At 35.9% G+C, this 144179-nt stretch overlaps 3 protein-coding genes across 3 annotated transcripts; 2 read left to right on the forward strand and 1 right to left on the reverse strand.

Annotated features, from left to right (window-relative positions):
• The first annotated feature begins 12855 nt into the window (after window positions 1-12855).
• On the forward strand, window positions 12856-26385 carry GSG1 (germ cell associated 1). Its single transcript, XM_051961288.1, has 5 exons — window positions 12856-13202; window positions 14398-14445; window positions 17718-17870; window positions 22941-23052; window positions 25519-26385. The coding sequence occupies exons 1-5, from the start codon at window positions 12881-12883 to the stop codon at window positions 25892-25894; spliced, it is 1011 nt and encodes a 336-aa protein (XP_051817248.1). The 5' UTR covers window positions 12856-12880; the 3' UTR covers window positions 25895-26385.
• A 196-nt stretch (window positions 26386-26581) lies between these two features.
• FAM234B (family with sequence similarity 234 member B) lies at window positions 26582-62984 on the reverse strand. Its single transcript, XM_051961282.1, has 14 exons — window positions 62800-62984; window positions 62296-62518; window positions 54299-54697; window positions 44850-44948; window positions 43561-43749; window positions 42060-42190; window positions 37228-37375; window positions 36770-36911; window positions 35719-35862; window positions 35481-35562; window positions 32057-32212; window positions 31557-31674; window positions 30454-30671; window positions 26582-29445 (listed from the first exon to the last, which is right to left on the reverse strand). The coding sequence occupies exons 2-14, from the start codon at window positions 62330-62332 to the stop codon at window positions 29440-29442; spliced, it is 1869 nt and encodes a 622-aa protein (XP_051817242.1). The 5' UTR covers window positions 62333-62518; window positions 62800-62984; the 3' UTR covers window positions 26582-29439.
• Window positions 62985-102577: 39593 nt separating this feature from the next.
• HEBP1 (heme binding protein 1) lies at window positions 102578-129750 on the forward strand. Its single transcript, XM_051961289.1, has 4 exons — window positions 102578-102781; window positions 115420-115558; window positions 118401-118581; window positions 129279-129750. The coding sequence occupies exons 1-4, from the start codon at window positions 102704-102706 to the stop codon at window positions 129448-129450; spliced, it is 570 nt and encodes a 189-aa protein (XP_051817249.1). The 5' UTR covers window positions 102578-102703; the 3' UTR covers window positions 129451-129750.
• The last annotated feature ends 14429 nt before the right edge of the window (window positions 129751-144179 follow it).

A 144179-nucleotide genomic window follows, 5' to 3' on the forward strand; every position in this document is an offset into this window, starting at 1 on the left:
CCAAAAAAAAAAAAAAAAAAAAGGAAAATGATAAATGTTGGAGAAGCTTTGGAAAAAACAAGTACATTGATTCATTGTTAGTGCATCCATGAATATTAGGAAAGCTTTCAGCAGATACAAATATTCTGCAAAGCAATTTGGAATTATAAATAAAAAGTTCTTTAACATGTGACTTTTGGTCCCATGTTAGATCTATAGCTAAAAAAAGATCAAAGGAAATGGAAAAGGTCTTTTATATACAAAGCTATCTTTTTTATGGTAAAAAAAATGGAAAAATTAAAGGATGGTTGTCAGCTGAAGAATTACCCAGGATCACACAGTTAGTAATTGTCTGAGGTCAGGGTTGAACTCGGAAAGATGAGTCTTTCTGACTCCAAGCCAAGCTCTCTATACAATGGACCATTTACCTGCTGCTTATTGCCGGATTTCAAATGTTTCCCTGCTCAAGTTAATATTTTTCTGAAATTGTTTTATATCACCTTATCTCAAGGTATAGTGAATATATTGAATAATAGATAGAGGATTCACCTTGAAATCAAGATGACAAGTTGAGATTTCATTCAGATCAAAATACCTTAGCCACTCAGAACCCCCAGGCAACATGCTAAGATTTCAAGTTCTAGAACAATTATAGATCCACATTGGTAAAAGGGAAATTCCTTCTTAAGAAGTTATAATTATAAGGATGAAATAATATGTTCAGGCTTTTTTTTAAGGCTTATCCTATCATAAAGATTGTAAATTCCTTGAGAATAGGGTCTATACAGCCTAATAGTGTTAAGCACAATAGTAACTCAATATCTGCTGAATAAATAATTGGATGTTATTGAGAAAAGATAAAGAATCTCCTTTCAAAACATGAGGTATATATTAATTCATTTTAATCTGGTTTGGGTTTAAACTTCAGACCATGATTACTTTGAAATTGTTTATCTATTTCATACATATGCTTCACTATGATTAAAAAACAACAACGACGTAACTACAGGGAGGTAACTGCTAGCACAAAAACCCTACTAATTCCATTGGATTCAATTAACATCCATTAAGTACCTACTATGTGCAAGACATCTTTCACCTGGTATTGCCTAGTGGGAGAGCCTACTGGTGATGATCCTTGACACATCTCTAGACAGCCAGAAAAATGGCACGTGACCCACTCTCACCAATGATTTAAGGAACAGTCATTAGACAGAAGAAAATCTTCTTTTCTATTTGAATGAAATCCTCTCTGCAAATGCAAGTCAAGTCTTCTCCGTGCTTAATCATAGACTCCCATTGACACGATCTCACTTGTGTAATCTCTAGAACAGCTGGACCATGATTGCATTGTGAGTTATTAGATGCCTATATTTCCTACAAAGCCACATTTAATCAGGAGGTTACTCCAACAGTACAAGATGAAAGAAAAAAAAAGCAGAAAGGGGGTGGCAGGAGGAATACAAACTATTTTAATTCCTTCATCATTTAACTCAAAAGACTTGGAATGAGAAGTGAGTCCTATAACTCTCCTCTACACAGCATCAATGTAAAAGGAATCTCATCACAGCAAGGTAACTGATCTCTCATTTCTCAAAAAATGAATTTGGGGAGGTTTCTTCTTGTAGATGCCGCTTGTACTGAACTTTAATAGAAGCAAGGATTTTAACGGGCAGAGTTGCAGAGAGAATACCTTATGGGTGTATGAGTCAATATTTGTTTTTATTTTTCGGGCTTAAGAATCTTGTTCAAGATCCATTTTATCATGGGCCATTTTCGAGAGCTTATTTCCATACTTTAAATGTTCCTCAGCTTAGTTTTGTATTTTTTTCTGTTTGTTCCATAGGCTTCATTTTCTGGTTTTTGCTAGCCCATTTAATGCTGAGCTTTGGGACTGGGAACTTTTGCTATTAGCCTATCTGTCAGAGACAACAGTGTATTCTATGACACATAATTATTCTCAATCCTTAACTTCAAGAGAATCCTTTCTCTGTCCCAGATCTAAAGAGGAAAGGGCTACTGCACAGAGACAAGGCCTGTACTTTGCCATTTCTAGAGATCCCAGTTAGCAAGCTGATCTAGGACAGAGCGGTTCATGTAGGACAGCCTTTTGGGAATTTCGTGAGTCCTCAGAATGATGTTCTTAAATGCATAAAATAAGATATGTAAGATTACAAAGGAAACCAATTATATTGAAAAACAGTTTTCTCTCTCTACTTATATATGTATATTTTAAATACATACATATTTAGATAATATACATACACACATATATATGTCATAGACTCCAGATTAAGAATATCTGCTCTGAGTATCAGGAATAGGAAAGGTGCTTTTAGGCAAGAGGAAGGATGAGATGGAAGCAAGAAAAGATTCTCTGAGTAGCACAACCCTTTTCCCCGTCCTTGCCCTTGGCAGGCAGTACAGGTTTCTACTACATCATTTTAAAGTGACTCAATTTCTATTTTAAGCAGTTATGTTTTCCTACCACACAGGACTTTAATAACCCTCATATTTTATACAGATGGGTCTATTTATCTCATAGGTATAAGTGGGTAAGTTTACTCTGCTGTAATGAAATGGAAATAGTCCTCTCTGATTCAGAATCCCTAGAAATGGAAGTATAGCTCAGTGGAGTGGGGAGTTGATTGGGTCCAATGCCAAATCCTGCTATGACTCTGACACCAGGAATCCATCTCCCCACCTTCAAGCCTCTGTGGCCATTTGAGTAACTAGCAAACTGAGAAAGGTCACAAATTCAGCAGTGCTAAAGACTGTCTCCAGAAGAAATGCTTTTGTTAAATACTTTTAAAATGTGGGTTGTTTGGGACTTTTTGGTAGAATATTGCTTAACAGTCTTAATAATATATTTTTATCAATTCATGTGCAGAAATACACAATTTATACATAAATTATTCGCATGAAATAAGAAGCCGTATGTCATAGTGAATAGACTTTTGACCTCAGAACCTGGATTACCTGGGTTTGCATTTTTCCTCTGATGATATTGTACTAATCAATTGACCTCCCCACCAAAGACAACTCTCTAAGATTAAATTACACGTGCCAATATACATTGACAGAAGGACTTTTAACAAATCAGTCAATCCAAAAGCATTCTCCAGGTACCCAGTATCTACCTGGCAGCTGTAAAAATAAGAAAATGCTTTAAATAGAAGATATGAACTTTCTTCTTGAAGGAAATAAAGGATTCTGTGAAGTAAAGGTGTTAAAAGAGTAAATTTCAGGCATGGTGCAAAGGCATGGAGATGGGAAATGAAGTTCTCTATGTAAAAAATAGCAAGGATAAATAGTGTGGAGAGTAAAATATAAGAAGGGGAGAAATATGTGTGTGTTTATGCTCAGAGAAACTGTTTCTGGCTGGATATCTAGAATTAGGAATCATCTGTATAGAGATGAGAATTAAATTCACTGAAATTGATAAGATCATTAAAATGTATCAAGGCAAGTCCTGGAACAAAGACTTGAATTATATCTATTTAGGAGGTATATCATAGATGATGAACAAGGAAAGGAGACAGAGAAGGAACAGTCAGCTAAGCAGGAGGAGAACCAGAAGAGAGTTACACTGCAAAGCTCAGAAAACAGACTTTATGCTGCAGATGTCAAAAAAGGAAGAGAACTGAGATTTGACAATTTAAAAATCGTAAATAACTTTAGAAAAAACATTTTGGTTGAGTGATGAAGTCAGAAGTTAGATTACTAAAATATAAAAAGTGAATGGAATAAGAGAAAGTGGAGGCCGTGAGGGAAGGTAGCTTTTTCTGGAGAGATGTTTGATGATACTATGAAAAACTGGAAGTTTGTTGGTCTTTTTTTTTTTTTTTAAGATAGGAGAGATGTGTGTTTGAAGGCATCAGAAAAGGTACCAGTAAAAAGAAACAGAGAAAAAAATAATTAAGAAGACAGTATGGTGAATAAAACAGGAAGAGATGCAATCAAAGCTCATCTAGTTGAGTTGACCCCAGCAAGGAGAAAAACCAGTTTATTATAAGAGACTAGAATAAATCAAAAGCGATTAGGAGATTATGACAAGGAGTCTAGAGATCAAAATAAGAGGACAGAAAAGGAGCTCATAATGAAAGAGTACTTAGCTAAGAAACTGGGGAGATGAAAGGTATAGAAAATTTGAGGAAAGAAGAAATTTACAACTGTTTTGAGGGGGATTAAGAAATGAATTAGGAAAGAGTAAAAGGATTACCGTGTTGCAATGAAGGTCAAAGAGAGATTATCAGACAAAAATTTGTTAGACCCAATCAACTTGTTTGTGAGATTTCCTTCAGCTGGAAGAATCTTTCCCAAGGTTGCAATTTGCAAAGGGATTAATAGTATAAGACAAGGATATGGTTAATAAAGTATAAAAAAATTTTTTTAAAGAATAGTAATAAGACAAGGGAACAAAGGATTCAGCCAGAGAGGATTGAATAGAGTTGATCTAGTTAACAATAAGGTTAAGATTAGAAAAGGAGGGGAGCATGAAGTCAGAGTCTAAAAAAAAAAAAGTACTAAAGGGTTAAGGATTTGGAGATCTGGATCAAGAATAGGTTTAGGAGCAATAAAGTCTGTTACAATATGTCATTTATTTTTTAAGAGGACCAATGATATCCCAGGGTGATGTCATGACTTGCACATGAATTAGATTTAAGTAACACAGAATTACACAAAATCATCAGCTTCACTCTCCCTTCCAGAATCATCAAAGTCCAATGACAAGATAAAAGTCAAGATGACTGGTGATGACCCAGGATGCAGCAGATGACTTTGGAATTTTCTATGTCTGGCCAAGTTCTAAAAGTTCCAAAGCACCTGCTTCAGCCACCTTTATGGACAATGGAAAAAATTATTCTCATCTGGTCCATTCCACCAAAGGACATCTTGGGGTAGTCACCCCTTAACTCATTATGAATTTGGGGTCTGTACCTTTTCTTTGGCCTGGTTTAACCCATGACTTCTTCACATGCTACAATTTCTTGGAGCCACAAGTGAGAATTCAGTGTAAAATGGACACCAAAGATAGATGGACAGTCCTAAAAAGGACTCACTAAGCCCTCACACTAAAGTTGTGCATAAATCCTCTCTGAACTCTTCATATAGTCCAAAAATTAGAAGGAGGACTTCAGAGATGGAAGTTGTGAATCTATATAACTGGGAGGATGCTAGTAGCTTTGATTAAAAAATTAGGAAGTTAGGTAGATTTAAGGGGAAAAGATAACGTAATGAGGTCTATGATTCAGATCAAAATTTATCCATGTCTACTTATCCTATGGCATTTACTGCCCACACAAAGAGGATGGGTCTCTTATGGACTGGGCAATACAGCATAGGAAGGTATGGGATGATAATGTGACCAAAAATAAAAATGGTAGAGTTTTGAATCTTGGAAGTAGAATACTTATGTGATGGCAAGATCTGGTTGTGATCATCCCTGTGCATGGCTGAAGAGGGAAAAAGAAGTAAAGCATGAATTTGAGAAGATTAAGGAAATAGGGAGTTTGCAATTTGAATGATCAAATTCAACATGAATGTTGAAGTCCTCTCTACGAAAGAAGGAATTGGAGGTGAAAAAAATACGGTGAGCCAAGTACTGAATTTTCTGAAAAAAAAAATAGAAATTACAGGGAATGTCATAGATAACAGGAATCATGAACTAGGCTGTCTAATAAATTTTGAGAGAGTGAATGTCAAAAGGTAAAAGGTTGCTGAAGATAGTAGCTAAGGGAAAATCTAGAAGTAAAAGTGGGGAGCAATGAGAATTCTAACTCCTCCAGCAGCAATGGGATAGTATAAGGGAAGGTACAGCCAGTACTGGAGAAGGTGACCAGGAATGCAACATCACCTGGGGGAAGATTGGTCTCTATGATACAAGAAGATGGAAGGTCCAAGAAAAAAAGAGGCCTAAAGTGAATAGAAGTCATTAGTTATGGATTACATATTTCAGAGGGGAGACGGGAAAGTTGAAATGGGACATAGGTAAGCAGCCAGCCATTAAATTTCTCTGATACTTAAGTGAAAGTAGTAAGTGATTGGGAAATTGCTAATCTTGGAGGATATAGCAGTGATTAGGAGATGATTAAAACCTGGGGTCCAAATAGGCTAACAGATACAAGGCTCCATCTTCTTTAGAGAGTTGCCAAGATGGTACTGTAGGCATTCTAGGTAGATATAAAGTTCTGAGGTCTACTTCATTAGTCTCCAATCACAAATCTGATCCAAAAACAAGTTTATAATTAAATTAGTTACACCTTATAAAATTATTTCCACTAGATATTGATTAGTACATAGAAATATTAGTTCTTGGGAATGCTGAAGGAAAAAAATAATGACACTTTTAGGATAAAGTCCTTCACTAAAAAGAGAAAAATTATGTGCCAAGTATAATGAGCTTTATGACCATCAAACTTTTGCTCTAGTCTTGTTATATCTCTCAAGCTAAGAGAATTAGGCATCTTTCACTCCAATATGTAAGTTCTCTAGAAAAATTCTAAACCAGTAATAATCAAAACACTAGATAAGTAAACCTCTTTCTTTTAGTTTGTGATTGAAGGCCTTAGTATTGCTACTACTTTTGAGTAGGACTAAAATAAAAATTCCAGCCAGTAAGACTTTGTGTGTGTTGGCAAAAGGTAGGGATATGGGTTGAGAATAATGGGAGTGAAAATTCTCCATTGCTTACAATGATCCAAGATAATTCCAAAAGACTTGAAGTGGAAAATGTCATACATATCCAAGAAAGAACTATGGCATCTGAATGCAGATCAAAGTATACCATTCTCACTTTCTAAATTTTTAAAAAAATTTTTCTTTCTTGTGGTTTCCCCCTTTTGTTCTTAGTTTTCTTTTTGACTAATATTCTTCTTTCACAGCATGTTGTTGTTCTTGAAAAGAACTGGGACATCAGGGAGATGATGCCATGACATGCAAGTGAATTGGATTTAAGTGAGGGAGGGTTATGCAAGGTCAGCTGCCTCACTTTCCCCTCCAGAGCCATCTAGATCCAGTGGCCAGATATAGATCAAGGCAACTGGAGATGGTCCTACTTCACAATATGAATATGTTTAACATGATTGTGCATGTGTAGCCTATATAGGATTGCTTGTTGTTTTGGGGAGGGGGCAGGGAAGAAAGGGAGAAAAATTCAAAACTCAAAATCTTACAAAATGAATGTTGAAAACTATCAGAACATGTATTTGGGGAGGGGGGAATGAAATATTAAGTGAAAAAAATCTTTATTGCTTTAAAATCATCCAGTCACTGAATGCCGAAAGTATTTTTCTCTTTCTCCAATTTAGGACTCAAAGTGTTTGGAGGAAGGAATAGAAATGCTTAGATAGCAAGGGGGAAAATATTAAGTTCATATTTCTTGATCAGATTTAGTGAATCTTCATTTATTCATTCTTTGCCTTTTTTTTTTTCATTTCCTCTTAGAGTAAACAACCTAAAAGAGCAACTTGGAAGGTCAGTGTCTTTCATTTGAGTTTCTTTCTTCTGGTAATTTTATTGACTCCTACAGTCTATGAAAGCTCCTATAGAAGCTAGGGAAGGAAAAGATAGAAGTCTCTTCATTTTTTTGGCAAGATAAAAATCATCTTCTTTGCATTAATCTCTTATGTCTACTTCCATTCCTTCAAATAGATTTCTGTTCTGCTAATTTTTTTTGTTTGTATGTGTTTTATTGTTTTTATTGTTTTTTTTAATTATTGTCATTTACCAATAACATTTTCTCTTTCATGTAACACTCCTCTCTGGACCCACTTGCTTAATACATTGGCACTGGCGACTTGGTTTCCCAAAAGGGATACCCTTTAAGCTGTTCTTTATTATGCAATGGTAATTTTGTTATGCTTTGGCTTCCTTCAAGATAAAGTTAGTGACTTGACTGTTCTTGCTTATGTAAAATGTTTATTATAAAAATCTTTACAGATCTTTTTCATTTTTTTCCTTTGTTGTCTTTCTTCCAAGTTGATCTTTAAAATGTCCTTGGGATAAGTTAGCTTAATTGAATCTCTTACCAAGCTTTCCTTAAAAATGTTTCCCCAAGATTCAACACAATTCCAATAGACTTGAGATGGAAAATGGCATACACATCCAGAGAAAGAATTATGGAGACTGAATGTGAATCAAAGCATATTATTTTCCTTTTTTGTTGTTTATTTGTTTGCTTTCTCTTTCTTATGGCTTTTTGCCTTTTGGTCTGATTTTTCCTGTACAACATGACAAATATGGACATATGTTTAAATAGATTTCACATGTTTAACTTATGTCAGATTGCTTACTGTCTTGGAGAGGGAAAGGTAAGGGAGAGAGGGAGAAAAATTTGGAACACAAAATCTTACCAAAATGAATGTTGAAAACTACTTTTACATGTATTGGGGGGGGGGAATACTATTAAGAAAAAAAAAAACAACTAGGAAAAAGTGTTTCACCAAAAAGATTTTTAAAAATTTTTTTTTAAAAAAAAAAAAAGTAAATGAAATGTTTAGCTCTCTTTTGCCTATTTTATGAGACAATGCTATTCACAATCTTTCATCATCTTTGTAAGATTTTAAAAATTAGTAGTATATTCTAAATTGGTGCTGTTTTTTACTTCCATCTCTGCCTATTTGACATATGTCATATATTTGCTTTTCAGGGTGCATTATAAGTGAGGTTTTTGTTTCTTTTACTAACTGTTATGATAACGGTCCATGATTTACAAGATTTAAATTTCTTTTAAAAATCATTACAGGATGTGCTTATGTTCTTTCTTCCATCTGTCACTCATTTTTAATTAAATAACTTTTTTGATAAGGTCAGGACTGAGTTGCTTCAATTGCATGTCATATCTTTTTCTCATATTTACTCTCTCTTCTACTTTTGTACTTTTGATTTTTGCCTTTAAAAATTAGTGAACAATCTATATACAAACAGTTAATTCAGAAACAACTCCCACCATCAGTAAGGAGTTGATTCTAGTACGTTTCAATGTAATCTTATTTCTTTTGTGTATTATGTGTGTGGTCTCTTATGGTATTCATTGATCTGGATGATGTAGACACCAGATGATGGGAGGCTTCAAATATTGAGGTCTGGTCATGTGAAGAATTCACAATGGCCATTCTCTTTGGCAAGAAGTAGGTCTATATAAAGGGAGAGGTTATAGACAAACCAGGAATGGTAAATATGGATTAGAGCTAGGAAAGCATATAAAAGACAAGTGCCCTTAAATGACAGGGTAAATCCTGAAAGGAATTTAGCACCCTAAAAGAGTTAAATAGCTATAAGGAGGAGAAGTAGAGTCAAAAGTATAATGGGATTAGAAGAGATTTCCCATGGCATGGAGGAAGGGTAAAGGGAAAGATGCAAAAGCAGAGTACCTAGTGGACTGACCCAAAGAAGTGCAAAAAAAAGCTATAGGCCATAAGTTGTTTTATTGGGAAAACCTCAGGGATTTGACATAACTTGGATTTCTGATTAGATTACTTCAGAAGGTATGACCACAGAACTAAATTGATTAACAAAGCTTCTTCCTGCCTGCCCCAGAGAATAATTTTTATCAAATTTCTCTCTGCCTACCCCGTCCACCCTCATCATTCACCATGTCTAGAACCTATCAATTATTTTCCTGAAGATTATATTTCATATATGAAATGTCCAACACCAATTATTTTCTTGAAGAAAATAAGCATGAGAATTCTGTGTACATAGATATATAAAGATGTACATATCTTTAGCTTCTCTCAGTCCTTAGTCTTAATTCATGCATTTTACCATATTTCTTATAGTCTTTCTATTCCTACCTTTGCATGGGCATTGCCAAGTTTCAAAGTATATTGATTTAATCTGGAAAATCTTATTAATTTCTGTGAAATTTTTCTACAGGTTCTAAGATTCACTTTCCCAAATATATGCAGACTAGTAGGTTAGATCCCCAATAGCTACATCTATCCTCAGGATTCTAGTTATGATAGTGAAAAATTGAGTGTTAAATGCTATTATTGCTCATGGGTCCTCATTTGGCATATTTCCCTGGATATCAATCAATAGACATCTTTCCAATACCAATTAATCAATTAACAACAATTAATTCTTACAAAGGAACATTTACTGATAAAGTATAACAAGGAGCAAAATACAAAAACTTTCCAAACAAGGATCATACCCTCCTCTCTATTCACACACTTGGTTCCTAGGAAGACTGGACTCAGATTTAAAGTGGTTCCTACAAAACATTCCTACATACATACATAGCCTGGAGGAAGGGAAACTTCATGGCTTCAAATGGCCTTTTTTCTCTGGAGATTCCTCACCAAATTTGCTTCTGGGAATGACATAGTCCATGAATGAGTCACTCCTTTGCTTACAAGTTTCCTGGCTGTCAGATCAATTCACAATTAGACTGGGTCATGCAAGTCTGATCTCAAGGCCAATTCCTCTGGGGACTCAAGTTTCTTCAGCTAACTACAAACTTTGCTATGTATACCAGTTGTTGAACCTCTGGTGGCTTTTTTGATCTTTCAGGGTTCTACTTCCAATAGTCTCTCACCTAACATCAAGAAAGAAGAACTACAAAAGCAAAAGGAGACGGTGCTCATAAATAATCATAGTCACATAATAGCTGGGAAGGAGGTAGCCAGTCTACGGCAAGTCACTGCCAATTTTATCCCTGTTCTCTCTCCTCCCAACTTGAGGCTTACAGCAATTCTTGTCTTGATTGCTACCAGGGAAGAGAAATAGAATTCACCTGTTCCAGCCTTTTATGTGCACACTCATTTCCAGTTCAATAGAAATTAAGAGAATTTTCATCATCACAAAGCAGCAAATTCATTTCACCATGAAATAGAAAATACCTATGCATGCTGAGTCAGTGAGGTAAAGCCTTCTTCTCTCACATAATTCTGGAAGTGAGAGCATCACAACTCCATTAGAATTGATTGCAGTCAGAATATATTGTACCTGTGTTAAGGATTGAGCCCTCATTGGCCGATCTCTAATTTATATATCCACAGCTTCATCCTCTGCAATAGATTTTAGAGTATGACCTACAAAGATTTTCATTATGTCTTTTATTGCAAATACTTGTCATAAATACTTCAAAATATGATCACCAATTGCCTCATAAAATAATGTTTCTTGTTGCTCTTGGAGACAAGATAAAATCAACCCCACCAATTCTTTTATTTGCTTCTCACAGGAGAACTTGTGAGTCATCCTTCCATTTAGACCAATCTCGTTCTTCTTATTTCATTTACTGTAAGATTGACAAGATTGATCTGATTTCTCCATTAGAATGTTTACTCATTGGGTTATTGGGCAAAGATCTCATGTGTAAACATGTTAAAGTTGATAGTTTGTCTAGAAATTCAGCAGCTACTTCCTGCAGAAGCCACTGATTTAATCAAAGTAGACATTCTGCCACATATCATTGCAGTTTCAGAAAGCATTTTCATTTTTCCTTGCATCAGAGCTTGCCATGGCCACATAACTCATCACCAAATGACTAGCCTACAAGTGATGAACCAGAGTTTCCATATTCAGTTAGCATAACCTTTAAGAACTCACTTCCATACCACAATTAGCATTAGAGTAGAACTTTATGGAGAATACCACATACATGGATAAATAAATATGAAGTTCCAGAAGGTGATAAATTATAGGTGCGAGACAGGAAATGATGACTTTTCTTTTCACTATTTCCATGACTGCATTTCAGTCAGTCAATAAATATTTATTAAACACATACTATGCACCAGGAGTGTACTAATCCTGTGACTCTCCTGTAATGAAGACAAAGAAATCCCAAATGACCTGTCCATCCCAGCAGCTTCATGTTGACAAGAGTTGTTTCTAGGAATTCCAAGAAGTGGAAAAAGGGAGGAAGAGCATTCCAGACAGTGAAGACAGTCCATGCAGAGACATGGAGACAAGAGGTGGAAGAACATTTACAAGAAATAGCAAGGAGGTCAATTTAATTAGAATATAAAATGTGAAAATGAGTAATAATAATCAGCTTGGAAATAAACGTTGAAATCATACTGTGAAGGGCTGTAACCATCAAATAGAGGAATTTATATCTTATCCTAGAGGAAATGAAAAGCCAATCAGGTTTTTTTGGGACAGTAGAATGATAAAAGTCATACATACCTATGCTTTAAGAATATCAAATGTGGCTGTGTGATGTATACTTATATTGTATTTAATTTATACTTTAACATATTTAACATGTATTAGTCAACCTGCCATCTGGAGGAGGGAGTGGGAAGAAAGAGAGGGAAAATTGGAACAAAAGGTTTGGCAATTGTCAATGCTGTCAAATTACCCATGCATATATCTTGTAAATAAAAAGTATAATAAAAAAGAAACAAAGAAAGAATGATACCCAAAGAGTTATTTTAAAAAATATGTGGCTGTGTAGAAAAGATAGGGGAGAGAAGAGATTAGTTGCAGGGAGACCAATAAAGATGCTCTTGCATTGTCCAGATGAAATGGTTGGCTCTAACCAAAAGACCAGATCTGAGAGATATTTAGAGGAAGAATTAATAAAACTTGGCAACAGATTGGATAAATGAGAATAAAGAATAAAGCAGAGAATAAGTGATCATAAAGAGTCAAAGATAACATCTACTGTAAGCTGGAAATTGAATGCCTGTAGAAATGGTGGTACCCTCAATAAAAACTTAAAGGTTAGGAAAAGAGGTGATTGCCTTGGAAAAATAACAAGTTCTTCTTCAGATATGCTGAGTATAATAAAATTTTCATACAAGCACTGAGAAAAGATTTTATCATGAGTTTGGTTTCCAGTAAAGGCAGAAATGTGATGTGAATTCAAGGAATAAAAAAGGGAAATGGCCAAATCTGAAAGGGTGTTGCTGTTCCTTCCCCTGCAAATGTTTGTCTCTTGCAGATGGATTTCTTGAAGCTCCTGGCCCTCCATCATCATACTATTGTAGCAGTCATCCTCAACATGCTGGCCCTCTGTCTCTCTACCACATCCTTCCTTGGCAGTTACTGGTGTGTGGGCACACAGAAAGTGCCCAAGCCCTTGTGTGGGAAGAGTATGGCTACCAAGTGCATTGGGATGCCCGTGCCCGTGGATGGGGGGAGCAGCAATGCATCAAGTCAGGAAGTGGTGAACTACAGCTGGGAGACGGGAGACGACCGCTTCTCCTTTCGCTATTTCCATTCCGGAATGTGGCTCTCGTGCGAAGAGAACATGGAAAGCTCAGGTAATATCTCCATGCCAGAAACCTCATGTTACTTTTCAAGTGAGTCCAATACCCAGGAACAGCTTTAGCTTATCTAACTGAGGATGAAAGCAATTTGAGGAACAGAGTGACAAGGAACAACTCTGCCTTTGCCCCATAGAGATCTTTCATGGAACCATAGATGCACCTTTGAAAGTCTTAGCTTCTGATTTTGCAGACAAGAAAACTGAAACCAAAAGGGTGAGGCAGAAACATGCATAAAGTCATCCAACTTAAGCCAAGGCTAGAACCGGGATTTCCTGACCACTGAGCCAGGATTCTATCTACTACCTCCTAAAAGATCAAAAATCAGTGTTCTCCATTGGTTATTCATTTTTCACATCTTCAGTAAAAAGTACAAAAAAATTACCTTTAAGAATTTCTCACATTTTATAATAATTTCTGCACAAAAATCAATTGTGCTGCAGAGGAATTGCTTGATTTTTCATATATCAAGGATCCCTTTGGCAGTCTTGTGAAAACTTATGGATCTTTTCTCAGCATAATTTTTAATATGTAAAATAAACTACATAGCATTCACAATAAAGTTATATTAAAAGTTTTCATATATATGTATATATGAGTATAAATAGATAAGTAGAAGATACATAGAACAAATTTATAGATCCCAATTAAGAAGCCCTGTTTTATTACAATAAAGCTTCATTAAGATAAAATTAATAAAAAGAAAGAAAGGCAACATTCTATAACAAAAAGAACTACACAATAGGAAATAAGAAATTTGGGTTCTGTCCCTGTCTTTCTCTAGCTTTATAATTTAGTCAGTTGATCTCCTTGGGGCCTCAATTTCTGCATCTATAAAATAAAAAAGTTGAGGTAGTTTGCTTTTAAAATCCTTTCCAATTCTCAACACGTGTCACTGAAAATGGCATAGCAACAAGCTCAACTCCTAATATGCTCTACTGGATGCCCACTCCACCCCTCAGGCCCAAGGGTGCTTCATGGAGTGGGCTCCAATCCAATCTCTGCTACATTAATCATAATAATGGTGATGCTTATGAACTGATTTTGTCCTCTACGGCTCTAAGGCAGCACCTTCATGAAGGTGAGACAACTTAGGTAGTAGGAAAACTGATAAATGAAGGATCTGTGGCTTCCTCCGCCTCCCCATAATGTCACCTACCGGCTTCTATTGTATTTATTGTCTTTATTTTAGGGGAGAAGTGCCGCAGTTTCATTGAACTCACACCACCAGTCGAAAGAGGTATGAATGTGTCTTGATATTTATCTGGAAGATAAAGCATAAAGGAGCCTGCCTTTCAGTGGACAGAGTATATTACCTCCTTCTGGTATTATGTGGGGAACAAGGAAAGAAACTCCTGCCTAAAACATGTTCTATACCCTCCATCTTTTCCCTTACTAGAGTATCTAAAGTTTCTTTTGATTTAAAGCACTGAACCCAGATGAAACTCATTCCTTTAATGTGTATAACAACGGGAGAAGTGACGTATCAAAGGATCAACACTTTCCTTTTAATTAATTCATTAAATATTAGAAAAACTGTCATTCCTCAAGACCTTGATAGAAAGAGTCAATGCAGTGGGAGAAGTGAAAGGAATAGACTCTGGGTTCTGGGCTATGTTGGATATAGAATAATTAAGTAGCAGTAAGAAAAGATGAGTGCTAGAAGAAGACAGAGAGATATAAAAAGGGGGACTTTTCAAGCTGTCAGAGATAATCTAAGCACAAGTATCTCAGCTTTCTCTTTGTTACATGACACTTCTTGAGAATAATTAAAGGGGAACATATTCTGAGCCCCTCCAGAGTAGCTGGCTTGATTTCCCAAGCTAAGGTTAAGAGGTTTATTTTTTTCCCACATTTGACTACCCAGAATAAAGTAAAAATTGGGCACTAGCTTCCTTTAAGCACCAATTAAAGTCTTATTTTCTACAGGAAACCCTCCCTAACATCTCTTAATTCTAATGCCTTCACTCTCTTAGTTATTTCCTATTTATCTTACATACAGTTTGCTTTGTACATATCTGTTAGAATGTTGTCTCCCCTATTTGATTGTAAGCTACTTGAGGGTAGGAGCTATCTTTTGCCTTTTTTGGTATCCCTAGCACTCAGCATAGTGCCTGGTACATAATAGGTAGGTATTTAATAAGTATTTATTGAACTGAATTGAACTGCCCAGTTCTCATAAGCTTCACATTTTAGAGCTGAAAGAGATCTTAGAAACTCCTAACAACCCTCTCAATGAGGAATTTTAGTCCCAAACTCGTGAAGTCATTTGGCCAAGGCCAATAGTTAATTAAAGACAGTAATCATGTCAACAGCTACCTTTTGGTGCTTTTAGACCCCAAACCTCTTACTGAGTCTGGATGATTCCATGATTAATTGATAGTCAAGTTTCAAATAATTCAAGACCCAAAAAGAATATTTGGAAACTTGAATGATCCAAATGTTAGCCATTGGTTTGGATCATGTGATCCTAATAAATAGCTGATAATTGACTTCCCTTTCTGCAGACACGACTCATGATTGTACTGTGTACTGTGTGAGGCCCAATGACACTTAGGGTCACCCAACTCTCTCTACTTGCACCTGTTGGATGAGGCTGCAGGCTGAGAATCTTTCAAGGAGGTTCAGAGGCCTTTTCTACATGACAATGGCCATTGATTGTATGGGAAGTAATCTTTTATTTACCTTATAACCTAGTGGTTTGCACTGTGTGGTAAGGTCTAAAAGTCTAAGATAGAAAGTTAAACCAATAGCAAAAAGAAAAAAAAACTCACTTCCTTGCTCTGGCTTTTGGCAACTGAAGGGTATAGATAGTCCCTTTTCCCAGGCCTTATCTTCCCATTGCCTCAGAGGCAGAGACTTTCCTCAGTCCCCTTTTATTTGATCTATTCAAGGAAAACACAAAGACAGAGTAACTGGCTCACATGTACCCATCCCCTTCACCAGCTTACCATAGTTAACTGGACACTCTTAGTCTAAGGAGCACAAGATGACATTACTTTGGCAAAATTAGTAATATTCAAAATTTTGAAATTTTCTGTCCCAATTTATCTTAGAGCACATAAGCTTTGACCAAAATCCTAGCTTTCTGATTCACTCTTTCTGTATCAAATCTCAGCCATTTCCTAGCATGTACTCTTGGAGCTCCCCTGTTTGTGGACATGAAATACAAGGCAGCTCTGCTCATAATTTTAACTTAAGGAAAGATCAGCTTCTAAAGTATTGTTTAATATTTCTTCCCTATAACAGCCTTTAAAATATTTAAAACTAGTCCTCATATTCCCATTAAATAGATTAATATTTGTAAAGTGCTTAGAACCAGGCCCGGCTCTAGGAAGACATTTAATAAATTTTCTGCTCATTCCCTTCCCATCTTGTTCCTTTCCCCTCTGCCTAAGTCTTTTCTTAGGCTAACCTTCCCCAGCTCCTTCAATTAACCCTCATCTAACAAAAACTCCAGATCCTTTCACATTCTGGTTACCTTTCCTCTTTCATTTATCATTTTATATTCTTCCTAAAATGTGCTAACCAGAACTGAATACAATACTCCAATTATGTTTTGTTTTTTTTTTAATCTGGGTACACACCTAAGATTGCAATGTTTTTCTTGACTATCATGTCACATTGTTGACTTGGAGTTATCATTGCACTAAAATCTAAAATCCTCAGAACTTTTCTAGGCGACCCCTTGAAAAATGTTTGTATATTTTGTTTTGCTTTTTTTCCTAAGTTCTTCTTTAAAATGCAACTTTAACTATTTTTACTTTTCTTCTTTCAAATGAATATGTATTTATTTACATTTATATGTAGTATTCATGTTTACATTTAATCTTAAAGCACTTGAAATTAAATGCTAATTATTGTTTTTAGGAAGACTAGGTGGTTCAGTGGAAGACTGAGTTTAAATTCAGTCTCAGACTCTTATTGCTTACTCAGACATCTGTAAATTGGGGTAGAGAAAGAAATGGCAAATCACTCCAGTATTTTTGTTAAGACTTGGACAGGACTGAACTTGAACAACAACAAATAATTGTTGTGGTTGTTATTAATTCACTGAGCTGCATATTCCCTCCACTATCCTCACCCAGTGGTTCCATTATAATAACTATTTGTTAAAGAAGCAAATAAAGTGGGAAGGGGGGAAAATGTGTGGGAGGTGACATTTTCTCTGAGTCTGGTAATGGGAAAAATTCCATCTATAAATGATTACATGAGAATAGAATGACTTTCTAGGAACCTCCCTAGAAGTTTATGAATTTAATTAGTCATCAACATTTATGAAATGCCCATTGTGTGCAGAGTAGACCAAACTATCCTATAAGGTAATCGCAAGGAGAGGGAAATTAGACATGTCATATGAGATCAGACTTTCCTGATTTCCTCTGCTGTTCTGTTCACTAACCTTTAGCTTACAGTAAATCTTGTATGTGCATCCTATTTTTTTCTCCCAACTAGCACTTTGGGTTACTGTTTTGTTCTGATGTAATACCTCCTTTCTCTGCTTTCTGGCAGGAATACTTTGGTTTTCCCTGGGGTCAGAGATTGTCTACATCAGTCTGCTATTCATCAGCCTCCTCCTATTGCTACTGGAATTGTTCTTTCCTGGCAACCCTGGCTGTGGACTAAAGCTTGATGCCTTTGCTGCTATGTCCTCAGTTTTATCAGGTGAATATCTCCCTTGGGAGCACAGAATCACAAACCCCTCAAAGTTGGAAGAAACCTCAAGGATCACCCCAGTATACTTCCTGCATGTACAAGAATCTCCTTTACAACATAATTGCCCATCTGGCATGTGCTCTACTAGAAACTCATTGATCACTCATTCATTCACCTGATGAAGATTTTTTTTTATTAATGTGAAAATCCTTGTGTTAGCTGCTGGGGATACAAAGATAAAAACAAAACAATTCCTTCCTTTAAGAATCTTACATTATAAGGGAGAGAGAATTCCAAATATAAGTTATATAAATATAAGTGTCTCAAATCAATAGGTTTTGGACTCACATGAAGAAGTTATGATCTCAGTGATTAACCCAAAAGGATAATTTTCAACTGATTAAACCCAAAGTTTACTTTGGGAAATCTTCAAATATAGTTTATCTAGTTTTTCACAGAAATGCGTAACAGTGATCCCCTGCTGCTTTACAATCATTCAAGTAATAAATGTACTTTGTTCATGGATCAGCTCACAAAAAATGCAGAAGACACAAAATACAAATCCTAAACAATTATAGTCACAATACTTCCTCTAAGAAAAAACTGAACTTGAGTTGCCAGTGAGGCAACATCCAAGTAAATCCTTAGCTCTCCTATGGGAGTAATACTTCTTTCTATTTTCTTATTGACCTTTGTGGTTTGAACTTCCCAGAAGACAAACATACTTTGGAGCTACTAGACAGATAACCTCTTCCTTCATATTTATACTACCTAAATAACTTATTATAATCTCAGGATGCCAAAGGTAAATACCTGGTTCTCCCATCACATAGTTTTAACCTTAGTGTCCATTCAGTTGCAGGAGTCATGTGGTTAATTTTCTTTCTTCAAGAGAGCACTGAGGAATTCTTTCTCCAGAAATCAATTTCTTGAATTTGAGGTTAGTTTCAGAGCACTGTCCAAGAAATTTCTCTTCTTTGCTAAATTCCAAGGTAATAGTGTTTAGGAAATTCCTTTTCCCTACAGGAGGTTGGAATTCAGTAACAATCTTAGGCTAGTAGGCAAGTACATATGTTTCTGCCATGTGTTTCTGGAAGAACTTTATCACCACTCTAGTTACAGCACATGAAGCTTGTCATGTCCTTCTGCCACAAATAGTTACCTTTTAAAATGTCATTATGTTCTTTTCTCTGCTCCCATTCTTCCTTCTTTCCTTCCCTCTCTCCTATTAATCTTTGAAGCTTTGAAACTTTGACCCATTGCTCCTGCTATGACCAAATGGAGCAATTCTTCTTCATGATAGCCCTTTAAATATTTCAAGACAACTATCATGTTTTCCACAACTCTTGTCTCCAGGCTAAATATTGTCACAGTCCATCAAGTGATCTTTATATGGTATAATCTTGAGCACTATTGCCATTCTGGTTGATCTCCTCTTGACATTCACCTATTTACCTTTCTAAAATATGATCCCCAGAATTAAATAAGGGTAGAATAATGAGGAACTAGTAACTCCTCTAGTCCTGAAAACTATACTTCTCAATGCAACCTAAGGTTTTGTTACCATTTTTGCCTGCCATATCACTGTACTGAGAGAGAGTGCTTGATGGGGGTAAAGGACCAGTTTTGGCAACAGTAAAGCTCTAGATTTAAGTCTAGCACACAATACTTGTTTGACCACAAGCCAGCCATTTAATTTTTCAGTTACAGAAGAGTAGCCCATCAGTGGAGATTCTTTCACTGATAAAAATCAGAGGTCCTGAATTACCTTTTCCTCTCTTCCCCCCTTCAAAATCATCTTTTCTTCCTATTGAAGGAATCCCAAATGTTTTTAGAGAAACTACTGGCACATCTCACCATTTTTTCCCACAAGTATATATAAGGTTTTGCCAAATGTTTTATTAAAGTCCTAATGTGACAATCCTATCAAAAATGGAAATTAAGTTAGTCTAAAATAACTTACCCCTTTTTATTAAAGCTTTTTATTTACAAAACATATGCAAGGGTAATTTTTCAACATTGACCCTTGCAAAACCTTCTGTTCCAAATTTTCTCTTCCTTCCCCCATCCCTTCCCCTAGATGGCAGGTAGTCCCATACATGGTAAATATGTTAAAATATATGTTAAATTCAATATAGCCATACATATTTATACAGTTATCTTGCTGCACAAGAAAAATTGGATCTAGGAAAAAAAAACCTGAGAAGAAAAACAAAGTGTAAGCAAGCATCAACAGAAAGTGTGGTTTGCTATGTTTTGGTCCACACTCATTCCCACAGTCCTTTCTCTGGATGTAGATGGCTTTCTTCATCACTGAACAAGTTGAATTGGTTTGAATCATCTCATTTTTGAAGAGAGCCACGTCCATAAGAACTGATCATCATATAGTCTTGTTGTTGCCGTGTATAATGATCTCCTGGTTCTGCTCATCTCAATCAACATCAGTTCATGTAAGTCTCTCCAGGTTGCTCTGAAATCATCCTGCTAGTTGTTTCTTACAGAACAATAATATTCCATAACATTCATATACCATAACATACTCAACCATTCTCCAATTGATGGGCATCCATTCGGTTTCCAGTTTCTTGCCACTACAAAAAGGGCTGCCACAAACACTTTTACACATGTGGGACCCTTTCCCTCCTTTAAGATCTCTTTGCCCAGTAGAAACACTGCTGGGTCAAAAGGTATGCACAGAAATAACTTGTCCTTTAAAAAAATCCTTTATCTTTTGCTTTTCCATTGATTTCCAAATATATCCTTTCACCCTTCATTATCCAGAGGGCCATCTATTATAACAAAGAATAAAGCTAAAGGAAAAAAATCAACTCAAAATGACCAACTCATCTAATAATAATGCAATATTCTATATCTAGTCACCTTCCTCTTTTTTTGAGACTGAGTGATTGTTTTAATTTTTGTTGTTCTTTCCACTTCCGTTGCAATTATTACATATATGCATATATATTTTTTTCTACTATTACTGCATTTTTCATCAGTTCATAAAATTCTCTCTTTGATTCTCTGTATTCTTCATTCAACTTGTTTTGTGGCACAGTAAGAGTGCCATTCATGTGTCAAAATCAGTTTAATTATTCCCCCTATCAATGCACTTGGACTTTGTTTTCAGTTCTTTACCAAAAAGTACTGTTATCTTTGCTCTTCTTGGGATATATGCTCAAGAGTATTGACATTCACCTATTTACCTTTCTAAAATATGATCTTGTGCTTGTCAAATTATCCATGAGAAATCTCAGTTAGTGTTAACAGGTATAAACATTTTAGTCCCTTTCTTAGCATAATTCCAAATTGCTTTCCAAGATGATCTAGTTCATTATTATTGATAACTATTGTACATTATATACATTAGTATGCACATCGTTCCTTAAGATATTGACTATTCCCATCTTTTGCCATTTTCCCAATTTTTAGGTGTGATAAACAAATCTCAGAGTTGTTTTGATCCTTGTTAAAAGTGACTTAAAGCAATATTTCAAAAGGTTGTTAGTAGTTTGCAATTCTTTTGAAAACTGTTCATATTGTTCGACACTCATCCATTTGAAAATGTCTCTTGGTGCAGACTTATTCTTTTTTTTCTTTTTTTATTTTGCTGAGGCAGTTGGGGTTAAGTGACTTGCCCAGGGTCACACAGCCAGGGAGTATTAAGTGTCTGAGTCCAGATTTGAACTCAGGTCCTCCTGACTTCAGGGCTGGTGCTCTATCCACTGTACTACCTAGCTGCCCCCCTTTTATTTTCAACAGTATTTTATTTTTCCAAATACATGTAAAGGGTGCAAACCTATTCTTAATGAATTCTAGTTTGTGATTAATATGTCAGAATGTATTAGTTGAGAGGTGAAAATGAATTATAGACACTATCCCACCTGTAGTTTTTAAATGATTTTATTTATTTCAATTAACAGATATCTCTTTCCTCTCTCCCCACTACTAAAAAAGAAAAAAGAAAAAACCCAGAACAAATATTCATAGACAAGTAAAACTAAGTCTCAAATTGGTAACATCCTATATTCATCACCTCTTTGGGGAAGTGAGTAGCATGTTTTATCATCAAACTTCTGGAATCATAGTTGGTAACTGACAGATAGAATTCTTAAGTCATTCAAAGTTGTCTTTACAATGTGATTATTATATAAATTGTTTTCCTAATTTTTCTCACTTCATTCTCCATCAACTCATATAAGTAACTATGTGTTATTTTTAAAATCATATATGTGAGATACTGAGTTAATTTGTATTTTCTAAAATTTCTTTGCTTTTCATGAAAATTTATTCACCACAGAATCCTTTGAATTAAGTTTTTCCAGCGCATTTGATGATTCCGCAACTTTTTAAGAATATATTAAATATAGTGAAAGATATAGGCATATTGGTCCAGGCAGAAAAAAGATGAAGAATCCAAGAAGTAAGAGAAAGTAAGTAGGAAAACTCAGGGGAGGGAAAAAGAGGAAAGCAAGGAAATAAGACCATTGGGCTAAAAATATAGCAAGGAAAAAGACACTTTCAAAGGCTCTGGATCTAAAATTCTAGATACTGGGGCAGCTAGGTGGCGCTGTGGATAGAGCACCAGCTCCGAAGTAAGGAGAATCTGAGTTCAAATCCAGTATCAGACACTTAACACTTCCCAGCTGTGTTTCCCCCGGCAACTCACTTAACCCCAATGGCCTCAGGGAAAAATAAAATAAAATAAAATAAACTTCTAGGTATTATGTCTAAACAGTTTATAACCATTAGACTATGAGTTTGCCTTTCTTTGTATCCCCAATGCTACATACTTAATAAATGTTGATTGAATGACTGACTAATCAAGGTGAGGGCTCTTGACCTTTCAAACAGTTTTCACTATAGTTTTGAATTTTATGGGATGCAGTTTTTCTTTTGTCAGGACAAATGCCATGGGACTCCTCCATCTTTACACCCTGCCTCATCCTAGTCCCCAGTTACCTGTAGTTTCCTAAATTATGGTCCTTGAAATTGAGCATTTTTCAAAGTAGGGAGACGCTACCAAAAATGAAATCATAAGACGTAGTAACAGACTCTACTTTCCTATTCCCTCTGTAGGCCTTTTGGGGATGGTGGCACACATGATGTATACACAAGTTTTCCAGGCAACTGTCAACTTGGGACCAGAAGACTGGAGGCCACATACTTGGGATTATGGCTGGGCCTTCTAGTATGTTCACCAAAATGTTGTTTTACACACACACACACACACACACACACACACACACACACACACACACACACTTCATTGTCCTCCAGTCCCAAGGTGCTAGATCACCTTTTAAAAACCTGTTGTAAGATGGTCTTTTAGTGTCCCTTGGTCTTCACCTTATCCCTCCCCATCACTGTCAAATTTGGGGAATTAGAACCAAGATTAATTCCCAAAAAGGACTGTAGCCAAATGAAAAAGGCCTATTTGGTGACATCCAATTCACAACTCCCCAGCAAGTGCAGATGTGCTTCCCCTAGGTTTTTTTTTCCCCCCAAGTAATTTGCCCAGTTCAATTGTCCTACTCGTAATGGCACAAATCTTCATAACTTCATGCTGTTTATGTCAACTGTATCACCATTTAAGTGCCTCTCCATGAGGTGCTTGTCAAGTTATCCATGAGAAATGAGAGCTGTGTAACAAGACTCATGATTTTGAGTGGTCAATAAAAATAAGTCATTTACTTGAAAAAATACATCTATTTTAGGGAGAAATTGGATAACATCTTATTGGTGAGAAGTACCATAATGCAATGGAAAGAAAACTTGATTTGGAGTCAAAAGATCTAGTTCCCAGCTTATGGTCTCTGTGACTTTTTGAAAGCTCACCTCCCTCTCTGGGCCTCATTGTAAAATGAAAGTAGTTGGATTTGATAACTTCTAATATCCATTCTAACTAAATCTTTGATATCTAGGGCACAGGAGAGTAGAATTTAATTCCTAGACCTATGAATGACTCATTCTTCCACATGTGAAAAATCATCTACTTCCATTCTTTCCTACAAAATCTTACCCCATAAATCACTTCACAATCATGGTGTAATTTAAAAAAAAAAAAAAAAGATAAATGTTATTTATCTAGCTTCCCCCCCCCAAAAAAAAATGAGGGAAAGAAAAACTATTATCTTCTCTTCCTTCAAAATGATTTCACTTTTCTCAATGAAGTGTCTGAACATTTCTACTTTCCTCATCTAATTACTAGTTCTCTAAAACAGTGGTCATTCCTTCTTTCATGTCATAAACCCTTTTGTGAAGTTTGGCAACGCCTCCACATCCTTTCTCAGAATGATTTTTGTTGTATTCATTAATAATCCAAAAAATCAAAAAAATAATCCAAAAAACGATCAATTTCAATTGAATCAGTGAAAATAAAACTATAATTTTTACCATCCAAATTCATACATTTCTTGAAATCTATTTACAGATCCCATGAAATCAATGGATACTAGGTAAAGAACCCCTTCTTTAAAGTATTGTCATTTATTGAATGTCTACAGAGTTCCAAGTAAATTTCAGTTATACTCTAAAAACATGAAACTGTACCTAAAGGAATCACTATTCTAAAAAGAACATCATAAACCTGAAGACTAAGAGTATTGGGGAAAGTTTTTTTAACTTTTCTATATTTGCTAAATATTTATTATCTAATGCCTAACTTCCTCCTGATACTTGCTACTTTATATAGTAAAGTCTTGAAATTTCTTTCTTGAGAATTCTTCATCAACTACTAAACACTTAATATTATTCTTGCCAAACTCACTTGGGTGCCCACAGAATATTCTTATCATCTATAGCATTAGGGCATTTCTTAGCTTTGGCCACTAGCCTCATAAGCAAACTAAGCTGAGTTTGCCCTTGGAAAACAGGAGAAAATCTAGCCGTATTCCAATAAATTTGTTAGAGGAAAGAAAAAAACAATCTCCTCAAACTCACAACATTTTGTTTTGGGGCTTTTCATAACTGGAGAGATTGCTTGGGATAAGACAGGGGTGGGGAGAAGGGAGTATTCTCAATGAATGAACTTTTCACTGGAGATGAAGCCTTTCACTGGAGAACTTATCTCCCCAAATTCAAACCCAATGATCTTAAGTTGTGTATATTCCAGACAGAAGACAACATAGGAGATGAGTTCCTCAGCACAATGTCAAAAGATAGATACTAGGGACTTAAGTGAAGGAATAGAAACTTCTTGGCACTTAGAATATGGGAACATACTAGGCTTTTTTGTGTGTGTACTTAAAATAGTTTCCAAAAGACACGAGAAGTACATAAATCTGATAGCTCTAAACCTTTGCCCATAGAAACCACATTAGATATGTCAGTGTCTAACATAACAGGCAATTTTACTGTACTGACCAACATGGTCAAGTTATAAAACAACAGAAAAATATTCATACAGCTAGTCTGACTAATTTTATTACTCCATGAAGCTCTATGAACCCCTAAGATATCCATAGTCTGATCCACAAAATACTGACGTAAGACTATACATCTACTTTTCCCCACTGGACCCTAATTCTCTAAAATATACCTTCCTGTTATTAATGCATGAAAAGAGGAAGCCCTCTTATTCCCATAGACTCAACCTCCAATCACGTGGGAGAAGAACGTCAGATTCTCACTGTCTAATTCTGTTTCTTCTTCGTAGCATGGCCTGGGTTTCTTTCATCTGTTGCATGATGTCAGCCGTCACAACTCTCAACACCTATACTAAGCTGGTACTGGAATTCAAGTGTAGCCACTACAAATCCTTCAAAGAGAACCTGAGCCACTCTTCGTCCCTACACTACCAATGCCTTCTGCTGCAGAAGCAGCAGCAGTGGCAGCAGCAGCAGCAGTCACGGTCTCCAACCAACTCCAGGGACCAACTGAGCAGCTTCTACCAGGACCAAAACCAGTCTGTCCACTCGGTCTCCGTAGGGGTTGACTTTTGCTCAGAGCTACAGGAGAAGATGCTTTCACAAGAGCCTAGGATGAAACTAAGCGAAGTGCTTGAATCATTAGTTGAGGAAGAACAATGTTAGGACTACTATGGGAGAGGCAGGGGAGAGAATAAGGAGGGGGGAGCATGTAAAAAGAATAAGTCTTACCTCCTATAGCCACCAGGAATATGTGTACAACTCCAAACTTCCCTTTTTTAGCATGACTTTTGGGCACTAAGCGCAAGGTTATCTTTCAGGTTATCCAGAGCTTCCCAAATCTCCTCAGATGCCTCTTAGTCCCATCTCACCATTTCCTACTATGAAGCCAGGGTCTCTTTTCTACTTAATATAGTCTGTTGGGGACTGGGAGAATTAGAAGCTGTCAATGGGATTGTGCTTCGCATCTGGATTTTTAGCACTTCTCTTATAGGCAAGTATACCAGAGTCATCCTGGCTAGCATGAGATGAAAACAGAATACATCATTAAGTGATTTGGCGTCACATATGACGTCTTCTTAGTTTTCTTTGGACTCTCTATGGTGTATTGTACCTTCCTTTTGTTAGGTGCTCAATAAAACAAGATTTTGATTTGAGACCTCTGGGAGGAGTCAAAGGATATGCTTTCATCCTTTTCCTATTTTTAAATCCAATTCTTTTCCTTGTCCTTCCAATGACTTTCTTATTTCTCCACCAAAAAATGCCATGAATCACTTGCTCTTTTTCTTTTTTAAAATTGAATATAACCATCATTCATAGCTAAGAAAAACAAAAGGTTGTACACACAAATAGTCCTGTACATGGGGTTTATTTATTCTGTCTTGTATTCCAAATATTTTTTTACAATACACAGTTTGATGTTTCTTTTACATAGAAGATGCAGACAACATTTCACATTTATGGGAATTGATGTAACAATACCACAAAATAACAAAATTAAAGAAGGATACCTCATAGATTGGTTGAGGAGGAGAAGCAAATTCAGGACACAGTACAGAGGGTCAGTTTTATTTGTAGCAAGATGCAGATAATATTATTACTATTTCTCATAGTTGTTGTTGGGACTATTCTAGATACTCAAATGTGAAGAATAGAGAAAAGAAAGGAATGCTTACACTAAAGACTAATGCTCATTCATCCAGTTAATGGTTCCCTGAGAGAAGAGGGAGGTTTAGATACATTTGAACATGGGTTAACACCCAAACTGTCCAGATATCAACCTTCCATCACAATTCATTATCTAGTAAGTGGTTTAGGGAAGAGACTGGGGGGTGGGGGGGAGGGAGGGGAGGGAACAAGGGGGGAAGGAGAGGGTCATATCAAGTATAACCAAAATTGAATACTTAAGGTGGTAGGCAAGCACATTATCAGGAATTCACATAAAACTTTCTTTCCAGCTTTTATATTTTTGTAATTTAACCAAAAAAGAAGCATAGCTCTCTGCTAAAAATGATCTCAACTGCACATGTACTCTGAACAAATGTCCCACATATTTATGCCTAAATACGGGTAGTCAATCTGAAAGCCTGGCTATACTGGAGAAATATGAAATCCTCAGATCTCAGCAGTGTATGACAGGGAACAGCCAGGCCACAGGGACCATTACAGAGCATGACATTCAGTTTAGCTCAAATTAGATTTTGGAACCCTTTCCAACAACTGGATCTATGTAAAGCAGAGAAAGATTCTCATTCAAAATAGGACCTAGTACTACTACATCCTTCAGAGTAGATCTAAACTCCAGATGACCTGGAACATCTTATCCTACTAGGATATTTCTAGATCCAACTGGATACTTTTTCTTCCTTTCTCTGTGCCAAATTGGGATTCAGACACAGCTATTCTGCAACTGATTTTCATCACAGGTATGGGTCAAGTACTTGGAGATGTAGTATACCCAGATTGGCTGCATTCAAGCAGTACAGGGTACATATTGATAGTGACTGACCTTTTTATATTATGTCATATGACTTTCATTGGGAAAATGGAACACATGCTCTTTCAAATTTAACAACGTTATCAGTGAAATACCTAAAGTTATCATAAGATAAAAATAAGGGAGAACTACTAAAAATGTCAGTGAAGACATTAGGTATGATGTGAAGACACATCATAAAATAGTTCAAGGGAGGAAATAGTCCTTCTACTTGCTCCTTGACTAGGATTTCCTATGATATGTCACATCCATTGTGAGTATGGGTCAAAGTATCCACTGAAAGGTTTAGCCCAATAAATAACCCCTATTATAAGATAATTTATTAGAATCTACTCCTATTAAGAAGAGAGGAAGGGAACATTGGAGACTATACCAATGAACTTTCTATTTACAAAGTTACAGTATTTACACAAGAACATCACAAAATATATACAAGCTGTTCCATGGCTCTAAACGGAACTACATATCAAGGCTCAAGGTTTTAAGAGAGGGGTTCAGGAATAGCTTTTCCTCCCATACAGATTTTATACAACAAAGCAAAAATATTCTTCATATATAGAGAAAGCAAGAAAAAATTGTAGGAAGAAATTAGGCTCAATGAGGGAAGTGTACCAGTCATTAGGAAAAGTCAGTGTAATGTAAGGAAAAGAATATGAAACTCAACTCTTCCCAACTTTTAGTGTTTTTATGACCAGTAAGAAGTTTCCTCTTATTCATGACATCACAATAGAAACAGTGGATCATCTCTGACACACTGAAAACCAATATAATAAGGGGCTTTATCAGAGATAATTCACTTGAACTTATTTCTCTTACTCTGCTTGTGATAGTAATGTAGCTCTTCCCATAGCCTCTGGGTATCTGGATGGGAAGTTAGAAAGAATGGATGGAATGGATAAGAATAGCCAATATTCTCATATTGTTTTAAATTGGTGCCAATGATTGACAAATGAGATAGTTCAAGATTGACATGGGTGAGGAGGAATGAAAGGTCAAACAATGGTGACCCTAAGATAAGTGATAGGAAATTTGAAGAAGCAGAGATGACCAAATGGCCCAGATATGTTTCACACGTGCAAGGAAATGGATCTGAACTACATCTAATAAACACTCCACACTTCAAAACCCATAAAGTAACACAAAGCAAAAAAATGTTTCCTGGATATAACTACTTCTCTGATACTTCTCAGCATTTGCTTATAGGTTACATATTCATTCTCATTCATTCTCTCCCTCCCCTACCTTTTTTTTCCTTTTCCTTTTTCTTTCTTTCTTTCTCTCTTTCTCTCTCTCTGTGTGTGTCTGTGTCTCTCCCCACCCCATGTCTCTGTGTTTCTATCTCTCTGTCTCTGTCTCTCCCTCTCTCCTCTTTTTCCCTCTCCCTCTCCCTATTCCTTTCCTTTCCTTCTCCTTTTCTCCCCTACCCCCCCAATAAGGTTCACATTTTTAAATGATCCACAGAAAGCTTGTGGATGGTCCTGATATGAAAATCAAGAAGAAAAGCTAACCATTCAGGTGGAATCATTATAAAAGTGTAACAGCCTGCTCTCCAAAGTGCTCTGTATTAATTAGACAAAAGTAGCAAGACAATGTGGGGAAAGAAGCTTCCTTTTGCTTTCTCCATATACCTGATTTTACAGATTTGACTGAGGAGATTCTAAGTTAAAGAAAGGGTCCTTAATTAGTCCATTTTGAAGGCGGAGGTAACTTCAGATTAAACCTAGAGAAAAACAAGAATTTATGTTTTATTTTAATTTTGCTTTGAGATGAAAACTTTTGGATTTATTAAAGTAATAATAATAGCTCACATTTCTATGCAGCTTTAAGATTTGCAAAGTATTGTACATGCATTATGTCATTTTGTCTTCAACAATCCTGTTATAAGGTAGATAGTATTATTATTCCCATTTTACAGTTAAAAAAACTGAGGCTCAGATTGATAAATGATTTGTTCAAAATCACACAGCTGGTGCATGAAGGTCTTTCTGAGTCTAAGCCCAACACTCTATCTTTCCACTAGATCTCTAAATACAAAACCTCTCTTTTTCATATTCTTAAGTCTATGGTTGTACTTCTATTTTCAGTGCTACTGAGTTTTTCCAGGGGCTGCAGAATCTTCTAGGAAACAGGGCTGACCACAAAGAACTTCACTCTAAGCATCTACGTATTCAAAGATAATAATATCAAGAATTTCCATAGCACAGTAAAGTTTGCAAAGTGTTGGACATTCTTAGTAAATCTCATTTCATCCTCACAACAATTCTATAAGGAAAGTATTATAATTCATCACTGAATAGATAAAAAATAGAGTTCCAAAGAGCTAAAGTGATATACTATAGTCACACAGTTGGTAAGCATCAGAGGAAGAATATGAACCTGATGTTTTCCTGACTCCAAGTCCAGCATTCTTGCCAGGATCTCAATAAAGGTCTCTTCTAATATTCTTTTCCTTTTTTATAAAAGAGCTGTCCTAAAGTAAAATGAATTACTTCAGGAAGTAATGAATTCCTCATCACTAGATATTCTCTAATGGGGAATGGATATCACTTGAGGATTTTGTAGAAGGAAGGTTTCTGTTCAGATATAGATCGGGCTAGATAACTACAAAGTGCTTTCCAAAGTCCTCTATTCTATGATTTTACAGTTCTGATGATCTAACTACACTTAATTCCAATACTTACCAAACTTTGTTTTGTTTTGTTTTGTTTTTCACAAGGGATCCACTTACCTTCTGTGAACTAACAAACTTGATCCGAGAAAGGAATCTTCTTAGTTCTCCCCGGCCAATTTTGGGGGTGGTCTCCTTTAGCAGAACAACCTGGCTTTCCATTAGGGCCCACCTTAAGTTCACCTTGCTGACAACTAGAGGTCTTGGATGGTTTTCAGACCCAGGCCCCGTTTTCCTGATAACATAGAAGGCATCTTTCCAAACATCATTAATTCCAACTGTGAAAAAACAAAGAAAATAACAAGAAACGTAAGGAAACATGTTCCTTCTTTTAGAAGGACAGTCTCTTATGTACCAATTGGAAGTGTGAAGAGCAGAATACAAGTTTTCCAGAGGCCTATAAGATGTGGGCGTTGGTAAGGTAATTATGGTTTAGTAGGAAAAGATCACTGGATAGAGAGTAAGATCTTGTTTAAATCCTGAAATTAATCATTTATTAATTGCATCATTGTGGAAAAGTTTCTACCTCTTGGAGACAATTTCCTCATAGATAAAATGGAAATAATAAAACCTTCACTACCAATCTTATAGGATTGTTTTTAAAATCAAATGAGACAATGTGTATTAAATTTGTTGTAAATCTTAAGGTGATATGAAAATATATGCTATTATTGTTTTATTATTATTTGTGCCAACAATTAGAAGAACAAATTAGCAGAGAAATGAACCAATCACCAGATTAGAAAGGTTAAGAATTGTAATACTGGGTTGGCAACCTAACACTTATCCAGTTATTACTTAGTTTGACTCACCTTTAAACAAGCATCGTAATACAATCATGACTTTTAATTATCATTATTATTTACTATTTTTGAGTTCTTTTAATGTGCTTGATGGTGATATTAAAAATTAGTTCATTCATACTATATAAAAAAAAATTTACCAACATAGGGCACTTAAAAATATTGAGAGAACATAAAACAACCAACAGGCATTTCCTCTATGAACAGTATATTGAGTGTGTCATTAATGTTGTTAACAGGAAAAAAAACTCAAAGGGATATAGTCTAAAAATGATGGTTCAATGGAATAGCTTTTTTTTTTTTTATGTAATAAGACAATGTTCTCCCTGTGTATGCTGATTCTCCCATCAGAAAACTCACTTGCTGAAGCATTTACAGTGCCTGTGTCATTAGCCAGATCCAAGAGGAGTGTGGGGAAAGATGGATGTAGAAGATAAAGATGGTGGAGTCCAGGTAGTTGAGGTTCTGAGTTGAGATCCTAAGAGAAAAACAAAGAAAAATAGAAGTATTAATTCCCTCGTTTAATGCTGATCAACTACCGAAAGCAGAGGAGAAATCTGGCTAAGATATAATTCCTTTCATAGTTAAAGTCTAAAACTTGATTTCTTCCTGTGAGAAAGATCTTAGATTAAGACACAAACTCCATCATGTCCAGAAGCAAAAGGCTCTACTTCCTCATTATACAAAAATCTTCTGACTGACCACTTTCTTTCCACTACTGTTTTTTACAGCTGAAAAGTGTTTTCTCATGAAAAAAGCTCAACAATTTCTTAAGTCAATAGTAATTTCTTAAAGAGTAGCAAGCTGCCTTTGGACAAAGGGAAGAGGAATAAAATGCCCTCTTTCACAGGCTTACTCACTGAATCAGATGGTGATGCTGATAAGCCTTCAGCCCAAAAGAGAAAAACAGATTTTTGGTCTGACGTCATCACTGAAATAGCTGCAGATTCTTTCATATGACATGGGAGACTGTTATTCCAAATGATTACACCTGAGTTACCATCAACTATCATCACCTGAAAAGCAGAAAATATGCAGTAATTATATACTTAGAAAAATATGAGGAATTAGAAAAAGGAATATTGACATTGAAAAATATACAAGATAGTAACAAGTGTTGATATTTAGCTGGAATGAACTAAAAGGAATATTAATAAAGCAAAAGCTTTTTGAAGCCTGTCTCTATGATCCTGGTAAGATACCAGAAAGAGAAAAGTCTTTCTGTAATCCACAGAAAATGCAAAAGAAACTCCTATTTAGCAGCCCTGCCAACCCTAAACTGTGCAGTTTAGGGGCGCCAAAAATAAATATGAATTGCTGCCTATGTTCCAGGTACTGTGCTAAGAGCTGGTAATAAAAAGAGACAAAGGACAATTCTTAACCTTAGGAAGCTTACAGCCTAATGGGGAGACAACATGCAAACAAATATATATGAAGCAAGCTATATGCTAGATAAATAATAATTAAGAGAGAAAAAACTGCAAATTAAGAAGAATTGACAAGGATTTCATTAAAAACTTTAAAGAAACCAGAGAGATCAGTGATTAGAGCAGAGGAAGGAGAGCATCCTGGTATAGAAGTTAGTCAGAGAGAATGCTCAGAGCTGAGAAACAGAGTGCCTGTTTGGAGAAGAGGCAGGAGGCCAATGTGGCTGGTTTGAAGGTACATGTCGGGGAGTAATTTGAAAGAAAACTGAAAAAGGCAGAGGAGGTGGGGGAGGAAGGGGTTAGCTTATGAAATGCATTGAATGCCACACAGAGCATTTTGGATTTGCTTCTGGAGGGAATAGGAAGCCAATGGAGTCCACGAATAAGAAAGCAACATAATCAGACCTATACTTTAGGAAAATCACTTTGGTGGCTAAATGGGAAAGGATTGGAGAGGGGAGAAACTAGAAGCAGGCTACTGAGACAGTACATAGCCATCTCTAGTTGTCCTGATCTATCTGGCCACTGGACCCAGATGGCTCTGGAGGGGGGGGAGTGAGGCCAGTGACACTGATCACATTTAAATCCAATTCACTTGCATGTCATGGCATCACCTCCCTGATGTCATGGTTCTCATTCAGAAAAATGGTCAATAGTGCAGGCCTGCACTTCAGTGCACATACATGTGTAAAACCATTCTACACATGCTTCTACTTATCAGTCCTTTCCCTGGATGCAGAAAACATTTTCCTTCCCATGAACTCTGCAGTTAATTTGAGTATCTGAGAGTCAAAAGAACTTAGCTGCTTCAAAGTTATTCTTAACACAACAGTGCTGTCATGTCATGCGTTTCCTGCCCTCCTTATTCTAAGTGTTCCACAGTTCTTTTTCCTACCTCTTCTTTCTGTATATCTGCAGTTTCTTCTAGATTTCACCAGTGTCCATAGGCATTCAAGCATCTTCTCTCCTTAGGTAAAGGAAACTCTTAAACTCCACTCCCACTTTACCAAATGCTGACCAACTATCTCATAAGCGTCTCAAATTCAACAAGCCTAAATAAGAATTCATTTTTTTCCCTGCCTAAAACTTGCCATTTCCCAAACTTCTCTATTTTTATTGAAGACACCACTAGCCTTTGAATCACCTTGACTCTTCCTTCTCACACACTTTCCCCTACTTTCCACCACCAGTCAATAATTGTTATGGTAGGAGCAATATTCTAAACCTCTAACCTCTATGTATATTAGGCTAGTTTGAAATTTTTTTTTCCTTAAAAGATATTGAAATCATTCTCTCAACTTGATCATCTCAAGAAACTAAAGGTTTAAACTATAGATATCTCTTCCTGGTCACCTGAGAATAACACAGCTTTTTTTTTTTTTTTTTGACCCTGATGTCTAGCCAGTGGAATTCAGAATCTTTACCCAAAAAAAAAAAAAAATACCCTTTTTTGGGAATTCTGAACTTTACAAAATTAAACACAAACATCTCCACATATAAAGAAGAAAAATGTTTTGTATCAAACTATGAATCTGCAGACCAGTTCCAATGGTTATGTGATGTAGAGAGCTATCTGCACCCAGAGAGAGGACATGAAGACAGTATGGATCACAACATAGTATTTTCACCTTTTTTTGGTTGTAGTTTGCTTGCATTTTGTTTTCTTTCTAATTGTTTTCCTTTTTGATCTGATTTTTTTGTACAGCATGATAATTGTGGAAATATGTATAGAAGAACTGCATATGGTAAACATATATTGCTTTGTTTAATATATACTTGCTGTCTAAGGAAGGGAGTGGAGGAGAAGGAAGGGTGAAAAAAATTGGAACACAAAGTGTTTCAAGGGTGAATGTTGAAAACTATGCATATGTTTTGAAAATAAAAAATCTTAATAAAAATACTTAAAGAAATTATGAATCTGTGTTACAAACAAGTCTATATTAAATTTAAAACGGTAGCAGCAATGCTATCCTATTAGTCTCTGTCCCCTTCCAAACCTCTTTCTGTTATGAGTATTTTTTAAAATGTTTCATTGATGCTTTTTCTTCTTTTCTTCCTTTTTTGGGGCATTTCTATCATTACCACAGCACTCTTCTATAACTCTATCCTTATCCCCAGAAATACATTATAATTAATAAGTATATTTAAGAAAAAAGAAATCCACACAAAGGGCATGTCTGATAATATGCCTCATTCTTTACCTCTGTTAATGACAGAGGCACCATTATCTTTCCATTTATCTAGATTCCCATCCTTATCCCCCTGTTCTTTCTCATCTCACATGTCCTATCAGTTGCCAAATCTTTCTCTTCATGCATTCTATAATCTAGTCAAACCCGCCTTCTCTCTTTATACATGGTACTCAACCTCTGGATTTCTGCCCTTGTGGCCCATCCTGTCTAGAATGTACCCCATCCTAATCTCAACCTCTTAGAATTCTCAGTTTCATTCAAGGCAAAGCTCAAGTTCTCCCCTCTACTTGAAGCCTTTCCTAATCCCCACAGCTCTAGCGAACTCCCTTCTCTAAGTTATATTTTACTTATTTTGTATTTTTTTATATACATAAAGGACATCTCCTAAAGCTACAATGGAAACTCCTTTTTAGGGCAAGGATTGTTTCATTTTTGTCCCCAGGACACTGCACATAACATGCCCAATATAATAAATTGAAATTTTCCCAGTTAGTTGTTCTCAAATATTTTGTATATTTGTTTTACAACTAAATTACATATACTTCTGGCGAATAGAGAATATGTCTTATTCTTTTCCCATGCAAACTAAGATATGAACAATGCTGGACATGTATTAAGCATTTCTAAAGTATTGCTGACTGACAAATTAATTTCTTGAGTTTTACCTTTTTCATCCCATCTCCATACTGTGCCTCCAGTAGGAAATCCAAGGTCTGGTCATTTGTAAAATATCCAGGAGTAGGTTGGCTAAAAGTGTAAACAAAAGAAACATCAGGGAGAACTTCCATCCTTTTTCTTATACACAGGTCTCAGGCATCAAACTTCTCCAGCCAAAACTGAATTATGAAAAAGGAAACTTCAATTTTAAGAAATAAAAGACACTATAGTAGGTATATTACAAACCTGCATAGACCTTGGAGATTCAGCACCCAATGGCGTTCAAGGTCTTGACCCCGAAGTAGAACAAGGCCCTGAGTGGTTGTGATAAGAAGGTTGCTACAATTGCTGTCTGGTGCTTTTACCACCTGAAGGAATTCAGCTCCATCACTAAGGAAAGTAAAACATAAGCAGTTTATGTTCTGTGGCCCCTCTGATAGGCTTTATATACATATATCCTTTTATTTTTTCACTTTCACTCCACGAGGGGGATGATGCCAATCTATGTCCAGTCTGAGTTTCTTGATCTTTAGAACACTCCTAACTGTGCTACCAAGAGAAGCACACAAAAGAATATTGCTTGGATACATGTTTCAACTAAATATTCTGAGAGTGTAGGAAAAATAATCAAGCCAAAATTATAGAAAGATAGAAGAAACCATTAATCCTGCATTAAAATCTGCCAATGATTTACAGGCTGAACTTGGCTAAATTATGTAGTAAATCATATTTATTACCTATGTATCTCCCAGAAATACAAAGAAATTAACAACAAAATGTTGGGAAAGCTCTTTAAAATCCCAGAAAATAAAGCACAAATTACAGTGAAAGTCTACTAATATGAGATATTCCCCTAATAAGATAATAAACAAGAAAGGAAAATAGGATTCCTTTTATATTATCATAATTTATGCTAAATAGAAAAAAAATTAGGAAAGTATATGAATAGACTATGTAGCAAGCACTTTACCACAGCTTTGTTAGAAGTCAAAAAATCTTTAAAAATTCCTGGGTCTCACATACCCGATGAATAAATGCTAGTTATTGTCACTTCTCCCTGCAAAAGTGAAGTATATATGCCAGAAAGATAATCGTGACATGATTTCCTACATAAATATAGAACTACTTACAAACTAATACAGAGCAAAAGGTTTAAACGGAGGTATATTATAATTAATACAGTTTCTTCTGTAATCCTTTGGCCCTAGACAACACTGCAGGTTCTTGCAGCATATGGGCATTTGCTGATTTTCCTGGGGCTTTACCATAACCAAAGTTAGAATGATGATAGCCCTACCTATAAACATCAATAAGCTCAGATAGATTGACGGATCTTCTTTTCTCCCACTCTGGTTCCTCAATCTGCAACGAAGGCGGTGAGCTATCCCGGTTTTCAGCCTGGATAAAAATATCCTTCAGGGCGATGGCCTGAACATTGCCTAGCATTACAAGAAGAAACCAACACTGAACTAACAAGCTAATCACAGGGTCCAAGTTGAACAAGAAGTTCCAACATAGTCTGACCAGATGAGTCTGATTCAGAAAAAAATGGGGAAGTGACTAAAGCAACTCAAGGCTGATGACTTGCCTCTTAGGAAGCATGAGAGGGAAGAACAGGGTCAACACAAGCAGAAGGACAGAGGAGAATCCTAGACCTCTGCCACCAGGAGATACTGTAGGGGATAGTGCCAAATTCTCCCTAGCTTTCAAGTCCCACAAGACAGGCTCAATCACACTCTTAGACACCCTTCTTACCAAAGCCAAACAGGATATAGATTGCTCCATGTGTGGTGATGTGAACCTGAGGACCAATCAGATTGCCCTCTCTCACGATGCTGTACTTCACAGGTCGGCCCATAGGAATCCCTGTCTTGCCTGAAACTAGCAGGAAACAGAGATCTTCCTGCAGAGGTGAGAAGAAAAAGTTGGCTGCAGCATAAGAAAAAGTTAGTGGTGGACCTGCCACTTCCTATCAAATATCATACTGGGATGGATGTCAAAGATCAGCTAGCCTCTCCCCCTCAGATACAATCTTCTCAGTCACAGCCTCATTAACCCAGTATCAGAATACATGCAGCCAAAATTACATTGCTTATCACCTTCTGGTATGAAGGTGAGAAGAATCCCTCACTTTAATGGAGCTAAAATGTACAAAGGTACAAGGTTAGTTAGTAAGCAGCAGGTTAGGGCGTGGATACAAATCAGGAAAAGGCCAGGAGGTCTTCCTCACCAATACATAATGACATCAGGAAATCTGGCCTGACAACCAGCCAACCCCACTATAGTAGTCTGCCTTGTTTTGATAGGATTATTATCAATGGGATGTCACATCTTGATTTTAACATATCATCTAACAAAATCCCCATAACATACCCCTTGCAGACAAGAACAAAAAATTTAGCTCAGATCATAGGACAATTAGGTAGATTAAAAGCTGCTCAAACAATTTTACAAAGAATGTTAATTAATGAATGGATGGCAACCTGGCTAGCAGAAGGGGAGCCTCTCTTTATAGTGTGGTGTAAGCCAGGCAGTCAGTTTAGTGTTGTGTAAGCTAACTACAGGAAACGAACTATTCTAAGAATTGAGAAAAGAGTACATTCCAGGCATAAGGAACAGCCTATTCAAGTCATATCCAGTCAAATTATCAAGCATTTATTAAACCCCTAATTATGTGCTGGGCACTGTGATAAGTGCTAGAGATACAAAGAAAAGTAAAAGAATCCCTGATGATGAACACTTGATGAACTCTGTATTTAATAGGGGACAACATGCCAATAACTATGTACAGACAAGTCACATAAGTAGATTTGATAGAATCAGCAGAAGGAAGTCCCCCAAATTAAGGGGAGTTGTTTTCAACAATTTATTGACTATTTAGCACAGTACTTAGCACATAGAAAGTGCTCAATAAATGCTTTTTTCTTTTATTCAATCACTCCTTCACGAAGACACAGGAAACTTGCTTATTAAAGCCATACACAACATAAAAGTAGAAGAGGCAGCTTAAGCCTTAATGTCAGAAAAAAGATTCAAAAATGTCTCAAAAGGCTAAAAGGAAAGTACAAAACAAACAAAATGAAAATTACCACACAAATTTAGTCTGGAATCTAAGGTTAAAAAAAAAATGGACAGATAAAGGATAGAGGAGACATAATGACAGTTCATATTTTTAAAAAGGAATTTTAATTAACTGTGCACTCAATGTGAGTAGTATCTGACTGCATCAATAGAAGTACTCTATAAATGTTCACTATCAAGGCAGTCCCTAAGAGTCCCATTTAACTCTGCATGAGTCAGAACACATTTGGGCACTACATTTTATGAGGGATATTGACAAACTGAAGAATGTCCAGAGAGAACAATCAACATTGTGAAGGGACTGGAAATTACTTACAGTAAGGATGAGAAGGCTTAGTGAAAAATTATTCAATTCAATTGAATTGAAAGAGAAGACCTGAATTATCATTGTCTTCAAATATCTGAAGGGTTGTCATATTGAAGAAGAATTAGATTTATCACAGAGGGCAGAATTTCAATGGAAAAGTAAAAGATATAGGGGGTCATGTTTTTGCTAAATATGCTTGAATTTCATGGTTCTCCTAATTTCTGTGAGTCTTCCCTGTCTATCTTTTATTAGTGCCTCATCCTCCTCCCAAATCTTCAACATGGGAATGCCCCCACATCACAAGGTTAAGACTCTGGTTTTAGTCTCTTCTCGATTTCATTCACTTATTTATTGAGTGTCAGGGATACAAAGACAAAAGCAAAAAATGTTGTCTGCCCACAAGAAACTTTCAAACTTTTATACCTCAAGGGATGTCCAAGGTATGTATAAACACAAAGCAATTTCAGGAATGATGCACTAATGACTGAGGGCATCAGGAAAGGTCTCAAATAGAAGGGAGCACCCTCACCTTGAAGGAAGTGAAAAGTTCCAAGAGGCATAGACAAGTGGGCAAAGATATGGAGAGTGAGAGACGGTGCAAAAAGCACCAAAGTAACAGAAGGAATGGTATATTAGGGACTGGAATGGAAAATGCTTAAGGAAGAATAATGGGAAATAAGAGAAACCAGAAGCAGATTCTTTCTCTACCTGATTTAATCTACTTCTATGGTCTCATTGATCACCTCTATACAGATGACCCCCCCCCAAAACTATATTCCCTGCCAATCTCTCCCCTCAGACTGTTGTATTTTCAGATGCTTGTTGAATATCTCCATGTGAATCACAGAATCACAAATGGTGCTGAGAGGACCTATAAAGGCCATCAAGTCCAATACCTTCATTTTACAAATCAGTAAAATAAGATCTAGGAGGTAAGTTGACTTTTTCTAAGTCACACAGAGAGTAAGAACTATATTTGGTATGACCTTAGACAAAGCATTTAACTTTGGACCTTAATTTGGATTGAATTTTGAGGTCCCTTCCAGCTCTTGACCTATGATCCTATAAACCAAGATTACCATATTCAAATACACTGCATTTTGTGTTTCAACACACTGCCTCCTACTGGCACTTTTAATTCCATGAGTCTAACTCATTGAATTCCCCACGTATAAACATAATACCTCCCAATACCTCCTATCAAATGTTGTTTCCTTGGTTCTATATTCTTACCCTCATACATGTTCTCCCCACTAATTTCTCAATCCCTACCATTCTACGAGTCACCCAAATTCATAACTTTGGAGATATCTTGGCCATTTCTCACCTCTAAGAGACTATCAAAAAACACCAAATTCTATCTTGGCAATATCTTGAATCTTTCTCTATCTTCTCATTTCCACAGCAACTACTCTAGTGTACATCCTCATTTCTTTTCCCCTTACAATCTATAAGAGCTTACTAATATGTATTCCAGACTTTAAGTCTATTTTCTTCCCAATTTATTTTTTTGTAATGCTACCCTAGTAATCTTACAAAAAAACACTGCTCTAATCATGTTCTCCCCTTAAAATCTTTCAGTATTTCTCTTGTTGTTGCTGTCATCAGTCATTTCAGTCATGCCTGACTTTTCATGACTGCATTTAGGGTTTTCTTGGCAAAGACACTAGAGTAGTTTGCCATTTCCTTCTTCAGATTATTGGATAGATGAGGAAATGGTGGGAAACAGGATTAAGTGACTTGGCCAAAGTGACTTGGTCAATTAACAAGAAATTGGACTTAATTGTTCTATTAAGAAAAAAAATCATAGTGAGCTCTTACATAGAAATACAAGTCATAGACATATCCTGAACTGAATGGAACACTTCCACAGCCATTGTATTGCTACTGCAGATGTCAAAAGAAGTCAAGAAAAGGTTGAAATCCATTTTTCTACTCTTTGACTTCACCACTATCATCTCTATCATTCCCAAGGAGATTTACTCCCTTTGCATCATCTCTGAATGGATCTCATATGGAACTATAATTAGGTGAAACAAACAAGTCAATGTCTTAGATATAGACAGAAATTTTTTTAAAAGGCACAGAGTTTTTATTGGAACCAAAGCATCTATAAAGTCTTATCCTGAAAAAGGCCTGAACCCTAGTCTGTCTATTATCTTGATGATACCTATCCCAGAAAGAAGCCAGGTAGAGTATGAAGAAACCAGTCCTGGGTACCAATAGTTTGTTTTCTTTTCCATGCAACCATAACCTTATCAAAAAACAAAAACAAAAACAAAAACAAAAACAAACAAACAAAAAAAAAAACCTACCTTCCTCTCCACAAAGATAAAAATTATCGCTTAAGTTTTTTTTTTTTCTTAGTTCCTAGAATGAAATTATTGATAATGGTCAGGAAATTTACATCCAATTTAACAGATTCTTAGACAAAATGAATATTGTGGCTGATTCTGATATTATTAATCTAGGTCTTGGTTCATTGAGAATAAATGCTGACAAGAAGAAAATCCCCAAAACCTTAGTGGAACACTGAAAAGGAACATTGAAAACTTTTCTTCTATCTGAAAGAAAATGGATTATAGTTTGGGATATAAAGGAAGAAATACATACTATCCCTGGTTGTTCTATATTTGTTCTGACTTTTACCTCCAAGTTGGTAAATTTAGAAACTTTTGTAAACTTAAATAAAGAAAGAAAATACTTTTAAAAAAACAGCAAGAGAAAAACATGCAATGAAAAGCAGAATGGAGTGATCAGAGAAAAAACAACCATCATAATAAATTAGGGTTTTTTTCATAATAGAACCATAAGTCCAATTTCTTAACTAAAAGCTTTAATTAATCAATAAATAAGTGCTGGGAAAATAGAGAAAAATGAAGCAGTCACTGAACTTATATTCTACCAGATCAAAAAAAAACGTATCCTATAAGTTCTACTAACTAGGTACAACATCAGTAAAAAGTAGTTTGGAACGGGAAGCACCTGCCGCTTGAGGGAGGGAGTGTAATAGGAAAGACTTCAATAGGAATAATCACAATATCTATAGAGTCCTTTAGAGGTTTAAAAATAAGAATAATATATTCCTATTTATTATCTTTCCATAATGGTGGGAAAACTAGGAAATGACAAACCCACATTGAGGTACTTCTATGGTAAAACTCCTTCAAAAATGAGGTTCAGCTAATTAAGGCCATACCTGTAAGAGCCCAGTAGTCAGAATCATAAGATCTCTAACTCCATCATCATCCAAATCAGGCAGCACCACGGCTGGAGCGACCAAAGTCCCACTGGACAAGTGGCTTGGATTTAGAGTCCAAATGGCTTTGCCTATGGGAGGACAAGCAGACTAATTACTGATGCAACTTTGCATTAGCAGACCTTTCATCTCCCAAAGAAGAAAAAAACTGAGTTGGAAGAAAAAAAAGAGCCACCTTCCTTGCCTCTTCCTCATTTAATAGGTAACATGTAAATGTGGGAAATTTGTTTAACTAACAAGGCAATGTATTAAATATATATTTATATATATAACTAACCAGGCAATGTAATAAATAAATAAATGTGTGTGTGTGTGTGTGTGTGTGTGTGTGTGTGTGTGTTCCAAAAAAAGTAGCTGCAATCAGCCTGGGAAATTTTTTTCTGAGGGGATTTTGGGGTTGCAAGTGGTTTGTTGTGTGGCTTGTCCTATAAATGAGGATTAGGGGAAATTATTCTGAAAACCTATTCTTTATCTTTACCACAAGGACACTTAAGCAAATACCAGAAAAAGTACTGGAGATTGCCTTCAAAGACAGCATAGGAATCATATACAAGAACATCAATATTTTTAACCAAAATTTGCATTTCCTGGATTGATCACCCATTTTACTCACTAGATTTGGTTTCTTTTAAGTTTTTTCCAAAAATCAACTATACACTCATGAACAAAAATCTGAGGACATTGAAAAGAATGCATGACAGGTAATTCCATAAGTGGAATTTTAATAACTACAAACATACAGCTCCCTGAGGTGACTACTTTGAAAAGGGAATAATACTCACCTAAATTTACAAATTATTCAATTGCTAAAAATCTAGCTATATCACTTCATAAATCACATATAATAGATGTTTATTAGTTTTATTCCAAAACTTTACCTGGGAGGCAAAATCCAATGAAAAAAAGTGCTTCAAGTATGCATTTTATAAGTAGAATATAAATAAGTCTTGTAGCATATATCATTATTTAATTATTTTCCATGCACTTCAGCCTTTCTGGCTAAACAAGCACATAAAAGCAATTGTATAAATAACCAAATTGGCATGGCTTAACAAACCTTGATTTCTTTATACATTTTAAGTAGCTAAATTATGTGTTTAAGCATCAACTCCTATGTGCCAATTCTGACATTATAAAACTTGGTTGTCTTTGGAGAAAAAATAATGAGGGAGTTTGCAGCAATATGTAAATCAAAGTTCTCAGGGCACTTTTTGTTTGAAGAATAGTATATTTTTGTTTCAAACTAAACAAAACAGCTAAATCTGAATTAGTTTTGTTCAATATTCTCTAATTTCTTGTTCTATACCCTGTAAAATATGTCTTTTGTATAAGGAAATCAAACTTCCCATCATGGAGGAGGGCAAGGATCCCACTCCCTACTAGAATGATCTAACCTATTTTCATGGCTCATAATTATTTCTCTGTAACATTTCATTTTTACCTGAAGTAGCATTGAGTGCACTGAGCAGCTTGGATATTCCAGTCACAAGACAGATGGCTTCTGCTGTATCTACTGGAGTAAGCCCAGAACATTGCAAACTTTGTGCCTCCTCTGCAAGAGAACTGGTCCAAAGAGTGCTACCATTTACCCCTGAAAGAGCTAGAAGAGTGGCCTGGGGCTTAGGGACACCTAAAGATACATAGGAAAAAGGTAGAGAACAGTTACCTATTAGTGTTGTATATATCCCAAAAAAGTATAAGAAAATCATCCTTTCCCCAACAGTCTATTTGGGGGCAGGGGGGTGGAGTGGGGTGGGGGGGGTTAAGATAAAAAATATGTGAAAAGTTAAACAATAAGATTTGAATAACAGTTGAAGACAATTTCTCCTACAAAAGGGAGACTGTGACACTTATTCATCTGTGAATAACAAAGCTCTTCATGAAAACAAACAATGCTATTGATCTACTATGAGTGCTCTGAATTGTTTGTCTAGGACTGGTGATGGGTTGGCATTTATCCATCTATAAGCTTTCACTCATCTCTCTTGTGATCAATGAATAGCACATATTTATGAGGCAGCTGGCCAAGGGTGTGAGTGCAATGTATCCATAAGTATGGATCAGAGTAAAGCTAGTTGGATCTAATGGGCCTTAAACTAATGATTTTATTCATGTCTTAAAGGATCATTACTATGATTCTAACAGTATGGAATCTCAAAAAGCTGGAAGCTACCTTGCTTATGAGCTATAAAAAGCTAGTAAGGAAAATATTTTCTGAATGGAGAACTGCTAAAGCAAAGAAAAAATAAGGAAGAACCATAGATAAATTTTTAAAAACTCAATCATATTTTTATGTAAATAATAAAATACTTCACTGATCCACTTTCTAAATTAAAAACAAAGAACAAAACTATGCAATAACTACAATAAATAAGTGTTATGCCTCCCGACTGAAGGCTGGAGTTTTTTTCATACTCTAGTTCTACTCAAACGGTTTATGTACATTGCAAAAAAAAAAAAATGTTAAACAAATTTCTAAACAAAAACAAAGTTCAAAGTTTCATACTTTTGATGAACACCAAATGGGAACCCCAAATAAATATCTCAGCACAAGAAATTTCAGTGGATTACTACCACCTCAAACACAAATAAAAGTTATATAGTTTCACAAACTATATAGTTCTAATCCTCTTTAATGAATGTTGCAGCCATATGGAGAGAAACATATCAAAAGCATTAAGTTTTCCAAAAACTTTCCAAATTAAGTAAATTCAGGATCATTTCTCTTACCTATCATACTTTCATTTTTTAAGTTCACAAAAGAAAGCAGGACATCAGGCAACCCATCACCATTCACATCAACCAGTTCCAGTGGAGACAAATTCCCACCTATTAGGTTGAAAAAGAAAAGAAGATGCTTAGCAAATCTATCAACAAGTAAATGCCTACTATAAGACACTCTTTTAGGCATTTGGGATACAAAAACAAAAATGAAATAAACTTCATAAAGGAACTTATATTCTATCAGCAAGACAATATGTACACAAATAATATACAAAATAATTGGGAGGGGAAAGGTCAGTAATATCTGAGGAAATAAGGAAAGACTTCAAGTAGAATGTGATACTTGAACAAAGTCTTGGGGAGGGGGAGAAACAAGGGATTCTAAGAAGCAGCAGTAAGGAAGGAGTACATACCTTGTATGAGAAGGAATCAAAGCCATGGCATGTTTGATGAACAACAGTAAAGTCAGTGTGGCCAGGTTGTAAAGTTAAAGAAAGGGAGTGATGTATAATATGGCTGGAAATGTAGGTTGGAGCTAGGTGATCAAGAGTTTTCAATGGCAGAGGAATTTATGTTTGGTCACAGAAGCAACAAAAAGTCAATGGTTTAATTGAGCAGGGGAGTAGGTTTATTGACCTGTGCTTTAGAAAAATCACTTAAATTATTGTGTAGAAAATACATTGGAAGGGAGAATCTTGAAGCAAGGAAATCAATTAAATGGTCCAGGTGAGAAATAATAAGGACCTCACACTAGAATGGTGGTCATTTGAGCAGAGAAAAGACAGTTTCACGAAATGTCATGGAAAGAGAAACAAGATTTATCAATAGTTACAAAACATATGTGGCGTGAGGGAGAGAGAATGATGCAGTTTGAGTGGTCTCAATTCCTGGTAGTCAAGAGGTTAGTGGCAATAAGAGAGTTGTTAAGAATCCCCTTAAAATTGGCCGCATGCTTAGGAGCGAAAGAATTCACTCGTTCCCAAATTATGAGTTGCAAAATTAAAGTTTATTGTTGGATAGAAATCAGTTTCTAGTGGGAAATGGAGTTTTGGCACTGAGAATACTTTCTCAGTGGGTAAAAGGATCCTGGCAGCTGAGAGTGACAGAGAGCTCAAGCTACCTAGGCCCATCTGCAAAGACCTTAGTTGAGGGAAGTTGTTACATTGGGTATCTTGGTGGGGGCTGGGACAGTTAAAGCGGATCAGACCAGGCTGAGACAGCTCAGGTCAGGATTCCTCAAATGAATGAGAATTTAGAATTTCTATGGGAATTGATTCACTCATCCTGAAAGGTTTGGACTCTGTCTCGGACTCCTTGGAGCTTGGGAAATCCTGATCAAAGGAGACACAATCTTAGAATGATAATCTTAAAGGGACCATAATTTATAGTAAAGGAAACAGTTCCCTCCTGCTTCAAGAAGAGTCAAAGGTAATACCAAAATTGCAAACCTGAGTACTTGAAAGAATGGAGTTACCCTAAACAGAAATAGAGAATTCTGGGAGGGGAATGAGTTTGGGGAACAGTTAAAAAGTTCTGCTTCAGATGGGCAAAGTTTTAAATGTATGTGGAACATATAGTTTGAAATGGAGCTTAGTAGAGAGACTAATGCTAAGTACTTAGGTCTGAGAATCATCTGCATAGAAATGGTAATTAAACCAAGAAGGACTCCTGAGGTTACCAATTAAGAGAGTAAAGAAAAGAGCGGCAAAACTTTGGGGCACGTTCACAGTTAGGAGGGCATTACATGGATGATTGATCAGCAAAGGAGATAGAGAAGAAGTAGTCAGGTTGGAAGAAACCAAGAGAAAACAATGTCATGAAAACTCGGAGGAAAGAATATTCAAAAGAAAAAGGTGACAAACAGAGTCAAATGCTGCAGAGAGGTCAATTATGAGAAGAAATGAGAAGAAACCTTCAGATGTGATAACCATCAAGTCATGTGTATCTTTCAAAAAAAGCAGTTTCAATTCAGTCTCTTAAGATCAGGACAAAATGCCGCGTGGAAACCATTAGAAATTATTACACTATTCACTAAGTCTGAGGGGGAAGAAACAGTAATAGTCTAAGATAAGATATAGAAAGCTTCTCTCTGTCCTTTTCAACCCAATCTACAAAGAGATTCCCTCCTACTTTTTAATTGGGCCACCTTGCTAGTCAGGATGCACAAAGAACAGAAAAAGATACATTAATCCCATATGTAGGAAGGTATTCCACACCACAGATACCCCGCTAAGATACTGTTATGCCACAGTTCTCTTTAACTGTCCTGATTCAGTTTCCCTGTACTAGTTTCCCTTGTCTCAGTTTCTTTAACTGTTCTGCCTCAATCCCCTAAGTAAACGCCCCCCTCTGATCCATTAAGACTGAGGACTATTTGCTCTAAGGTTATAAATTGTTAGCAAGATAAACAAGAGAATAGACCTCCTGACTTTTTCTGTCCTCAAGAATTTACAATATCCCTCTAAAATATTCCAAGATATCTCACTGACATCTTTATTTCTGTGTATTCAGACATCCTGTCTCTGGGTTTTGGGGATTTATGGCCTCCCCTATGCTGACAAAAATTTTCCCGCGCTTCTTACCCCTTCCTTTGTTTAGAGAAATGGTATTTAAGAAGTTGGGGTTCCTCCATTCATTGCTGGAGGCTGGATTCTTTGAGATGACAGTCTCCTCCAGTCCTGGACCAGCATGGATTCCTTGGTCCCAGTATATCTTTATCTCTGTCTGACTGGATAATTTGAGACAAGAGTCCTGTCCAGTCAATTATACTCTCCCATTAATAATATATTAAAAACTCTCTAATTTCTCTCCTGCCTCAGTTTCTCTGGCATTACATTTTGGACGTCCCCCCGAGATGATAGAAACTGGATTAGGGATTAGAGACTCTCAGTCTCCACCTAGGTCTGAGAAGGCTCAGGACCTGGGTCTATTCCTTGGGAAAAGACCTTCCAGAGCCTTCGGGGGAAAAGGAAGCAGTTCTTCAGCCTCAGTCCGGCCTACAGTGGACAACAAAATCAATTCGGCATTTGGGAAAGTAAATCTGTCTGGGTACCTTTTGGGGTACCATCTGGTTCTGGTTCTGGTTATTCTGGTTCTGGTCTGGTTTGTTGCTAGCAACCTGGTCTCAGAATAAATACCAACGGGTTTAAAAGTTCTGAGACAGGTATTTTCTGGTACGCTGGAAAATATCCTCTGGGTATATGTTATATGTTTGTTTAATGTTGGAACTGTGTAGTCTGTGTGATGTGTGTTCTATGTTCTGTGTGATTTGTCTATTTTGTTGGTTGGAAATTTTTAAGAACAACATTGCAACTGTACTTAGTAAAATGGAGCTCCACGTGTGTCTGTGTGTGTCTGTGTTAAAAGTTAGCAAGCTTGTAAGAGATAAGAATTCAGCCTCTGTGTTGCAAGCTTAAAAAATATCAAAAAGTTTGAAAAATCTTTCTCTTTCCTTCTGTCTCTGGCTGACTGCAGCAGCCTGTGAGAAAAAGGGAGAAAAGGGAGAGAAAGGAACAAAAAAAGAAATGAAAAAATAGATTGAAAGGGATTTGAATGTTTGTGGCAGCCCTGTTTGTAGTGGATAGAAGCTGGAAAATGAATGGATGCCCATCAATTGGAGAATGGTTGAGTAAATTGTGGTATATGAATGTTATGGAATATTATTGTTCTGTAAGAAATGACCAGCAGGATGAATACAGAGAGGACTGGCGAGACTTACATGAATTGATGCTAAGTGAAATGAGCAGAACCAGGAGATTATTATATACCTCAACAATGATACTGTTTGAGGATGTATTCTGATGGAAGTAGATCTCTTCAATAAAGAGAGCTAATTCAGTTTCACTTGATCAAGGATGGACAGAAGCAGCTACACTCAAAGAAAGAATACTGGGAAATGAATATAAACTGCTTGCATTTCTGTTTTTCTTCTCGGGTTATTTATACCTTCTGAATCCAATTCTCCCTGTGCAACAAGAGAACTGTTCAGTTCTGTACACATATATTGTATCTAGGATATATTGTAACCTATTTAACATATAAAGGACTGCTTGCCATCTGGAGGAGGGGGCAGGGGGAGGGAGGAGAAAAATTGGAACTGAAGTGAATGCAAGGGATAATGTTGTAAAAAAATTACCCTGGCATGGGTTCTGTCAATAAAAAGTTTTAAAAAAAAATTACCCAGGTATGGGCTCTGTCAATAAAAAAGTTATAATAAAAAATAAATAAATAAATAAATTATTTTTTAAAAAATAAAAATAAAAAAAAGAAAGGTATTTGAAAGTTCGGAAAGTTTATATATATATGTTGAAGAGGAGTGTGCTAACATTTAAAGAAAAGAAATTTGAATGGAATATCTAGATATTCTTTGTGAAGACAGAGAAAAGCACTAAACGGGCTTGCAAGTTCACAGAAGCCCCTTTGGATTCTGGAAGGGAAAAAAGGGAATTCAAGGTGAAACAAACTTCTCTCTGAGGGTGGAGTCCTGGAAAAAGCCCCTAGTCTGTTTTTGCTGATGTAAAAGCTTTGTTAAGTTTTAAGAACAATGATTAAGGGAAAATTGCTTGTGATTTTAAATTTTTTTAACCTGTTGTACTAATTTTGTAAGTAAATGGAATTTAGCTATTTTAAATGGACAGGAAAGTTTTTTTTTTTTTTTTTTTTCCCCTTGAAACAAAAGCTTACTAGAGTAAAGAGCAATAAAATTCAAGCTTAGCTTATAAAATAAAAAGCTCTGGAGATAAGAGGCTAATAGCTGTTAGAAGAAATGTGGTGGGAAAGAAAAGAAAGAACTTTTTAAAACAGCTGTATTTAGTTTGATTCAGTTTGTTACCTTCTGAAATATACTGAGTTATTTGTTAACATAAGTTATACTTTAAATCCAGCTCTGCTGGACATGTATGGGTTTTGTGTAGGTTTGGGCTATTCACTATAGTGTGAATCTTACAGGCTTTTGAAGGAAAAGGAAAGAGGAATGCAGGTGATTTAGGAAGGACTGATTAGAAGGGGCAATTAGAGGTTTGCATGGTTTTAGGAAGGTGAAAGAAAGACTTCGGGGAGTAGGTGAAGAGGTGGGGGGAGGGAGCCATTCACCCCCACTGTCTTCTGCTACTTTACCAAAGGAGCATCTAGTAGGAAAGTTCTTTAAGGAGATTGTTCAAGTTTGTAGCCAGGGAGAAAGAGAAAGTTGGAAATGGGTGGATTTGGGAAGAAACCTGATGTTGGGAAACTGATGGGCTAAATCTTGAAAAGGATCCCCATGTAGGAAATTGAGTAGGGAACCTAAGGGAAGTTTTTTCTAGGGGGCAGGAGTGGGGGAAGTGTAGCCACGTGGAATCCTCTCCTCCACTCTCCTCTCTAAGTCTGTTCCTGCGTTTTTTTTGGTTTTTTTTTTTTTTTTTTTTGTTTTTTTTTTTTTTCTTATCTGATTACAGTCAGTGCAGCAAACTGATCTTTAAGGGCATGCTTACTTTTAGGTTAATTGATTGAATATTTGTTTCTTGATACTTAAATGTTTTCTTGGTTAAGAGATATGGTCATAAATGTAATCCATACTTTGGTAGGAATATTTCTAAAAGTTTAATTGCTATGTTAAAAAAACTTCTTGAATTCTTTTATGTGGAATTGGGTCTTTTGTATAAGTTTAAATTGATTGTATTGAATCATCCTGAGGTTATTTAAAGGGCCTCTGAAAATAGTAGTTTTTTTCTTTGTCCTTTTGAAAATGTTTCTGTTATGGACAATATGAAATTTGGGATGTTTTTCGGTGTATTGGGTGTTTTAAAAGCAAAATGATTTGTATGTATAATGTTCACTCATGTAACATCTACCTAGATATAATAATTGTTCTAAGTTGTGAACTTACTGAGGCAAAATTTCTTTCTGTTATTACTGTAAGGTTATGATAAATACTTGTTTAGGAGTTATCAGAAATTTGATTAATGGCATCTGTTATTGGAGGTAAAATTTATTGGGCTTAAAGTTAATTAGTTAATGCTATTTGGGAGTTTTAAAGCTCCACCCTCTGACAGTTACTGAGACGATTGACTGGAATAAAACTGGGTTAAGGCTATTTTATCCTGTATGTGCTGAAGGTTGAGTTTTGACTGCTTGTGTTATGTTATGTTCTTGCATTTTTCCTTCTGTAACTGATCTCTATGATCAGAGCAATGGTCAATAGAAACTGTTAATGCAGTTCAATTATGTCATGCCTTGCTATTTTCAGTCTGGTTATATGTAATCATTGTGTCCTAAATGTTTGGGCAACTAAGTATTTAGCCTGGTCATCTGCCTGTTACTGGATTTTGTGTTTTGTTTCTTTAAGGTTTCTACATGATAAGAGGCCAATTTATAGGGCTCTGTGAGACCTCACTGATGTTACAACTTGGGACTGCACCCGTTTGCTTGGCCTGTAAAGCAAACTCATCTCTTCACATAGGAAACTGCTGGCCAATTTATTTTGGCCTCCTCATATTTTGCAACAGTCTGGTGAACTGAGTCTTTCTATCTGAGACTGATCTAATCTTTACTTGTTAGATTTATGTTTTTGTTCTAGATTTTGGTGAAATTACAGTTATTGACTTGCTTCTGGAACCTGGATCAGCTTGGATCAGCTTTGATTGTCAGCATGGCACACCCACTCTGCATGGAATGAGAGCCCCCTATCACTTCACAGCCTGGAGCAGCAGTTTTTTTTTAAATGAGACAATGGACTGGACCCTGCATCTAATGTACGTTGGACTGATATGAGGGATTTTGGGAATGGTTGATGACTGACTGTTAAACCTTGCCTGGACCATCTATTACTGTGTGTTTAAGATTTGGGATGGGATTTGTTAAAAACTCTGTGATTATTGCTGTTATGTTTGAGGGCATTTTAGGAAATGCTACTGTACTAGTCTGTTATGTATAGGGATTTTGATTCACTTTTGGGCTTTAAATGTGGAATGGTCATTTGACAATTCCTTTCCGTGAGAAAAAAAAGGGGGGAGGAAGAGATAGAACATTGGGGAAACTGGTATTTTTTTCAATATACCTGAAAGAATGGGAACCCCTAGCTCCTATTCACTTTGCCTTAAGCATTTCTGCCCCACCCCCTAACTCACTAGGTCAGACTGAATTTGGATGCTTTAGCTTTAGAATCCCTTATTTTGTTAAAATTGCCCTGGCAGACTCAATTTTGGGGATTATTTTTTAAGAAAAGTTTTAGAAATCAGACACCTGTTCTGGGACTGGCAGTCTCTCTGATCTGTTTTTCTTCAGTCCTGTAACCCCAGTTCATTAATTACTACTTCAGAAGTTCAAAGGACCTTGAAGTTTGGCATGAGGCACCTAAAAAGTTTAGGGTTTGCCTGCCTTGATGGTCTAACTGTGCATAATCTGCTCAGAAATCTGTATTCTAGTAGCAGCAGCTCTGGGTGGGGACAGCTGAAGCTACTCCAAGCCTTACCCTTCTCCCCTGGAGTGGGTTGCCCTTTGAATGAGCCCTTGAGCCCTGCTGTTAGTTAAGTGCACAAATGACCACAGACCTAACTGTCCATCTCAAACTGGATTCTCTGGCTGAGATGATGCTCGAGAACTGTAGAGGACCTGACATGCTTGCAACAAGGGAGCCTTTATACAGCTGTTAACTCTGGGGTTATCAGGGAGAGACTTGCTCTTGCCAAATGAGTCCTTACATTTTTCTAGTTTTATTTTGGGTTGGTCAAAATTATGGTGCTAAGACCTCCTAGGTATCTAGAGGAAGGTGCTAAGATTCAAAGGTTTGAATATTTAGGAGAGAGAGAGTGTGGAATATTATGCCACAATTCTCTTTAACTGTCCTGACTCAGTTTCCCTGTACTAGTTTCCCTTGTCTCAGTTTCTTTAACTGTTCTGTCTCAATCTCCTAAGTAAACTCCCCGCTCTGGTCCATTAAGACTGAGGACTATTTGCTCTAAGGTTATAAACTGTTAGCAAGATAAACAAGAGAGTAGACCTCCTGACTCTTTTCTGTCCTCAAGAATTTACAATATCCCTCTAAAATATTCCAAGATACCTCACTGACATCTTTATCTCTGTGTATTCAGACATCCTGTCTCTGGGTTTTTAGGATTTATGGCCTCCCCTATCCTGACAGTTTTCCCGCGCTTCTTACCCCTTCCTTTGTTTAAAGAAAAGATATTTAAGAAGTTGGGGTTTCTCCATTCATTGCTGGAGGCTGGAGGCTGGCGGCTGGATGCTGGATTCTTTGAGATGACAGTCTCCTCCAGTCCTGGGACCAACATATATTCCTTGGTCCCAGTATATCTTTATCTCTGTCTGACTGGATAATTTGAGACGAGAGTTCTGTCCAGTCAATTATACTCTCCCATTAATAAAATATTTAAAACTCTCTAATCTCTCTCCTACCTCAGCTTCTCCGGCATTACAATACCACTTAGGAAGAATACAAGGATTCACCTTGAAAGGAAAAATTAAGTAGTTTCTGTATTAAAATAATTCCAGGAATCGAGATACATCTTAACTTTTCTTATAAGAAAATACATAACTTTTTTTTTAATCTACAATCTTCTGTCTAACTATTCTAAGCTTGTTTGAAACACAGACACTGCTGGGGTGGCTCTAGGCAATACAGCAAGTGGCATATTAACCACTCAGTGTGCACCACCCTAGCCTATATGGCTAGACAGAAAGCAAAGAAGACTACATCATGTTTTATAGAGTTGGCCAAGTGCCTTCTACAAGGGGGACTTGTCCTTGGATGATCAGGCCTTGGGTTTTACTTCTCATTAGAAATCTACCTTTCTATGGCATTCCACTGCACTGGTGCACTTATAAGTGCGTCCTCCTCTTAGAATCTACTCCAGACCTCTCAAACTGAACAAAGATACTGTAGGGCAATAATTCCCCAGCTTGCAGTGGAAAAAAGTACCAGACTTGGAGTCAGAGGCCCCAAGTTCAAATCCTATTTACACCTGTCCTTTGAGTAAAACAAATTTTACCTTTCTGAGATTTTCCCTCATCTATCTACCTCACATGAAGATTAAATCATAATTGTAACATTACTGTATAAATGTGGTTATTATTACTATTATATTGTGCTACAGTATTATAATCAGGCAACTCTCTTAGACTACACGATTCAGAGAAAGTACTGAGCTGCACTGGTAGAAGAAGCCTTCTGCCCCTAAGCTCCATGCACCAATGGAATATTAGATCCAGCTCCCAACCCCTTCAATAAATAGTAAGCCTTATTCCAATATCTGACACAGGTCTGCCACACACACAAAAAAATAAAAACCATTAGGTTAGTTTCACCTACCCCAAATCCCTCTACTTATTACCAAAAAAAAATAAAAGTTTTTTTAAGAGTTTTGTAACAATTAGAATAAATATAAATTAATTTTGGTTGAAGAATCATGAGATAATGAGGAACACCATAAAGTTTCTAGAAAGCTAGAAACAGTGCTACTCACCTCCTTCTGGGCCCAAATGGCGACTCCACATATTCTGCAGATCTCTGGGAGGACAAGGGATCAGAAAGGCACATACTAGAACCAGGATCATTGAAATCAGGACGGTGAGCAAGAAGATCAATGTGCGTACATGAGACACAAGTGAAGATGCTGTCTTTTGCTCCAGATTGCCAAGAGGTGGTGAAGGATAACCTTCAGTGGTGACTTCTGACAAATGTTGCTTGGCAGGCCCAATTCCTTCTGCATCTGAGTCAGGGTCTGGCCCTTCTCCCTGGGGGCTCTTTCCATTTTTAACACCCCCATTTTTCTGCTTTAGATTGAGAACAAGATCATCTTCACTTTCATCACTGTCAGCCTGGGTAAGAGGATCATATTCCCCTAAATCTGGACTCTTCTTCCCTAAGGACAGAGAGAGTTGTCATCATGGATTAAAAAGAAAACGATAAACCCCAGATGAACTCTGAGCTTTTTGAAGAATGTATTCATTTATGTTCCAAACCAGTGATTTCACTGATGTATGAAGTGAGAAAATCTTTCCACTAATTCATAATGGCAATTATTCTGCAATTTAGAATCCTAAAGAAAAGTCTAGAGTACTGACAGCGACACCTTGCCTAAGATCATACCACCAATATTTGTCAGAGACAATACTTGAACACAAGCTTTCTTTACTGCCTCTTGTACATCAATCAGTAAACAAGCATTTATTAAGCACCTACTAATTTGCCAAGTACTATGCTAGACACTAGGAAATGCTAAGTAATAAAACGGATAGACTACTGGGCCTAGAGTTAGGAAGATTCATCTTTCTGAATTCAAATCTAGTCCCAGATTCTTACTGGCTGAGCAAGTCACTTAACCCTGTTTAAACGCCTCAGTTCCTCAATTGTAAAATAATTTGGAGAAAGAAATGGCAAACTATTCCAGTAGCTTTGCCCAGAAAAACTCAAATGGGGTCACAGAGTTGGACATGCCTAAAATAATTGAATAACAAATACTAGGCACTGGGGAGGCAAATACAAAGAATGAAACAATCCTTGTTCTTATTCTAATAGGAAACAAAACAAGGACATGTAAATATAAGGAACTAAGTAAATAAAAAGAAAATAAATACAAGATAGTTAATACAAAGTAACTGAGAAAGCACTAATAGTTGGTAGCATTAAGAAAGGTTCCATATGCAAGTCGGTGCTTGAGCTAAATCTTGAAGAAAAAAAGGGATTCTATGAAGTAAAAGTGAGAAGAAAGTGGTTCCCACATATGCAAAAGAGCCTGTGCTAAGGCACTGAAATAAAAGATGGTGTCATGTGTAGGTCAAAAAGCTAGGCCAGTTTGGCTAAACTATAAAATGAATGAATGGGATTAACTTAAAATGAAAGCAAAAGTGTATACAGGCAAGTATATATGGTGCTACTCTCTATGCTTTGCTCTGACCTAGAGCCACTCTGCTTCCTGCCAGAAGAATATAAGCAGGTCCCACCAAGCTTTCAAGGCCTTTATTATATGTCCCAGGATGGATGATGACCACCAGCCAAGCTAATTTCAGAGAAGATAATATAGAAGAGAATCTCACTAAGTGATTGATATCTGGGGAGGAAAGCAAATCATGAAGCAGTTTTCTAAAGCATGAAGAAAGAGGACCATGGGAAGCTAGGAACCCTAGTCATCTGTGGAGAGAGAAACAAACAATGACAAGATAACTCTAGCACCTGCTGGAAACAAATGATGGCAGCAGCAAAGCAAAGTAATTATTCTTCTGGAAGCTGACATGGCAAAAACCATGCTGCAGGCAGCAGCAGCCAGCCAAGGTTGGGTAGGGTAGGGGACGGGGAGAAGAAAAGGGGAAGTAGCAGCTGGGAGTCATGCTAGCAAGGAGGAATGAGGCACAGGATCCTAGCCCCTATATATTTATTTATTATCTATATATGCCAGACACTGCACTAAACACTTTACAAATATCTCACTTATTCTCCAGTTTCTCTCCAGATTGTACAATCTTTCGCCTTTTACAAATATCACTTGACCTCACAACAACTCACAACAAGGTAAGGCATTCCAAGCATGAGGGACAGCCTTTGCAGAGATAAAAGTTGGAATGTCATATACAGAGAACAACAAGGAGAATGATTTTCTGATAGATAGAATATGCAGAAAGGAATAATGTGAAATAATCCTGGAAGGACAGACTGGAAACAGATTAAACTTTTAAATGTTTATTTATACACACACACACATACACACACACACGTATTTATGTGTATGTACTTGCTCAGGATTCATGCTTGATAATTGATTTATTATATATAAATATATTAATGTGTTGATTGTTGTTGTAGGGAATAAGATTAGTATGGTAAGATCCTATGTGCCTTTTGTGATAAAGAGCATTTTTTTTTAATTAAAAGGCTACATTTTAAGCAGCATTCAGAAGAAAATTTCTCACATTTTAAATTCAAGCTAAATTAGTACTAGGATCAAAATAAAATCACTTTGATATCACTGATTAGAGGCAGTGTTATAGCAAAAAGAGCATTAGACTATAGACCCAGAAATAGGAATTCTGAGTCTAGCTCTATCACTGACTAGCTCCTGGAGTCAATCTAGTAACTTAATCTGGAATTCAATTATCTCAACTGAGACTCCATCACCTCTAAGGTTCCACTGAATTCTTTGATTACCTACAAAATACAGTGAGATCTCACCAATTCACTCTAAAAAAGATCATTCTGGTTAATAAGCAGCCTATATTGCCAAATCACTCAGAAATTTAGTTGGTCATTTTCTTAAACTTTTATATAATGTAACTGATAACTTGCTAGATGGTTTATAAAAACTAATAGGGAGTTTTTTTTATAAACAAATTTATTTATAAACAAATAAGGAAATGTTAATAAACAACATACATTCTTTTAAAAACAAGTCTCCCACTGAAGTGGCCCTTAAAAACAATTCTTAAGCTCACTATAAAGTTAAAAGCTACTTATCAATTCTTTTCCTCAGATGGTATAAGGTAAACTTCTGCCCAAACAATAAATTGCAAATTCTAAATTAGGAGAGCCATAAATTAATGAGAACTCTCTGAGGGTTCACAGGATGACATTAAAAATAAAACACACCTTTGCCATCATGTTTCACCTGCCTTCTCCTTTCCTCAATATGGCTCCCTTGTCCACTTCTTCAGGAAGCTCTGTTTTGGGGAAAAGCCTAGCCCAGCCAACTCTCATTCTAGGATTTCATCATCATCCCCGATATAAACATCTTCTCCTCGTTCCCTCCCCCTACCCCACCACTGCTTTTCATCTAGAATGAGAATCTATATTTCTGAGTTTAAAGTCTAGTGTACTTTCCACTGTAACACTGCCTCTAATTGATATCAAATTGATATTATTTTGACCCTAGCACTATTATATGTGTTATCTTTCACAATTAGAATTTAAGCTTCTCAAGGGTAGGAACTCTCTCTCACACACATACCCTTTTTATTTTTATTTATTTTTTTTGCTTCTATTTGAATCCCTAGTGCTGGGATAGTGTATGGCACATAATACTTAATATATTGTCATTAATAGTGCAGTTAATTGGTAAAGTAAAGTACCAAGTCAGGAAGAGCTGAGTTTGACCTTATACTGCCTGTGTGACCCAGGGTAAATCATTTCCCTTGTTTGCCTCAGTTTCCTGAGCTAGAGAAGGAAATGACAAAATATTCTAGTATCTTAGCCAAAAAAAAAAAAAAATGGGGTCAAAAGAAATATAAACTGAAAAAACAAACTAATAATAACAAAGTGCTAAATAAATGCTTATACACTTGACTTAAAGGCACTAAGATATAGAAGGATTTGTTCAAAATAGTTCTTAATTGGCAAAGCTGAATTCAAACTTTGTGTTCATTTAATGATTCTATTCTGCCAAACTTAATCTTAAATTATAGCTTTACTTCTCCAAATTATCACTTGATTTTCCTTGATAAAGTAGGGGAGAAGATATAATCTAGTGACCTAGTCAAATCTATAACAGCATAGAAAAAAACTGTGATTCATTTTCTTCCTAAAAAAAGCAACTAAAGAGTATTATTTATTGAGCAGGCCCCAAAAGTACACATAGAAAGAGATATAAATAGGTTAGGAAGACAGGGAAGTATAAGCACAAAACTTTCCTAAATATTTCTGGGGGAAACAAATCAAAGTGTGACAAAATATACATAAAAGGTAATAGGTTTGGAGGACCAAAAGGTACAGCTAAGAATATATATTTTTAAATGTTTTTTGTGGCACTTGGACTAAGGTTATGCTTAATTCTCAAAAAAATCACTCACCCACACTTAAAATATCCCTGAAAATCAGGAACTAGGTGATTAATTATGCCAATAGTACATTTTCTTTGTTGCTAATTAAACTCATTATATGACAATAAATCAAATATCTTCCTTTTTCCTTGTCTTTAATGAAAGTTTAATGGATGAACGATCCATCAGTAGAATTTTTATCCTTATGATTCTGGAGTCTGACATTAACTCATTATCTCAAATTCCCTTAACCAAAGGCATTAACTGAGGTAATGATCAGGTAAGTACATAGAATTACAGCCCACAATCTCTGAATTTCTAAACTACCATCATGCTAACTACCCCCCAAAGTATGAAAAATGAAGAATTGTGTAAAAAAATTTTCAATTTATTTTACAGATAAAAACCAAAATAATAATAATAATAATAAAGGAGAAACTGATAAAAAAATAGCTCTGTACTTCAGAACATAAAGCAACTGGTTTTTAGATTTAAAAAAAAAAAAAAAAGACACACTTGAATGCTTTAAACCATATGCCTTGTCCACACACAAGCCTGAAGAATAAATTGACTTTGGCAAAGATTTGTACCTTGTCAGAAGGCCAAGTTTCTGAAACTAAATACTTCACTGAGACTCCTAGCCCCAGGCTTAAGGATGAGAATTGAGAACAGTAATTTCTGAAACAATATCTTTTCCTATATCTATATCTTCCAAGGATCATCAATGACCCATGCTGACATAGAAAAGGGAATTTAAAGAAAAAATTCTGAATATTTCTGATACAGCTTTTCCCCTGTTCTGGAAGAGTTAAGTCATTCAATTTTGGAACTCCTGGTGATTGTGCTATTCTCATGGCTGACAAATACATTTAAGCCCTCCCAAGGTCTCTGACTATGCTTCCACAAGTCACTCTGCAATGGAGCCCTGAGTATGCATCCTAACTGACTTTTTATCATTTCCTAAGATCATTCTTCAAATCAATAGGACCATTACTTCTGGAAAGAGTCATTTAATCATAAAAACCTTATGATTCAAATTTACTCACCATCCCAACTTTTTTGACTCCATTACCCTTCCTTAGCCATATCTGTCCTATGTGTAAGCCCTCCAACTAGAATGCAAATTCATTGAGGGCAGGGAATGTCTCTTTTAATATATCTATAGTCTCAGCATTTAGTTGTGCCTTCATAATATAAGCTTCATTCATTCATTCATTCCTAATCTCTAGACCTTGAAAGATACCAAACCATAATTCAGTAGGTAGCTTCATTCATAAAGAGTCAATCAGACTCACCATATAAAAGTATGTGCTACCTCCTAAATTTAAATTTCCCAGTATATTTAGTCCCTCCTAGGAGAAGCAGTATGATGTAGATAGTTATTCAGTCATGTCACTGTCTGTGACTCCATTTGGGGTTTTCTTGGCAAAGATACTGAAGCGGTTTGCCATTTCCTTCTCTAGCTCATTTTACAGATGAAGAAGCTAAAGCAAACTGGGTTAGGTGACTTGCCCAAGGTCACACAGCTAATAAGTGCCTGAGGTTTTATTTGAATTCAGGTCTCTCTGTACTTTTCCCACTGTACATACCCCAAAGAGATACTAAAAAAGGGAAAGGGACCTGTATGTGCCAAAATGTTTGTGGCAGCCCTGTTTGTAGTGGATAGAAGCTGGAAAATGAAAGGATGTCCATCAATTGGAGAATGGTTGAGTAAATTGTGGTATATGAATGTTATGGAATATTATTGTTCTGTAAGGAATGACCAGCAGGATGAATACAGAAAGGACTGGCGAGACTTACATGAACTGATGCTAAGTGAAATGAGCAGAACCAAGAGATCATTATATACCTCAACAACGATACTGTTTGAGGATGTATTCTGATGGAAGTGGATCTCTTCGATAAAGAGAGTCTTAATTGATCAAAGATGAACAGAAGCAGCTACACCCAGAGAAAGAACACTGAGAAATGAATATAAACTGCTTGCATTTTTGTTTTTCTTCCCGGGTTATTTATACCTTCTGAATTCAATTCTCCCTGTGCAACAAGAAAACTGTTCGGTTCTGCACACATATATTTTATCTAGGATATACTGCAACCCATTCAACATGTAAAGGACTGCTTGCCATCTGGGGGAAGGGGTGGAGGGAGGGAGGGAGGGGAAAAATTGGAACAGAAGTGAATGCAAAGGATAATGCTGTAAAAAATTACCCTGGCATGCGTTCTAGCAATAAAAAGATATTAAAATAAAAAAAAAAAAAACTTTTCCCACTGTACCACCTAGTTGCCCCAGTGAATAGCGAGGCAGTCTCAAAGACTAACACCACGTGGCTTCAGGTCCTACCTCTGGTTATGTGATTCTGGACAATACATTTAACCTCTCAGTATCCTAGATAACTCATAAAAATACAAGTTGCAGAGAAAGGGCTGACTTGCATTCCTTCTATCAATGAAACTACATGAAATTTGTCTCTACATAAATGTTCAGAGATATGACATTAATAATTATCCCAGCGTCCTTGTGACCTAGGATGAAAGTACCCATAAAAAAGACTGGCTTAAGGTGAAAGGGAGAGTTTGGAGACAAAATAGAACTCTCCCTTGCAGAGATAAGACCATAAAACTTGGTTGCATAAATTAGGCTGCAAACTCCAGCCTGGTGCGGGACCCTATCCTTCTGTTAAATGAAAGAACTAAAAGCTTTTTGATGAACCCAGAGAGAGGATTTGCTTTTCCCACGACGGATTTAAAGTTAAGAATATACATACAGTTGAATTACTTTTCTGGAAGCGAAGTGTTTCTTTCACGGAGACAAAACAAATGCTCGGGTTTTTGAGTTTACATATGTATTTATTTCCGTTCAAGGAAAAGGAAGAGCACAGTCTCATCCTGCGGGTGGTAGGGGGCTCACTCTGTAAGCCCAGCAGCCCTATACCGCCGAACCCTTTCCTAGGGGACCCCATCTTCACTATCAATTCCGGGGATACTTTCTTCGTGATGGCAGAACCTCATCTGACAAAGGGGATAGAAATGAACGCCTCCACACTTGTTTTCAAGTTGTCACCTTCCCCCTCCCCCATTCTCCATCTCCTACGTCTGAAGGTTTAAAAAAAAAAAAAAAAAAAAAAAAAACCTTAACTCGGAGCCCCAGCCGCCATCGAGCTCCACAAAAACTGCTGGGGACCAGGACACCCGGTGTTCGTGGAGTTCGGATCCAGCCTGGGTCCTGCGTGGCGGCCGGGCCGGAGCTGGTGCCGCAGCTGCGGGGGCGGGTGCTGACCCTGGTGCTGGGGCTTAGGCTGGAGCAGGTGCCTCGCGCGGGCCCGCACCCGCCGGCCCCTTGCACCAGCACCGCCAGCAGAAACCAACCACCCGCCGCTCGCCCCAGCACGCTCCCCGGCGCGCACATCCCACCAAGACGCTTTCTCAAACACGTACCCCATTTCCTAGGGTCCTTTCCCGACCCCCACTCCGTGAGGAGAACCCGGAGATGCTAGTCCCCCGGGACCCACCGGCCGCCCGCGACCCTGAGGAACCGGCTTCGGCTGCCTTCACTTTCCTCAGCCCAGATCTCCATTCCTTCTCCCCCCTGAGGAGAGACCCAAGGGTCGGCTCGTCTTCCTCCCTCCTCTTCCTCCGCCCCCACCTGAAGGGGCCCGAGATGGGAGAGGGAAGCGGGCGGGGGTGGGGTGGTCCTGGAGACTCCTCGCCTTACCTGGGAGCTTGAGCGCACGGGACAGCACGGTCGCCATGGTTGAGGCCACTACGCGCGTGCGTGGCGCCCCACGACCTGATGGGAAATAAAGTTCTCGGAAGGCCGAGATGAGGAGAGCGTGAGGCTGGGCTCTGCACGAGAGAGTTTAGCTGCAGTTCTGGCTACCCGCTGATGTGCCGCTGCATCCCTGGGTCCATCCGATGGAGCGGGAGAAATCTGAGTGCTGCGTGAAAGCCAGACAGCCTCTGACCGTGAACTATGCTGTATGAGTAAGCACGCTGCGAAGTGTGGGCCCAGCAAGGATCTACCCCCGCGCCCCCTTCCTCCTCCTCTCTTTCTCGTCTCTCCCGTTCTCCCTCCCCCCCTCCTCTTCTCATTCCACTCTCCCCTTTTCCTCCTTCTCTTCTCCTCTCCTTGCCTTTCCCTCTTTTCCCCTCCCTCGCCACATGAACCTGGCAGTAGGATCACCTCCACCTCTTCCTCCTCCCTCTGTCCCCTCCTTACCCCTTCGCCTTTTTCCTTCCTCCTCATCTCTTCTTTCTTCCCTTTTTCCTCCTCTTCCCTATCTTTCTCCTCTTCCTCTCTTCCCCCTTTTCACCTTCTCTATCCCATTTCCTTCCCTCTTCACATCGCTTCCTTCCTCCTCCTCCCCCTCCCATCTTCACACATATAATTCATAGGAACGTGCCGCTGAATTACGCCCTACAAGCTCGCTGGACCATTCCCCTGGTCCTGGACCAAGACAGAACAAGTCGGGCCTAGCCAGAAAAGGCCTGGTATTTTCTAGACTGCAGGTTTTTTAGGTAACATCTCCCTTTCCCTCCCTCAGGACATCAGACACTTGTCACTTTATTTCCCTTACACTGCAGCCTGGACATTCTTTCATAGGAAAAGAAGATTGAGGATCATTTTTGTTTTATGTTCTTTACACTTTTTTTTTTCTTTTCCCCCACTGAATGCATAATTTTCAAAATACCACCAAATGCAATTCCTGCCTCCTAGGTGAAGTTAGGTCAGCATGATTTCAAACTCCAGGCAGAGTGTAAGGAAGTAGGGAACAAAAAGCTGATATTAGTTACTCTCTTATGATCCCTTGTGCATTTTCAATGATGGAAAAAGAATGTTGGAAATTGTGTCCTGCTTTCTAGAGCCCCCAGCCAGGGTGATTAAAATAAACTGTCCTAATGGAAAAGGGATGAGGTGGGACTCCTGAGGCTGGTGGGAAAATGGAGTCTGTTTATTTCAAGGACTTTCCCCTTTTTATACCCTCTTACCCTTATGTAACAAAAACACTGCTCATGGGCACAGTATATACTGCTCACGTGGGACCACATAAATAACTTGTTATTGTATGTAGTTTGCCACCTGGTATCCCTCTGCTTCAATCACAATACAAGTTTTCACCACCCCCTGACTGCTCAGGAAGGCCGAGAGCCCTAAGGAGAGATGGGAAGCAGAACCAGGCATTGTTAGCAGATCCTCTCTGGGCTAAAGGGTCTTATACCTCACCCAGAGTTTACTCATTGACTGTGACCCTCTACAGGAAAGAGCAAGCATTTATATAATGCTTTAAGGTTTGCAAAACATTTTGTATTTTTACATGTTGTCCTAGCAGACAGATATTATTATTATCCTTATTTAAAATAAGGAAGCTGAGATTAAATGACTTGCCCAGGATCGCTCAGCTAAAAAGGTAGGATTCAAACTCAGATCTTCCTAAGCCCAAATCCAGAATTCTCTGCACTGGTCAAAGAGTGCTAAGAGTAAAAATTTAGGCCATCCATCAACATTAACTTAGTTGTTTGTATTTTAGATGTAATTTTCTTGCTCAGCAAGCGAATCAGTGTACATACTATTGTTGTTGGGGTTTTCTTGGTAAAGATACTGGAGTGGTTTGTCATTTCCCTCCCCAGCTCACAGATGAGGAAACTGAGGCAAACAAGTGACTTGCCCAGAGTCATGCAGCTAGTAAGAATCTGAGGCTAGATTTGAAATCATGAAAATGAGTCTTCCTGATTTCAAGCCCATTGCCCTATAGGGCCACCAAGATGCTCTAGACCAAATGACATTTACCATATAAACTAGAAGGAAGTTGCAATTAAATGGGAAAATCATTAAGAGTCTTCTTGGAGAGGAAATAAAGAAGTTGATAGTGTTGGTTCCATTCTGCACCCAAAAGCAACATGAAACTTTATTTCATAGGATGCTCGGACAGCTCATATTGGAATAGTCATGATTTAAGGTAGTTAATCCACAGATAAAAACCACAGGGTCAGCCTGTTAAAAGGATATGTTTAAATAAATAAGAATTAGAATACCAAATTCTACCTTCCCTAAGAACGAGTGCCATTTCCACCTTTGGAATTGTGCCTGACTGGCCACTAACTTCTCCACTCTCTTATCTCCAAGAAAAGTATTAAGCTAGAATTATATCCATCTATTACATATGAGATATTTGCAGTCTAAGAGCACAATGTTCTTTTAAGAGTTCAGAATAATTGCAAGGGTCAATGTTGAAAAATCACCTATGCATATGTTGTCAATAAAAAGCTATAATAATTTTTTAAAAGAGTTCAGAATAAAAGCCACTTTCTTTGGTTGCCCTAAAAGAGAGAATAAATAGCTTGCTCTAAGCCAGTTTAGCTTATTTTCACCAAATGCTTCTTTAGCAATAGTGAAGAAACACACCATAGACTTTCAGCTGATCTATGATTATTCTTCTCCAACTATCTTTTGGACACCTTGAACTTATTGTTCTGTGACCATCTGCCACTTACCATGTCCAAAACAAAATTCATCTTCTCCAAATTTTCCTTCTTCAAATCTTCTATTGCTGTAGAGAGTACCATACTGTAACTGAATGGTAAATGGCCAAAATATGGGCAAATAGTTCCCAAAAGAAATGTAAATTATTAACAACTATATGAAAATTATTTAACATTAATAAGAAATACAAATTGAAACAATTCTAAAATTTTATCTCACACTAGGGAAATTGGCAAAGATAATAAAAGATGAAAAGAATCAATGTGCATAGTGAAAGAATGAGAAAATAGATACCGTTGTTGATAGAGTTTTGAATTGATCCAACTGCTTTATAAAGCAATTTGGAATTATAGAGAAAAAAGTGACTAAAAGGCTCATATCCTTTGAACTAGATTCCCACTGTGAAGTACATATTATTAGAAGGGCAGAAACATATGGAAAGAACATATATAACACAATATTCACCGTAGCACTTTTTTGGTAGTAAAGAACAAGAAATAAAATGGGTACCCATTGATGGAGAAGTTTATCAAGTAAACTGAAGTGCATGATTAAACATAAGAAATTATAGAACATATGGGCTTCTGAGCTTACGCTCCATCATTAGTTTTTAACCCTTTTTGTTTTATACATCTCTTTGGCAAACTGATGAAGCCCAGGTAGTTGGAGTAATATTTATTGCTTATATTTACAACTGAAGGAAATGTTCAATTGCAAATGAGTTAACATATTTATAATGCTTTGCAAGTCTAAAAGCAATAGATGAGTGCTATCTATTATTATTTCAGCTAGAAGTTAATGAAAATAAGGATAATTTTTTTTCTCCATTCAAGTTGACAGGTTCCCCCAAAATCTGTTCATAGATCCTTTGAGAGATCAGATTAAAAAACCCTAGTTCAAAGATTAGATCCTTATAAATCAGTTTTCTACTATATTATATTCTTCCTACCCTAGCGGTACTTGAAAAATCAGTCAGAATGCATTTTGAAACCATTGTCTCTATCTCCAATACAGAACAATTCTCAGCGATCCCAGGAAAATGTAGCATTATAATGCTTATATTATCCTTTCACCTGTTTCTCAAATGCTTTACAGAAAGTAGTTAATGTCTCACAGATGTTATGGTTCAACATGTACAAGAAATTACAATTTCACTGAAATAATTATACAAAGAAAGAATATTTTACAAAGTATATAAGATTGCTTCTTATCCGGTACTTAAGAGCTTTTCAAAGTACTTCAAATGGAAAAAAAAAAAAAAAAAAAAAAGACAAAATCAAGCTTCCTTCTCAGAATGAATCTGGTACTTACAGAATTTTCTTTTCACCACAAGAAGCTCTCCTTGTAGCCATTTAAGGCCTTGAATCACCTGAAAGTTATATCCACACCCTCAGATGAAATACCACACCAAACTGGCTTGTACTTATGTAACAATACTCAATAAGGTATGTGATGCTTAAACAAAGTGGCACTGTTGGTGGGGGAGGGGAATTAGAGAACTTCACTGCTCCCCTAACTCTAAAGGTATCCACACTTAATAAGTCTAAGCTACTAAAATTCCTCTGAGTCTCTATAATAACAATAGAGCACCCAAAATTTTCTTCAAAGATGCTTGAAGCACATAGAGAATGCAATAGGCAAAATCTTTAGGTATTCCTTTCTACCGGAGACAACAGATTCCTCAAATTTTCTCCTTAAAAAGGAATTTTATTCTAAATCCAAGCAAAAACGAGATGAGCAATATCTATTTAAGAGGGGAAAAATAGGATTAAAATGTCAACACATGTTAAGTTCCCAAAGAGATTATTTTTGTGATAAAACCAACTTTTAGTTTTACTTATTAGTTCAATAGTTTTCTTAGTTCCAACTTTATTAATCTCTTCTTTAATTTGGAGTTTCAGAATTTCTAATCTGGTATTTAGTTGGGGGCTTGTAAGCTTGTTTTCTAGTTTTTTTTTAATTGTATGCCCAATTAATTGGTATCCTCTTTCTCTATTTTATTCATGTAGCTATTTAGAGATATAAAATTTCCCCTAAGAGCTACTTTGGCTGCATCCCATAGGTTTTGGTATGCTGTCACATTATTGTCATTCTTTTTCATGAAATTATGGATTGTTTTCTGTGATTTGTTGTTTGACCACTCTTTTTCAAGTATTTAATCTATCTAACACTTACAGCAAGCATTATTTGTAATGGAGAGAAGCTGGACACATTCCCAATAAGATCAGGGGTGAAACAAGAATGCCCATTATCACCACTATTATTCGACATTGTACTAGCAATGTTAGCTTTAGCAATAAGAAAAGAAAAAGAAATTAAAGGAATTGGGATAGGCAATAAGGAAATAAAACTAATACTCTTTGGAGATGATATGATAAATCCTAGAAAATTATCCAAAAATCCAGAGGAAACAATTAACAGCATTAGCAAAGTTGTAGGATATAAATTAAACCCATACAAGTCATCAGCATTTCTATATATCATTAACAAAGTCCATCAGTAAGAGATATGAAGAAAAATTCCATTTAAAAATTATTTTAGACAAAATAAAATAGTTGAGAGTCTACCTGCCAAGACAAACCCAACAACTATACGAACATAATTACAAACACATCTCACACATATAAAGTCAGATCTAAACAATTGAAAAACACCAGTTGTTCATGGCTGGGCTGAGCAAATATAATAAAAAGGACAATTCTGCCCAAATTGATCTACTTGTTCAGTGCTATACCAATCAAACTGCCAAAAAATTATTTTATAGAAGTAGAAAAAATATATCAAGAGAATTGATGAAAAAAATACAAAGGATGGTGGCTTAGCAATACCAAACCTAAAACTGTTATAAAGCAACAATCATCAAAACCATTTTGTACTGGCTAAGAAATAGAGTGATAGATCAGTGGAATAGATTAGACACAATAAGCAAGATCTATAGTAATGTAGTATTTAATAAACCCCCAAACTCCAGCTTCTGGAATAAGAACTCATTATTTGACAAAAATTACTGGGAAAACTGGAAAATAATATGTCAGAAATTCGGCATAGACCTACATCTCACACCCCATACCAAAAACAAGGTCAAAATGGGACCTTGGTACATGATTTGGGTATAAAAGATGATACCATAAACAAATGAGGAAAAGAATCATTATGACCTAAGGTCCAGTATTTTATGGATTCCAAATTCACATTTTTCATATTAACTGATATATTAATACTGGGTACAATAATATAAAAGAAACCATTACATACAGGTGTTCTAATAAGCAAAAATTATCATGGAGAAACTAGTCACAAAAATACATCTGAAAACTTACCTTACAATTTACAGCTTAGTGTAAAAGAGGGAGAAAATTTAATTTTTCTCTAATGGATCCCCAAACTAGGGATTTTGATAAAATCTCCAAGTAGAGAATCAAGTTGGCCCTTACGAATGAAAATGAATCCAAATGCTTCCAGGTGAAGCCTGACATATAGCACAGATAGACTCTAGATTTACCTTCCAAACCCACAATCCAACTAGCAGGTTGAATACTTAAAGCAAAGCTCCTGCTCCCCCAGAGGTCATTATCCTATACTCAGTATATCATGCCATTGTTGATCACCTAATTAATGTCTCTTTAATATCATCTAAGCAATAATTAATGCTCCACTATTATTTTGACTAGTTGACCTTTCAGCAGCAATTAATTAACTTGCACCAGTTATTAATTAATTGGCACTAATTAACTTTTACAAAGAAATATTTGCTGAAAAACTGTAGTAATAAACAACTTTAGAAAAAGAGATTTAAAAGGGAGCCCACTCTCTTTTCCCAATATTCTCCTCACCACTCCCAAATTCATTTTTGGATACAGCATAGTTGTTCCCTTGCTTGAAGACTATAGTTTCTGGAGTGATTAATTGCCAGATTGGGTCAAACACATTGCTTTTCACTAAGCTAACATTTATATAATACTTTGTGCCAAACATTTTACAGTTATTATGTTCCTTGATCCTCACAACAACTCTGTGAAGCAGGTGCTATTATTATCTCTATTTCCAGTTGAGGAAACTGAGGCAGACAAGTTAATTGCTTTGCCCAAGGTCACACAGCCAGTAGATCAAGTCTTCCTGACTCCAGACTCAGAAGTCTATCTACTAGCTGGCTCATGTCTCAATGAGGTCAGTGGCTACAATTACTGACAAACTTTGTTCTGGGACACTACTAGCTCTTCTGAACTTTCCAAGCTTGCAACATTATAATCTAATACCTTTTGTTTCTGATGTTTATTTAAGTGTTTTTAAGTTTCTGATATTTAAGAACAGAATAATGCTATATGGATAGAAGTAGAATGCATTCCCAACCACATGGTATCCAGATGAGAAGAAACAGCCAGCAGAGGTAAAAAATGGCTTCCCTTTCTGCCATTGCTACCTCTCTCCCTCACTGCAGGATCACAGAAGTATTCACCTTCCTTGTTGCCAGAAACGGCAGAGATAATCTATTCATCTGAGACTTTTTTGTGCATGCATGCAGTTCTATCTCAACATAGAATTAAAAGGCTTTTCTTGACCACATAATAAGTTGACCAAAACAAAACAAAAAGCAATCATTGGGCATGTCGTAGAGTGAAACGGGGAAAGAGTTCCTCCATTACATTTCTAAAAATGGACTTCTCAAACCTCCAGATGGGTAGATATCAGGCAGGGAATACTGCATAGGCTTTACTGGACTTTCATTGGACAATCCCCACCCCTCTTTTCCTGCATTTCAAAATGAATATGAAAACTTTATTGGAGGAAATAAGATCATAGATTTAGAGCCAGAAGGGATCTTAGTGGGTCTCCCTTATTTTTCAGATAAGGACTTTTGAGATCCCCAGGATGTAAAAGATTTTGTCTGGGAAAAGGTGAAGAACTTAGAGATTCTAAAATAGATCAAGCCTTATAGGCCTCAGTTTCAGCTTCTCCAGAGTCACGTGATTTTAGATAAGGCCTGGACTATGTGGCTGAAGAAGCTGTATATCATTTTGTCTGCTACATTCCACTGACCAGCTAGGGGAACATTAGACTTATGTGACCAATCACAACATATAGAGGGTGGGATTTTGGAGGTTCTTTGTCTGAAATGTATAAAAGCTGTAAGCATTTTCAAGGCTCTAGCCCTATCCTGCTGTGAAATTTTGCTCGCAGACCAGGATGGGGTCCGCTTCTCAAGATTCTAATGAATAATTCTTCTTTCTATGAATGATCTCAGTAGTAGTCAATTTGGGTAGGTCTTTTTGTCCCAAACAATTTGAACGTAGTTTTTTTGTTTGTTTATTTGTTTGGGGGGGTTTTGACCACAGGGTCAGCTAAATGACCTGATGGATAGAGCATTAGACCCACAGTTAGGAAGACTTGAGTTCAAATGTAGCCTCAGATACTTAGTAGTTGTATGACCCTGGATATGTCATTTAATCATGTTTACCTCAGTTTTTCATATACAAAACAAGATAGAGAAGGAAATGACAAATCAATCCAGTATCTTTGCCAAAAAAAAAAAAAAAAATCCAAATGGTATCACAGAGTCAGAAACAACTATAATAGCTAAATAGCAACAATAGAGATATTGTGCCCAGCTCAAGATTTTCCAGATCATAAGTAGCAAGGCCAAAAGGAGTAGCCTTCCCATTCTATAGTCTACACAGATCACCATACCATACTGCCTCTTCACTGGAAGATTACAGAGGTTTCCATTTCCAAATACATTTTCTAATAAAGCATGAATTGTTTCCAATTCATGAACTAATGTTTATATCCTGCAAGGCTTCTTAAGAGTATAATATATTCTCTTTCCTCTAAGCTTTTAAACCTAAGCTTCCTCCTAATAACTCTTTCTCTAGAACAGATTATGTTTGAAAGTAATACAACAAATACAAGGCAGACATATGGAGGTCATCAAAGAATTTGGTCACTTTAGTTCTGTGTTTACCATATGCTATCCTGAATAACACTTTTGATTGCATTTGTTGATTTTTTTAGAGTCTAAAAGGGGGATTTAATTAAAATACCAGAATTATTGTATCACTCACATAGCATATGTAGTATTCTGACTTTGTTTGGGGCAGCTCTAATACCAGCAACCCGTAGTTTAGTTGTTTTGGGAACAAAATGAGTCATTCATAAGTCATTGAAGTTAACAAAATGACGTGTACTTAATCCTAATATATTTGGGAAATGAAACAAGGATATAGAGGCATTTAGTTTCTTTTTTTTTTTTTTTCTTTTTTTTTTTATATATATATTTTTTTAATAAATTTTATTTTATTTAATAATAACTTCGCATTGACAGAATCCATGCCAGGATAATTTCTACACGACATTATCCCTTGCAATCACTTATGTTTCGTTTTTTCCCCTCCCTCCCTCCCCCCCCCCAGGATGGCAAGCAGTCCTATATATGCTAAACATGTTGCAGTATATCCTAGATACAATACATATTTGCAGAACCGAACAGTTCTCTTGTTGCACAGGGAGAATTGGATTCAGAAGGTAAAAATAACTCGGGAAGAAAATCAAAAATGCAAATAGTTCACATTCATTTCCCAGTATTCCTTCTTTGGGTGTAGCTGTTTCTGTCCATCATTTCTCCAATGAAACTCAGTTAAGTCTCCTTGTCAGAGAAATCCACTTCCATCAGAATACATCCTCATACAATATCGTTGTCGAAGTGTATAATGATCTCCTGGTTCTGCTCATCTCACTCAGCATCAGTCCATGTAGGTCTCTCCAAGCCTCTCTGTATTCATCCTGCTGGTCATTCCTTACAGAGCAATAATATTCCATAACATTCATATACCACAATTTACCCAGCCATTCTCCAATTGATGGGCATCCATTCATTTTCCAGTTTCTAGCCACTACAAACAGGGCTGCTACAAACATTTTGGCACATACAGGTCCCCTTCCCTTTTTTAGTATCTCTTTGGGGTATAAGCCCAAAAGAAACACTGCTGGATCAAAGGGTATGCACAGTTTGATAACTTTTTGGGCATAATTCCAGATCACTCTCCAGAATGGCTGGATTCGTTCACAACTCCACCAACAATGCATCAATGTTCCCGTTTTCCCGCATCCCCTCCAACATTCATCATTGTTTTTTCCTGTCATCTTAGCCAATCTGACAGGTGTGTAGTGATATCTCAGAGTTGTCTTAATTTGCATTTCTCTGATCAATAGTGATTTGGAGCACTCTTTCATGTGAGTGGTAATAGTTTCAATTTCTTCATCTGAAAATTGTCTGTTCATATCCTTTGACCATTTATCAATTGGAGAATGGCTTGATTTTTTATAAATTTGAGTCAGTTCTCTATATATTTTGGAAATGAGGCCTTTATCAGAACCTTTAATTGTAAAGATGTTTTCCCAGTTTGTTACTTCCCTACTAATCTTGTTTGCATTCGTTCTGTTTGTACAAAGGCTTTTTAATTTGATATAATCAAAATTTTCTATTTTGTGTTTGGTAATGGTCTCTAGTTCATCTTTGGTCACAAATTTCTTTCTCCTCCACAAGTCTGAGAGATAAACTATCCTATGTTCCTCTAATTTATTTATAATCTCGTTCTTTATGCCTAGGTCATGGACCCATTTTGATCTTATCTTGGTATGTGGTGTTAAGTGTGGGTCCTTGCCTAATTTCTGCCATACTAATTTCCAGTTATCCCAGCAGTTTTTATCAAATAATGAAATCTTATCCCAAAATTTAGAATCTTTGGGTTTGTCAAACACTAGATTGCTATAGTTGACTATTCTGTCTTGTGAACCTAACCTTTTCCACTGATCAACTAATCTATTTCTAAGCCAATACCAGATGGTTTTGGTGACTGCTGCTTTATAATATAATTTTAGATCAGGTACAGCTAGACCACCTTCATTTGATTTTTTTTTCATTAATTCCCTTGAGATTCTCGACTTTTTATTGTTCCATATGAATTTTGTTGTTACTTTTTCTAAATCATTAAAATATTTTCTTGGAAGTCTGATTGGTATAGCACTAAATAAATAGATTAGTTTAGGGAGTATTGTCATCTTTATTATATTTGCTCGGCCTATCCAAGAGCACTTAATATTTTTCCAATTATTTAAGTCTGACTTTATTTGTGTGAAAACTTTTTTGTAATTTTGCTCATATAATTCCTGACTTTCCTTTGGTAGGTAGATTCCCAAATATTTTATGCTATCAACAGTTATTTTGAATGGAATTTCTCTTTGTATCTCTTGCTCTTGGATTTTGTTGGTGGTGTATAAGAATGCTGAGGATTTATGGGGATTTATTTTGTATCCTGCTACTTTGCTAAAATTATGAATTATTTCTAATAGCTTTTTAGTAGAATCTCTGGGGTTTTCTAGGTATACCATCATATCATCTGCAAAGAGTGATAGTTTGGTTTCCTCATTGCCTACTCTAATTCCTTTAATCTCTTTCTCGACTCTTATTGCAGAGGCCAGTGTTTCTAATACAATATTGAATAATAATGGTGATAGTGGGCAACCTTGTTTCACTCCAGATCTTACCGGGAAAGGTTCCAGTTTTTCCCCATTGCATGTGATGCTTACTGAAGGTTTAAAATATATGCTCCTAACTATTTTAAGGAAAAGTCCTTTTATTCCTATGCTCTCAAGTGTTTTTATTAGGAATGGCTGTTGGATTTTATCAAATGCTTTTTCTGCATCTATTGAAATGATCATATGGTTTTTGTTTGGTTGGTTGTTGATATAGTCAATTATGTTAATAGTTTTCCTAATATTGAACCAGCCCTGCATTCCTGGTATAAATCCTACTTGGTCATAGTGTATTATCCTGGGGATGATTTTCTGTAATCTTTTTGCTAATATTTTATTTAAGATTTTAGCATCAATATTCATTAGGGAGATTGGTCTATAATTTTCTTTCTCTGTTTTCGGCCTACCTGGTTTAGGTATCAGTACCATATCTGTGTCATAAAAGGAGTTTGGTAGGACTCCTTCAATCCCTACTTCTTCAAATAGTTTATTTAGCATTGGAGTTAATTGATCTTTAAATGTTTGATAGAATTCAGATGTAAATCCATCTGGTCCTGGGGTTTTTTTCTTAGGGAGTTGATTGATAGTTTGTTCTATTTCTTTTTCTGAGATAGGAGTGTTTAGGATATTTACTTCTTCCTCTGTTAGTTTAGGTAAGCTATATTTTTGGAGGTATTCTTCTATTTCATTTAAGTTGTCGAATTTATTGGCGTAAAGTTGGGCAAAGTAACTCCTAATTATTGCTCTAATTTCCTCTTCGTTAGTGGTGAGTTCTCCCTTTTCATTTTTAAGACTAACAATTTGATTTTCCTCTTTCCTTTTTTTAATCAGATTTACTAAGGGTTTGTCTATTTTGTTGGTTTTTTCATAGAACCAACTCTTAGTTTTATTAATCAATTCAATAGTTTTTTTACTTTCAATTTTATTGATCTCTCCTTTTATTTTTTGAATTTCAAGTTTAGTGTTTGATTGGGGGTTTTTAATTTGTTCCTTTTCTAGCATTTTTAGTTGCAAGCCCAATTCATTGACCTTCTCTTTCTCTATTTTATACAAATAGGCCTCTAGAGATATGAGATTTCCCCTTATTACCGCTTTGGCTGCATCCCATACATTTTGGTATGATGTCTCATTATTATCATTTTCTTGGATGAAGTTATTAATTATGTCTATAATTTGCTGTTTCACCCAATCATTCTTTAGTATGAGATTATTTAGTTTCCAATTATTTTTTGGTCTACTTTCCTGTGGCTTTTTATTGAATGTAATTTTCAATGCATCATGGTCTGAAAAGGATGCATTCACTATTTCTGCCTTACTGCATTTGAGTTTGAGGTTTTTATGTCCTAATATATGATCAATTTTTGTATAAGTTCCATGAACTGCTGAAAAGAAGGTGTACTCCTTTCTGTCCCCATTACATTTTCTCCAGAGATCTATCATATCTAATTTTTCTAGTATTCTATTTATCTCTTTGACTTCTTTCTTATTTATTTTGTGGTTTGATTTATCTAATTCTGAGAGTGCAAGGTTGAGATCTCCCACTATTATAGTTTTACTGTCTATTTCTTCTTGCAGCTCTCTTAATTTCTCTTTTAAGAATTTAGATGCTACACTACTTGGTGCATATATATTTAATATAGATACTTCTTCATTATTCATTCTACCCTTTAGCCAGATATAGTGCCCTTCCTTATCTCTTTTGATTAGATCAATTTTTGCTTTAGCTTGATCTGAGATCAGGATGGCTACCCCTGCTTTTTTGGCTTCACCTGAAGCATAGTAGATTTTGCTCCAACCTTTTACCTTTAACCTGCATGTATCACCCCGCTTCAGGTGTGTTTCCTGTATACAACATATTGTAGGATTCTGGCTTTTAATCCATTCTGCTAACCGCTTCCTCTTTATAGAGGAGTTTACCCCGTTCACATTTATGGTTAAAATGACCAATTCTGTATTACTTGCCATCTTGTTAACCCCGGTTTATGCTTTTCTCCCTTCTTACTCCCTTACCCCCTCCCTTACCCCCCTTCCCAGTATTAAGCTTGTGAGCTCCCCTTGCTTCTCACAGCCCTCCCTTTTTTCAGTATCCCTCCCTCCCCTTAGAGTTCCCCCCCCCAACTTGCCCCTTTCCCTCCCAGTTACCGTATTCCCTTCCACTTGGCTTATTCCTTCCTTTTTCACTTTTCCCTTCCCACTTTTCAATGAGGTGGGAGAAGTTTCACCATAGATTGAATATGTCTAAAATTCTTCTCTTAATGCCAATTCTGAAAGCAGTAAAATACTCACTATTTTCATCCCTCTCCATTCTTTCTCTCAGATATACTAGGTTTTCTTTGCCTCTTCATGAAATGTAGTACCCCCACTTTCCCTTTTTTCTAGTACAATGTCCTTTCCACAACTAGTTTCTAGAACAAGGTATACATGTATTCTTTATACATCTTTACAGCCGAAATATAGTTCCCAAGATTAATCTTTACCTTTTTAGATTTCTCTTGAGTTCTGTGCTTGTAGATCAATTTTTTGTTAAGTTCTGGCTTTTTCATCAGAAATAGATGAAATTCGCTTATTTCGTTGAATATCCATCTTCTTCCCTGGAAAAAGATGCTCAATCTCGCTGGGTAAGTTATTTTTGGTTGCATACCAAGTTCCTTAGCCTTTCGGAATATCATATTCCAGGCCCTTCGATCCTTTAATGTGGATGCTGCCAGATCCTGGGTGATCCTTATTGTGGCTCCTTGATACTTGAATTGGGTTTTTCTAGCCGCTTGCAGTATTTTTTCCTTTGCCTGAGGGTTCTGGCATTTGGCCACTATATTCCTTGGTGTTTTGATTTTAGGATCCCTTTCAGTAGGGGATCGATGAATTCTTTCAATGTCTATTTTACCTTCTGTTTCTATGACTTCTGGGCAGTTCTCTTTGATAATTTCCTGGAAGATAGTGTCCAGGCTTTTTTTTTCATCATACTTTTCTGGAAGTCCGATGATTCTCAGGTTGTCTCTCCTGGATCTGTTTTCCAGGTCTGTTGTCTTCCCCAGAAGGTATTTCACATCCTTTTCCATTGTTTGATTTTTTTGGATTTGCTTGACTGATTCTTCTTGTCTCCTCGAGTCATTCAATTCCAATTGTTCGACCCTGATTCTCAGTGAGGTATTTTCTTCACTCACTTTTTTAAGATCTTTTTCTAATTGTCCAATTGAGTTCTTTTGTTCTGTGGAATTTTTTTCCATTTCGCCAATTTTGTTTTCCAGTTCACCAATCCTATTTTTCAAGGATTTGGTTTCTTTATCCACTCTCTCTTTAACTGACTTCTCCAGGCTCTTTTGCCAAGCCTCCCTCTCCTTTTGCAGAGCCTCCCTCTCCTTTTCCCATTTTTCTTCTAGCTCCCTTGTGAGAGCCTTTTTAATTTCCTCCATGAGATTCATCTGTGCTGAGGAACAGATGATCTCCTCCTTTGGGGATTCACCTGGGGACTGTTTGTTTTTAGTCTCCTCAGGGTTTGGAGTCTGCTCTTTATCTGTATAAAAGCTGTCCAGGGTTAAATTCTTTTTCAGTTTCTTGCTCATTCTGTCTATTTATCAAAGACAAACTATCAAAGAAACAGAAGGAAAAAAACCCCTTGAATGGAGGCTGCTTTCTTTGGGGGAGGGGCAGGGTATTCGTGAGGCACGGGTCCTACTGTGCTATGGCGCCTGCGCGCTGAGATCCGAGCGGGCTAAGACACTGTGGGGGAGGGGTGGCCAGGTCCCGAGAGACTCCAGCTGTTTGGGGTTGTATTCTTCACCCCCAGTGTTTTTAGCTTCTCTGCTGGGCTGCTGACTTGCTCCTATAGCAAAGCTCTCCCCGCAGAGACGGCTGCGATCGCGCCCTACCCCCTCTTCGCTCTACCCGGTTCTGAGCTGCTATCTGTGCTCTGGTTGCAGCTGCTGCCCGCAGACTGCTTCCAAATACCGTCCCCGCCCTCGCGCAAAAACAGACCTTTCTTGACGAGTCTCAAGGATGGTTTCTCTTGGTAAGTAATTGTATGGTTTTTTTTCAGTCGAGCATTAATTCAGAGGCATGAAATGAAATGAATAGTGAGAGAAAAACACGGGGGTTACACAGAAGTGTATTTCCTCTCCGCCATCTTGGCCGGAAGTCATTTAGTTTCTATAGATAGGAGATTCCCTCATTTGTATTTAGAAAGGTGTTTCACATTTTCTTCAAAAATCTACCAAATCCACAGGCCCTCACTTCCATTTAGATAGAATTTTTAATTCCCTTAGGTGATCAGGAATCTGTGTCAAGCAAAAAGAAACAGTCAAATAGGTCCTAAGGTCAGCTCATGGCTCAGTGAATTGAGTGCCAGGACTGGAATCAGAAAGATCCATCTTCCAGAATTCAAATCTGACCTCAGGAACTTACTAGCTGTGTGATCTTGGGCAAATAGGTCACTTAACTCTGTTAATTCTTCTTCTGAAATTCTTCATCTGAAAATGAGCTCCAAAAGAAAATGATGAACCACTACAATATCTTTACCAAGAAAACCCAAATAGGGTCATGAAGAATTGGACATGACTGAAATAACTAAACAACAAGGGGAAATTTTTTCCTCTGTAGTAAGAATAAAGAGAAACTTTAGTAGATATTGCTCCTATCACAGGACTTTTACAAAACAATCCTTCTGGCATAGACAGTATTAGGGTGAAAAAGAAAAAAAAAAAAAAAAACCGAAACTCACAGCTCCACCTCAGCCCAAAGAATCACCATAAAGAAAAAGAATATGGAGAACAAGAGCCAGAAATCCTAGACGTTTTTTCTCTTCCTTAGAAATACCAAATCTCAATGACTTAATTCATGCGATGTTCAATCTTTGAAGTTCACAATGGACTTCCCCATGCAGGGGAAAGTGAGGATCAGTCAATAAGCCTATAAACCAACAAGGCAGAACCAGAAACAGATGATGATACTTCCAGCATGCTATGAATTCTTTTCCTAAAGAGAAAGTGAAAAGATTACAGTGAGAAGAAGCAGCTCCAAAAGCATCAGGGCACTGATGATGACCTTTCCAGAACAGTACTAAAGTGACAAAGAGATCATAAGTTCTTACACTCCACCTGTCCCAGGATCTAAGCTGTTAGACTAAGATTTTCCCAATATCACCATCTGCTGAGCATTCTCTGGCTCACCCACCCTCTTCCCTAAAATCCACAAAGTTACACTCCCTCTAAACTTAAGGACAAAGACTATCTGAAACAAGGGTTTTTCAGGATCATAAGGGTCCAAGGGAAGATTCTGCTGGACCGTTGGTTGCCCAAACCATCTTGAAATAAAGAAAATCAGCGGAAGAGGACTGGATATATTTCTTCAAGGTATATATATGGAGATCTTTGAGGGGCTAAGGACTTCCTATCTGGGAAGGAAAAAGGAAAAGGAAAGGTAGAGAGAATCAGCCAAAACAATCCAATCCTTTTAGGTAAGCCTTTCCTGGAGAAAGGATCCCAGAACCCACTGGACTGAAGAGTCCTTCTTCTTCCTAGTCTAGCATTGATTCATCATAGACATGGCTTTTGAGAAGCTAGATGTGTGATCTGAACAGGGAGGCCCACGGTAGTGCCGTTGCTGATCAGCAAAGGCAAACTCCTTATTGAGACAGAAGAATGTCATTTTGCCAATTGGGGACAAAATGAGGATTGCTTATTTGGGTTTGATATAGCAGTTAGTCCAAGGAACCCCAACTATAGGAATAGCTGCACGTCCTTAGCTCTGTGGCTAATTTGATGTGCATTGGCAATGGACCCATTACCATTACACAGTTACTGTTGCTTTTGTAATGGCTGCAAGCTGCATGTTTAGCATTAATAATGTGCCCCACAAACAGCTATACATACTGGAAAAGAAAGCATAATCAAAATTCTTCCACTAGGAAAATGAATGGATGTCCATCAATTGGAGAATGGCTGGGTAAATTGTGGTATATGAATGTTATGGAATATTATTGCTCTGTAAGGAATGACCAACAGGATGAATACAGAGAGGCTTGGAGAGACCTACATGGACTGATGCTAAGTGAGATGAGCAGAACTAGGAGATCATTATACACTTCGACAACGATATTGTATGAGGATGTGTTCTGATGGAAGTGGATTTCTATGACAAAGAGACTTAACTGAGTTTCAATGGATAAATGATGGACAGAAACAGCTACACCCAAAGAAGGAATACTGGGAAATGAATATGAACTATTTGCATTTTTGATTTTCTTCCCGAGTTATTTTTACCTTCTGAATCCAATTCTCCCTGTGCAGAGGGAGAACTGTTCAGTTCTGCAAATATGTATTCTATCTAGGATATACTGCAACATATTTAACATATATAGGACTGCTTGCCATTTTGGGGGGGGGTGGAGGGAGGGAGGGGAAAAAACGAAACATAAGCGATTGCAAGGGATAATGTTGTATAAAAATTATCCTGGCATGGATTTTGTCAGTACAAAGTTATTATTAAATAAAATAAAATTAAAAAAAAATTCTTCCACTAGTCATGGCCCCAAAAGAAAGAGCTTTTGACTGACTAGTCCTTTTCTCTCCAAGCACCAGACCACTGTGCCAGATCCATGGCCACTATCTAAGAATTAATGTAAATTAAAATCTTTTTCTCATGCCTCAGGGGCCTCTCACATGCCAGCCATATAATTCAACTCAGCAGAAGAATTTACTAAAAGCCTCATTCTTTATCAGGGTAGCTAAATGGAAGAGATATCTAGGTAGGGCAGTAGATAGAGTACCAAATCTCAAGTCAGAAAGACTCATCTTCCTGAGTTCAAATATGACCTCAGACATTTACTAGTTGTGTGAACCTGAACAATTATCTTAACACTATTTTCTTCAGTTTTCCTTTCTGTTGAATGTGTTGGATATGGAAATGGTGAACAATTTCTGCATTTTTGCCAAGAAAACCCCAAATAGGCCAAAGAAGAACTGGGAATTCATTACTGAACACAAAATAGATCATTTTGATTATATTAAGTTAAAAATTGTTTGTACAAACAAAACTAATGCAGACAAGATTAGAAGGGAAGCAATAAATTGGGAAAACATTTTTACATTCAAAGGTTTTGATAAAGGCTCCATTTCCAAAATACATAGAGAACTGACTCAAGTTTAGAAGAATTCAAGCCATTCTCCAATTGATAAATGATCAAAGGATATGAACAGACAATTTTCAGATGAAGAAATTGAAACCATTTCAAGTCATATGCTCTAAAGCACTATTGATCAGAGAAATGCAAATTAAGACAACTCTGAGCTCCCACTACACACCTCTCAGATTGACTAAGATGACTAGAAAAGATAAAGACGAATGTTGGAGAGAATGTGGGAACATTGGAACTAATACATTGCTGGTGGAATTGTGAATGAATCTAACCATTCTGGAGAGCAATTTGGAACTATACCTAAAGGGTTATCAAACCCTGCATATCTTTTGATCCAGCAGTATTTCTACTGAGTATACCCTAAACTCAACTACGTTCTCAAACTACAGCCTGCGGGCCAGATGCAGCAGCTGAGGACTTTTATCCACCTCCCCCAGGGCTATGAAGTTTCTTTATTTAAAGGCCTACAAAACAAAGTTTTTGTTTTTACTATAATCCGGCCCTCCAACAGTCTGAGGGACAATGAACTGGCCCCCTATTTAAAAAGTTTGAGGACCCTGTAAGAGATCTTAAAGGAAGGAAAGGGACCCACATGTGCAAAAATGTTTGTAGTAGCCCTCTTTTGTAATGGCAAGGAACTGGAAACTGAGTGGATACCCATTTGTTAGAGAATGGCTGAATAAATTATAGTACATGAATGTTATGGAATATTACTGTTCTTCAAGAAACAATCAGCAGAATGATTTCAGAGAGGATTGAAGAGAGTTACATGAACTGATGCTAAGTGTAGTGAGCAGAACCAGGAGATCAGTGTACACGCTAAGAACAAGATTATATAAAGATCAATTCTGATGGATGGACGTGGCTGTTCAACAGTGAGATGATTCTGGCCAGTTCCAATGATCTTGTGATGAAGAGAGCCATCTACACCCAAAGACAGGACTGTGGGAACTGAATGTGGATCACAATGTAGTGTTTTCACTCTTTTTTGTTGTTTGTTTGCATTTTATTTTCTTTCTCATTTTTTTCCTTTTTGATTTAATTTTTCTTGTGCAGCAAGATAATTGTATAACTATGTGTGCATATATTGGATTTAACATATATTTTTACCATGTTTCAACATATATTGGATTATTTGCCATGTAGGGGAGAGAATGGGGGGAAAGGGGAGAAAATTGGAACACAAGGTTTTGCAAGCATTAATGTTGAAAATGTTGAAAAATTATCCATGCATATATTTTGAAAATAAAAGGCTTTAATAAAAAAAGAAAAGATAATCCCAAATAGGAGCAAAAGAATCAGACATGAATGAAACAAATTAATATATTACCCTATTGCCAGATTATTGGCTATTGAAGTATAGTTGCATATGTCTCTATAATTGCAAAAAGAGCCATGGTTAAATCTGGAAAAATGGCATTCTTCAAGAGTCAGGTCCTAATCAGTGGGGACCTATTGGGCCAGTAAAGGAATAAGCCTCAGTCTCTAGTATGGTCAAACCTGTTTGTGAAGGATACTACTGGGACCCAGATAAATAACTTTGAATATACCCTTGCTATTTAATCATAGAAGCCTATTGTATCCATCTTATTGGGGGAGGAGGAAGATTTTGCCTTACCCAATGCATTATAAGCAATTCTGGATAAAGGGTGATTATTACAACCTCTTATCCATCTCTTCTGTAGCAACTTCATTCCAGTTACAAGCAAATAATTATTTTTCAAAAGCAGTATAATGAATAAATACTTTGGAAAACTTGTACCTCCTAAGCCCAAAAATCACTTCTTCAGGAAACTCCTTAGGATCAGCCAAATGCTGCACTCCCCTTGTCTTTATGGACAAAGACCAACTGAAACAAGGGCTTTTCAGGATCATAAGAGCCCAAGAGGAAGTTCTGCTAGATAGTCTGCTTTAGATTTTTTACATAATTGTCCTGTTCTTGCCTCTTGAAAGAGACAGATTTGCTGGAACTTGGAAAATGGAAGTCATTACCATGCTCAAATGGGGATGTTGTTCTTTAAAACCTGAAAAGTGCAATAAGTTTTGGGGGTTTTTTCTTTAGATATTGTAGAAATCATTAGTTTATTCCAAACTATCCCTGGAATCCTCCGGGTTTTTCCTATCTATTATATATATCATTGCCCAAAGGAAGAGAGACTTCTTTCAAATCTCTAACTACTATAATGTGGCAATATAAAGGAGGATTCAGATAACCCTAGGGAAGAACAGTGAAAGAATTCTGCTCTTCTTGAGTGAAAGAAAATTGTTTCTGACTGTTTTCAGTGATTAGAATGGAGAAAGAGAACATTAACTCCAAACTATTCACCCTACGCCTTGACTGACTAGTCTATGACATTGATCAAGTCAGGAATAACAGCAGTGATGGACATATTGACTTTGTTGAGCTCCATATGGACCATTATAAACTGCCACAAGCCATCTGTCTTACCCATAGGCAACATAGGATTGTAAGAGGAGTGCTATTATGAAATACTCCAATTTCCTCCATCCCCATCACTAGAGAAGAATTATCTTTTATTCCTTGGAACTCAATATTGTTTGGGTCTGTATGGGTTAGCCCCTCTCTATAGGAGAGGTCCATAGTGGAGCCATTCTAAGGACCTCCACTAAGAGGTCAGATACTTTGCATGGAATATACTTTTTTATACTTTGCATGGAATATAGTTTATATTCCCTTGGCTTGACCATCATTTGCTTTCTTATCTACCTCTTGTTTGGGATCCTACAACCAAAGCGCTCTCCAGGACAGAGTGTCATTGCCCTTTAATGACCTAACATTACATTATGCCCTCTGTCTACTCCCCACCCCCATTCCCAGAGAACTTCTTCACCCTAATATCAATATTTGCCCAAGCTACAAATGTAAAGTGCTGCTCAGATTTCACCACTGAGTGTGGCCATGGAAAGAAGGGAACATAAGGGCAAACTATAAAATACATGTATTTCAAAGATTTCAGCCATTCCTTGAAGATAGCTATTTGGGATTCAAATGCAAAGGAAAGTCATCTTTTTTATGGGATAAAGTACATATAAATCACAATCTTAGCCAACTAAAAAAAAGGAACCAAGGATGGTTTCTTTCTAAAACTTTAAATAAATTTAGCTGACTCTAACAATAAATCCTGAGATATCACACCAAATAGATAGAAGTCAGCTACATTGGGTTTCTCAATATTGGGTCCATTTGGACTATTTCAAGAACTTATATCTCCATTGACTCATTAGGTTTCTTTTGGGACATGAAACATGAGATACATTCAGTTTCTTGATGGTGAAGACCTACCTACCCTCTGTTCTCTTAAAGTAGGGAATCACTTTCCTCAGGGAGTAAGTAATAAGATAATTCTAAAGTTTTAAATCACTGGTAGTATTTCCCACATCTCTTCCTCATGACTAGACTCATTTCTCTGCCTCATGCCTCCAGTATTAGTGATATACAGCTGACCTAGAATTCATGGAAATAGAGTATCTGGGTTGGACACCATATAAGTGCCTATGTTATTCCCCACTCATCAGGAAAGGGAAATGATCCTTTCACTTTCAAGGCACCAGTTCCTTTATTGTACAGTCCTTAAAAAGCAAGAGCTCTGTCTTTAGCGCTCAAGCCAGTTCATTTTCAGTTTTATTAGGCTGGCCAGCCAATTTTTACAGGGGATTTAACAGCTACTGGAGAATGGTGACTTGGCCCTTCCTTTGCTCTCTTTGGCAGCCTCCTCCAGTTACCATTGAGTTAATCTCTCTGGGTGAGTTAAAGATGACTCCTTTTCTTATGTCGAGGACTCCTCAAACAAGACTGGCAAGACTCATGCTACCAGATAGCAAGACTCATGCTACCAGATACCACTGGGTATCTAATTGCCTCACCTTCCATATCTGCAGTGCCCTCCCTCCAACTTAATCACAATGTAAGCCACAAAACCGTCCCATCTTGTTCTCAGCTACTTCACCAAATATGAAAGACAGGTGTGATGTTTAGGTTTAGATTTAATTTTGGAACAAAATGAGATATGATTCAGTAAACAGTTAACAAGAAGAGATTTACATAAGCCTAACACACAGAAAAGCCATACCATAAGACTACAGCAGCACTTAAATTCTATAGACACAGTTCCCTTTATTTCTATATGGAAACATATCTGGTCAGTAGGGCAAGATGTGGTCACTCGTGCATTCTTCATATATTCACCAAATCCAGGTGACTCCCATTCCACATGGATTAGACTTTTTAGGGGATACCTAAGTGTCTCACAGTGGACAAAAGGCTGGAATTGTAGTCAAGAATATCTGAGTTCAAACATAACTTCAGATTCTTAGTAGCTGTATTATTCTAGGCAAGTCATTTGTCTGTTTCCTCAACTGCAATATGGGAATAATAATAGCATTTTCTGTTTCCTCAATGACAATGTGGTATAATAATAATAATAGCACTTTCCAGCATTATTGTGAGGATCATATGAGATGATTTTTGTAAAAGTCTTGGTAAAGTCTGTCGGATAGTAGATATTATATAAATTATTTAAATGCTAGCTATTGTTATCATCATTATATTTTTATTATTAATTTTTATGCTGTTAGGTGACCAGGAAGTCATATTAAAGGAGATAAGGGTTATCTGGATCCTGGGGAAAGCTCTGTTGCCGGCATTAATTTTAAAACTACACTAAGCCTTTGGATCTTCTGAATACCACTTTTTAAGGTTTGTACAGTATTTTACATGTATTATCCCATTTGATCCTTACAACAATCTGTGAAGTAGATATTATCCCTATTCTTTAATGATAATAATTATGGAAACTGAAGCTGAGAGAAGTCAAAGGACTTTTCCCAAGATTACCTAATTAATAAGAAAACTCAAGTCACATTGAGATTAATTACAGTAACATAAAGGGAGCTGAGGGAAGAAGACCAGAATGTAAGAAAAGCAAACTGCAAATGTTAAGTGATACTTTAAAAGAGCAGGAGGAGAGAGAGCTACACACAGGAAGAGAGATAGAGACAGAGACAGAGATACACAGAGAGAGACAGAGAAACAAAGAAAGAGAGAGAGTAATAACATAGATGTTTAAGATAAATGTGGGAGGGACTTCTAAATATACAGACAGCACTTGTGGGTGGTATGGATATAAATGATTTGTGATCTAATCTGGCTCAACCTGTTTCTAAGGAGACTGTCTTTTCTTCTTTATGGGTGTAGGAGAAAGTCTGAGCCAACACCACCAGAAGCCTAGCTGGGGGAGGAGCAGGCAAAAACCAGGAGCCTAAGAGATTTTCCCTTAATCTCTAAGAAGGGTTAGCTTAAAATTGTCTCTGCTATCCCTCAGATACTTCTAATATAAGGGTACTAGTCTGGTTCAAAAGGAAAAACCACTTATTTTATTATTTCTCAAAGAGAATGATAATTTTTATCTTAAATTTACTTTTCACCAACTACAAAAGACCACCATAAATAGAGAATGGCAAGTAAACCTATTTATACAAGCAAAACAGCAAACAGAAATCAGAGAATTTCTACAGATTAGGATATGCCAAAAAATATACAGGAATAAATGAGAGCTCTTCATTCGGAAGTAAAGTCTCAGCTCAAACCAGAAAATTAAGAAAGATCTCATGTAATTTAAGGTCCATTCTTTACAATGTCTAGTGTTATAAACCCTGAATTTATAGTCACATGAGGGGGTCACTTTCCCAAACATATATGAGGCTCTATAGACTCTAATATACCTTTTAAAAATTCATGACTCTCTGTTTCTAAACCATTTTTCTCAAAGTCTTCTCTCAAAGTGTCTGCTCCTAACTGAAGTACTTTACATGGTTAGGAAGCATCATAGCATTCTCTCCAATAGTCAGAAATCACATCTCCCTTCCAATAGATACTGCAAGAGTCATAGGGCTATTTGCCCAAGAAGGTGTTACCAGTAGATAGAGATTGTGAAATAGATGCACATTTATAACTATTTTGTTATTGGTTGTGTTTTGTTGTATGTAAGGAAAATACAAAATTAACATTACTGATTCCAAATCATAATAAATATAATTTTGAATAGAGCAGTCACTAGATGGCATAGTAGTTAGAATAATTAAAGTGCAGGGTCTAAAGTCAAAAAGATTCATTTGTCTAAATTAAAATGTTTTCTCAGACATTTATTAGCTGTATGATCCTGGGCAAGTCACATGACTTTCTTTGCTTCAGTTTTCTCATATACAAAAGAAAATAGCAGACCACTTCAGTATCTTTGTCAAAAAAATAAAATAAAATAATCCAAACTGGGTTCTGAAGAGTCATATATGACTGAAAATGACTGAACAACAAGAAGTTTGAATGGATTAAATTTGCCAATAAGAAGAAAGCAAATAGTGGAATGGATTTTTTTAAAAATCAATAATTAGCTACTCAAAAAAATTAAAACAATTACAGCTACAGAAAGTTAAAATAAAGAAACAAAACAAAATCCAATATTCTCTAAGTAGCTATAAAAAGGAAGAATAGATCAGTAGAAACAATATATATTGAACCCTTACTGTGTTCCACTTGGTCACCAGGTGAAAAAAAACAAAAACAATCCCTGATCTCAAGTGACTTAAATTCTAATGACAGAAGATAACTTTTAAAAAGGTGCTAAGAATCCAGGTCAGGGGAAGGATAGGAATTGAAGAAATTGGCAATTTGAGAAAGCCACTGGTATAGATGTGCAGAAGTAATCCAGGAAGTCATAAATCACTATTGATTAGAGAAATGCAAATTAAAACATTACACCTCACACATCTCAGATTGGCTAAGATGAGAGGAAAAGATAATGATAAATGTTGGAGAAGATGTGGGAAAACTGGAACACTAATGCATTGTTGGTGAAGTTGTGAAATGATCCAACAATTCTGAGAGCAATTTGGAACTATGCCTAAGTATAAAACTGTGTTGACCTACCAGTATCATTACTGGATCTGTATCCCAAAGAAATCATAAAGGAGGGAAAAGAAGCCACATGGGCAAAAATGTTTGTAGCAGCTCTTTTTGTGGTAGCAAAAAATTGGAAGATGAGTAGATGCCCATCAACTGGGGAATGGCTGAACAAGTTGTGGTGTATGAAGGTAACGGAATATTATTGTTGTAACAAAAATGATGAACAAGCTTACTTCAGAAAGACCTGGATTTTTCCCTTTTGCTCTGATTTTTCTCTCTCAACATAATTCATAAAGCAACGTGTATTGAAAATAAATAAATCAATCTTAAAAAAGAAAAAAGAAAATAAGAGGAGCTCAAAATAAAAATCTTACAATTAACAAAACCAAAAAGAGACTTTTTGAGTAAAGTTGATACAGCATTACCTAAACTGATCAAGAAAAAATAAGAAAATATATGGCCAAAATTACAAAACAGTGCTTTACATATATTATCACATTTGATCCTTCCAACAAACTCATGAAATAATATATTATTGTGTCCTAGTGAAGAAAAAATGAATGAATGAAAATTCATTTATTAAACACTTAGGATGTTTTAAGCATTTTACTAAGTGATAAGGATACAAATATAAAAACAAAGAGTCCCTGTCCTCAAGAAGCTTCTATTCTAATGGAGAAGAATATATGTATAAAAACTGGTGAGCAAGAAAAAAGCTTAGGAGATTGTGAGTGGAGCCATAAGTGAGTTACACAACCTTTTCAGGAATAATAATAGCATAATTAATTCTAGAATTTGTGAGGGGTGTAAGGAGAAAGGAACAGTGGTATGCCTAAGGTAGTTGATGAGACTATGGAGATTACTGTAGAGGAGGGAGGGAAGTGGAGAATTGCCTTGAATATCCAGAAAATAGTAGTAGGAAAAAACATTTATCAATCAGATCAACGGGGTTCTAGGGGGAAATTCTTCTAGAGCATAGTTTTTATAGAAAACCCTTCAATGTGGGCTCCAAAGTAACTGGAGATTGTGGAGGATATAGTTGAAGAGTTGTTGCTTGTCCTTCCTTCTCGAAGAGGACTATGACATCAGGGAAATCAAGTCATGGCATACAAGTGAATTGGATTTCAGAGAGGGAGGGCAGTGCAAGGTCCCCTGCCTCACTTTCCCCTCCAGAGCCATCTCGATCCAGTGGTCAGATAAAGATCAGAACAATGGAAATGGCCCTGTATGTAACGAAAGACTTTGGCCTTTAAAGCTAAATTGGAGAGGAGGGAGAAAATAAAGTAAAATTGGAAAAACATCTACTTCTGCTTCACTGACCACACTAAAGCCTTTGACTATTTAGATCACAACAAAATGTCAAAGAGATGGGAATCTTAGATCATCTTACTTTTCTTCTGAGAACCTGTATTCCAGCCAAGAAGCAACAGTTAGAACTGACCTTGCAACAGCTGATTGGTTTAAGATTGGAAAAGAAGTAGGACAAGGCTGTAAATTGTCCCCTTATTTATTTAACATAAACGCAGAGTACCTAATGTGAAATGTCAGGTTGAATGAATCAAAAGCTGGGTTTCCAGGAGAAATATCAGCATTCTCAAATATGCAGCTACCACCCTGATGGTAGAAAGTGAGGAGGAATTAAGAAGCTTCTTGACACTGTTGAATTAAGAGAATGTAAAAGCTGCCTTGAAGAATAACATCCCAAAAACTAAGATCTTGGCAACTGGTGCCATCACTTCCTGGCAAATAGAGGGAGAAGAAATGGAAGCAGTGTCAGATTTTATATTCTTGTGCTCACACAGGTCACTGTAGATGGCAATTGGAATGAAAGCTATAACAAATCTGGACAGCATACTAAAGAGCAAAGATATCACCTTGCTGACAAAGACTCCCATAATGAAAGCTAGGATTTTTCTAATCACAGGGCATGGCTATGAAATCTGGAGTACTACAGAATTTGAAGAAGATTTTTGAGAATCTCTTTGAGTCATCAAGAACATTATTAAAGAAATTAATTCAAACTATTCACTGGAGTGTCAAATACTGAAGCAGAAATTAAAATACCTAAATTCCATAATAAAAAGACTGGGAAAGACTCTGATTTGGAAAAGATTGAAGGCAAAAGGAAAGGGGACAGCAAAGGATGGCTAATTATACCACGGAAACAATGAGCATGAACTTGAACAGACTTTGAAAGATGGGTGAGGATAGAAGTACCTGATGTGCTATGTTCTATGGGACCAGGAAGAGTAAAACATGAAACAACTTGACAACAACAGAGAGGATAAGGAGAAATTAAGTGACTTATCCTAAATCACATGGCTAGTAAGTGTTGGAGGCAGGGTTTGAACTCAATTTTTCTGATTTCATCTAGTTACCATTTATTATGCTAATTAATTAGGAATTAAATGCTATTCTCATCAAACTATCAAGGGAATACTTTAAGAAACTAGGAAAAAAAAACCCAGTAACAGAGTTCATTTTGAAAAACAAAATTCTAGAACCTCAAGGGGGAACTACAAGAAAAAGTTATAATGAAAGAATAGTTATAGCATTACCAGACTTCAACTATATTATAAATCAGTAATCATTAAAACTATTGGTTATTGACTTGGAAGAAAACAAAACCAAAAACATAGCTCAGTAGAACAGACCAGATAAGCGAGAAAGAGAAGTGATCAAAATTCACAGTCGTGTTTGTTAATAAATTACTGGGGAAAGGTTTTCTTTTGACAAAATTGCTAAGAATATTGGAAAGCAGTTTAATGTGACATTTTGCACCATATATAATAATAAACTCAAAATGGACTCACCATCTAAATATAAAAGGTTACATCACACACAGAACTGAAAATGAAAAACAGAATTAGTTATTGATGAAACTGTTTAGCAGCACCATTCTGTACACATATTCCCTGTAACTCTTCACTGGAAACCTCTTTCCAACTTAGCATACATTTAACCTTTAAAGATGTTTTGAATCTAGCCAAACATCCTTCCTTCTCTCAGTCTCAATCCTTGCTTTTTGTTTAATCTCAAGGGACTCTTCAATTTATACTGCAAAATTAAAATTGCAGAACTCCCTTAGTAGCTAGACCAGACCAGAGGGCATGAACCATTGCAAGCTTTATTTAGATTATTTTATTGACATTACTTAACACTAATCTGGTCAAGGTTAGATGAATCAAAGGTTGATTAAAGGATTTGTAGGAAGCAAGATGGAAAAGAAGATTAAGAAGATTTTTCATTTTAAAAAATAGGCAATAGAGCTGGAGTTTAAAAGTAGTAAAGTGGTTTAGAGGTCAACTAGATAGCAAGACATATTGAAAGAAATTTAGTTAACTTGAAATCAAGTAAAATGATAAAATAAGATCAAAATCGAAATTGAAAAATATTATTTTTTAAATTATTAAAATCGGATACCACAGCTTAGTATATCACAACTCTATAAAGTATTCAGTTTTTGAGTCAATAAAAATAAAAGATTTTAAGGAGCAGCTAGGTGGCACAGTGAATAGAGCACCAGTCTTGAAGTCAGGAGGATCTGAGATCAAATCTGACCTCAGACACGGAACACTTTCCTAGGCAAGTCACTGAACCCCAATTGCCTAGGGGAGTAGGGAGGGGGTGGGGAAGAATGCAGGAAAAATAAAAGATTTTAACTCCTTAAGAAAATGAAGATATACTTAAAACTGCAGTACCTTTCTCTTGGGCTATAATAGGCTTTTAAATGTATTACCTTGGGAAAGTTATTTTCTCTAAATCTTCTCATTCCTGATTTGAGGTAACCTTGTACAGTAAGTTGAGCACTAAACTTGGAGTCAAGAAGATTTTGAGTTGCAGCTACCTTGTATGGCATTGTACAAGTCACTTAACCTGTCTGGACTTCAATATCCTCTTCTGTAAAATGAGATAAATAGGATTCATTGACCCCCGCCCCCCTCAGGTACCTTCCAAATGTAAAACAATGATGCTACATCATTTGTAAAGCAAATAATGATATTTGCTCTCTTGTGAAGATTAAATTAGATAATATTTGTAAAAGTGATTTATAAGTTAGAAAGCACTATGCAGCCATTCTTCTTTCCTTAGAGAAAGGGTGAAAACTAGAATTATATTTATCTTCTCTTTTAAATATAGCTAGTCTAGGGAAGTTATTTCATTCTTAGATTTCTTTTTTTTAGTTGCATGCCTGAATCATTTATTTAAACTCTTTATTTTGTTGATATAAGGATTTGAAAATACATGTTTCCCTAAGGATTTCTTTGACTACATCCAAACATTTTGATACATTGTTTCATCATCATTTTCTTCAATGAAATTATCTTTTAATGATTTGTTTTTAACCTATCAACTTTGTAGTACTAAATTACTTAATCTCCATTTATTTTTTCTTCAGAGGCCCTATATTGATTACTTTTTATTAAATTGTAGTCAGTAAGAGATATGTTTAATGTTTCTTCTTTAATGTGTTTTTATTTGTCTGCAAATGTTTCATGAACAGTTAAGAAATATGTATGTTCCTTTCTATTTCCATTCTATAATCCTCAGAGACAATATAGCTAACTTTCCTAAAAGTTTATTCAGTTATTTAACTTCCTTTTTATTTATCTTTTTGTTATCATTGTTTAGATCTGAATAGATCACCATCTATTAAATTTTTGCTCATTTCCCTCTGTAAGTTAATTAATTTTTTCCTTCAAATACTTAGATGCTATTACATTAGATGGCTATATTTTAAAAAGGGAATACAGACTACATCTATGATACCTTCTATTTGGCATTTAAAGTCCTTCATAATCTGGCCCCTTCTTGCATTTCTAGTCTTTTAAACTTTTCTCCCCTATATATACTCTGTGATCTAGTGACACTGGTTCCATTGTATCTCCTGACATAACACTCCTAATCCTGGAACTTTTACTGTAAGTTTCTACCTCTTAGTTTCCTTGGTTTTCTTCAAATCTCAGATATAGTTTTACTTTTTGTAAGATCTTTTTCCTATTTCTCCTTAATAGTACTATCTTCCCTCAGATTATCTCCAATTTACCTGTTTGTACCTAGTTCTTTGCACACTGTGTCTCTTATTAGCCTATGCATTCCTTGAAATCATGGATTGTCTTTTGCTTTTCTTTGTATTCAGTGTTTAGCACAGTACTTGACACAGTAGGTGCTTAATAAATACTTGTTTGTTTGGAGACTTGATTTCATCAAAATAAAGAACTCAAGCAAGGATTCATGCTTGAATCTCAACCAATGCAGTTTCCTATAGTTTATAGCATTAGAGAATTGCCTAGAACATTGAAAGATTAAATATCTTATCACAAATCACACACAGTCAATAAATGGAGGAATTTGAATGCAAGTCTTTCTGGCTTTGAGTCCAGGAGTCTATATACTATACAACACTGTCTCTCATATTAAATACTAAGTGAACTTAGTATTTCATCGTCTCTTATGCTTTTAAGCAAGATGCTGTTTCCTTAATTTCTTTTAGCACTCTGTCTTTTTCTCTCTCTCCCTCTTTCTGTCTATTTCTCTCCCTCTTTCTCTTTGTCTCTCTCTGTGTCTCTGTTTCTGTCTCTGTCTCTCTGTCGCTGTCTCTGTCCCTCTCTGTGTCTCTTTCTCTGTCTCAGTCTGTCTGTCTGTCTCTCTGTCACACACACACACACACACACACACACACACAGAATTGAAAGAACCTTACTGGCCTGTGGCTGAATTGACCTGTACAGTTTTACTACCATCCATGGGCTAGTCATCACTTGCTTTTTTATCAGTCCCACGTTTCAAAGCTCCTTCTAGAACAGTGTTATCATTGTCTTCTGCCTACTTAATATGGCAGCAGCTCTGTGTTTCCTCCCCTCATTCCTAGAGAACATAGTGATCATATTAAAGCAGTCTTTGCCAAAGCCACAACTCTTCCAGCCTCCTGATCAAATTCCATCAGTTTATCAGCTCACATCTGTATGTATGTCAGGGGAGACTCAAAGCCAAAGTCGAAAGTCATTCTTAAGAGGGCTCCACCCAAAGCATATGTAGTATAGTAGGTCAAGGGGGATAGACATAAAGCCAATCTATGAAATCTATTTTCTTAATGACTATTACTTCTTTCTTTGCAGATTCCTAAAAGACAGCTGAATGTAACAGGAATTCATCTTTATGGCACCAGTTGCAAATAATTTTTAATCTCAACCATCTAAAAAGGGACAATATCTATAGCTTTAAATGAATCATCTGAGTCTGTAAAAGTAAGTCTTCAGGGAGCTCTCCTAGATTATGGAATTTAGTTGTCAAAGTCTCAGCATTGCCTGCAATAGACAAAATTCTCAGGAATCATTTCTGTAGAAATTTGCCAATTTTCCACTTAACTTTTCATGAAGCCTCTCTAGTTTCTTGGCAGTGAAAATCCCACCATAGAAGAAATTCTCCTCCTCCCAAAGCAATAATAAGTGGAGTTGGGGGAAGAAAGAGAACAGGGCAAAAAGCATTTATACAGTGCCTACTATGTGCCAAAGGCACTGTGCTAAGCACTTTCACATATATTTTCATGTTTGATGCTTTTAAAATGCCATAAGATAATTTTTATCATTCTACCCACTTTACAATTGAGGAAACTGAGACAAACAGAAACTAAGTGACTTGTCCAGTAACATATAATCTAGCACATGCTTGAAGCCAAATTTGAACTCAGGTCTTCCTGATTCTGGACCCAGCTTTGCCACTAGCTGCACCTATAAGATAAATCTAAGGTTTTTTGTAAAACATCGAGAATTCCTAAATCTATTCTTCTCTTCCATTCATATTTTCTTGTCGTATGTCTCTGGTTGGGACACAGCAAATCTTCTCAATCTGAGACCATGCAAGATCAACAAAATTAGAATTCATGAGGAGGTTGTTATCTTGAGCTTTGCCCTACCTTGATGTCAATCCAGTCCTTGCTTTGTCAATTTTTAGGCAATAGTCTGGTAAATACTGCTTAATCAATGTTGGAAGGGAAAAGGGAGGAAGGAAAAAAAGGTTCTGGATTTTTAGATCATGAAATTCCTAAGGTCCCTTTGACTTTTCTAGTATAGTTCCAGACCCCAGATCTGATGACTTTTAGACCATTTACCTGAGTGGTAATTGGCTTTTATGTCATAAGCCTTCTACATCTATTCGTTGGCTTCTATGTTTACCACAGTTCATTCTGGTTTCCCCTCTGTTATCTCTTTATTCATTTCTGCTAATTTTTGGCCATTTCTTGGTGGATTTCTATGTGGAAAAGTAGATATCAGTCTATTTTTTTTGTTTTCTTTATTATTTATTACTTATCATTTTCAGATATTTTCTGGGATTTAGGCAGGAATGCTGACCTCTATGACCTTTCAGGTTGTCATCTTAAGTTTCTATGTTTAATATCTTTTTGAATCCCTTCATTCATTTATTCAATCAACATCTCTTAAGTTCCAGGCAATATGTGTCAGGCAATATGCTAGATACTAGCAACCCCAAACAAGAGCAGTCTCTGACCTCAAGGAGCTACATTCTAGGGGACTCATGGAAAGGAGGTAGAAGAACATGAACATGATAAAATGAAAATAAAAACACAGCAAATTTAGGAGAGTGGGGGAGGCATTAGTAAGCAGAAGAACCAGGCAAGATTTGTGTAGGAGGTAGCATTTGAGCTGAGATAAAAAAAGATTGAGTTCACATTCTAGAAATAATGGACAAAAGTACAGATATGGGAGACAGAAAAGCACATACTCATACCAACAAAAAAGTCTGGTTTAACTGCAAGGTACAATATGGGAAAAAGAGTAATATGTCATAAACCTAGAGAGGAAGGCTTGGAATAAAGTTCTGATATCTTAAGATATATTAAAATAATAAATAAGACAAACCACTCCTCAATAGATATGGTCAAAGGTTAGGAACAGGCAGTCCTCAAGGAGAAACATCCAAATTATTAACGGCCATTTGTAATGATGCTTTGAATAACTGATAATAAGAAAAATGCACATTAAGAAACTCTGACCCACTTTAAAAACATCAGAAATTATAAAAGGGAAAAAATGTCAACTGCTGGAGAGACCTTGTGAGGACAGACACATTGTAAATGGAATTGGGAATTGATCCGACTATTCTTAAAAGGAACTATACTCAAAAAACCTCTAAACTGTGGATACTCTTTAACCCAAAGAGAGAACCACTCTTCTTATACCCCAAAGAGATCAAAGAAAGAGAAAAAACACAAATGTATAAAAATATTTTGGGGAGCACTTTTTGTTGTAGCAAAGAATTAAAACAAAAAGGGAACACCAAAATAAATTGTGGTATTTTACTGTAATAAAATATTATTATACCCATAAGAAATGACAAAAGGGATAGATTCAGGGGAACTTGTTATAATAAATAATAGTTAACATTTATATATTATTTTAAGTTTTGAAAATGCTTTCAGAATATTATTTCATTTTATTTTCCCAATAATTCTGGGAGGCAGACCCTGTTATTGTCCCCATTTTACCAATGAAGAAATTAAGGCAGACAGAGATTCAGCAACTTGGCTCAAAATCACACAGCTAGAAAGTATCTGAACTGGATTTGAACACGAATCTCCCTTAATCTGGATCCAACATTCTATCTACTGTATTAACTACCTGCCTTTGGGAACTTGTATTAAATTATGAAATGAACAGAACAAGGAAAGTAATTTACATGATGACCAGATCACAGAATATAAAGGAAAACTAAATACTACCCAGTTCTGATCACAAGACAATGAAGCATATCATCCCATCCCTTTGCAGAGGATTGCAATATATACAATGATGCAGTTTCAGAAATGACCAATCTGGTGAACTGAGTCGCCAGACTATATTTATTCATCACAAGGGATGATATGACAGGAATGAGTTAGCATGTGGTCATAAAGATTCAATAAAGGAAAAAAAAAACAGGGAGCAGCTAGATGGTGCAGTGGATAGAATTCTACCCATCCCTTTAGTCAGGAGCACTTGCAAATTCAGCCTCAGACATTTAACACTTCCTAACTGTAACTTAATCCCAATTGCCTGCAAAATAAATAATCAAATAAAAAAATAAATAAGAAAAGAAAACAAGAACCATAAAAAATTTTAGTACATTTTTGTCTGTTCATGTAGTAAAAACAAACAAACAAACAAAAACCCCCAAACTTCAATAAACTGATTGACCCTGAAAAAAAAAAAACAAATCCAAACAGCAAGATTTATTTGTTAAATAATTATTATGTACCAGTCACTATATAAAGGCTTGAGAATAATAACACAAGAGAATAAAAAATTATCTATTCTTAAGGATCTTATGTTCAAACAGGGAAATGCAAAATATAAAAGGGAACTAAAAAGCAGAGGTGGAGAGAAAGGTGGTACTCATGCAAGGGATAAGTCTCATGAGGAAGTAAAGCAGTCCATAAAATGACATAAGCTGGGAATGAAATAAATATTAATCAGTATTGAAGATATGGATGGCCTAGCCAGGGACTCATAAATCAAGAGAACAGGCCAGGGATAGAATCATCCTGGGGTAGGCAAGGCTTCTAAAGAGAGTTGAGATGGAAAACAGAAAAATAGGGCAATTTTATTACATCATATAAAATTTAATATGCATTTAAAATAAACAGTACATTACAGAAGTTCAGAGTTTATTATATAATCCTCTTTTACTGCTTTTGTTTTGTATTATTGACACATTTATGTATGTTGATGGCTGCTAAGTTCCGTAATAAAAAAAGAAAATTTAAGTAAATAATGAACAAAAAATAAAAGTAGAACTGAGTTAGATTATAAATGAGGGAGCCGCTGCAACTTTTTAAGAAAAATAATGACATGGTTAGTCCTATCTATGCTTTAGAACCACCAATTTGGTAGTTTTTTAGAGAACAGATTTCTGGCATATGTCCTTCGTTCTCAGAGAGGACCATGGCATCAGGGAAGTGATGGTATGAATTGCAAATAAATTGTATTTAAGTGAGGGAAGTCTGTGCAAAGTCACAAAGTTTCTTCTTCAGAGCCATTTGGATTCAGCGACAAGATGTAGATCAGGAAACCTGGAGATGGCCCTGGCTGCTGGGACACCAGTTCCTCTTTCTCTTGTCCCTAGCTATGAAGTCCTATATTGGGTTAAGTGGAAGTCTTACTTCTTCTCATTGAATAAGGCATTCTCTTTCTTTAATTCACTAGATGATCACTTCTCTCCTAGTTTTCCATTAAAAGTGGCTAATTACTATCAAAGTTATTAGCCAAAAATCTATGGAGGACTCCAAAGAAAGAATATACAAATATATGTAATGTCCAGATATGAATGCATTCCCTATAGATGTGTGTAATGTACAGATACGAATTGGGTATGGGATTGCTTATTCCCATACAGAAAAGAAAATACTAAACAATAAAGAATTATAGCATAATTACATAATAATTAGAGCAGAATTAAGTAACTTATTATTACTGGAAATGTGGCTGTGTCTAATATTTGTCTCCTTAGGGCATCTCTTGAATAAATGCTTCTTTCCTTTCACACTGTTACCACTCTAATCTAGACCTTCATCACTTCAAGGTTGGCCTGTTAACAATCTGCTCTGTGAGTCTGCTTACTTCAAATCTCTTTCTACTTTAACCTATCCTCCAGTAACTAAAGTGGTTTTCCTAAAGTGCAAGTCTGCTCCTGTCATATACCACCCTCTAAACCCAATAAACTTCAGTGGCTCTCTATTGCCCCCAGCATCAAATGCAAAATGTTCTGTTTGGCTTTCAAAGCCAAACCTAGCCTTCTCCTACCTTTCCAGGCTTCTTATACCTTACTTCCTGCCATTTATTATTTGATCCAATGATGCTGACCTCTTGGCTGTTCCAACAAGACTCTGTTTCTTGGTCCTGGACATTTTCTCTGTCTCCCTCCTCCACTCCAACTCCTGACCTTTGTAGCTTCTTTTAAGTGCCAACTAAAATTCTGCCTTCCCCAGGAAGCCTTCCCCATTCCTTTTCAATTCTGGTGACTTCCCTCTTTTTATTTTTATTATTGCAAGATAATTTGAAGTTAAGTAACACAGCTAGTAAATGTTAAGTGTCTGAAGTCAAATTTGAACTCAGGTCCTCCTGACCCCAGCGCTGGTGCTCTGTCCATTGCCCCATCTAGCTTCCCCTTGTTAATTATTTCTTATTTATTCTGTATATACTTTGTGTATATTTCCATAAATGTTTTTTTTCCAATTAGTGTGTAAGCCCCTTAAGGGAGGTGACTTCTTTTTGCCTCTTTTTGTATACCCAGCACTTAACACAGTACCTGGTACATAATGCATAGTTAATACATATTTATTGATTGATTTGACTAATGAAAGTTTTGAATGAAAGAATTAAAAAGCATGTATTAAATGCTTACTATGTATGAAGCACTTTGTATCCAGAATAGAAACAGAAAATCAAGATATTCTGCTCTCAAGGAGGTCATATTCTAATTGATGGAAATAATATAAATAGGAGGTTTAAGCTGTAACTCAAGTGGAAATGTCCCATGGTCCTTAGGATGTATCCTTTTTATTTTCAACTCCACTGGTAAAACCCTATCTATTTTTTATATTTTTATTTTATTTTTATATTTTATGTTTAGGCATTCCAGAAACTTTGGTGGACAGAACTTTCTTTTCTGGGTTTTCAGTAACAGTGGTTGCTGAGGAGGCAGGGATTGTCACATCTGCAGAAGCATTTGTCAGATCACATATCCACAAAAGCTGTTGCTTTGTTCCATGGTTACTGAGGTAGGCTGGAAGTGAGACTGATAGTCTGTGGGAGAGAGATACTGTTATTCCCAGAACTTTTCTTTTCAGGGTCCTAAAATGCCTCCATCCAGTTCTAAGGGAAGGGGATGATTGAAGTACTCACATAGCATGTGGTACATCCTTTCTTTCTCTCAAAATATATTGCTATTCTACTTAAGACAACTTGCTTACCCTATATGTATAATGGTTGGCAATTAATGAGGATTGGTTGACCCCTTCTCTACAAGGTTTACATTCCTGGATGATGGTTGGTCTAGTCTGTTTGGCTCCTAATAATCATTTCCCATTTCATCTTTGCACTTAGCATTATCCTAAGAGCCAAGCTTGATAAGTGCCCTTGAACTCTCTCTCACGATGATTCTTTCCCTGTCACAAACCCAATTCTTCTGTTATTGCTGCTTCAATCCCAGTAATTCCAGTAGTTGCTTCTCTTACCACCACATTCATAGCCTTCCTTTTATTGCTCACAAAGTAAATTGCTATAGAAAAGCAAATGCAAAAGGAATGGGGGAAGGAGCCAGAACTTTCCATACAAACCCAACTATTCCATATTCCATGTGGACTCCCATCAGCATTATGTGGAGAATAGTGAAGTGTCTTCCTTCTTCACTGTTCATTAAAATCACATCTTTTAACTTGGAAGACTATCAGATCATATATCCATAAAAGACACAAAGACACAAAAAAGTGTCAGCTGGAAACTGCCTTTTCTTTTATAAAATATAGTACCTACAGCTTGCTACTATAAGGAAAGGAAGGAGAAGGTTAGTGTATCAAATTCATGCTTTCCTTCTTCCTCTGCATCTGGTGTTCTTTCATGAATGTCTGGTCAGCTCCAGGTAATTCACAGAAAGGACCTAATTTGCAACTGCACTGTACAGGATGAAATAAATTTAAATACTTGTTTTCAACATGGCCCTTATGGTGAGAAAGAAATTCTCCCATCTTATAAATGTATCTTTCCCACAGAAAAGAATCTAGTTGTGTGGTGAATCTGACTCAATGGGATGAGTTTCTTTATAGATGAGATCACAGAATTATCGATCAATTCCCCCCAAAAAACATTTAGCAAGTGACTATTACATGATAGACCCTGGGGATAGAAATATAATAAATTAAACAATCCTTATTTTCAAGGAGTTTACATTATAATGAAGGAGAAAACTAGGATATATGTAATGTAAGTATATACAGAAGAAATATAAAGAGAAAAAATACTCCCCAAAATACGAAATTGTTAAATACAAAATATCTGGGTAAGGAGTTCACTAGTAATTGAGAGGATCAGGAAATTATTCATATAGAAGGTAGTGATTGAACTGTCTTGAAGAAGCTATGAGATAGATATGAGAAGGTTGACCATTCCATCGTCTGATGGGGGAAAGCCAGTGCAAAGACACAGAGAGACATAGGGGTGAAAAGTTGCATTTGAAGATCAGAGAGAAGGACAATTTGGCAGGAACAAAGAATATGAGGAGATCAATGTCCAAGGAGGCTGGAAAGTTAGTTTGAGGGAAAGTTGGGAAAGGGTTTAGAAGCTCGAAAGAGGCCTTAATATTTGATTCTAAAAGCAAAAGGAAGCCACCAGAATTTGTTGGGTCAGATGACATGGTCAAATATACACTTACGGAAAATCCCTTTGACAGAATTGGAGAAATTGAATTGAAGGAGAACAAAACAATTATCTAGCTTAAAGGTGATGAGGTGCTTAGGTGGAAATTATGTGAGTAGAGAGAAGGGATCAGATATGAAAGATGTGGCTTAGTTCTGTAGAAACAGTAATATTTGGCTAGTGGTTGAATATGAAAGATAAGGGAGATATCAAGGCACATTATAAAAATGATAGTGCCTTCCTACCGAAATAAAGAAGTTGGAAGAGGTGTGGGATGATAACGGTATTGATTTTGCACATGTTGAAATGTTCTGTAAAAACTACATGGAGAGAATTAAACCTATAAGAGTTGATGGGAAAAGCATGAGATAGAAACTGAGAGCTAGAGAGAGACAAAGAGACAGACACAGAAACACAGAGACTGAAAGAGGGAGAGGGAAAGAGGGGGAGGGGGGAAGGAGGAAAGGAGGAAGATAAAGAGAGACAGACAGACAGACAGAGAAAGAGAGACAAAGAGAAACACAGAAAGACAGAGACACAGAGATAGAAACAGAATAGGGGACCTGTAACAGAGCCTTTGAGAACACCTGTATCTAGGATCATCATCTAGAAAATGAACTAGCAGAAGAAATTCAGAAGCAATTGAAAAGGTTGGAGGAGCAGCTTAACAGATAGTAACAAGACAGCTCAGGAAGAAGTGAAGGTGATGAACGTTATAGATGCGTCAAGGAAGATGAAGACTGACAAGAAGATCATTAGATTTGTCAGTTAAGAGATCATTGGTAACTTAGGAAACTTTTCAGTCTGATAATATTGGAATCCCGGCTGCAAAAGTTTGAGGACTAAGGATAGCAGAGCAGTTATCCCCTTAGTTTTTTCCAGGGATTTGGTTAAGAAAGAGAGAAGAAATATGGTACAGGGACTTTTTTGAGGCAAAGGAATATTTTGCTCAGTTCCAGTCCAACAAGAGAAAACCTGAGGAAGGTCTGAAGGTAAAGAGATGGGTATAGAAGGAAACAGTATTAAACCTGAGGAAGGTCTGAGGGTAAAGAGACGGGTACAGAAAGAAACATTATTAAATCTGAGGAAAATCTAAGGGTAAAGGGATGGTTATAGAAGGAAACATTATTAAATTTGAGCAAAGTCTGAAAGTAAAGAGATGAGTACAGAATGAAACATTTTCAGGTTCAAAATTATGGCTATTCAGGTTGTGATTATCTCCCCTTCCTTTGCACAACCGATAGAAAGGTCTGTTTCCATGACTATCAGGAAAATATCAGGAGGAAAAAATGCCTAACTTCTTTCTAAACTAAAACCAAAAACAGAAGCTTGAGTCGGGGCTGGGAAATGTCTGACTCCCTACTTAGAGGAGTCCAGGCCCTTTCCTCAGCCAATTATTCTTCCTCCTGTTCCAGCACCCAGAGTTGTAGAGAAACCCAACAAGAACTGAATTCATTAGGGTAGTCCCTCCTCCCTGAGGTTTCATTGGGCTGCTCCACCACACTCCCCACTATCTCTGGGGCTCCTCCTGCCGAGGCTGGGCGCTGGGGGCAGGGAAGAAAAGGAGCTGATCTGAACGCTGAAAACAGCGTACTCCGTGCCTGCGTCTTGTGAATGACAGTCGGGACGTGACGGATTGATCACAAAGGCGAAATGTTGGGCATGATAAAGAACTCCCTGTTTGGGAACGTGGAGAATTGGCCCTGGGAGGTCCTGAGCAAGGGAGGGAAGGTAGGAAGCCCGGGCTCGAAGGAAAGTGGAGAGAACCTTCACTTCCCTCCAATCAGGAACTAGAGACTGAAGGAGGAAGCTGAGGCTGACCACCGAATTTGGGGAAGGCGTTCGTTCTTCTCTGGGGCTTAGGGAACTTGAGGGTCGGGGAAACGCGGAGTGGGGAGACCAAGCTTTGTCTTAAAAGATTCAGGTCAAATTCTGGAATCAGCGCCCGAATATTCTCCATTTGCATTGTGAATGGAGTTGCATTTAGGGAAAGTGACACAGTCTTTATGAGGAAGACATTGATTTAGATGCAATTTTTAGTTTGAATGGAGAATACTAATTCCGTTTAGGCAGTCTTGGACATTTGTATATTCTTGCAATGGCACCTGTAAAGACTGCCCACTCTGGGGAGCAAAGGTTGCAGTTCGACGACCTTTTTTTTATTAACCGAGACAGAATCCGAAAGAGACTCTGACTGGGAGACAGATATTAAATGTTGAAAAAGAACCTGGAAATTCAAAGAAGAAATTTTTATGAACTCCTTTTCCTTGACGGGCCTACAACCTGTGGAAGTTACACTAACACAAGCAATAATGACCCGAGTTAGCATTCAGAGCTTTTTAGAGATTGTATCCCATTTGATGATCAAAACAAACCTGAGTGCTCTTGTTAACCCCATTTTAAAGATAAAAAAACTGAGGCAGGCAAAGGGTTAGTGATTAGGTGTTATTAACAACTCTAACGATGCAGAGGAGGAAAACGACAGGAGAGAACAAATGACTTTTCCAGGATCGTACAGCTCAAGTTCTTCCTGACTCCTGATCTAAAGACTTAACCATTGAGGTTTGGACATGCCTTTTTACTGAGGCAATTGGGGTTAAGGGACTTGCCCAGGATTACACAACACAGCTAGAAAGTGTTAAGTGTCTGAGATCAGATCTGGGATCAGATTTGAGATGAGATTTGAACTTAGGTCCTCCTGACTTCAGGAATGGTGCTCTATCCACTCCGCCACCTAGCTGCTCCCCCTCTCTCCTCAGCTACCCCCAAAAATGCCTTAAAAAAAAGTGTTTTACTTTTCCCCCAGTTATATGTCACTAAAATTTTAAACATTCATTTTTGAAAGTGTCTCTTTAAAAACAAATAAAATCCAAGTAGAAGATGACAGAAAGAGAAAGAGGACAGGAAGTGTCTAAGGACTATTTGAGGAAGAACTGGAGATATTGGGGAACTTCATGGAGAAGTTGGATCATGAAGAAATGCAGAATTTTAACGAGTTTGCATTTAGGCTGTGTTTTAAAATATGTTTATTGACTGACTGACTGGCCAGCTGGTCAGTTCTAGAGTGAGCCATTCTCAGTCATTGTGTGAACAAGTGTGGAAAAATCTGAAGGGGACAGAAGCAGCTGCAGAAATGAAAACAATGCATAAAGGAGAATAATTCACAGGCTAGAGCAGTAGTTTGAAGCAGATTAGGAAGGCCTTCTTAAAGCCTATTAAAGAGTCAATGCACATTTATTAAGCACCTATTCTGTGCCAGGATTCATGCCTGGAAAAGCAAAACACAATCCTTGTTGTCTAAGAGCTCCCAGTTTAATGGGGAGATAATCTACAAACAGCCAGGAACAAACAAGATAAACAACAATGAAAATAGTAGCTGATAAATGTACATACATGTGTATAGACATATAGTATTTTACATTTATTGTGTATCAAGCACTGTGCTAAGCTCTTTACAATTATAGTCTCTTTTTATCTTCCCTGAAAGCTGGTATTACTAGCTACAGAGTTATGTTCTATAATATCCCTATTTTATAGATGAGGAAACAGAAACAGATTAAGTGACTTGGCCAGAGTCTCACAGTTAGAAATTTGTCTGGAATCAAATTTGAATTCAGGTTTTCCTAATTTCAGAAGGAAATAAATAAAAAACCAAGAAGTTTGTAGTTTATTCTATAGGCAATAGGGTGCCATGTAAGATTTTTCAGGATATCTTTGAAAGATTTTCAGGCCATCTTGGGACATAGAGAGGAAAGACTAGGAGCAGAGAGGCCACTTGGAAAACTGTGGCAATAATCCAGAGCAGTAGTTTTGTTGAACATACATAAGGTTTAGCGCTGTGAGAAGAGTGAATAGATTCAGGAAATACTATTTTGATAGAATTGACAGGACTGGGAATTGGATGTATGGTGTGATAGTAAAAAGTTCTAAATGGTTTTGTAGCTTCAATTCTAGGCAACTGGGAAGATAGTGTTGCCATCAATAGAAAAAAGACAAATTGGACATTATCCATATATCATTCTTTTATTAATGACTTAGAGTCAGACAATGGTTCTTTCTTTTGCATGCAAGCTGGGGCTTTTCCACAGACTATATTCCTCGTGGTAATATTGGTTAATTAAAAGCTATCCCCATGTAGCTCCACTGTCACATGAGTAATGGTGATGTACTATCAGCAGAGATATGCTTAGTAATAAGTATTACTTAGGTGACTATCTAAATCTTATCTCTTAGCTCTTCACTCTGGTTTCATTTTCTCTTGCCTTTTTCTTTTGGCAACTATGTATATGGAAGATCTTATTGCTAGTTACAGTGACTTTTTTACTTTTTTCCTAGTTCCAGAAACTTTAGCAGAGTCAAAAGCAGCTGCTGTAGAGTGAAGTGGAGATTTTTGTCCCCTCATATCTGCCTTCTGGCTTCTCTCATGCAAATATTTGTGTGCTCTGGACACTGTATAGGGGCCACATGTGGGTAGGCTTGGGACTTTCTACCCAAATTATATATCCCATCACAGAAAAGTAGTAATTACAGATAGTGATTGAGATCACTAGACAGTGTCAACAAACATTTATGTAGAAGTATGACTGGGCAAGTCTCAGCTACAGTTATTTTCCTCCATGAAAGGGGGTAATAAGAAGAGCATTTACTTACTCTAAGAGGTAGTTGTAGGAAAAGTTTTCTAAACTGGACAGCAGAAAGTGCTAATTAGAGCACCTTGGAAAAGAGCTAGACGAGTCCAAAAGACTTTTCCCTATTCCTTATAAGCCTCTCCTTATATTTCTTTCCCAATGTGCCATTAACCTAATCCTCCCCTCTCTGCCGGGTCTCAGAGTCAGATGTTAAGAACTGATTCCATGGATAGGTGGAGGAGCATATGTTGCTTTTGGCCTTATCACTATACACTTGTTTCACCCCAGCCAATTTATGGACTGTGCCCAATGTCTTGCATTGGCCATGAGTAGCTAGATAAGCAGTGGGGTGCAATGATCAAAAACACTGTATCGAGGGTCATAAGGCACAAGTCTTGGCAGTTCTCCTTCCTGGCAATGCACTAGCTAGTACTCACTAGTTCATTGCAATTACTACCAATGATTTTTTTTAATATTTTATTTTATAATAACTTTATATTGACAGAATCCATGCCAGGGTAATTTTTTTTTACAACATTATCCCTTGCACTCGCTTCTGTTCCGATTTTTCCCCTCCCTCCCTCCACTCCCTCCCCTAGATGGCAAGCAGTCCTATATATGTTAAATATGTTTACCAATGATTTTTGAAGCACAAATATTGGCTACACAGAATTTACTTGTACTTGGTCAAGAATTCACCCCACAATATCCCTAACAATTTAGCCATCCTCTTAATAAAGACCTACTGTGAAGGACAATCCACTGCCTCTTGAGTCAAATCAGTCCACTTTATTTTTTAAATTAATTAATTAATTAATTTACAAAGCATATGCATGGGTAATTTTTCCAACATCCAGTCCTCCTTCAAATAGTTGTAATTATTAGGAAGTTTTGCTTTTTATCATATGTAAATCTGATTCTGCAGTAGTACTCCTAGTTTTCCCATCTGGGGTCAAGCAGAAAAAAAAAACAAACACCTTATTCCTTCTTGCGACAGCTTTGTGAAAAATAGCTACCAGCTATGCATGCATATCCTATTAAAAATTATTATTTTGGCAGCTAGGTTAGAACAATGGATAAAATGCTGGACCTGGAATCAAGAAGAATCGAGTTCAAATCCAATCTTGGTCAAGTCACTTAACAGCTGTCTGCCTCAGTGTCCTCAATTCTAAAATGAAAACACTAGAGCAGATGGCTTCTTAGATCCTTTTTAGTTCTAAAATACCTATTCTAATTAGACAAAAACTAGAAAGGATGTATTATAAAGCCAATATGTCTATCTCTAGAACAGGTCATATCAAAATAAACTTGTTTCTATTTGTAAAAATTAGGTTAGAGCAGCAGAATACTACAACATTGTTAATCTAGATTTTAGCAAAGCAATTGAAAAAAAAAGCCCCTTTTTCTGGACAAGAGGAAAAGATGTGAACCAGGCAATGGTTCAGTTAAATGCATTTGGAACTAATTGGGTAGCCAGAGAAATTTGTGATTCAATGTCAACTTGGAAGAAAGTCCCTAAGGGAATGTACCAAGTGCTTGGTCTAGTTTAATATTTTTTATCAATGGCTTGGATAAAGGTATAGGTGTCATGTTGATCAAATTTGCAAATTTTATAAAATTGATAAGAACAACTAACACATTGAATGATGGAATCATGGTTCCAAAAGCTCGACAAATCTTCAGGATAAATCAAATAAGATATCAGGATATATTTTGTTATTCATTCACGTCCAAGTCTTTATGACCTCATTTGGGTTTTTCTTGGCAAAGATAGTAGGATGATTTTCATTTCTTTCTCTAGCTCATATTACTATTGAGGAAACTGAGGGATATGGGGTGAAGTGACTTGCCCAGAGTCACACAAATCGGAAACCAAATTTGAACTCAGGAAGAAAACTTTTCCTGACTCCAAGCCTGGTACTCTTTCCACTGCATTACCTAGCTGCCTTGTAATAATATATAAACAGCTTCATAGGGGCAGAATTAGGAAGACTTGGGGGTTTGGAGAACTGTAAGTGCAATATAAGTGAGTGTGATTTCCTCCCCCCCCTTCAAAAAAAAGTTGATTTATGCTGTATTAAGAAAGGCATAGAGTCTTACTATATGTATGCAATATGCCAGGAATTGTGCTAATTGCTTTACAAATATTAATTTTTAACTCCCATAACAATCCTAGGAAATAGAAAAAGACCATGATCTTTCCATTGCTTTATTTTGCCTTCCCATTCTAATTTTCCTTTTAATAGTACCTTCCAGAATTTTGCTAGGAAAACAAGTTATGAAGACAAGCCCCCTAGTCAATAATTTGTAGACTTTACTTTCTATCACTTTTTGGAAATTAGGATTTTTTTAACATGTAATTGTGAAAACAAAATATTAAGTTAAAAAATTAGGATATTTGTTTATCTCATATTCTGCAGCATTTCTATTCTTCCCCCTGCTTTTTCAGAGTTCTCAAGCAGAAACTCTGCAATCACACCTGACATTTCTTTCAGTACTTTTGATTCTGTCTAGGCCTGGTGATGAACTCAGTAAGGGCAGCTAGCTCCTTTATTGCTATTCTCCACCTCATTATGGAAGTGATTTCTCTATTAGCTTTTTAAAAAATTATATCCCTTCCACTCCCAAAAACTGTTTTCTGTGGCAGAGAAAAAAAGTAAAATAAAGATACCAGCATTCCTACTGTCCTATCCACATCAAATACCAATCCATCCTTTCTTTGATGCTTCTTTCTTCCTCAATACAGCTTTTAAAAATACCTTTTTTGGTTTTTTAAAGACTTTCTTCATCAATTTCAACTCAGACTAGATTTTTATACTTCTGACACTTTTCTTTTAGGAATGTACTTCAGTTTCTTTTCATCTTACATTACCTCATTTTTCTTTCATCTGTTATATACATACATATGTCTAGACCTTGATCTAAATCTAGATATAGCCTGGAGCCAGGAAGATATGAGTTCAAATGTGGTCTTAGATACTTACTAGCTCTGACCCTGAGTAAGATACTTATCTGCCTCAATTTCCTCAACTGCAAAATGAGAATAAACCTATGTTACAGAGATGTTGTAAGGATTAAGTGCAATAATGTTTTTTTTTTTAAAGAAAAAGCCTTTAGCACAGCTCCTGGCACATGGCAGGTTCCATATAAATGCATATCCCTCAAATTCCCTCTTTTTAAAAACATCTTTGTTGAACAATGAGTTAATTTACTGTGCATTTCTATTGGTTTTATTAGATAGTTCTCTTTTGTATCCTTTTTAGAATTATTTCTCTTAGTATCTTCAGAATATCAATCTTGAGAATTTCCCAACTCTCTTAACCTAAGTTCTATAGAGTTTATTCTCCAAATTCTTTAATATCTTCTCTCCTCAAAATTGATGAAACATGTTAGACTAGGGTCTTATTTCTCTATTATCACAAATTCTGTTAAAACATGTTTGCTCTCTCAAAGGTTCTCACCATTTTCTATCTTAGCAGTCATTCCCTCCTTGTTAATAAAAAGCAGGTTAAACTTCTCCTTTACCTTTTGAAAGATAATATTATGATTAAAGTAAATCAAGAAATTATTAACTATTCCTTTGGCAGAAAAAATTTGGATAATTGATGTCTTATCAATGTCATATTATACCTTCTTAACAGTATTGCAATCTATTTCCTGAGTTCCTCATCCATTTTCTTCTTATCAAATGGTCTGTAGTATACTTTAATGATAATATGGCTCTTGTATTTACCCCTTGTATTGATCTTTACCCAATGTTTTCCACCATGCTGCCACTATTTGATTCCTGAATTTCCTCATGAGTATACACCTCTTTTACATATAATGTTCTTTTTAAATAAAGTATGCCCTTCCAGAGTCATATTATTAATATGGATCTCAAATTTTTCTCTTTGCATTAAAATCACTTAAATTCTCTTAAGAACCTTCATTTCTTCATCTCTAAAGTGACCTCCTAGAATTCTTGTGAAAGAAGTACTTTGCTTAGATTACTTTATAAATATGTTGTTGTTCTTCAGTTGTTTTAGTCATGTCTGACTCTTTGTGACTCCATTTGGGGTTTTCTTGACAAAGAGAAAAAGGATTTTTAAATGATTTGCCATTTCTTTCTAGCCTATTTTATAGATGAAGAGACTGAGACAAAGAAGGTTAAGTGACTTATCTAGGGTCACACAGCTAGTAAGTGCCTGAAGCTGAATTTGAACCCAGGTCTTCTTGACTCCAAATCCAGCATTCTATCTACTGTGCTACCTAGCTACTCATACAAATATGAACTATTATAATTATTGGCATAAAATCTGAGACATGGGAGAAATCTTGGAGCTCATCTATCTTTTCACCCCAAACAGAAATTTCTTCTATAACAGAAGAAATTTTACCTTCCTGTTTCTCACTTTTCTCATCTATAAAATGAAGCAGTTGATTTTGCAACTGGCCCCTCCCTATCTTTTCAGACTTCAGACATTTTACTCCCTGCATATGTTCTAATATCCAATGACCTGGCCACCTTGTTCTTCCTCACACAAAACACTCCAACCATCTTCTGACTTAGAATTCTCTCCCTCTTTACCTCTCTCCCCTGGCTTCCTAGAGATCTCAGCTAAAATCCCATGTCTGCAGCATGTCTTTCTTGGTCTTCCTTAATATCAGTGCCTTTTCTCTGGAATTATTATCCATTTATCAAATATACACATACACATGAATATATACAGTATATACATGCGTATCTATTATACATACATGCATATGTGTGTATGCACAGAGATTCACATTCTCTAACCCTTTATATTGTGAACTCTTTGAGAACAGGGTCTAGGTTTTTTGTTTGTTTGTTTTATTTTTCTTTATATTCCCTGGAAATGGAAGTGTGGTAGGAAAGCATAGAATGGGAGCCTTGTGTGTAAGGAGTAACAAGTAGACTAGTATGATTGAATTGTAGAGCATGAAGAGTAATGTCTAAGTACACTGGAAAGGTATGAAAGAGCGTTTATCAAATAAAGAAGTCTATATTTGATCTCGAAGGGAATTATTATGGGGAAGAGAGAAAGGAAGTTTTTTTTTTTCCCTGAGCTTTTGGAAAATAGCTTTAGTGGTTGTGTGGATGATAGATTGGAGTTGGGAAAGATTTGGGGATGGTCATATTAGGATGAGAATCTGTACTAGGGTTGGGAGTCTGGGGACTAGAAGAATAGTAGTGTTCTCAATAATGATAAGTAAATTCAAGATGGGGGATAAGTAAACACAAGATGGGGAAAAGAGGTCAGGAAGATAAGAGGTTCTTCTTTGGACTTGTTGAGTTTGAGTTGCATTGCATTGCAGGACACGCATTTAGAAATATCTATTTTTTTTTCCTCAATAGAATTTTATTTTTTCAAATACATGTAAAGATAATTTTCATCATTTTTGCAAGATTTTGTGTTCCAAATTTTTCTCCCTCCTCCCTTACCTCCCCCACTTCCCAAGACAACAAGCAATCTGATATAAGTTAAATATATACAATTCTTTTAAACATATTTCCATCTTTTGTCATATTGTGCAAGAAAAATCAGATCAAAAGGGAAAAAACAACGAGAAAGAAAAAATAAACAACAAAAAATAATATGCCTTGATCCACAAGAAATGTCTAAATTTTTAATAGGCAGTTTGTGATAAAGGACTGGAGCTCAGAGAGACAAAAAATAGACATATAGACTTGAGAGTCATCTGAATGGAAGTGATAATTAAAACCAAGGAAGCTGATGAGATCACCTGATTAGAGAGTATAGAAAAAGATTAAGACAGACATTTGAGGAATATCCCACAGTAATTAGATGTTATATGGATAATGATCCAATAAGGAGAATGAGAAGGAGTGATCAGATAACTTGGAAGAAAATCAAGAGAAAGAACAATGTTTTGGAAACTTGGAGAGAGAGAATGAGGGTGATCAACAGAGACAAATGCTAGAAAGAGGTCAAGAAAGATGGGGATTTAGAAAAGGGATTAGATTTAGTAATTAAGAGATCATTAATGCCTTTGGAGGGAGCAGTTCAAACATGGGGCTTTATAAAAGAGATTAGATTTAGCAATTAAGAGATCATAAATGACTTTGGGGGTAGCAGCTCAAACACAGGGATTTAGAAAAAGAAATTAGATTTAGCAATTATGAGAACATTGCTGACTTTGGAGAGCAAGCAGTTTCATCTGAGGTTGGAAGTCAGATGTCACATGGTTAAGTAGAAAGTAAAAGAAAGTGGAGGCAGGAAATATCAATGACTTTCTCAAGAAGTTTCATTTAAAAAGAGTAGAGAAACATAGGATAAGAATAAGTGAAGATGCTAAGATCTAGTGAGGTTTTTTTGTTGTTTTTTTTTTAAGGATAGGAAAAAATTGTTCTTATTTATAAGCAATAGGTAAGGAGTCATTAGGCACAGGTTGAAATTAGAGAGAAGAGAAGAATATTTTCAGGGGTGTTTTTTAAGAGGATAGGGGAAAAATAGAATTAAAGATACATGTAAATATAGCCTTGGTGAGAAATACCTCTTCAAAAAAGATTGGAATAAAGAAGGAATTAGTGAGAGGTAAAGGCAATTGGTTGTGTGATAAAGAGGAAGAAAAAAGGAGTTGATAATAGTAAATTATTTGGATTTTCTCGATAAAGTATGAGGTGAAAGCCTCATCTTGGAGGATGGAGGGAATGGATGCTTTTAAAAGAAGGTCTGAAACAAATATTGTTGGCAATGGCACGGTAAAGATAAAGAATAAAATTAGGAGGAATAAATCATAAGGAAAGGATGAATATAGATTATTATTAGATCAAGGCAGTTCAGAGTTTTTGATCATGGGGATGAAATACTTATAGATAAAATAAAAAATGTGACCATGCTTATTTTAGCTAAGGGAGGAGAGGAATAGGTAGTGATCGCTACATAAATGGAGAAAGTGGGAGGAGTACCAACATAAACGTTGATGTTCCCCAATATCAGGATAAGGATTAAAATAGTAAGCTAGCACTGAACTTGGTGATAAAGGAGGAAACATGTCCTGGTTGTTGGTAGATAACAAGGATTGGAATTAGGTGATAAATTTAGATAGATTGAATCTCAAAAGAGAAAATGTTGCCCAAGTAAAAGTACTACAAATGTTATCTCATTTGATCCTTACAACTGTGCAAGATACTGAGGTAAATAAAGGTCACATAGCTAGTAAGTGTCTGAGATGGGTCTGAATTCCTATAATCCTGACATCTAACTCTAACTTTCTGAGGATTAGTTGTCCTTTTAAAACAGGTTCACCAAGGGAACCACCTTTGCTCACCATCCCCCTTTGTCATGCAACACATCAATTAAATCTGCCATTATATGCAATATTCTATACCCTCAGATCCCTACCTCTGTAAATTATGGCAGGTGATGCATCCTCTCACCTTTACTTCTGGAATTAGGTTGGTAATTATAACATCACAGCATTCACTTTTTGTTGCTATTCTTTTCATTTGGATTATTATAGTTGTTTTATATGTATGTGTGCATACATACAAAAAGAGAGTTTTCTTGAACCTGCTACTTCACTTTGAATCAGGCCATATAGCTTCCCATGCATCTTTGTAGTCTTCATAGACATAGATGTGAGGCAGTCTACCTTTTTTATTGAAGAAATACTTAAACCAAGTAGGATGAAAACAGAGAAAGAAAATTATAAACCAATTTTCCTAATGAATATTGATGCAAAAATCTTAAATAAAATATTAGTTAAGAAATTATAGAAAGTCATCCCCAGGATAATACACCATGACCAAGTAGGATTTATACCAGAAATGCAAGGCTGATTCAATATTAGGAAAACTATTAGCATAATTGACTATATTAGCATAATTGACTAACCAAATTAATAAAAACCATATGATTATCTCAATAGATGCAGACAAAACATTTGATAAAACCCAGTACCTATTCCTATTAAAAACACTAGAGAGTATAGAAATAAATGGACTTTTTAAAAATATATGAAGAAATTGAAACCATTTCTAGTCATATGAAAAGGTGTCCTAAATTATTATTGATCAGAGAAATGCAAATTAACACAACTCTGAGATGCCACTGCACACCTGTCAGATTGGCTAAGATGACAGGAAAAGATAATGTGGAATGTTGGAGGAGATTTGGGAAAACTGGGACACTGATACATTGTTGGTGGAATTGTGAATGGATCCAACCATTCTGGAGAGCAAAATGGAACTATACCTGAAGGGTTATCAAACCATGCATACCCTTTGACTCACCAGTGTTTCTACTGGGATTATATCCCAAAGAGATCTTAAAGAAGGGAAAGGGACTTTTATGTGCAAGAATGTTTGTGGCAGCCCTGTTTGTAGTGGCTAGAAATTGGAAACTGAGTGGATGCCCATCCATTGGAGAATGGCTGAGTAAATTGTGGCATATGAATGTTATGGAATATTGTTGTTCTGTAAGAAATGACTAGCAGGATGATTTTAGAGAGGTCTGGAGAAGAGACCTACATGAACTGATGCTGAGTAAAATGAGCAGAACCAGGAGATCATTGTACATGGCAACAAGACTATATGATGATCAGTTCTGATGGACATGGTTCTCTTTAACAATGAGATGATTCAAACCAGTTGCAATGATCTTGTGATGAAGAGAGCCATCTACACCCAGAGAGAGGACTGTGAGAGCAGAGTGTGGTTCACAATATAGCATTTGCACTCTTTTTATTGTTGTCTGTTTGCATTTTATTTTCTTTCTCATTTTTTTCCTTTTTGATTTGATTTGTCTTGTGCAGCGAGATAATTGTACACTATGTATCCATATATTGGATTTAACACATATTTCTACCATGTTTAACATATATTGGACTACTTGCCATCTAGGGGAGGAGTTGAAGGGGGGAATTGCCACACAAGGTTTTGCAAGAGTTAATGATGAAAAATTATCTATCATATGTTTTGAAAAATAAAAAGCTTTAATAAAGAAATAAGAAAAAGAAATGATGAGCAGGCTAATGTCAGAAAAGCCTGAAAAGATTTACATTAATTAATGTATTTAATTACATTGTACATTACATTAATACATTAATTAATGTAATGTAATTAATTAATGAGTTAAGTGAGCTGAGCCAAGGATACACTGTACAGAGTAAAAACAAATGTGATGTGATGATCAACTTGTGATGGACTTGACTCTTCTCAGAAATGCAGTGACCAAGACAATTCCAATAAACTTGGGATGCAAAATGCCTTCCTCATCCAGAGAGAGAACTGTGGAGATTGAATGAGGACCAAAGCATAATATTTTCACTTCTTGTTTGTTTGCATTTTATTTCCTGTGGTTTTTCTCTTTTGTTCTGATTTTTCTTTCACAACATAACAAATATGAAAACATCTTTAAAATGATTGTTCATCTCTAACCTACCAAAAAAAATAAATATAGGTCTGAGATAAAGCTAAAGAGGAAGCAATAATAACAGTGCTCTTAAATAAGATGGCCTATCACTGGAAATGGAGAAGAGTTAGGAGTTATAGATTTCATGTTATTCTCATTCTAAAGCCTCAGAGACACTTGCCAATAAATGTTGACTACTCTTTAGGCATCCCCAGAGGGCTCGTCATTCAAGTTTTTCACATTCCATCCATCATTGTCCTCTACAGGTTTATGTCTCATATAGATGGAACCTTATTTTGCCCAGCTAGATCATAGTTTGAGGCTTACTATTACTTAATTATAAAGTGTTTTGTCTCCCTAGGAAGAGATGACCTATGAAGAAAGGGCCTGTGAAGGTGGAAAGTTTGCTACTGTGGAAGTGACCGATAAGCCCCTTGATGAAGCCTTAAAGGAAGCCATGCCAAAAATTTTGAAGTATGTTGGAGGCTTGAATGACAAAGGTAAGTGGCTTGATAAGATCCAGATTGTCAGTGCTTTCACCTGCCCATGAGAGTTTGGCAAAATATATAGTTATTTCATTTCTGCAGCCAAAATTGCTGTTTGGTGGCTATTGGAAATCTGGTGCTGATGGCATATCAAAGCAACTAAAGGAAATACTTCATTAGGAAAAGCATTGAAAGGTGTTTAGAGCTGACTTCACTTTGATTCAATGAGTTATTGTGAAATAGTTTTGTATTATAGGAGAAGTAGCTTAACAAAGACATAGTCCCTCCTCTCATGGATCTAGTAGGAGGATAAAACCTGACAACCAATGACTATTCTACCAATCAGCAGCATTTACTTAAAAAAAAAACTGTTACATTCTAGACCCTGTACAAGGCCCTAGAAGCTACAAAAACCATGGTTCCTTTCTCTGATAGAGATAATAGGGATGAGAGAAGGTTGGGGTTTAGGATTATTTGCTTAATACCAGGTGGTTAATTAAATAACATTCAGATAGGGAGAGTAGTTTGATGGGAGTTTACTATCAAAGGGAGTAGCAGAAGGTGACAAAGTAGAACAATCAATATAAAGTGTAAAGTGGATAGTAATAATTCAATTTCTTAAGGCTATCTTTAGCATTACTAGGATTATTTTTCTTTACAGAATCATAATCTCCAGGATCTCAAGAGTTAGATAGGAACATTAGAAGCCAACTAATTCAATTCATATCTGAATATAATCCCTCTAAAATATACCTTACACATGATATCTAGCCTTTCCTCAAAAATCTTCTAGTAAGGGGAAACCCGTTACCTCACTACCAACCAATTTGGGGACAACTCATTGTTAGGAAGTTGTTTTTCTTACATTTAACCTAAAATTGTCCCTCTAATTTCTATCCATCATACCTAGTTCTGTCCTATGAAAAAAATTATTTCCCTTCAAATACTTGAAAACAATTTTCATTTTCCCCCCAAGTCCTTTCTTCTCCTCTAAGCATTACTAGTTCCTTCAGTTGATTCTTAAGTGAATGAATGAATGAATGAAAGGAACATAGGTGGCAAGTCAGATGTGGAAAAGATGCTCTGAAAGTTAAATGAAAGAAACAGTGAAAATCAGGTCTGTAAAGAATGGGAGATTGAGGCAATCATTAGTCAGGACAGTGAAGTCCTAGGGTGGTTCTGGGATTGAAAAAGTTAAGTCTCCCATGGGACTCATAAACATGACTCTTGTTCATCCTGAAAAGGGAGTTTGCCATAATTTCTATGCCTTTTAATATCCTGTTAATTTTCCTGTGATAACTTATTGATAACCTATCCATGTTATTAATGTACTTTGTAAAATGTGATACCCAGAGCTGAACATACCGCTCCAGATGTGATCTGACTAGAATAAATACAACTACCTCCCTAGTGTTGGCCATATATCTTCCTTGATATAGCCAAAGATTAAATTATTTGCCTATTTTACCACACTATGGACTCACATTGATTTTCTAGTCTCCTAAGTTCCCTGGTGGTTTTTTTTTCCTTTAAAAAAGTCATCAAGCCCCAGCTAACCCTTGCAAATTTGATTTCTGAACATAAGGTATTTTATCCCCATTGAATTTCACTGGATTCAGTTTTCAAGCTATCTGTATCCCGATTCTGTCATTCAGCATGTTAGTTGCTCCTCTTGGTTTTGTGTCATCCACAGAGGTGAGAAATACAGCATCTTAAACTTTTATCAAAGTTATTGATTTTAAAAAATTAAGGAATACAAGGAACCACCAAGTTCTTACCAAAAGGTAACAAAACAATCAGAATTTCCTTTATCTATATGTGAAATTGTGATATAATTTGTACCTTCTAGTATGGATTTTCCTTTGCAGAAAACCAGAAATTGGGACATCAAAATAGATTTAAAAAAGGAACCATTTTAATTTTTAGGTTGCTGCTGGACGTCATACTAACCTAGTGTGGTTAATAAATTATCTATAATTACAAATAATCATTTTAAGAACCAAGGATTTCAAAGAATTCATTGACCACCAGGAAGTTGTAAAAATATTTTCTTCTACATAATGAGATTATCTTGTAATGGAAGGTGTTTTGTAGCAGAAGTTGGAAATCCTGATGACTCTTCCTTGTCTGTGGAATCTTGAACATGTTATGAATGTCTATTCTCATCTGTAAAATGGAGATAAGAATACTTGTTCTGAGCATTGGCATAAGATAATTTATTTGAAAGCATTTTCTAAACTATCAAGTACTATGCAAACTATAGTTTAGATGCATAAAATAGTAGTCTGAATATTTTTTGGCTAAGATTGCACCATATGGTGGTTATTGGAAGGCTTTTTTCATGGGAGGGGCTGGTATAGATCTGTGGTCTTATCAGTCTATTTAACTGTATAGTACTGGCATGGAAACACCCTTCACTGAAGCAGTTTAGCTGCATGTTTGTCATTTATGTTCTTAAAGGGTTGGTTGTGGTACTAAGATAATAAGTACTTGTGGTCATACATCTTGGGCATGTATTAAGTGGGACTTTAACCCCCCATTCTTCTTGATGCTAAGATCATCCATCTATCCACTGTGTTATTTTGCCTCCCATTATCATGGTGTTGGACACATAGAAGACACTCTACAACTATACCATTCAGTGTTATATATGAATTTTATATTTAAAATAGTCAGCATCAATTCCATTACAAGAAAAGAAACTATGTTTTCATGACTTTAAAATAATTAATTATCCCCATGCAGTTGTATCAATGACCAGTTTTTAAAAAATATTTAATGTCATAATAGGACTGAGTACTATAATTAATATTTAGCTTGGTTCCATGTCCTTGTGGGTTTTTTTTTCCATTTTTAGGAGTTGGGATGGGGATGACTTCCCCTATATCTTTTGCTGTATTCCCTCATGAGGATGGCACTCTGCAGAAGAAAATTAAAGTCTGGTTCCGGATTCCAAACCAATTTCAAGCTGATACTCCAATTCCGAATGATAAAAGCATTGGGTTGGAAGAAAGGGAAAGCATGACTGTCTATTCCACGTAAGAGAATGTTTGTCAGAGAAAAGAAGTAGAATTTAATTCTTGGAATGATGATTTTTTATATTTTATTTTCCAATTACACATAAAAACAATTTTAGCATTAATTTTCTAAAATTGTGAATTCCAAAATGTCTCCTTTCTTCTCTCCTCTCTTCTCTATAAGACAGTAGGCAATTTGATATGTTATACATGTGCAATCATACAAAGTATAGTTCTAAATTAGTCATGTTGTGAAAGAAAATGTAGATTAAAAAAAGAAAAAGAAAAAAAGAAAGTGAAAAATAGCATGCTCATCAGTTTTTTTTCTCTGAAAATGAATAGCATTTTTCATCAGCAGCCCTTTGAAATTGTATTGCTGGGAACAACTAATTCACTCACAGTTGATCATTATACAGTATTGTTGTTACTGTATACAGTGTTTTTTTCTTTCTGCTCACTTCATTTAGCATCAGTTCATGTAAGTCTTTCCAGGTTTTTTTAAAAGCATCCAATTCATCATTTTTTACAATACAATAGTATTCCATTACAACTATAAACCACAGATTGTTCAGTCATTCTCCAGTTGATGGACATGCCCTTATGTTCCAATTTTAACAGGCTAATTTTAGAAAGGCCTGGAAAATTTATATGAACTGATGCTAAGTGAAACAAGCAAAACTATGAAAACATTATACATAGCAACAGCAAAATTGTACAGTGATCAACTAAGAAAGACTTGGTTCTTCCCAGCCATTCAGTGATTCAAGATGATACTAATAAACTTTGGATGGAAAATACTATCTGCATCCAGAGAGAGACCTATCAAGACTGAATGTAAATCAACACATGCTATGTTCACTTTGTTTTCCTTTTTTCTTCTTTTTTTTCCCTCATGATTTTCCTTTTTGTTCTAATTTTTCTCTCCCAACATGATTCGTAAAGAAATGTGTTTTTTAAAAATGAATGTACAGGTTCAACAACAACAACAACAACAAAATATTTTAACATGTAACTGGAGAAAGTCAAAAAAAAGAATAAAATTCCCAATTCTTTGCTTCCACAAAAAGAGCTGTCATGAATATTTTTTGTACAAATAGGTTCTTTTTCCTTTTTTTTTTTAAATTTCTGTAAGATAAGCTGTCCTCTGTTTTTGAAGAGGACCAAAATGACATCACTATGTTAGAATCAAGTTACAGTTAATATGAGTTCAGAATACTCGCCCACAAGTCAGACACAAACAATCCATATGAATATTTGGGATAGCTTCTCTAATTTTATGTATTTCCCATTTCCATTGGGCTAATTCAATTCTGCTTTGCTCATTGAGCACAGCACCTTAAGGACACTCTTAAGGTATCTCTTAAGAACTTTAGAAACAGTTGTTTAACATGGAAGACACTGCATAGGATTACCCAGCATGGTAGGCCCTCATCAGAGAAAATACTGTGCTAGATGAGCAATCTCTGTAGAATAAAGACCAAGTAATAATATTACTGGAGCAAAGAATATACAAAGTTTTATAGGCCTTTGGATATAGTTCCAAATCTCTTTCCAGAATTGTTGAATTAGTTCACAACTCTACCAGCAATACATTAGTGTCCCAATTTTCTCACATTCCCTCTGATATTTGTTAATTCACATTTCTGTCATATTAACCAATCTAATAGGTACGAAGTTGTACCTCAGAATTGTTTTAATTTGTATTTTTCTAGCCAAAATTATATTTAAAACTTTTTCATATGTCTATAGTTTTGATTTCTTCACCTGAAAACTATCTATCCATATCCTTTAACCATTTATCAATTGGGAAATGACTTATATTACAAATTTGACTCAGTTCTCTATATGTTTGAGAAATTAGGTCTTTATTAAAGATACTTGTAAAAAAAAAAAGAAAAGAAAAGAAAAAGAAAAAAATCCCCAGCTTTTGCTTTCCTTCTAATCTTGGTTGCATTAATTTTGTTTGTGCAAAAAAAATTTTAACTTGAAATAATCAAAATCATCCATTTTTTATTTCATAATGTTCTCTATTGTTGTTTGTCATAAATTCTTCCCTTCTCCATAGAGGTCACAGGTAAGCTTTTCCATACTCTCTTAATTTGTTTATGATATTATCCTTTATGTCTAAATCACGTACCCATTTTGATCATGTTATAAAGTGTAAAATGTTGATCTATATCTAGTTTCTGCCTCCTGTTTTCTAGTTTTCCCAGAAGTTTTTGCCAAATAGTGGGGTTTTGTCCCAAAAGCTTGGGTCTTTCAGTTTATCAAACAGAAGGTTATTATTATCATTTAGTACTGTGTATTGTATATCTATTCTTTTCTACCATTCCACCAATCTGTTTCTTAGTCAGCAGATTGTTTTGATGATTACCACTTTATAATATAGTTGAAAACTGGCACAGCTAGACTATCTTCCTTTGCAGTTTTTCCCCATTAAATAATTAATCATTTAATGAATTATTTATTTAATAATTAAATAAATTATTTTTCAGATACATTTTGTTAATATTTTTCTAGCTCTATAAAACACATTTTTAATAATTTGATTGATATGATATGAATAATCAAATTAATTTAGGTAGAATTATCATTTTTATTATATTGGTTTGACCTACCCATGGGCAATTAATATTTTTCCAGTTATTTAGATCTGATTTTATTTGTGTAAAAAGTGTTTTGTAATTTTGTTCATGTTCTTCCTGGATTTATCTTGACAGATAGATTCCCAAATATTTTATATTGTCTACAGTTATTTTAAATGGAATTCCTTTATTTCTTGCTCCTAGACTTTGTTGGTAATATGTAAAAATGCTAATGAAAAAAAGAAAAAGAAAACCTTCATAGTAGTCAAATGAAGCAAAATCCCTCATTGGTCATATCAAAAAGTGTCTTATCCTGCACTATAAGTCCATCACTTTTGGGTGGAGGTAGGCAGTTTGTTTCATATCTAGTTCTCTGATAGATCATTGCATTGCTCACAATTCCAGAGTTTTTCAAAGCTGATTTCTTCTGTCATGTTTTGTCATTGTATAAGTGCTTATTCTATTTCTATTCATTTTACCCTGTATTAATTCTTTCGTCTTTTTGTCTTCAAAGTTCATTTGGTCTTCCCAGTTTCCTCTGAATCTATTTGTCATTTTGTCATTTCTTATGGCAAAATAATATTCTAGTATATTCATATACCATGATTTGCTTAACCATACTCCAATAGGCAAATACTCTTTTAGTTTCCAGTTCTTTCTTTCTATGAAAAGAGCTACTGTAAATATTTTGTATATATGCTGATTATAGTTGGTACTGCTGAATCAAGGGCTGTCTACAATTGAGTAACTTTTTAAGCAAATTACAAATCTTCTTTAGCACTTACTATGTGCTCAGCACTGAGGTTATGTCAGTATATTTAGAGATGTACTTTGAAATGCATGTTAGTTTATATCTATAGATATAGATTTATATATATATACATATACATCTGTATATCTAGAGATTTATCCTTAACTTAGGCAGAAGAACTGAATTCTAGCAAAATTTTATAAAAGCTGATCATCTCTCTCTTCCAGTTCAAGGTTTGGTGATGTAGAGAATATATTGGAGCATGAAGCTCTAGTCTGTACATTGCTTCACTTCTCTTTGAATACATGAGGATTGGGGAAGAGATAAGGCAGAGAATTTTCATATAGTGGGATACAATATATTTTGTCACTCTTTCCTATCCCACCTTTTTCAAGGTCAGGGCCATCAGAGATTATTTAGGGGCAAAGAAATTTAGAGGATACAAACTTTTAAAATAATATTTTTAAAGATTGTGAAATATTTTAACTATGTTTTCATTTGTGATAGCATTTCCACTCCTTTAAGCAAAACAAAAACAATTTAGCACACTAGTTAGCAAGAATATTTACACTAAGCTAGCAGTTGATGCTCTTTCTCCTCCTGAAAGCCACACCTGAAGTAAACTTCTCCCCACATCAGTTCTGTCCTCCTTCACCTCCTATCTGAGCTAACTAAGTCACCAAAAGGTGCCTTCCTGTGAATGTATGCATACGGAATCTTCTGTTCCATTCTCTTTCATTGGGCAATGTTCTGAATTCTCTTTTCTCCCACAAATGATTTTGTTTTCATTACTTCTCATATTCTTTTTTCTTCATAAAAAATTTCTTAAGCACCTATGATATGTTAGTCACTACCCTATACACTGGGGATACAAAGATAAAAATAGAACTGTCCTTCACTTCAAACTTATGTTCTATTGAGGGAAATATGTATATATAAGGTACACATAAATTAAATCTAAGATAATTTTGTGGGCTACAATGGACAGACTGTACAATCTGGGAGAATAAGGAAAGTGGCCCTTAAACTAACCTTGAAGGAGATAGGGATTCTTTTTTTGATCTGTTTTCTTTTTTTATTTGATTTTAACAAAGGAAATAAGAAAGTTTTTTCTGAACCCAGGGACTTCTCTTGCATATAGAGTCTGCTTTTCTGAAGGTTATATTAAATGAGTTCGAATAAAAGTGATAATTGGATTTTGTTAAGAAAACCTAGAAGGAAATGACATCTATCTTCTACCAAAATATTTCAGAGTCCAATTTCAGAGGAAAACCAAGTTTATGAAGATTTCCTCTGATTTCCTCTGTCAGATTGACCACATATAGTCATTCTTCAAATAGCCACCGAGTGGCACTGCATAACCAAGCACAATATCCTACTCTGTAGGACAAGTCTTGTCATTTCTCGTTTCTATGAAAAGCAGAATTGGATTAAAAGGTTGAGCAGAATTGTTACTTTTTAAAGGAATTAATTAGATGATAAGTTGTCATTGCTGAAATACTATACTCTTAAGTCATTTTTCTAAATTGTGACTGCTTAGTAGAGGGACTATTGATTTACAAATGTTATTAATTTTTTTTAATAATTTTGTAAGTGCTCTCAATATTAATAGTGCTGTGGGGAACATTTGAAGTCATCTTATTAATTAAAAAAAAAAGATCCCGACTATGTCATCTGCACTTATAACAGATGAATGTAAATATCCTTAGGCGAAGTTCTTTGATCATTTCGCTACAGACATACTGTACTATCATCCTTTCTTTCTAATTCTAAAAAGTATACTTCCAGGTTCGTGACTTTATTTTCTTGACTCATTTCATTTCTAGTCATAACAGTGGAAAAATTAGCAAAGAAGACCAAATAGGGAAAAAATTTACAGATATCTGACTCCTAAGAATCTACTAGATCTGTTACAGTAGTTACTCAAACTGTGGGCCACAGATCCCAAAGGCTCCATGAACTTGAGTGGGAAAAAAATTACATTTTTATTTCAATATAATTTGTTTTCTTTATAATCCTATGTATTTTATTTATGCATCTTTAAATATTTTGCTAAAATTAAATAAATATTTAAATATTATTTCATAAGATTATGAGTGTCCATGACACATATGCACAAAGTTAAGAACTTTATGTTCAAACAACCAAAGAAAATTATATGCTAGATACTTACCTTTAGATGATTGTGTTCCTGATTTGAACACAACTTAGGGAGATAGGTGGAGTCCTCTTAGCAGATATTCAATTCAATCTCTAAACTGTCAGGATAGCTCAATTCTGACATGTTATCATTGTAATCAGTGATGTCATTGTAGTGATGTGGTAATATAGGGTTAGTAGAAGTAAAACTAGTAACTTTCTCAAAAGTCAAACTATTGTCTGTAGCATTGTGGAGGTATAACTGCAATGTAGGTAAATACAACCAGGGTATTGTATGCCAGCATCTCTATGCCAAATTTTGTGAGAGAATATATTCTTTAGGTTGATTTTTAACAGATACCAGGTTTGAAAATTTTATTCATTTGTAGTATAATCCATCTACTAGTTGGGTTTATGCCATAAAACTCAAAAAGTGTTTTTTTGAATTCCAATATAACTGTGCCCATCTCATTTTCAAAATCATCTGAGACATCAAGTTCTGTTTTATATTCATTTTATTATCAAGTATCATTTCTGGATTTTGCTTTTAGTGACCTCAGACTTTCCAACAGATTTTTGGTGGTATTGCCTTTATTTATTGGTTCTATGTGACCTCTCTCAATTCATACTTAAAGTCATTGGTCTCTTACTTTTCTTGCTTGAAAATTTCACATTTATTAGATCCAGATGACATTTTCATATTGAAGAGAGCTTCCATGTGATACATTAGCTGCTTAATGTGTTTTTCAGTAAAGCCATGTAAGTTGACATTATCCATGTATACCAAGTGACTAATAGGATGTTTTGGTTTGAATCCTTTGTTGGCTTGAAGTCAAACTCAGTTCTGTTCAGAAATGATGATAATAAATATAGAGTTAGGCAAAACCATAACAAGCATAAACAATCTTCCAGGAAGACATCAGGTTTTATATATCAATTGTTCTAAACATTATTTTGGTGGTATTTTTTTTAATAAAAAATAATTTTCCATGTGGACTTTAAATACACTACTATATCCTCACTATGCTTGGATCCATTTTGTACATCTGCAGTAAATGACTAAGCCATGAATGCAGAAGTAAGTAAAAGGCTTTCTAGTAATCAACAAAAGCAATGTAAGCAGTAAAGACTTCTTGTTCAAGTATCTCCCATTAATTCCTGATCCTTTTTTAAGAGTGAGAACAACTGTTTCATTCTAGGTCAGGTCACAATTCTTCCATGAAGCCTTCCCTGAGTTACATTAGCCCACAGAGATGACTGCAAATCTTTCGATGAGCTCTGTTGTGTCTATTTCAATAATTTTACCATTTAATCATATATTCACCTTAACCTCCCAACTAGATTGAATGTTTTTTGAAGATAAATATTTAATCTTGTACTGTTTTTGTTACAGTGCGTTGTTACAAAGTGAGTACTTCATAAAAAATTCTTGATTAATTTTTATAAGTATAGAAAAAATTAGCATTGGAGTGCTTCATGTGGAAAAATCATTCTTAGGATTATAATTAAAGGAATGTGGGATCATAGATTTAGAGTAGGAAGAGACCTTGAAGGTCACCTAGCCCAATTCCATAAAGGACTCACAGATGGGAAGGAATAGGACTGCTACGATTCAAACTATGGTTTTCTAATTCTTAAATTCAGCATCCTTTCCATTATATCACACTCCTTCTGTTACATTTTTTTTCCTTTTGTACTTCTGCCCCCAGATATCATTCTCCCTACCACTGACCCATCACTTCCACTAGTTATTATCACCTCTTTTGTATAATTTTATCTTTTAGAAGTATCTGTAATGACTTTCTCTTTTTAGTTAATCTTTTCCTTTATGTTTCCAAAATCTATGGCTTATTGTTCTTCCTTAGTGTTCTTGGTCACTGAATTATTTATTACTCACACCAGGTTATGACATTGGTGCAGGTAAAATAGAATGACCCATGAGAACATCTTTGAAGATTTATAGACCTGTTAACAGACATAAATAATAATGCCTTGTAATTTATATATGCATGTATGTATTTCAAGGAATTCAAAGAACTTTACAGGCATTATCTAATTTACTCTCAAAACATCTTCACTAATTAGGAAAGGAGCAAGTACTCTATTATTCCCATTTCATAAACTGGAAGCTGAGGCAGAGAGAGGTGAAATTACTTGTCCAAGATCATCGTAAGCTGAGTCAGTAGCACAAATGGATTTCCTTTCATGTACAAGTACTGAATGATAATTATGCAACATCCTGCTGCTTTCAAAGATTGCTGGTTTGCATTTGGAAGCCAATATTGTATAGGCTAGGGTTTTTTGTTGGTTGACGATTAGTGGATAGCGTGCTTGTGAGGTGGACCCATATGGAATTTCTACATTCTTAAGCAGAGGCAGTCTGATGTAGTAAACAATGCTAGACTTCAAGACCAGGAAGACCTGAGTTCACAACATGTTTTTGATACTTACCAACTGTGTGACCCCGAACAAAGCTCTTAAGTACCTCCATGGGACTTATCTCCTAAGCTGTAGATGAAGTGGGATCTGAGGTGATAGTGGGAATTTCTGCATTTTTCTAGAATAAAATCACAAATCCTTTATTTATGTAAATAGCATGCAGTTCAGAGATAAATTTTAAAAATCCTATTTATAATGAGTTTAGGTTCATAATATGACTATGAGAATTCTAAAGAAGATGCATGTTCCAAAGAGTTGGACAGTGATGAAAAATAGAGCCAGACATGTTTGTTGAAATGTTCAAATAATTCACTTACTTATCTGGGTTTTAGCATATCATGGTTTGATCGGTATATATATACTATTGCCATGTAGTTGTAAATTGACAGGGGCTAATTATTAGATAGTCTTTTTATATGAACATGAGCTTATTTTGCTTAAAAATATATATTTTAATCAAATTTATAATAATAAATAACATTTTTAAAATCCTCCACCATGTCCTTCTCTGATACCGATGGAATAAAGGCTTTGCCAAGAGGAAACAAACTTTCTCAGTTCCTTCTATGTGAGAAAGATGAAACCTAGAGTTTGTTCTAAAAGAAGAGAATTTGGACTAATAGGTGGTCGTTTCTGGGAGGTTATTTCACCTCAATATAAGGAAGAACTATCTAACAATTAGAACTATTTTCAGATAGTTCTGAGGTCATCATAGACATTTCTTCCATGGCTGAAAATGTTCAAGGTAGACCCTGAGTAATACCTAACAGAGATCTTAAGAGTTTATGAGCCATCAGACATCTTTTAAAGTCCTACCCAGCTTTAAATTCTGATTGTTAGTAAAGCATTTTCAAGATTTTACATCAAACTTTGTAGTTTAGTGTAGTCTCCCTTAAGAATCATTTAAGAACCATTTCAGTCCATTTTTTCTCATATTATTTCATAAAGATGAATGTCAACTTGCCCTCATCCACTATCTATTTCTTGTATTTGTCTTCTCTTCTCTATAGAAGAAAACATCTCAATTGTATATATTCTGTAGCTTTACTTTATTTCAATATGTCACTGGATGGAGGGTTTACCTCTATTGGGAATGAATAGTATTTCACCCATAGGATCATTGATTCAGAAGTGGACCGGATCTTCAAGGTCATTGAGTTCACTCTCTTTCTTCTATAGATGAAGACACTGAATACTCATGGAAATTATGGAACTTTCCAGAGTAAGAAGTAGGATGTCTGGCCCAAGATCTCTGACTCCTAAGCCTCTTTCTTAGCTGGTGCCATTTTTGTCCACATCTATCCATAGATACTTTAAGAAAATATCCACCAAAGTGTTGAAATATCTCCAAAACCCAGTGCAGTGTCTGTAATATAAAAGGCATTTACTAAATGCTTGTTGATGACTTATGCATCAGGGGTTCTTAACTTTTTTATTTTGTCATGAACCCTTTTGGCAGTTTGGTGAAACCTATAGGACCCTTATTAAAATAACAAATGTAGCCTAGCTTTGTAATTGAACAAAATATTAAATTTTCATTAGAGGTTAATGAAAATAAAAATGAAATTTTTGTATGATTCAAGTTCATGGACCAACTGAAATTTGTGGATCTCAGATAAAGAATCCCCTTCCCCAAGTCTTTTTTCCATTTCAAGAGTAACAGTGAATCTGTCCATTCCTATGGACAGGTTCAACCTATCTCATTTTCTGTATTTCCTCAGGGATGATGTGAATGTGGTCCACCATTGGAAATATGCTGCAGTCACTTAGACTCACCATATATCTTTTCTATTCTCCTATGGGTCACTCACAACCTAATTTCTCAGAGATAGTAATATTCCAAGATTGCTAACCATGCCCAGATGTTAAAATAACAAATTCCATTTAGGATGAAATATTGAATGTTCTCATATACCTCAATAATCAAATAGTTGAGTTCTTACTAAAAATGACTAAGCACTTGTAAAAGAACAAGTATGGCTCCACCAAAAATAATATATCTGGCTAGAATCTGCTCAGTATAAATAGGCTTTTGAGTCATAAAAGCTCATTAGAAATACAAATTTCTCCTAATTCCTCTGAGAATTGTTCAGAGAATAGACAGAACCCTACATGTGATATGATACACTTAGGTCACTGGAGAGAATTTAAAGTAAAAGAGCAGTAAGAATCAGAAAGGGAAGGCTTCAATTCATCATATTTTCCAATCCTTTAGCCACAAAACTAATATAAGAAATGTCCTTATTTGAGGCATTACTATAATTTTTTTCATTCTTTATGGAGAGCATAGAACCTTAATTCATGACAGTATTCAGATTGTATAGATTCTTTTTCAAAGAAATGAATCATTATATAAGTCACTTATAAACTGAGGGGATTGTACAAATGGTCTCAAGGCCCTTCCCAGATGTTAATGCATGATTCTAGGTCCAGAGCTGCTAGTAGGAATCTTAGTTACTAAACTCGCTTTGGGCCTATAGCCATTACAGCTCTGAATTCACTTCTCTCAGATGTTTCTCTTTACTTGGTGCCCACAGATGGCCGAGGAGAAAAATCCAAGAAAGAGAAGGAGCTAAGTTAAAGGAAGTATTAGAGGTGGCAGAGCAGGGAAAAGCTATGGTCATGGGATTAATAGAGACCATAACAAAAATTTCCTGACAGCTCCCTGTGGAATTTGGGGAGGTTCATCTTCCCATATTTTTCATAAAAATAGCCAACCATGAGTCTAGATCCCTCATCCTTTGGTTGTCAGAGCTGGGGAATGCCATTTCTCAACACAGTCCCTCATCATTTTTTTTCCACAGGCTGTTTGGTGGTTATGCTAAAGAAGCCGATTATGTGTCTCATGCAGCCCAGCTACGCTCAGTCCTGGAAGGAACAGCAAACTACCAGACTGATTTCTACTTCTGTGCTGGATATGACCCTCCCATGAAGCCTTATGGAAGACGTAATGAAGTCTGGCTGGTAAAAAAGTGAGTCAATGACTCACTAGACTCCAGTCTTCCAGGAAATGGGTTTTTTAAGTTAGTTTAATGGTTGTAATTTCTACTGGAGATTAAACTTTGAAAGGGGAATGGAGATACAGAACATAACTTTCTGCCAAGTCAGTACAATATTGTATTCTTCCAGGTCTTTGGGGCTTGGTTTTTATTTTTTGTTTTTGAGATTTCCTTTCTCTGGGTGGGACATTGTACAACTAAAATAAATTGCATTCCTGTGATATCACATTGCCATGTCTATAATAGGCACTTAATAAATGTTTGTTACTGAATTGAATTGCTTTAGGAAGTTCTGTGGTAAACAAGAGATTTTTTTTTTCTGTTACTGACTAAGCCAAAAGGAAAGTACAGTGAAAACGACCTTTTTAAAAAACATGTCTATTAAATTTTGTATTTTTGTGGTTGAAAAAAATACTCATTTTCTTGACACTGATTCTTACAGGTGCTTTGGCTTTGAAAAAAAATCTGAAAAATAATAATAAATAAATAATCAAAATATAATATTCTTAAAATAAAATCTCATTATATAATCAATGTTTGTAGGGTCTTCAAATTAAATGGACAACATTGTATCAATAACTGTGACACCAGAGAAGCAACAAATGGAGACTATGTCTCTCCCCTTTTGGGCAGCCATCATCCAATTCTGTCATATGGGGAAACATCAGAATTCAGCTAGGTGACATAGTGGATAGAGAGTTAGACCTGGAATCATAAGGTTTTAAGTTCAAATTCAGTTTAGCTATGGGATATTGAGCAAGACATTTAATCTGTCTGCCTCAGTTTCCTCAAATGTTAAATAATGGAGATAATGATAGTACCTACTTCACAGTTACTGTGAAAATAAAATAATGTTTATAAAGTATTTTGCTAACTTAAAGCACTATGTAAATGCTAGCTAATCTTCTCTCCTTATCCATGATGGTGATGATGATGATGAAAAAACAAAATTACTTTTGCCATGAAGACTAGACATTGCTCAGAGGAGGTGCTTCATTCATCCATTCAAACATTTTTTTATGGCTAGATTGATGCTGTCACTCCATAAAGTCCTTCATTGTCTCATATCTAGGCTGATTCAACAGTTTGATCCTTCTATCTTCAGCTTTTGTACTCTATCCTGCCAGACTCATCACTGTCAAACTTCTCTTCCTTAAGAATATTTTAAATCATCTCAGAATCTCAAATTAGAAGCAACTTCAGAGGCTATATTGTCTGTTCCATATACAAATAAAAATCGTCTTTAAAACGTATTGTACCTGATTTCAACCATTCTGGAGAGCAATTTGGAACTATGCTCAAAGGGCTCTCAAACCATGCATACTCTTTGATCCATCAGTGTTTTCTTCTAGTCTTATATCCCAAAGAGATCATAAAAAAAGGAAAAGAACACACATGTGCAAAAATTTTGTGGCAGCCCTTTTTGTAGTGCCAAGGAACTAGAAACTAAGTGGATGCCCATCAGTTGAAAAATGGCTGAATAAGTTACGGTATATGAATGTTATGGAATATTGTTGCTCTGTTAGAAACGATCAGCAAGATGAATTCAGAGAGGTCTGGAGAGACTTACGTAAACTGATGCTGAGTGAAATGAGCCAGGAGATCATTGTACATGGCAACAAGATTATACAATAATCAATTCTGATGCTTGTGACTCTTCTCAACAATGAGATGATTCAGGCCAATTCCAATGATCTTGTTATGAAAAGAGCCATCTGCACCCAGAGAGAGGACTGTGGGAACTGAGTGTGAATCACAATATTTTCTTTTTTTGTTGTAGTTTGCTTGAATTTTATTTTCTTTCTCATTTTTCTTCCTTTTTGATAAAATTTTTTCTTGTGCAACAAAGTAATTGTATAAATATGTATATCTATAAAAAACATACTTTACTAAGTTCATCCATTATAAATTTAAAACATTATTTCATTTTCTCAATGAGCATTTATTAAGTGCTTACTATGTAACTTCCTAGGTCATTTATATGTAAGTTACATAGTAACTTATATGTAAGCTTGTTGTGCTTACTGTATAACAGACAATGAGGTTACAGAGGATACAAAACTAAGCCAATCTCTGCCAACAGACAGCTTGCCTTCTATTTGGGGAAATAATATATACATGTAACAATTCAAAATTGCTGCTGAGCCCTGACTGTCTAGAGTACAGCTCAAAAAGACACACAATTTTAAACCCACAGATATAAACCCACAGATATCAGGGCCTTTTTATGATATCCTGGCTTTTTATAGTTTTACTCCAAAATCCTTGGGGAAATCAATTAAAGCTAAGATTTGGATTATGCAAAGGATCTTCCAAAAAAGACAAGTGCAAATGTACTCAAGGTACAACATAAATTAGGTATGGGTTTCAGTTTATTTTTGACACACAAAAGAAATGCTTATTTAAAAAAAAAAGAATCAGAAACTTGAATTGATGATCAATCAAACAAGTAGCAGAAACTGATCACTATTGTTATATTGTCAGGAAGTTGATGCTTAAAACATCAAAACATGAAGCATTTTAAAGGACCTTGTAATAGTCATTTCATAGAGATATGACATCCCAGTGGTAGGGCATCCTTTCATTTCAAGCTTTTAAATCAATCTAAAACTTACATAAGAATAATCAGGGCAGGAATCCCATACAAAAGGGAGCCCACAGTTCTGTACTCTGAAACAGAAGAGCTTCCCAGATTACTAATAATGATTGAGTCCAGGGTTGGTTTGTTTGTTTTTTGAACATATTTATATTTATTTAATTATTTCCCAATTACATATTAAAAATGTTAACTTTTTAAAAAAAATTTAAATTCCAAATTCTCTCCTTCCTACTCCTTTCCTCCTTGAGAATGCAAAAAAAAATTCAATATTGATTTTACTTGTAAAATCATGCAAAATACACTAATGCTCACACCTAAACTTAGGTCAAGAACTTGCAGAGCAATCACCCTTTGTCCTGGATCAGACTATTTTGGAGTGCTGTAAGCTTGTAGATCCTGAGTCTGAGTTTGAGCCAGCATCCTGGAATAATAAAATGCTCAATACTTCCCAAGAAGGCAGCAATAGGACCAGCCCAAATCTTTTCTTCAGAAAATGCAGAGCCTAGACCTAACATCAAGTCCATAGTTAGAAAGTAAACTAAAGAATGAGCAAACAAACAAAAAGAATCCTACCAAATAAAGCTATTTTGGTGACAAGGACATTCAAGATAAATCCAGAAAAAGAGAATAACTCCAAACAAAGCCTCAAAGAAAAAATAAAGCTTGAACACAAATTCAACTAGAATTGTTGAAAAATGTTGTTATCAATGAAGTGAGAATGCTAGAAGGAAAAAAAATGGGAAAGAAATTAGAGCTATGAAAGAAAGAATTGGAAAGGAAATTACCAGTTTGGCACAGAAGGCACAAAACCTTGCCAAAACAACAAATATCCTAAAAATTAGAATTAGAAAAATTAGGAAAGTGAAGCAAAAAAATGTATCTCATAATAAAAACAACTGACCTAGATAACAGATTGAGGAGAGAGAATTTTAAGAATCATTGACCTGAACACTATGACCAAAAGAAGAGCCTCCACATCATTTTTCCAAAAAAAAAAATCTTAAAATAAACTGTCCAGCTCTTTCAGAACTAGAGAGCAAAGTGGAAATAAAAAGAATTCACCAGTCACCTCCTCAAAGAAATCCCAAAGTGAAAACTCCAAGGAACCTTGTAAGCAAAATGCAGATTTCCAGGTCCAAGGATAAATACCACAAGCAGCCAGAAAGAAAAATTTCAAGCCCTTAGGGAGCTGCAGTCAGTATTACACATGATTTAGCAGTAATCACTTTAAAGGAGGAGAGAGCTTGAAATATGATGTTCAGAAGGCAAAGGATATGGCATTATAGCCCAGAATAATTTAGTTAGCCAAACTTAATATAATCTGATGGTGGGGAGAAGGAGGTGGATCTTTAATGAAATAGAGGACTTCCAATCCTTCCTGATGAAAAGATGAAGAATGAATAGGAATTCTGAAGTTCAAATACAATAGTTATAAGAAAAATAAAAAGCAAACAAACATGATTGTACATTTATAAAGTACTAAAAGAGGATAAACTACTTACATTCAAATATAGAGAAATAATACATGTGTCTCCTCAGAACCCTATCATCATTAGGAGTCAGTTAGGGAGTCTAATTAGACAAGGCCTAGGAATATTATCTCTTAATGATCTTAAAAGAAGAATGGAAAGAAGAGAAAAGGAAAAAAGATTAGGGGAAATTATCTCACATAATCAGAATAATTATCTCACACAATGTTCAAGTAAACTTATACAAAAAAGGACAAAGAGGTGGAAAGGACTAGGTGATTCTTTAATCTCTCTGTCTCTTTTTGTCTTTCTCTGTCTCTCTGTCTCTTTCTCTCTGTGTCTGTCTCTGTCTCTATCTCTCTCTCATTCTCCCCATCTCTCTATCCACTTTCTTTACCTGTCTCTCTGCCTCTGTCTCTGTCTCTCTCTGTATTTCTTTCTCTCTGTGTAAATGTGCTTCTCTCATCTGAGCTAGTCAAAGAAAGGAATACATAAATACCCAGAATTCAGTACAGAATGACATTTCTCTCAGTAAGGAAATAGGAGAGGAAGGAAGGTAAAAGAAAGAATTAAAAGGGAAAGTAGATTAAAGGAGGAATTAGTCCTAAGCAAAAAAAGTTTTAAGTATGTAAAAAAAAAAAAAAAAGGGTACAATTCTCATTACTCAATTTATGGGTAGTCCCTCAGATTCTCATTCTAAATTGTGGAATGACTTTATATTACAGTACATAAATGTGATGGAATAGTATTTTTCCATAATAAATTATGGACATGGTATTTTTCCATAATAAATTATGAAGGACATGGTTTCAGAAAAACTTGGGAATTTATATGAACTTATACAGAGGTGAAGTGAATAGAACCAAGAGAATGATAAAATGACAATAATATGGTAAAGACAAATAACTTTGAAACAATTAGGAACTCTCAATGGTTTTAGAGGAGTAATGATGAAATATGATATCCACTGGTGATAGAGAGCTTAAGGACTCAAAGTGCAGAATGAAAGTTTTTTTTTAATCATTGCATAATTTTTTTTGCCAAAATATACATGTTTATAATAAGATTTGGTTTTTATTTTGTGTTTTGTTGAGGAAAAGTTGGAGAGGGGAGATTTTTGGTGAGTGAAAAAATAACATATAATTGAAAAAAAATTTAAATAATCATAAGGAGAACTTCAGAAAAAGAATTTTTAAAAATAAGGTGTTTTGTTAAAGAAATGAGAGGTCAGATATATTAATACACTTTTGATGGATCTATGAAATTATTTCAGAAAATAATTTGATTATACACAGTCACCAAACCATATAAACCCTCTGACCCAGATCTGTTTTGGATTTGGCCTATAGTGTTTTATAAGGAATTGATTTCTTAAGTGGATTTTTTTTTGCATTTGACTGATTGTATTTTTAAAGGATTCTTTAGTCAATTTTTTTCCTTCCTTTTCGAAGCTGCTGACTCTCTCTTGCATACCTCTCACTTCTTTTCTCATTTTTTCTTCTATCTCTCTTATTTACCTTTTAAAACATTTTATGATCACTTCCAAGAAAGCTTTTTGGATTTGAGACCAATTCATATCACTCTTTGATATTTCCTCTGTGGACATTTTGTCCTCATCTGAGTTAGTGTTTTGGTCTTCCCTGTCACCATAGTAGCTTTCTATGGTTAAGATTCTTTTTTGTTTCTTGATCATTTTCTTTCATTCTCTTTTTGTATTTCCTCTTTTGTGAGTTTTATGGTCAAGCTCTGATTCTGGGGTAAAGAGTATTCTAAGCCTCCATGAAGCCCTGAGTCTTGGCTTTGAGCACAAGGATTTCTTGTGTTTGGTGTCTTACTTACAGCTCAAGATAGATCAAAAGGACTTCAAAAAGGTCAGTCTCACCAGGGTGAAAGGGATATTCAGCCCAACTCAGACAGTATCCAGAAAAGCCAGGGAGAGGTTCTTAATCACAGCAGATCAGCAACTGAGACTCTTGGTTCTGGCTCAGTAGCAGAGCAAACCAGTAGGAAAGCCTCCAGTCCCAGCTCAAAGGCAAATTCTGGAAAGCCAGGTTGTTTCTTGGAAAGAGCAGGTAAAGCTAACTCATGTTATAAGCAAAAAAAAAAAATCCACTGAAGGACTTCTTAAGAAAACAATATCTTGAAAAGTAGAATTAATCAAATGGAAGAAAAGATACAAAATCCAACTGAAGAAGATCACACATTAAAAACTAGAACAGGGCAAATGGAAGTTAACAACACTGTGAGATTTCAAAAATTAGTCAAACAAACTAAAAAGAATGAAAAAATTGGGGGGGGGGATATAAAAATTATCTCACTGGAAAAAGAGCCAACTTAGAGAATAGATCCAGGAGAGACAATTTAAAAATCATTGGCCTACCTGAAGTCCATGACTACAAAAAGAACCTGGATAGCATTCTTTAAAAGATCACCAAGGAAAATTGTCCTGATATACTAGAACCAGAGGGAGAAATAGTCAATGGAAAATTCCACAGATCAACTCTGGAAAGAGATCCCACAAGGAAAATCCCAAGGAACATTGTTGCAAAACTCCAGAACTGTAATCTTAAGGAAAAAATACTGCAAGCTACCAGACAAAAATAATTCAACTAAAAAGGACCAACAATCAGAAAATTACCTAAAATCTGGCATCATCTACAATAAAGAATCAAAAGTTCTGGAATACCATATTCTGGAGGGCAAAGGACATGGGGATACAACCAAGAATTAACCATCCAGTAATGTTGAGTATCATCTTTCAGGGAAGGAGAAGATCTTTAATGAAGTAAAATATTTTCAATTGTTTCTATTGAAAAAAACAGAATTAAATAGAAAATTTGATCTTCAGGACTCAAGAGAAGCAGAGAAAGATAAATGGGGGAAGTTGGGGGAGAGAAGTAAATTGTATTTTATTTAAATGTTAAATTGTTTACCTCCCTAGATGAGAAAATGATATCTGTAACTCTTGAGAACTCTATCTATTACTGGGATAATTAGAGGGGGCATAGATGGAAAGAGGGTGTGGTTACCATGGGATGATTTCAAAGAAAAAGATATTAAGAGATGGGAAAAGGATTGTCCTGAGAGAAGAAGAAAGGGGAGGTATAATGGAATAAATTAGATCACATGAAGAGGCACAAAAGACCTATTACACTAGATGGAAAGAGGGGAAGAGAATGAGCATTACCTGAAGCTTAATCTCATCAGTTTTGCTTCAAAGAGAGAATAACTTTTTTTTATTTTAAATAATAACTTTTCATTATCAAAATATATGCAAAAATAGTTTTCAACATTCACCTTAGCAAAACCATGTGTTCCAAAATTTTCTCCCTCCTTTCCTACCACCTCTTCCCCTAAGCAGTTCCTCCCCCTTTATTATCCTTTTCCCCTTCTACTTATGTTCTCTCTTCTATTACCTCCTTCTTTTCTTTCCCCTTTCTCTTTCTACTTCCTTATAGGAAGAGACAAGTTTTTATATCAAACTAAATATGTCTGACATTCTTTGAGCCAAATCCAATGAAATTAAGATTCACACAATGCTCATTCCCCTCCCTTTTTTCCTTCAATTGCAATTGATCTTTTTAGCCTTTTCATGTGATATAATTTACCCCATTTTATCTGAAGGAATAACTTATTCACTCAGCTGAGTATAAAAACTTATCTTACCCTATAAAGAAGTAGGAGGAGAAAGAAAAAAGAAAAGGAAGAAGCTGAGTAGAAGAGAGGACAGAAACACTAGGGGAAAATGGTAAGAGAAGGGAGAAGGGTGATAGAAGGTAGGACAGGTAAAGGTTTGGTTAGAAACAAAACACTACTAAGGAGGGATAGGATAGAAAAAGAAAACACAAATATATACAGGGAAGAAAATAGGATGAAGGAAAATACAGAACTGATAATCATTACATGAATGTGAATGGGATGAACTCTCCTATAAAATGGAAGCATATAGCAGAGTGGATTAAAAAAACGGAATCCCACAATATATTATTTACAAAAAACACATTTGAAACAGAGAGATACATATAGACTAAGGGCAAAAGCCTGGAACAGAATTTATTATGCTTCAGCTGAAGCAAAAAATTCAGGGGTACCAATTCTTATCTTGGATGAAGTAAAAGTAAAAATAGATCTAATTAAAAGGAATAAGGAAGAAAACTACATCTTGTTAAAGGATACCATAAACAATGAAGTAATATTGATACTAAATGTATAGGTACCAAGTGGTAGAGCATTGAAATTCTTAGAAAAGATATTAAACCAGTTGCAGAGAAATAGACAGCAAAACTATACTAGTGGGGGACCTCAAACTTCCACTCTCAGAATTAGACAAATCTAACCACAAAACAAATAAGAAAGAAACTAATTAAATTAATACAATAGAGACAGAAAGGAATACATCTTTTTTTTCTCAGCAGTACATGGCAACTACACAAAAATTGATCATGCATTAGGACATAAAAACCTTCACACTCAAATGCAGAAAGACAGAAAAAGTAAATGCTTTCTTTGCAGACCACAACACAAGAATATTATATTCAATGAAGGACCAAGGAAAGATAGAATATTTTATTCTAATTCTAAAGAATAAACGGGTCAAATAACCAATCACAAAAACAACCAATAATTTCATCCAAGAAAATTACAATAATGAGACAACATACCAAAACCTGTGGGATCCAGCCAAAGCAATTCTTAGGGAAACTTTGTATCTTTAAATAGTAACATGAATAAAATAGAAAAAGCAGAAATCAATGAATTGGGCATGAAACTAAAAAAGCTAGAAAAAGAACAACTTAAAATCCCCAATTAAATACCAAATTAGAAATTATGAAACTCAAAGGAGAGAGTAATAAAATTGAAACTAAAAAACCTATTTAATTAATAAAAAATGCAAGATTTGTTTGCATTAAAAAAAAAACAAAATAGATAAACCTTTAATGGATAAATCAAATTACCAGCATGAAAAATGAAATGGATGCATTTAGCACCAAGGAAAAGAAATTAAAACAATAATTAGAAACTATTTTGCCCAACTATATACCAGCAAGTCTGACAATTTAATCAAAATGGATGAATTATTTACAAACTTGGATTGATTTTTGAAGGGATCTAGAAATTCTAGTACAGATGAAAAGGGAGGACATTCCAAACATGGAGTGCAAATGCATAGGTATAGAAGATAGAATGAGGTTTATGGGGGCAAGTGATTTGGTTTAGCCACTTGAGCCCCTCAAGGGCAACTGAGTTCTTTACCATCTCCTACTTATCTTGAATATCTACTTTCCACTGGCCACTTTTGTTCTATCCATTCCACTAAAAGGATCATTCTCTTTGACATACAGGATGGAAGCAGAGTAAGAGCTGAGCAGCTATGCTTTCTCCATGGTCTTCTAAAATCACTGCTCATCCCTCATTTGTCTATGTTCTTTGCCTTAATACAATTATAAAATAGAGTGCGGGGGGTAAAAAAAATAGATTTTCCCCGATTTGGGGGGCATGTTAAAGTTCACCTAACCTCGGTTTTCCTTTCCTTTCCTATTCCAGTTTTTTACAGTTGCAATGGTCATTTCCTTAATAATTCCTATAATTTAGCCTTTTCTCCCTCCAACAACTAAGCAAGTTAGGAGTGATGACCTGAGAAAGAATTGGGCAGTCAAAAGTTTGAGTTCATAGTATAAATGAAGATTAAGGATTGGTGAGAGAAAACAGAGGGAGAGATAAAAAGCCAGTAGACTATAGTCAGATAAGAAAAATTCTGAGTTCTTGAATATGGAGGTTGTGCATTTGTAGCTGATGGCAAGGTCAAAAGTATAACCATCATATGTGGCTGAGGTAGGGTGGAGGAATGGTTCATGAGCAACATGGCCTTCTGTCAAACACAGTAATTAAACCTCAGTATGCTTCATCAAGAATTTATTTGACAATACCACAAGGTGGTTTTTTTTTATTCATAATCAAAATTAAAGGGCAGGAGATGGGGAGAAGAGAAAGATTCTAGGACAAGTTGGGGGAGGAAGAGGAGTGTCCTGGAGGTCTGTAGACAACAATTTTTATTAGGTGGAAGATATGGATTATATGGATCTAGAACTGGGACATATTACAGTGCCCTATTCCAGTGAGGGAGGGTATTAGGGTGAAAAGAACTTATTGTTCTGTGTTTCCATTATCTCATTCCTGTATTCACACATTCAGTGTCTCTCAAAATGCCCTCTTTTTTCTCCAGTTTGATCATTATAACCAGTAGTGATGGAATAGAGGTGGAAAGTAATAATGGGAGAAGTACAAAAGGAGTGAAAGGCTGTTTTGGACACAAGATCAGTTTGTGCTGGCTAGGTAAATTTAAAAAAAAAACGTAGATAGTACAATGTTGTCTATGAATAAAATGAATAAATTGATAAACTTCGTGCAATGTATAGGGTTTGAGAGTGATGAATTAGGAATAGAACCCATTCTGGGACTGAATGTATTTAACACTCTAATAAAAGTCCTCCTCCTATAGCATTATATATATTATATATGCCCATCAATTGGAGAATGGCTGAATAAGATATGGTATATGAATGTTATGGAATATTATTGTTCTAAAAGAAATGATCAGCAGGATGATTTCAGAGAAACCTGAAGAGACTTACATGAACTGATGCTAAGTGATGCTAAGTGAAGAGAGGAGAACCAGGAGATCCTTGTACACAGCAACAGCAAGATTATACAATGATCAATTCTGATGGATGTGACTCTTTTCAAAAATGAGAAGATTCAGGCCAGTTCCAATGGTCTTCTGATGAAGAGAGTCATCTGCACCCAGAGAGGACTGTGGGAACTGTGTGTGTATCACATTTTCACTCTTTTTTGTTATTGTTTGCTTGCATTTTGTTTTCTTTCTCATTTTTTTTCCCTTTTTGATACGATTTCTCTTGTGCAGCATGATTTTGGAAATATGTATAGAAGAATCGCATATGTTTAACATATATTGGATTACTTGCCATCTAGGGGAGGGGGTAGAGGAAAGGAAAGGAAAAAAATTGGAACACAAGGCTTTGCAAGTGTGAATGCTGAAGATTATCCATACATATATTTGAAAATATAAAATCTTTAATAAAAAAGAAAAGAACAACTATTGATTTAACAGGCTCTCTGGGGGAAGAGAAATATACAACAAACTTTTTATGTTCAATCAACATTTTTAACATTTTCCCCATTACTTTTTTGAGTATGTACAATCAACAAAAACAATAAATTAAGTCCTGATTTGTAATGTTTTGCCAATTTTTAAGATGTAAATTATTATGCTGAAATTTTAGTAATCAGCTCTTAGTGGTATAAGCCAGTTTAAGCACACTACTGATTTTAATTCAAAATTTAGCTAAATGGAGACCAAACACAAAGCCTTAATATGATAGTACATAAAGGGGATAACCATTCCCTTGTGATAATATTTATTGTTTTCTTTGCACCTATAATATCATCCTAAACATTGTACAAAGTTGTTGTTTTTTTAATCCAGTCTTAACATTACAAAAAAGAACCACTCCATATTGGATTCAGCCATAGCAAGATATTTGTACCCAAATCTCAGAAGAGAGAAAAAGAGAAGTACACTCGCAAAAACAGAAGCTTAGCCTTTTGTGTGTTTTTTCTTTCCCATTTTATAATGGAATTCACAAAATTTAAATTTTGATTCATCTTAGTCAGTACCCATGCTGTTTGATCTCATTCTCTGATTCTGCTTGGCTTCAAAAAGAATCATGCAGGTAAGACAGTTGTGTGTATGCATGTGTGTGTGTGTGTGTGTGTGCATGTGTGTGCACATGCATACCTGTGTGTGGATAGGTGATCCAAATTTCCTGCTGAAGCAGCAGGAAAGAATAATCCTGTGATACCATCAAATAAAATAATAATAATAATTAATGCTTTCTGTTGCCCCTTTTATCTATGGAGCTCAAAGGGCTTTGTAGGCATTAGCTCATTAATTCTTAGGCCATCAGGAAAAACATGCTTAGAAGGCATCCCATCAGAAATTAGAATATCACACTAAAGAAAGGAGAACTGCCATGACTAATTGAAAAGGAAGCTGTCTCGATCTCATCCTTTTTTGAGGGGGGGGGGGGAAAGGAGCTATCCTAGTTCTGTCTCAGAAAGATGATATAGAAATGTAGGACTCTTCCTATTGTCTTGATAATAATTCTCCTAACCATTCATTGGTCAGTTGGCTTAATTCTGATAATTGACTTTTTAAAAATATATATATATTTTAATAATTTAGCAGGGCTGAACCAGAAAGAGCTACAAAGCAAGTTCCCCCCCCCCATGGCCACATATGGCATATAAATCTTTTATTTGTCTCTTTCATCCCAAATAAAGACAGTACCATTACCCTGGGCAGCTAGGTGGTACAGCGGATGGAATGTTGAGCCTAGAGTCAGGAAGGTTCCTCTTTCTGAATTCAGATTTGGCCTCAGACATTTACTAGCTGGGTCACTCTGAGCAAGTCACTTAAACCTGTTTACCTCAGTTTCCTCATCTGTCAAATGGACTTAAGAAGCAAATGTCAAAAACATTCTAGTATCTTGGCCAAGAAAACCCCAAATTAGGCCATCAAGAGAGAAAACTGACTGAAAAACAACAACCATTACACAAAAAGAAAAATAAGAAGGAAGGTGACTTTTGGCCCTTCAACTTCTTTCTAGACTTTGGTGGAAAATAAATATCTTATTAAGTTAAGAAAGGTCTCAAAGCAAAACAATGGTTCAGAGAGAGATTCCTACAAAGTGTTTACTATGATTGCTCATTGACAAACCAATTCTTACTTAGAAATAAAATGGATACTCTGTGGCTAAATTTGAATAGCACTAAGGAAATCACAAAAATCAAACTGCACAAAATGGGAGAGAGTAGTTTTAATTTTAAAAAATGTTATGGAGCAGGCAGTGCTTTAATGATCTGTGAGTTCAATATCAGTCATCAATGAGAGTTTAAACCTTGCTTCATAAGCATTTGTGACCCATAGCTGGATGTTAAGAGAAGAAACATGATCAGACATAATAATGTTAATCTGTTTGAAGGATGAACATTGACTTGAGAGGGATCTTCAGTGTAGTCTGGGAAAAAACTGTTAGAAGGCCAGTGTAATCATTCAGTCAAATCATAATGAAACTATATAGTCATTGATAAAGGCAGCAGGAATCCAGAGTAGGAAATAAATGATGAGTAGTAGAATAGAGAAAGTAGAGTGGTCACAAAATTGATAGAACATGGTATACTTCTATTGAATATCCCACAGTGCTAAGCATAAAAGCTTTCCTGTAGCTTTCCTAATGGATATGTCCCTTCCCCTAATGTTTCATAAAGATTTTTTGTTTGAACGTTTCATACAGTTGGATACTCTAGCATAAAGGACTGAACATTAACCCCTCTACATATTTTATGCTTAGCCTCTGAGCCTTTTTTTCTTGCTACTCTCATGCTTGAATTCCCTTCCCCATTTCTGCTAAATTTTATTTGTCTTATAAAATTCCCTTTACATGTTAATTTCTCCTTGAAGTCTTCAATGGTTTCCCCCAATTGGTCATGTTTTCGTCCTTGAACCTCTCAAGTAATCTTGTTTTTTAACTTTATCTTATCTAACAGTTGTCAAAGAAATAGAGTTCCATGTCATGTTCAGGATCATATTTGTTGAAGTCATATTTTCTTGTTCCATGCAGTTGTGAGGGTTTTTAAAGCCAACATAGTGACAACATAAAATCTTTAATAACCAACAAGATAAAGTAGCTTTTATGCATTCTCAAGATTAATCAAAGTGGTTATTTCAGTTTATTAAGCAGGTGCTATGTGTAGCACCTATTTTGATGGTTTTGTTATTTTGATGAAATAAACTCAGAGACTTTGAAGTATTAACTGAATAAAATATAACACATATTCTCAAAGACCTTCTGATATGGGGCCCTAACATTTTACAACTCCTAAAACCTCTTTTTTAGTGGTTGTTACAGTTTTCAAAACAAAGAGTTTTAGTTCTAATGATTATTTTCCTCCTCTCATATACTAGTATCTTCATAGCAAACTTGGCTTCAGGAGGAAGTGTGTTCCCTATGCTCCTACATAGTTATTTCACTGAATCACAATATTCCATTTAGATAGGAACTCGGAGGTCATAGGTTTCAAATCATACCTGATCAAGAACCCCATTTGCAACATTCACAATCACTTTCTTGAAAACTTCTAGTTTTTTTTTTTAGTCTGGCAATTTTTTTAAAATAATTATAACTTTTTATTGACAGAACCCATGCCAGAGTAATTTTTTACAATATTATCCCTTGCACTCACTTCTGTTCCGATTTTTCCCCTCCCTCCCTCCACCCCCTCCCCCAGATGGCAGGCAGTCCTATACATGTTAAATATGTCACAGTATATCCTAGATACAATCTATGTGTTCAGAACCAAACAGTTCTCTTGTTGCACAGGAAGAGTCGGATTCAGAAGATAAAAATAACCCGGGAAGAAAAAAAAAAACATGCAAACAGTTTACATTCATTTCCCAGTGTTCTTTCTTTGGGTGTAGGAAAACTTCTAATTTTGACAATTAATTGTCAAACAATTTATTCCAGCTTCAGGTAGCTGTATTTATTGAGAAATTTTAAC

Source organism: Antechinus flavipes, chromosome 5 (genome assembly GCF_016432865.1).
Source record: "Antechinus flavipes isolate AdamAnt ecotype Samford, QLD, Australia chromosome 5, AdamAnt_v2, whole genome shotgun sequence".
NCBI lineage: Eukaryota > Metazoa > Chordata > Mammalia > Dasyuromorphia > Dasyuridae > Antechinus > Antechinus flavipes.

What these genes read in the sequence shown, in the direction of transcription:
- HEBP1 (XM_051961289.1), top strand. Translation starts at nt 102,704, where the DNA reads ATGTTGGGCATGATAAAGAACTCCCTGTTTGGGAACGTGGAGAATTGG. An exon ending in TGGAGGCTTGAATGACAAAG is followed by an intron (nt 115,559 to 118,400) that starts GTAAGTGGCTTG and finishes TTCCATTTTTAG; the next exon opens with GAGTTGGGATGGGGATGACT. An exon ending in AGCATGACTGTCTATTCCAC is followed by an intron (nt 118,582 to 129,278) that starts GTAAGAGAATGT and finishes TTTTTTCCACAG; the next exon opens with GCTGTTTGGTGGTTATGCTA.
- GSG1 (XM_051961288.1), top strand. Translation starts at nt 12,881, where the DNA reads ATGGATTTCTTGAAGCTCCTGGCCCTCCATCATCATACTATTGTAGCA. An exon ending in AGAGAACATGGAAAGCTCAG is followed by an intron (nt 13,203 to 14,397) that starts GTAATATCTCCA and finishes TCTTTATTTTAG; the next exon opens with GGGAGAAGTGCCGCAGTTTC. An exon ending in GATTATGGCTGGGCCTTCTA is followed by an intron (nt 23,053 to 25,518) that starts GTATGTTCACCA and finishes TCTTCTTCGTAG; the next exon opens with CATGGCCTGGGTTTCTTTCA.
- FAM234B (XM_051961282.1), bottom strand. Translation starts at nt 62,332, where the DNA reads ATGGCGACCGTGCTGTCCCGTGCGCTCAAGCTCCCAG. An exon ending in ATGGAGATGGGATGAAAAAG is followed by an intron (nt 32,213 to 35,480) that starts GTAAAACTCAAG and finishes TCTGCTTTTCAG; the next exon opens with GTGATGATAGTTGATGGTAA. An exon ending in CAGCATCACCATCTGATTCA is followed by an intron (nt 31,675 to 32,056) that starts GTGAGTAAGCCT and finishes TTTTTCTCTTAG; the next exon opens with GATCTCAACTCAGAACCTCA.